This window comes from Labrus bergylta, chromosome 8 (assembly GCF_963930695.1).
Source record: "Labrus bergylta chromosome 8, fLabBer1.1, whole genome shotgun sequence".
NCBI classification, from domain to species: Eukaryota; Metazoa; Chordata; class Actinopteri; order Labriformes; family Labridae; genus Labrus; species Labrus bergylta.
This window is the reverse complement of record NC_089202.1, coordinates 15,113,134-15,233,294: the sequence shown is the minus strand read 5'-3', so window position 1 is coordinate 15,233,294 and position 120,161 is coordinate 15,113,134. Positions and strand designations below refer to the sequence as shown.

The 120,161-nt window shown below is 41.3% G+C and overlaps 3 protein-coding genes across 8 annotated transcripts in view; all 3 read right to left on the bottom strand.

Moving 5' to 3' along the window:
* Nucleotides 1-365: 365 nt before the first annotated feature.
* Nucleotides 366-82,558, bottom strand: grik5 (glutamate receptor, ionotropic, kainate 5). Of its 5 annotated transcripts, none has more exons than XM_065957898.1 (23): nucleotides 82,212-82,558; nucleotides 81,805-81,977; nucleotides 76,659-78,677; nucleotides 33,705-33,866; nucleotides 32,605-32,769; nucleotides 29,764-29,861; nucleotides 29,134-29,299; nucleotides 24,822-25,000; nucleotides 24,025-24,078; nucleotides 23,097-23,255; nucleotides 22,563-22,715; nucleotides 20,052-20,156; nucleotides 17,247-17,354; nucleotides 15,447-15,650; nucleotides 14,357-14,470; nucleotides 13,691-13,800; nucleotides 13,257-13,430; nucleotides 11,913-12,078; nucleotides 10,487-10,712; nucleotides 7,548-7,676; nucleotides 6,270-6,391; nucleotides 5,678-5,714; nucleotides 4,872-5,062 (listed from the first exon to the last, which is right to left on the bottom strand). In XM_065957898.1, the coding sequence occupies exons 4-23, from the start codon at nucleotides 33,814-33,816 to the stop codon at nucleotides 5,010-5,012; spliced, it is 2,634 nt and encodes an 877-aa protein (XP_065813970.1). In that variant the 5' UTR covers nucleotides 33,817-33,866; nucleotides 76,659-78,677; nucleotides 81,805-81,977; nucleotides 82,212-82,558; the 3' UTR covers nucleotides 4,872-5,009. The 5 variants fall into 5 exon arrangements, with proteins under 5 accessions (XP_065813968.1, XP_020496236.2, XP_065813967.1 ...); XM_065957897.1 differs by having other exon boundaries at nucleotides 6,225-6,391; nucleotides 82,212-82,557; XM_065957896.1 differs by lacking the exon at nucleotides 5,678-5,714 and having other exon boundaries at nucleotides 366-5,062; nucleotides 82,212-82,554.
* An 11,606-nt stretch (nucleotides 82,559-94,164) lies between these two features.
* Nucleotides 94,165-112,927, bottom strand: znf574 (zinc finger protein 574). 2 transcript variants are annotated; one of them, XM_020640581.3, is made up of 10 exons: nucleotides 112,829-112,927; nucleotides 109,831-109,988; nucleotides 104,005-105,181; nucleotides 103,693-103,907; nucleotides 103,250-103,429; nucleotides 102,909-103,006; nucleotides 99,640-99,734; nucleotides 97,347-97,495; nucleotides 96,536-96,823; nucleotides 94,165-95,190 (listed from the first exon to the last, which is right to left on the bottom strand). In XM_020640581.3, exons 1-10 carry the CDS (start codon nucleotides 112,839-112,841, stop codon nucleotides 94,591-94,593), a joined length of 2,973 nt encoding a protein of 990 aa, XP_020496237.1. In that variant the 5' UTR covers nucleotides 112,842-112,927; the 3' UTR covers nucleotides 94,165-94,590. The 2 variants fall into 2 exon arrangements, with proteins under 2 accessions (XP_020496237.1, XP_020496238.1); XM_020640582.3 differs by having other exon boundaries at nucleotides 102,909-103,003.
* Nucleotides 112,928-116,513: 3,586 nt separating this feature from the next.
* Nucleotides 116,514-120,161, bottom strand: part of LOC136179830 (glycogen synthase kinase-3 beta-like) — a 5,474-nt gene continuing 1,826 nt past the window's right edge. The window contains exons 4-6 of the mRNA XM_065958001.1: nucleotides 119,922-120,108; nucleotides 119,753-119,830; nucleotides 116,514-119,365 (exon numbers count right to left, since the gene is read on the bottom strand). Of these exons, the coding sequence (XP_065814073.1) occupies nucleotides 119,298-119,365; nucleotides 119,753-119,830; nucleotides 119,922-120,108 (333 nt within the window). The 3' untranslated portion in view covers nucleotides 116,514-119,297. The remainder of the gene's footprint in view (nucleotides 119,366-119,752; nucleotides 119,831-119,921; nucleotides 120,109-120,161) is intronic.

Sequence of the window (120,161 nt, the reverse complement as noted above, 5' to 3'; positions counted from 1 at the left end):
GTTGAGGAGACAACTTCAAAGATGTGGAGTCTAACAGGCATTAAAGAGCCCTGATTTAAAAGTTGTGTCAACGTGTTGAAACAATGAGGAAAGAGTGGTTTTCCTGGTATTCCTAATGCTTTTTTTTTTTTTTTTTTTTTTAGAAAATTATATTTCTTATAGTTACATAAAAAAACTTTGAATGACGCAATCTGCCTCTCTGAAATCTATTCCCTCCCTAGCTTCATGAGAAATATATCAGTATCCGACTGCGTCTTCCACATCTGGTATGCTGACAGTGTTTTAGTAAATCATAACACTCAGACACGAGTAAAACAAACTCAGCAAACCTTCCCCTCAGAAAGCAAAGAGCCGTGCCACTGTGGGACTGTTTGAATGTTTTTTATTCCAAAAGTAGTCTGTGTGTCTATAGGTTTGAACAACAGGGCAGTCTCTCTGAAGAACATCATTGCACCTTCATCCCTGCACCTCCCACTCCCACCCGTCACCACACCACAGTTAGACTATAGAACCTCTTGCTCTTCAATAGGAATAATAACAACAATTTAATCATAATATTCATCATCAGTTTTAATAATCCATTTAGCACTAGTATAGAAATATGAAAAAATACCAAAGAAAAGAACATAAAAGTAAACATAAAAGGTTTGTTTTGCGGAGTGACGTTCAGACACCCCGTCTGATTTGTTTTGTGACCCCCCCTTCCCTTTCCTATTCACACAGCTGATATTTTGGCTTCTCTTTGGCTCCCTTCGATAATGCTTTGCAGCTAATTTCAGCTGATGGTTTAGTTGATAGCCACCTTTTGGCTCTGTGGTACTGTCACAAATAAAAAAAAAAGTTTTTGAATTTTTACACGTAAAAAAAAGACATGGAAGAAGGACTCTGAAGACAAATTTGAAAACAACAAAACAAACAGTGAATGTGTAGTCTTTAGAGAAGAAAGGAAAATCAGAATCCAATTAGTCGTGTGTCTTTGTTAATGAGCTTGTGTGTGTGCAGTGACTTATTCTGGAAAAGTGTTTCACAGCTGTTGTTTTGTCGTCATTCTAACACAAAAGGAAGAAATAACGGAGAGAAAGAGACGCAACAAGTCAAGACAGAAAGAGCTGGATAAAGTTAGAGTTTCAACAAATGTGTTCCACAGCTAAGAAATACATCATTTCACACTTTGACTTAAAAAAGGACTGAACTGGTGGTTTTGTGTGTTTCCTCTCATACTTTGTATAACTGCTGAATGTGAATGGATGAGAAGCCAGTGAGGGATCAAGTCGACAGTGCTGCAATAATTCCTCAGCGTGTTTTGGAGGACACTCATGAATGTCAAGAGGTTATCAGAGAGAGAGAAAAAATGGGAAACTGGCATTCGAAACTATCAGTGTTAAGAGAAGAAAAACGTGTGCAAGAGGTGGAAAAAAACTGACCCAAGTGTTAAAAACCACCACAGTCATTAAAACTCGTGACACTGAAAAGGATTGTGGGATTTCACAGATCGGTTGCATTGAAAATGTAATATTTACGCTTTGAATATTGATGTTAGCTTTTCCCTGAACACCCCCAACTTAAGTAGAAGTACACTTACAGCACTGTAGCTAAGGGTGTGAATATATAACCTCTTCTTGTTCAGTGAGTAGTGAGTCACTCCACAGTGCATATTTTAGGAAGTGATTAGGTAACTGATTGAATGAACACTGAGACACTGATGAGTCAGTGACCTGCGGTGCAGAAAATGCTAATACAGCAGTTGATAATGATGTCAAATAGAAATAAACATAACATGAAGGATTATAGGCTATTGTAGAAAGTGTCAGGAGACATAACACTGCTGATACTGTTTGACACTTTCTGATAGGGGGACGTTCACCACACAGAAAGCAGCTCCCTCATATAAAAGCTCCACCGGGGGAGGTGTTTGTAAAGCTCATGCTGTAGTAGCCTGATTCGACACCTGCTATTTGTCATGACTTTGTGTAAATAAGTTGATTGCAGCTCACTGTTTGGATCGATAGTGATCTAATCTGTTTTATGTAGAGTCCTGAAAGTCAATGAGGCCAAGAGCTTAATACCATTTGGATTAATACGATGATTGATCTGCCTTCAAATGAGCAATAATGGGAGGGCAATGGTGTCTAAATAAAGCTGACAGGATAAGGCTGGTGATACTTTTTTATAGTCGACAAATCCATTAAAATCAATGTCAGTGTGTAAGTTCGTCTCAGTTCTTCCCCAGCCTTTTACTAGCCAACAGCTCATTTGGTCCCTGACTCTCGCGAGTTGGAGACACATACACTGTCTTACGTTGATTGTTTTTTAAACAGCTAGGCACTGTAGTTTTCATATTAAACACAAATGTTTGACCAGTGCAATGATTTAACTAATTTATGTGAAACTATGGCGGTGGATAGCAAAGAAGAATATGAAGCTTTAGCTACTTATTAGTCACAAATCTATCCTTACTTTGGTTCACTGCTTTTACTAAAGTTCAGAGATATACAGTATATCTTGATCCTGTTATGTGCTTTTTTTTTAAAAGATTTATTTTTGGGCTTTTTATGCCTTAATTCAGGGACAGGACAGTGATTAGAGTCACAAATGAGAGAGTGAGAGAGAGAGAGAGAGAGAGAGAGAGTGTGGGGAAAGGAGCCACAGGTCAGAGGAGGACTTCCTCTGTACAGTACATGTACATGCGCAGTAAGCACTAGACTACCAGCGCCCCCGAACGTGCCTTTTGATGGACCAGATATCTGAACCAAATGTGTCTATCATGTTGTAAAAGCAGTCGCTATGGGGGATTTGAAGTCTGTGGATAAACATGTGGTATGCTTTGAATTTTTATCAACAATTAAAGTGTACACAATTTGAAGCTTAAGGGCTAAAATCCACAAATCCACCAGTGTATTCCCTTTAAGCACCGTGGCTAATATACTGAAGCATTGAGATTGTTTTAGTTTCACACAGAGTTAGTGCTGTAACTTTAACAGCATAATTAAAAGAGACCAGCATTGCTTCCCAGTCAGAGTGAAAAAACCTGCATTTCTTTTAAATCTATTTATCAGCATGTTTCCCTGTGTTCAGTCCCCCCTCCTGAATGAGTCCCCAGCCACCGAGGGGAGTAATTAGGCGATCAAAAGCTCGAGACAGTATTGACAAGGCTATGTTGAGTCTATCACTCTGGCAGGAGTCTGTGCTGTGGACAGCCAAGTCTGTGTGTTAAACGGAGGAAAGAGAAGACGCTGCAGCTACAGCCCACTGGCGCATTAACAAGCCCCTTAAAAGATGCCCAGAATTAACAGATCAGGACAGATCTAATAATGGAAGTAGTTCAGTTAGGGATTTCTCATTCAGATTCAGTAGTGTCCTTTTCACTCTCTGATTCCTTCTATCTACTCTCTTTCTGTTTCTCCCTATCTTGCCTCTCTGTCTCTGCCTTTGCCTCGCCCGGTCTCTATCTCTTCTAGGCTGTGTGAACAGAGGTGAAAAAGAAGTAAAGGCTTGGCAAGCGTTACCAGGATAACGAGAGACATTAATTTCACATTTCAAAGCCTCTTGCTCTCTAACTCTTTTGGTGGCGGTCTGATTTGTAGTCGGGTGCTGTTGCTGGGTACATGTTCCTCCTCATTTTGAGTAGTAACAGACAGACCTACAGGAAGTAAACATTTTTACAGACACACACACACACAGTGTAAAGATAGGTAGATTGACAGTTTCATCTGCTACTATTTGCATCATTTAGCCTTAAAGTTGTTTATCCATCCTTTCTGATAGCATCCAAAAAGCAGCCATGGGGCACAGGGAGGGGCACAAAGCACAGTCATGTTTCTTAGTATGTTATAATCCACCATACTGTCACACATAGTCTGTATTTAACTCTGAAATTCCCACTTTGAACAATGGTAACAAAACAAGAAAAAGACAACAAAAGAAAAAAACAACAGGAAATATTTCTCTGGAAGTCTTTTAGTTGCTTAGATTTAAATCACATACAGATACAGTATGTCCTCCATCAAGGCTTCATTTTACTAGAGGCGGTAGTTATTTTCCAGGGGCGTGACTGTGGAAGAAAACCAGCACCCTCAAATCTAAAGGTGAAGTGAGGGGGGGGGGAGTTAGGAGAGAAAGGAGGCAAGCTGAAACCATCACTTGGTCATGTGTTTTCACTCAGATTTGTCCAAACTTAACTGTTGCTCTGAGTCGATTTTAGAAGATTTATTGACGACCGTCTCACAGCCTGCTTGTAGCCAGTTCTGGTTCTGTCGGCCTCAGGCTCATCATGAGAAAGGTTAACAGTTTTTCCTGTTTATTCCCCTTTTAAAGGTCGTCTCATTTTCTATCAGCTTGCAGAGTTTTATTCCCTCCTCCTCTCCCTCTTTGAGCAGAGTTTCTCTCATCAGCACAAATATTCATCCGCCACCTCAACACCAGTCACACTCACCCCGCCCACTGCGTCTCAGTCCTGCTCTCCTAGCAGGTCTGTGGTGTTGCTGTTCTGTGGCGGTGGAATGGGCCGAGGTGTATGAGGAGGAGGGCTGTGGTGGTGCCGTCTTGGGCTGGGCCCCCCTCCGCCCTCACTGTCTGTGTTGGATGAGGATTGAGGTGGGGGCGGGGGTAGCCTGGGCAGAGGTGCTGATGAAGGTGGTATTCTGGTTGTGGTTGATCCTAAACTTGTCCCTGACCTCAGGTTCTGGATCCTCCGGCACTCCTGGCAGATCCGAACGTGGGTGCAGCTGCGAGCCGGCAGCATTACAGGGGTCGGGGCTGGTGGAGGAGGGGTGGTGTTGGCACCCAGGGGATCTTCCAGGATCCGCTGAGGCCCAGGTCCCAGATCAGAAGGGCTTGTCCCTCCTGCCCCACCTCCTCCACCTCCAACTCCACTGTAGAGTTTCCCGTTGCTGAGGCGCATCTCCCGGACCAGACGCAGAGGCCGGGGGGCCCCTAGAGATATGCGTGTAGGGTGGCGCAGGGCTGCCGAGCTGCTGAGGGGCCGACGGCGGCGCATTCGGGAGCTCTTCTTACAGGAGACGGCGTTTCGAAACTCTGTGATCATTTCCCGACAGACAGACACCTAGAAGGATCAACGAAGGAGGAAGGAGAGACGGAAGGGAAGGAGGGGCGCCAAGGACACAAAGAAGGCAGGCAGCAGAACAAGACAGTGGTAAGGCAGTACATAAATAGGAGAGCGGAGGAGAAACAAGGAAATCGAAAGGAAGAGCAAAACAAAAGAAGAACAAGGCAGGAACAAGGCAGAAAGAACAGACACGGTAAAGCATGGTAAACAAAAAGTCGCAAGAGAAGCGAGGGCACAGAGATCAACAGATGGAGGATTGAAAAGAGAAAAGAGGAGTTGATGGGGCAGGACGTAGAGATGGATAGAGATGGGAGAATATCCAAGGAGCAGAGAGAGTTATTACAATCCAAACACACAGGACACCAAAATGTTGTTTAGTTCATGGGCACTTCATCATGACACTATGCACTATGAACAAACAGGCAGGCCTTTACACTCAGGTGCACATACACAAAGGCACACTCACGCATACAGCAGCTGTGCACACACCCACAAATCGTTTTTTTTTTCGTCATTGCCACTACTGCACACATGAAGGACAAAATGCATCAACACGTCAACTACAGACAAACAACATTCTCATTAAATCATAATCAAAATTCATGTGCTCACATAAACAGAAACAGTACTCATTATCGGAGAACAGACACTGATGGAGGTGTGTGTTTGAGAGAGAGAGACAAAAGGAGACACACAGTGAGATGGGTGAGAGGTAGTCCAAGAATGGAAACGAAGAATACCAGCGTACATGTGAGGCATGTAAAAGAAGATACATCATGACATTTAATGCCAGGGAAAAAAGATCACACTACTTCTTTATGCAAGCAAATATTGGCATTTCTCAATATTGCTTATCCGTACCATCAAGTCTAGCTCACAAACACTTGCTGTTAAACACCAAAAAGGGCACACTGACTTCAGAACAGGCAGGACATGCAAAGGGAAATATCTATGTCGTTTACATTTTGGACATTACAGCAGATCAGTGCCGCATACTTGAACATTCCTTTCATCTCACATGCGCATAACCTCAAATGTAACAGCACACACAACACAAACAAATGGAGGCAAAAGCTGAAAAGTCTACACACTTTCCCTCTCTCACACTCACACAAAACATAATAATTTAAAGGGTTGGCGGGATGCCATGGGAACCTACTGGGGTGTGTCTGTGGGGTCGGCGAGGGCAGGTATGGGGGCATACCTCATCTGTCTCTGCCGAGCGGCGTGTCGACCACACAAACTCCATTATGGCCACGAACACAGCAATGATGAGGCCACAGATCAGCACCACAAAGATGCCCCCAATATTCTCCATGCCCAGACCTGGAGGGGGAGAAGCCACAGGAGACAAATATAAGCACACATCATATGCAGAAGCACAACGACAGGGTTCAAATGGCTTTTTTCCCACTTGGCTTATACGGAGTACATCATATCCAGTGAAAATATTTGTATGGGACTCGTCTCTGGGAGGGATTAAAAAAGGGCATATCCCATAATGACTTCCTAAAAATAATGTTCTTATTGTTGGCTTTGGTTGGGAGAACAAAAAGTTTTTGACGGACAGTCCAGCAGAAAATTGAAGGGTGTGTTTAAGAGACACTCGTCTTTCTAATTAAGGGGGGTGCAAGTGTTCAACCAATTATTCTTTGGACCTGACTCATATTAGGAACTAAAAATCTGGAATCCTCAGCCTCTGCAGCTCTGATTTTTAACTGTTCCTTTTAAACCTGCCTCTTGAAAGTATCTTGACTTTATGCAAGTGCAATGCTAACCTGCTAGAGTGCTTTCTCAAATGGATTAAAAAAATTAAATTGCCCATGATAAAGTGGCTGAGTCAATGCCAGAATTAAAGTGCACTAAAACGTTTGAGATACACGTTGCAGATGGAACTCAATGAGGCTGAAAGTAAGGTGCGAAATCTCTTCTCTTTTTTTAAAGTTACAGAACCCACTTTGAAAAGAGAATTTTATTTGACAGCAGCAGCCTTAGCAGAGTGAATACTGTGGCAGTTTCATTGTCGTTTAATCAGGCACAGATAGACACACACACACATGCCCGTTTATCAGGCACAGATAGACACACACACACATGCCCGTTTATCCAGCACAGATAGACACACACACACATGCCCGTTTATCAGGCACAGATAGACACACACACACATGCCCGTTTATCAGGCACAGATAGAAACACACACACACATGCCTGTTTATCAGGCACAGATAGACACACACACACACATGCACGTTTACCACACACATGTGAACAGACACACTCACTCTAATAAAATTCCCATTAAACACCACCTGAGACAAACACGAAACATTTGGGAGAGTAGATTGTGCTAAGCACCCTTCACAAGGACATTAGGTTAGGCATTAGCCATTAGCTGGACTGTAGCAGGGAGTGAGGAGACTATTACTGAGGACATTAGAGAGAAAGAGGGAGAGGAGGCAGACAGCTGCGGTCGACTGACCCTTGGCACGGTGGTCCTCCTCTTTGGGACATTGGCCTCCCTCCCACCACCTCCTCTTCAGTATCTCCAGCCTGTTATTCTCCTGCAGCTGGAGGATGGCCAGCGTGATCTCATCTCTGAACGGAGACCCTGGCAAATGACAGAAAGCAGGCTAAGAGCAAGTGGCGGGGGATGAATGAGGTAGTAGAAAAAGAGGCTGAACAAGAAAGCGATTCTTTCAGAGGAAGAGAAAAAAGTGAAATGAAGAAAGCATCAAAGAAAAAGAGAAGGAATCCATAGGAAAGACTTGCTGTTTCAGGCTTGAGATGGCTACGAGTGATCTTACTGTGAGAATAAAGAGAGGATTAGAGAGAGATAAAGAGTGAGATTACATCCCGACAGAGCCTGTGGTACAGCTGCTGGTCAGACAGCATTCAAAGCATGCTTAGGACTATGGAGAGGTTTAAGGGTTATTTCTCCTGAAAATTCAAATCAATTCTCTCAGCGACCTTTGTTTATCTAGTAATGAAGACAATCAGGAGACCTCAATGTGAACTTTTTTTCATATGACCTACTTTCAGCAAGAAGAAAGACTATTAAAATGAAACCTGTTGAAAATTGCTTTGGTCTTTGATCCAACATGAATGATAATAATTATGAAAACACAATTTATTTGTAAAGCCCTTGACATTTGAAACAAGAGAACAGAAACAAGAGCATGAGAATGTTAACCAAGTGGAAATGTAGCCTGATGGACTAAGAAAACAAATTTAGGTAATAGCTCAGTAATTCAAATTTAAAACATGTATATGCAGCTCTTTAGCTCAGCTTGATTTTAAGTTATTCAGTGTGCTGAGTCAGGCTATACATCAATGATCACATCCATACAAGGTCAGAGCTTTAAATAATGGTCATATTTAAAATGTATTATCACACTCAAATCCGACAGAAAGGCGGTATCATCTCACACTCAGAATCTGTATTGAGAAGGTAAAACTCTGAGGTTTCCTAATGGATGTTTTTGTGGTCCTAAATTCTCTCATTTTCGTCACATCTGTGTTTGCTAACTTTCTCTTATCTTCTCCACACCTTTGGTCGTCTAAATCTCACTTTCTGCCTCTCTCTCTCTGGTCATGCCCTCTTCCTCCTGGTTTGAAAAGATCACTCCGATGTGCAGAGCTGGAGCTTCAGAGGAGTCTGACGTGTGTGGAAAAGCAATTAACTGGATGTTCATTACTTCCAGTTGAAATACTTACTAATCCCTAAGATAAAAAATAAATCAACCACGTACAAGACATTTCTCAGATCTAATCTCTCACCAATCAGTACTACTACATGTGTCTGTTTAGCATAATTGATCTCATGAAGGTGTTTCTGCCTCAATGACAGCAAAGTGAGTTTTGTCTTTGATTAGGTCTCTAGACAAGGTCCTTAAGATCAGCATTTTTACACAGTTTTAATTAAACATGTCATCATTACATTTTTTAATTACTGTAAATCTGTGTCATAACAGTTTAATGACTGAGTGTGCCTGTACTCATTATGTTTCACCTGCCTCTTTAGCTGCATGTGGTGCACTTTCTCATCCTTTCATTTTGAATCCACTGCTCTATTGCTCATCACTACTGCAATAAAACATCTTAAAACAAACTCTGTAATGGTATCATGAGTTCGCAGAGTTTCTGCCCATACCACTAGACATACAACCTTAAACACAGGGATGGAAAATTCAATTCAATTCTGCAATCATTTTTTTTTTCCTATGATATTTTACTTATATATATATATATATATACAGTATACACCTACAAAAATTGTATTCAACCAAACCATTATAATAAAGGAAACTCTTTTGGATGGGCTGAAAAGGTGTTGCTTCTAAAGGAAACACAACAATAAAAGTTTAGGCACAGACTCTTACTTCTGTTTAAAGCTTCACATGGATCCCTAAACCGCTGCTCGGTTGTGTTTTCTCTTGAACATTTCAGTAATCTTTGCGATAAGAAAAATAACTCATAGAAGCACTCATTATTTGATATGTTGTTTGAAATATGTTTGCCTGAATTCACAAGCTGTGGTGAAATACTGCAGCAGTGTTTTTGCTGCGCTGGTTGCCTGCTGTTATTTTTCCAGTAGACTTCAGGCCTTTATTGATAAATTATATGTCAATTCAAAGACATGACAACCATGCTCGTGACCTTCTGTGACCTTTACACCAAAGACAAGGCCGATCATTGCCTTAAAACTGCAAGCATGTCAGCCGAGGCGCACAGAGAAAAAGAGATTGAGTGTCTGCTGTAGGGGCTTGTAGGCTTTGAAATGCCCTGCCTGAAAATGACACTGACTAAATCAATATTGATGTTCTCAGAACCTATTTATAGTCTTCAAGGACTGGTGATAATTTCTCCTTTCCTTTATGATTTTCATTCAGTATTTTGCCTGTTTGTTATGGTTACAACACAAACTAGTTCAGTGAAAAATGACTGAATAATTATCTATGACGGGGATATTAATGTGTTTGATGAAATTAATTCAATACATATTTTCCATTTAAAGTTATTACCTAGATATAATCATCTGGAATTAAAACTCAAGTTTTGTTTGAAAAACAATATTTTGTGTTTTAAAATTACTATGTAGGGGATAATGTACAAGGAGGGGTTCATTATGTAAAGGATAATGTACAGGGTTCATTATGTAAAGGATAATGTACAAGGAGGGGTTCATTATGTAAAGGATAATGTACAGGGTTCATTATGTAAAGGATAATGTACAGGGAACGGGTTGTTGTCACAGAAAGGACAGGACTCTGACCCGATCTTATATTTTTCTGCATCTATTTCAACTGTCAGTTTTTTCACAGGAAAGTATTGATAAGAAGAATTAACAAGCATACTGGATGCTGTAATTGACCAATCAGAATCAAGTCAACATTGATATTCAATAACACGAGTGATTACCCAGTGGCATGCCGATGCCGTAGCCCTTTGTGTCCAGCAGGCCACCGATCTTCGTGAGATTGCAGTTGAGGCCGCGGTGGTACTCGTTCATGGTGCTCTCCATCAGGAAGGCGTACTTGGAGTTGACCACACGGGCGATGCCCTCCTCTGTGCTTTTTACAAACACACTGGGCTGCTTGGAGTTCATGTAGTTCCACATGCGCTGGTAGATCTGGTATCTCGAGTTCTGTAGAGGAATGGAAAAAACAACAACGGGAATTCAACTATGCCTACAGAATGTTTTTATACTCGAGGTCCTATCATCCGTCTTTGAAGCAGAAATCAAATGGAGGTCGATAAAAATGAAAGAGTGAAGAATAAAAAACAGATAAACAGGGGATGAAATGCTCGCAGAATAGAGAATCCAGTGTGAATTATGACAAGCAGAGTAAAACATCAATGGCAAATAGAGGGAGAATAGGAGAGAAAAGAGCAGAGGGGGAAAAGTGACGCGTTAAGGCAGCAGATTACTCGCTCATGGCACTGCTGATGCATCATCCTTCATGCAGTTGGAGGTAAATCAGCACACAGGAGGTGGTACATCACTTAAGAAAAATATGGCAAGCTTGTTTAAAGGATTACGTTTTTAAAGAGTACAATTACATGTTGTATCCCTGTGTGTAGCGCATGTGAAGGAGGGCTGTGTGTAATAATTGCGTGTGCATTCTGTATGAGTGTGTTGTAAGTCTGTGTGTGTGTGTGGATTAGGCTATGAGTGGGTTAATGTACTGTAGCATTGAAACTGGCTCATGAAGGCAAACGTAGTCTTTCAAATAACCTCAATATGGGCAAACACCACGTGAATAAAACACACACGCGCGCGCGCACACACACACACACACACACACACACACACACACACACACACACACACACACACACACACACACACACACACTTACTATTTGGCATGTAGCCATTCCCCATGTATTCTCACAAATAAGCAAATGCTTATTTTTTTATACACTCACCTCCACATGCTCCCATGTGCAAACACACCTACACAAACATACACACTTACACGCGCGGGCTCTATGACAAACACAGATGCCGACACAGATGCCAGAAGCGCTCTCATAAGCAAACACAGGCAGTCAGCCACTTAACACAAACAGCCGTAAAGAAAACAACAGAGAAACTCAGAGAAATGGTAACATCTGAGGACAGGCGCTCACTCCAGGCATGGCGATAAAATATTAAAACCATACAGGCACATACATATGCAAAGACTTCGGCAAAATTCTAGTTACCAATGCATTTCAGGAAATTGTCTGACTCTAAATCAATTCAACTGCCATGCAGATAAACACATACGTAATCAAAGAGATATATACTGATTCAAAAGACTGAAAAACAAAAGGACAATAGCTGCTAGTGTGGGCTGTACCATGAAGAAGGTCATGGTGCTCCCTCCATGGATGGTGCCATACTCAATGTTAGTCTGGTCAGCCAAGTCGTCAGGAGACTCGATGGGGACCTCCATCCTCTGCACAGTCAGGAAGGCTGCTAGGTTGGCCGTGTAGGAGGAGATGATGATCAGGGTGAAAGCCCACCTATTGGGGGGGGGAGACAAAGGGAAGACGAGAGAGAAATGTATACATGCAGGGATGGGGGACATGGATCAAATCTGTTGTCATACTATTGCTAGAAGCATTTCTAGAACACAAAATGTATATAAAAGTAAATTGTTGCATTAAATACATCTAGCACTACAATCAATCATTCCTACTCATTGATTTGAAACATAGCCCTTAATGACCTATGATACCAAAAGATGTTTAAAGGAGAGTTTCTAACATCTAAATTATTTTTGCCCACAGTATTTATCAGCATGTCCTGTATCTCTGAGGTAAAGTGAGGAGAAGGGTTCAGGTTTCCTGGACTAATAGATAACAATCAGCACGCAAAAACCTTGAGGATTGGACTTTCTCCTGACCCTCTTTCATGTTTAAAAACTTTATTGAAGAAGAACAACCTGCATGTACTACACTTATAATAATACTGCCTATCTCTTATCTTCCCCCACTCTGTGTAAATTGCTCCTCTTGTCTTCCTCTACCCTTGTTTTTTTATCTCCTCAGCTCTTAGCAATTCTTTTCAAAGCACAAGTCTCTTTTACAGTTTCTCTGTTGCCATAAGAGTATCATCAGGCTGCTTTTGCATTTCTGTGAACTTAGCATTTTTGTATTGTTTGCTTGGAGTGCTGGAGCCCCGGGACTGAGCCATACATCAGCTATTTGCTTGAAATTTAAAATGCAAATGTCATTATCATACGCAGCAGATGTGCAAAAGAGAAAAGCAACGCACAGGAAAAATGCAAGTTCTCCATGAAGAAGTTGCAAGTCTGTTAATTTGTTTTAAAATACATGTCTAAGGGGAGCTTTTGAGAAAATGTGGATCCTTGAAATGTGGATCACAAAATGACTATTTTGTGTCTTGAATGGTGCTTAAAAATAGTAAGGGAGTTCCTTCACTTCTAAAGTCTAATCTGAGTACATTTGCACTGGATCTTTAGATCATACTTGTGTAAGCTACACACTAAAACATGACTGGCTTTCAAACTAGCTGTGATGTCACCTTGTTCTTACACATTTCTAAACCAGATTTAATGTTGGCCTAGAGAAACCTTCCCCTTCAGAAGATGAAAGTGAACATAGCTTTATGGACTTAAACTCTCATACCAACTGGCTGTTGCACACACCAGCACAAGCGTACCCATCCAGTAACTCACCACACTCCACTAACACATCTGGTGGACAGAGCTCTGGGCATAATCTCTGATCCCTGCTGCATGAAACCTCCCACAGGGAACCACAGGCTGTTTCCCAGGGTGTACTGGTTCTCCAACATGTCCCTGCGTTCTCGCAGACACGGGTGAGGGTTGTACCACTCGTAGGGGCTCAGCCTGGCGGTGAAACACATGTACAGTGTAAGGACCTTGAGGTCACGCTGCAGCACAGCAATGTACTTCTGTCATATCATTCAAGTCACTGGAAATTAGTCATATGATCCCTGTCAAACTGTCTACTGGAGGTTGTCTGAGGTAAAAAAAAAAAAAAAAAATCTGTTATGTGACAGGCGACCCATGTTGTACAAGATAAATGGTAATAGAGCAGGGATGTGAGCTGCAGACTATCAGGACAGTGTGTGATGTAATGTATGGACCTTGCAGCCAGGAAGAGCACGCAGCTGACAGCCAGGTAGGCGAGCAGCATGAAGAGCCAGACAGCTGGAGAGAAAGGATCAAGGAAGGAGAAGTAGCCTGGCTTCCGACCCTGGTGCGAAGAGAAGGAAGACGAGGAGAAAGAAGGATCCACCGAGAAAGACAGAGACAAACAGGAAAGTGCAGCGTGTAAGAAATCATCGTGTCACATCTCAGCAGTCAGGTCATGCCTCCTTTGCACCACAGGAGGGCACTGTGTCCTACACTGCACTCTGATAGTAAGTCTGCAGTGCTTTGATACGCTAATGCTACAATCCATAAATGCTCTGTTTCACAATGCCTGCTGCTGAAGCACATTTGGCTGAGATCCAGAAGCTCATTAGCAATGTAAAGCTGCCACTGTTACCCAGTTACAGAGCACTGACTTATCGAACAATTCAGATTACACCTATAAATTTCACTGTGGACAGAGTGGATGCAGCTTACAACACAAACACAGTCCTTAGCTTCAAACAGGGGATCAACTCTGTTGAAATATTTATTTTGATTGGTTAAGAATCAGCTACAAAATGTTGCCAGTTGTCTTCGGTATGGCCCCATCAGCTTTAAGGCAGTGAGAACAAAGATATGAAATCAAACATTAGATCTGTATCTGGTATCACTCTCACCAGTTGAACTCTGTACAAGATGCTGATCCCTAGGGTCATGAACGGCTTAGAGAAGTCGATAACTTTCTCTCTCTCCGACGTGATGGTGAAGCCTGCCACGGCCAGGTCTGCTTTCTGGGGATTGACAAAGATAGATAGGTGGTTAGATTGTAGCGGGGGCGAGAGAAGGATCGAGGCAGTTGAGGAGAGTCAGGAAGAAAAATGGCAAGCGGTCAGGTAACTCTGCAAAAATAGAAAGACACTTGATGCTGAGAGGTCTGTTTGTGCAAAATGTTGACTTCCCGAATGAGAAATGAAAAATATGACTGTGTACTTGAAAGCACATTTTGAAAATCATACAGAACATGCACTCTGTCCCTTTCCTTTTTGGCAGAAACACACACACTTTACCCACCATGCAAACGAGGCTAATTGCAAGCAAAGCACTGGATGACTGGTCTCTGCACCTTTATAAAACCCTTGCAGGTCTCTGGTCGTTCTGCCTCCCCTCCATCTCTTCCATTAAAAGCTAATTGATGAACATGGGCTGCTAATTAGAGCTGAGTGATCATGCAATGGGGAGGGCAGGGAGAGAGAGGAAGCGTGGAGAGCAGGGGGAGCACCAGTGTGGCAGGCCCCACACAGGGACCACAGCCTGGTAATTGAAGTATACCGTATGGTAATTAAGCAAAAAGGGGCTCTCATTAGCCTGCTTCAACCAGAGTGTCTGTCAGAGGCGCACTCGGCCTAGAGAGAGAGAAAATGAGTGGGGGGTGGTGCTGCTATTTGGATGGAAAAGTGTTACTGCATGGAAAGATGGTGCGGACAATTTTAGGCAATGCTACTGCTCTCTTTTAGGGAATTATCAAGTCAGCTTTTGTCCTAGATAAGAGACTTATTCCCCTCTGAGGGCAATTTGAGACATGGGGAGTTACAGCAGAGTTGTGCTTTGGGGCTACAGCAGGGTATGTGTGTGTGGGCGGGTGGGAGTGTGCATGCAGGCTTTGGTGTGTGTTTGTAGAGACACTGGTAGGAGTGTCTGTATCTGTAGCGTGTGTGAGACAGTAAGAGAGAGAAAGCGAGAATAGGGCGGGAATAGGCGAGTACTCACCCTGTTGATAAGCTCTCCAACCATTCCAGTCCAAGAGCCGTTGGGCTCTGGAGCACCATACAGCCCATCATCCACCAGCTTGATCTTGAAGGAGAATTTTAAGGTGTCTGCCAGCTCCCTTAGCATGTCAACACAGAAGCCCTCGTACTGGTCATTGCCCTGGAAGTCCTGGTAGTTGTCTCTGCGCATCACATACGGGTTCTCCTGAATATGAGGGGAACAGAAGGGATGTTAATCCAGATCTAAGAATATCCTGTTGGAGGTGGGATAATGAACGGAAATGTTTCAGAAACAGAGACGTGTCAATAGTAGATTAAATGACATTTCAGGATGTATGCTTATTTGGTCGTAGGCAGAGGATGATGAAAAGATCAATACCAATCTCATGAGTCCCTTAAATAAGCTACAAGCAGGATTTGATTAGCTTCAAATGACACAGAAAAAGGCTGAAACAGCTTGTCTGATCCTATCCAATGTTAAAGAAATTACCTCCTTCACCACCTTCAAATCTGCCTTTTTAACAATTTAGAGTTTAGTTTGTTTTAAATGTAAACTCCAGCCTTTTTGTCAGGTTAAGTCAATCTAACAATAAAAGTGCTAACCTGAGAATGGTATCAATATTCTCTTCTGACTCTTTGCAGAAAGTGACTAAGTGTCTTTCTAAAAATATCAAATTACGTCTTTAACATTCAACAATCTACCAGCACAAGCTGCTTTTAGTGTATTATTGGTCATGTCGTCAAAGCAAGAGTCCCTTTTTTACAAACCATACTCTTTCTAAAGCATTTTGAGTCTCCCATTAAATTAAATAACATTTATTTAAAGGTTATGTCTGACAATTTCACACATTCAAATCAGTTTTATTTGCCATGGGGTGCATTACTCAGTCTGTCAAAACAGTGCTGGACAGACTTTAAAGTAGGGCACTGAGTTTTCAAGACATGGGACTAAAGCAGGCAGGGAGAGTCTTAACAAAAAAAAGATATATTCAGTTTCATCATGGGAATTGGAGGATTCAGCTTTTTTGGAGCTTGACCAAAACTTTGTAATGGGAGAGAGAGTCAGGATATTTTGGCTCCTGTAGAATCAATTTAGACAATACTTTTTTTCAATCTGTCTCCTGTGAGTCCCCCAACATTATGGATGTCCAATAGTAAACTGAGTACTCTTTTAAAATACATAAACTGGCTGGTGTAAAAGTGCTGCACAAGGAGGTGAGAGAACCAAGAAGGCAGACATACACAGTGACCTCAGTCTGGCCAGTGGACTCAGAAAAACTAGGCAACCAACAGAGGCAACAGACGCTGCTGTCACAGTCTAATGTTTTGACCTAAAGGAAGAATTATTTCACAAAGCAAACATATGTGGCACGGAATATGCGAGACTGCTACAACCAAAGACAATATTGTTTTAGGTGTTTGTTACATTTTTTCATGTATTTGTTTAAATTGTCTTTCTTAAAAATAATATTCTATAACATACATTGAGGCAGATGTAACATTTCATAAATCTGGATCAACCTAAGGATGACGGAGCAGCCTCATGTAAAGGATGTTTTGATGATGATATGACTCCTGAATGACACAACTTCATGTGTTTGGAGCAGGATATTGGTGGTTGGAATGTAGTAACGCATCCCTGAGAGCGCTCTGTCAGCTTCTATGACAGCTAAAGTGACAGCAATATTAGCAGAAACAGATTGCGACACAGTGTGAGCTGCAGCACAGACTGTGCAACACAAAAAACTACTTTGACCTAACCGGCCGACGAGTTGGTGCAGGAGCTAACTGTGACCCTTACCAGTATGGTGGTGACAATGAGGGTCTTGTTTGCCAGCGTCTCTGACACATTGATATCCAGACTGGTGGAGTTCATTGCAAGGGTGTTGTTAGAGTACCAGATCCCGATCTAACAGAGAGGAGAAAGCAGGAGGAGATCAATGGCTATTGTGCAAAGAATATTGTACTGTTGAGCTCTAACTTCACCTCTTCTGAAGTAGTTTATTGTTCTGGCAGGCTACACACCATCTGTAGCAAACACGCATCTCAGTGAGTACATTAACACTATTGGGTTATTTTATTGAGTAGATTTCATGTTGAATATTTAATGCTTTGCTTTGATTTCCATACTCATTCTCACTGTAAACACACACTGATTTAACAGCCCGTATATCAGCCATACACATCCCTTCAGCACTATGCATTGTAATATAAAAAACAACCTGTTTACAAGCAGAGCAATGAGCTGAAACATGTTGGCAAATACCTGAAAGCTTTCATGATCCCAGGTTTTATTGCTGTGTTTATTTTTCTCTTTACTTACACCTTTCTTAAATTGCTTAAAAAACAGCCCACGAGTTGCAATTTTATGGAGATAGTAAAGTCACTTAGGTAGATAAGAGCGTGATTATGATCTAACCAATGTGCAGAGGTGGAACCGCAGCTTTCAGAGGCATTTCTTTTGGAGATCTTACTCTACAACTCTCAATAGGTCAGAGGAGCGGTAATGACTCCTCAGACAGAATCACAGTTTTTCTACGACACTCTTTATCCTGCCCTGACATTTAACAGTGGTCTTTCCTGCCTACAGTGTATGCTGCTGTGCTGAGAGGTGTGCAGAGTTAAGGAGTTAATTATTGCTACCTAGCTGAGTTAACATGTAGGTTTAAGAATGGTTATGAGGGGGTATTTGCTGTTAGCACGGGAACCATTTGGCCTCTTGTAGAGCATGGCAAGACATAATAGGAGAATGTGAAAAGAAAGTGTTTCCTGCAGGTAATGAAGCGCAGCGTAATTCCCTTAGTCTGGATCTGCAGTGATGTGTGTAATCTTGCTTCATTAAATCTTGACTTTGAAAAGCAGGTGAAAATCTTTCTCACCTTTTCTTCTAATGCTCGCTTGGTTGTGCATTATCGACAAGAATGGTCCTTAACACATCGTTAGCTGGGTCAGATATTATTTTAGATTTTAGGTTACAAACTGTGTTGCTCTATCCTGTAAAAACATGGTGGTGTGGTGTGGTGGAACTAGTAAATACTATGTAAGACCTACAGGGAAGATCTGAATTTAAAATAGCAATTTCTATTTGCACATTTTCCTGGAATCTTGTAAATTGGATGCTGAGCAAAAGTAAGGATTACCGCTGCTAATACCAGCAATGCACATTTTTTTGTTTTTGTCTGATTGTAAGCCACATCGCTGTGATCAATTCTAAAGGCTGAAAAGGGGTATTAAGGTAAAATAATAGAGGATTCACTAGAAGAAATGGAGTGCTTTGACATGACTGAAATCTGTGATGCTGTTATTTGAAAAAACGGACATGACATGAATTTTTTTGTATTTCCTTCCTGTAAAACTTCTGGATGCCAATAAAAATAAAATTGGAAAAAATAAAATAGCAATTTCTAACTCAACTTACTGCATGTTGCAAACACTTAAGTTTAAGTTTCTGCTTGTGTTGTTGAACTTCACTGTACAGTGATTTATTTTAAATCTAAAATTCAACCTTTTTTCTTGGATATGCACTTATATTTGAACTTCTGTATCCAGTGGTCAGTGCTCTTCTCTTTATTTGTTCGGCTAAAGTAAAAGGTTATGCATAGCTCAGCAGAGACCAAAGAAATCAGTATACCGCCTCTGCCTACTGCTTCTGCGGGGTTATGGATATATCTTTTCCCGTAAACGTTAACTCGACCACAAAAAGGGCCTTCATCTTTAGGACAGGCTCAGTCACGATAATGTTGACAGATTCACCAAATATGGCGACTTTACTAAACCTCTTTAGGATTACAACAAAGCGTTACAATGTGATCTTAATGTCAGACAGACTTGAACTGAGAGGCTCTAAATGATAAGACAACTAGTCTAATGGATTCAAAACCAATACAGATTAAACATAAGACTCTGCAAGCCCAGTTCGAGACGAGGCAGAGACTAAAATAAACTCCTCTACGTCTCCATATAAATATAATACAGTTCAGGAGCAGTAAGCAGATCTATGGGCATATCTGCACTGTACTGAGCCTAAGGCCAAAAACAAATACTGTCCTAGAAATTAATGTCACTGTATGTAGCCATGGGAAGAAAATGAATCAACCATTAATAAAATAACCTATCTGTATCTTTACATCATAAAACATTAAGTCAACATGCAGGCTGAGAAAAAAAACTGGTTTTCAGGGATAAAAACAAACTTTGATAGGAGTCCTTAAAGTCCTTTAAGGAGATCCTTAAAGTGATACATACATAACACTTTGATTAATGACATACTGGACCCAATATTAACCCTCCTATAAAACTTTAGCAGCCTTTCAATTAAATGATCACGATGCTTGAGCAGTTAATTTATTTACCCCTCAGATAAAGTAAATGCTGTCTGACTGTCCGATTGGCAGTTTACACTACATTGCTGTCAGGTGAAATGCAGTAAAGATGAGTATTATGTTAGAAGAAGAAAGTAGAATAAAGATTTTTTTGCTGTGACGAGGCTGACCTCAGCGGTAAACACCTCCCCCGTCTTTGTGACATCAAACAGTAGACCTGTAACTAACCTATGGCCTTTAGGTGACTTAATCTGGCTGATGCATGATAACAGGAGACCTCTGACCTCTTTGTGACCTCCTCTGTGCTTCTCTAGGATCCTCATGGTGTAGTTGGTCCTCTGACCTTTGCTGTTGAACTCCACACGGCCGGTCAGACCATCATACTCCACCTGGCAGGCAGAGGGAGAAAGTGAGGTGAGGAAGTATGATAGAAGACAGGAAAAGAGGAGAGAGATGTGGAAATGAGATGAAAGTAGGCAGAAACAATGAGGATTAATGGAGATATAAACATAGGCGATTTTCTATTTAAAAAAAAAAAACTCTTCTTCACACTATCCATCATCATTAGGCAAAGAGAAACTATCTACAGTATTTAGCAGAAAGAGAGGGTGAAAGACAAGGAGCCAGATAGAGCGACAGAGAGGAAGTGTCTGAGGCTGGACCAGACATGGACGATCAGTTTTGGATCAACTTTAAGAAGAGGAGAGACAGTGACTGACTGAGCACAGAGGCTCAGACAGAGAAGCAAAAAAAAAAAGCCAACAGCTCCCTAATAAGACTCAAAAGAGCACCTCACAGCTCAGCTCTTCCTCTCCAGAAGCCCAGGTGCCGGCACAGAAAGTGAGATCTATGATGAATGGCACGATGCTGAAGATGGAGCACACCATGATGTTGACTAACAAAGGCAGATGTCGGGCCGGTGGGGAGAAGGCAATGAGAGATGGGGCTCAGGCTGCCTTGACAGCAGGTCGTCGATGAGAGAGACACACACACACACACACACACACACACACACAGACAGACACCCGGAGATGGGAGACGACAAAGAGCAACAAAAGACAGAGGTTACATGCAGCATGACATGAGGATGACACATAAAGGTGTGAAACTGTTGTCTTAAGTCAACTGAGAGAAAATGGATGGACCATAGTTCTGATCATCATTTAAGTATTTAAAGCAAAAATGCCAGCACAACTTGCTCATACATCCTCTGATATGATTATTTTTGCATTTTTAAACATGGACACATGCTGTGACATTTGGAACACATGGAGAAATTCTGAACTTGCTTGCACTTTACAAAATTCACTAAAACCATGTTTCCAATGTACAAAGTACATGCATCACATGTGCAAATACGTACATATGTCCTACATATTTTGAATATGAAAACATGTTTTGGTCAAAATCATGAGGTTCTCCATCAGTGTTTCTCTGATTTGTGACGTTAAAATAGGATTTTTTTTGGGAACTGTTTGTCATTTGTAGTTGGGATATTAATCTATGGAGTTAGATCAGTCTCAATATTCACAAATGCACACAGAAGGATTCACAAATGTATTTCAATGCACACACAAATATATTTCAAGTCAACAATGGGTCCTTCAAAAGCCGCGATACATCGGCCGGAATATCACCAGTTAAACCAACGACACGCAGTCAATATAGCCACCACGATAAACAACTTCCATGTATAGCACGACAATCACAGAGACTATTTGTGCTGGTCAGATTAAAGATGACTTAATCAGATTGTCTGATAGCTAGGCTAATCGCTGTATGCACAGATGCAACGCTGAAGTGATCACATTAAATCATACCCTTGAATCTACGCTACTGTGATTGGCTGAATAGGAAGGAGACATCTGATTGGCTACAGACATTTCCCTGCTGAAAAAAATGCATTTGTGACTCAAACCACAGCAGGGGAGTCTCAAAAATCCCACACACAAATGCCAAACAGTTTGTAAATGCAGACTGAACAGTTTATATATTTGTGGATTTCTATTACATATATACAAAACTATAAATATTTGTGTGTGAATCAGAAATACATTTGTGAATCTTATTTTTTTACATTTATATAGAACGAAATATATTTGCGTGTACATTGAAATACATTTGTGAATCCTTCTGTGTGCATTTGTGAATATTGAGACTGATCTAACTCCATATTAATCTGGTATTTTTGAATAATCTATAGCTTGATTTTTCCTTGAAGTGTCAGAAAAATTCTTTGACTTCAATGCTGTTGTTTTTTCGAAATATTTAGTTTTTTCAAACCAACACTGAAAATCCAGCCATTCTGTTAATTATCACGTACAATAGAAAAAGAGCAAACTTTACATTTTATATTATGGAAAGAGCCTTTTTGCTAGATATATTACTTAAAATATTAAGTGTTATCCCAATACTTAATGTTATCTTCATAACATATCTTCCTATTGTCTAATCATCTATTATTTTAATGATGTTAACTTTCAGGTTTTAGAACATTTTAAATGCTATTTCCACAATTTTGACAAATGTGAAAAACAAATCTCACTTTAATTTACTCTTCATAATAAATACAAATATTCATTAGAACATTCAAAAGTTGTTTGCCACATCCAAACTTGTTTTTGGGTGAGAAAAAAAAGTTTTTACTATGATGATCATAAATGGAGCCCAAACATTGAAATAATGCTACAACAAATATGAACATCAAAAATGTCAACATCTGAAGACATGAAATTCAGTTAAATTGACCTTTTTATTTCACATTCTGCACATATTCACATTGATCAGCTGTTTACCATGCGCAGGTAGTTCATAAGACTGGTCCCGTGCTGCCAGATCTGAGGCGATGTGCAGCTGAGCGGCTTCACTCCGATTTCCTGACTGCGGTTCAATTCCCTCACCGCCCCCACCACCACATGCACCGCATCAAACATCAGTGCAGACGAGAGCTGTGGCAGAGGGAGAGGAAACAAGAGAATACAAGGGGGGGGGGGGGCAGCAAAGAAAGACAAGGAGTCGAGGGAAAAGATGCAATGAAGAGAAAGGTGTGAGCAGAGATGATTGAACGGTTAACCGGGAAAAAAAGGGTAGAGAGAGAGAGAGAGAGAGAGCAGAGATGCGGTGTATGAGTAAACCAGTGGGGAGGAAACACAGATGGAAACATCAATACCCATTAAATGCAAGCAAAAGACTAGCTGAATCTCTTTAACTGCTCCATGAATCAGCATGAGGAATAAACTAGCTTAATGTTACGTGGCATGCAAACAAAGCTTTGGGAATGACTCCTGAATGTGCGCATGCATGAATACTCAAGTGTCCGTGAGACTGACCGCGGGGCCGGGGTACGTTAGGTCACAGCCCTCCCTCCATGAGAGGTTGAGGCTCCTGATGAACTCCAAATAGAAGGGATGGGTGGTGTTGAACATGGAGAAACCCACAATGTTGGACTGCTCATCTACGATATCATCCAGTCTCAGTAGCGGGAAGTCCTTGAGAGGAGTAGGAAGGGAAAGAGTGAGGGTGTTTGCAGAGAGCGAGAGAGAGAGGGAGAAAATTGAGGTGAGTGACAATGTTGACAGTGTTTCAAATCTTGAAAAAGACTCTGCAAAGAAGAGTGTGATGGAGAAAAAGAGAGGCTACGGGGAATGACAAAATCTAATCTCTGATGGAGGAAGAAAAAAAAAAAAAAAGACACACAGGAAAATTGGGAAAACAGCGATACAGGAGAGGTTGATGGGAAGACTCCTGTACCTTTTGCTGAAATTTAAACACAAGACAGAGTCATGAGGCACAAGAGCACATCATGCACAGAGGGAGGGGGGTCAAACTCCTGCGCAAAGCACTAAGTGACTTATTAACTGAAATGATAGAAGGGGAGGTGAGTATATCAAAGCAGCAGATTAAAACACTAGAAGCGTAGAGAAGGTGGCGGGTGGCAGGAGAAGGACACATCAAGACTGTCATTACCTTCACCTCAGGCCCCCTTTTCTTCTTTTTTTGCTTTTTTTTAAACGCCATCATCCTCTGCACGCCCACATCTTTGTACAGTACGTTCATTTTCCATCCTTCATCTCCACTCTCTATTCTCTCTCTGTCACCTCTTTCATCTCCATCTATCTAACACTTTCCCTGCCTTTGCACCTTTTTTCCCCTCATGAACGGACGGAAGAGCCGGAGCAGGAGAGAGGTAACGAGTGAACATGGAGGGCTAGGAGACAGAAGAGAGGGAAGTGGCAGTATGGGGGAAAAAGCTCTTACCATTGTGGTGAGGATGTACTTGTAAAATGCTGATGTCATCCCAAGCTCTGACGCCTGTAGGACATAGAGAAAAGTAGAGGGAGGTTAAAAAATAAGGAAGAGGCAGGTGGAATACAGCAGGAGGAAAGAGAGGGATGTTGGAGAGATTGATGGAAAGAGAGAGAGAGAGGGAGAGAGAGAGCGAAAGAAAGGGCAAAGGAGGAGAGTTATTGAGAGGCAGAGAGCAAAGGAGACAGTTGGGGGACAAAGATGGGGAGAACATGGGGGAGGATGGATACGTTAATCACAGTTTTACATCATCATGCGAACACTAGGACATTTCGCTGAGGGCATACAGCCGCTGCGATGTGCCCAGCGAAAAAACATCCCATACACATTCAAACTGTGAGTCACTGCGCTGGCTATCGGCATTACAGGCCGTAACATGAATCAGAACAAGCCCGGGTAGCATCTGCACCGCAGCCCTGCAAAATGTTCTTTTGTCAAATACTTTCTTAGGAGGGTAAGTGATTGTTGCTGGCAGACATGAATAAGTATTGTTTCCCTGTGCAGCTCTGGAGGACAGAGGAGGTAAAAATACATGTTCATACTGTTACAACAGCAAACATGAAGCCTATGGGACTTTGGAAGAGCTGCGTAATTATTTTACAGATGATAAACTCTGCATACCCTTCAAAGAATGAAACCTGAATTTTCCTGTATTGATTTTTTTTTTTTTAAAACAGTGTGCATACGTTTATAACTTTCTTATCCTGCTTGTGTGGGTAGATTAAAAGAAAGTATGTGTGAGAACTGACCTTCTTGAGGATGAGATAGGAGACAGACGCGTTGGCATCAATGATGATGGTGGCCACTTTGTCGTCACGGATCTCCTTCAGCAGCGGGGTAGGGTCCAGGTTGTCATCGAGCATCCTGATTGACAACGTCTCCCGGGAGATGAGAAAGCGGCGCACCAGTTCCTCCAATCTCAGCAGGCCTGAGGCAGAGCCAAAGCAGAGCCAGGTCGCATATCAATGTCTGTATCAGTACACACAGCTCACATTTCCAAAAGCTTGGCATGACATGTAAAAACCTTGATTCATCCTCGGACTGTCACATATTTCTGTCATTTTGCAAACTGTGACTGATTGTTTCACTAAATCAGCAGGAAATGAGACATCAAGTCGCATGAGAACACATCTGCACGTTCTCTCTTTATAGGACTTACTGTATTTGTTATTTAGGACTTCTTTTTTTACTTATTTGTATTATTTTATGACCTCCACCAAGGACTTTTTCCATTTAGCGCCTTATGTTTATTTGTTTTTTCTATTAGTATTATATCTCAATCGGACCCCTTCACCAATCCAATGGACATTACTTTTTTAGGATGTCTCAATCCATTAGATCCATGGATACTGTCACCTGGCTCTCACCTGCTGCAACAGTCTATTTCACTCGATGACTATGTGTCAATCTAAGTGTTTAACATCAAAGGAACAGGTCTGCATTAGAGCAACACAAACTTTTCCAGCAGGTACATCTGACTCTTTGTTTTCTAGAGTTATATTTTCAGATGTAAACCATGTTGTTCATGTACATACTGTATATGAAATTAAACTGTTTGTTCAATAAGATAAAGCCTTTACCTTAGACTGTAATTACCCACGACTTTTTCTAAAGCACAAGACCGAAATAGACAGAAGATTAAAATGCTACCAGAAGGCCAACAAATAGGGAAATGTTGTTTTGAGCTTTACTCATTTCTTATTATTAGATTATCTAAAGATACAACTAGCATAAAATGCATCCTTCTGATTATGCACAAGGTAATGTCAACATCGGATACGATGCAAATTCTGCTTCCTGCATATCTAATATCTATTGAAAATGTTGTCAAAATTAAAAATTAATTAATATAAGAATACCTTTAGTCATAGATAAGATTCATTATTCACAGAAATACCAAACCATTTCTTTTTGATGTTGTTGTAAAAAGGGTCAATCATTTTTGTCCTGACACATTTTTCTCGTTCTTTAAGATTGGAGAGTCTGCTTCTCCATACCAATAGAAACGTACTGAGAATAATTATTAGTCTCTTGTAAAGATTTTCTGAAAAATTCTTATTAAAGTACTTTCTTATTGCTCAACTTATGTATGTGAGCTGCATATTTGACCTCACTCCCAACACATGTTTATGTCCCAAGTTCTTAATCATACATTATGCATTATAAACTGTGTTAACATAAAAAAATACACATGGGCTCCAAAAGGTAAACACAATGTGTTTTTACCATTGATCTTGTACTAACAACATGACACGATATAACTCTGTGAGTCCCAATCTTTGTCCAAATCTATTTTTATTCCCAGACAAGATTTATGTGTCCTTCAAAATTTATAATCAGCAGCAAATCACAATGACAGATTTCAAAACATTTTCTATTAAAATAATAAGAAATGAAGTGTGTTGGTGCAGCTTTGGCAGGAGCATGTGCTCCTTGAGTGCTTGTAAATTATGTTGTGTCTGTTGTAACATCCATCAAGTAATTATTTTCAAATGTTTGAGGTGTGTATTTTTTTAGCAAAATAATTAGAAAACCAGAAAATCATCATAATAAAAAAAATAGGGTTGCAAGGAGTCTACAGACTGAAATGATGGATAAGACATGGGGTCGAAGCAATAACTGAAATATAATGCTTGAGACAAGTCTTCTTGAAGCGAATTTCTCTCGAAAATGAGTTTAACCAATGGCAGTCAAGACTCACTTGATATTGTGTGAGGAAGCTGCCTGTACTAGAAAGTCTACCTTGCTGCATCCTAATTGTAATTCCATGGTAAAGCACCCCTAGCTATGTAAATAAGTGGTGGTGGGGCAGGCATCTGGGGGACAGGGTGGAAGAGGAGAGGGAGGAGAAGAGGAGGGGAGAGAGGTAGCACACAGAGCCCTTCAGCAGGAGAAAGCCTCTGTAAGCAGTGGGGTAATCACTGAACCAGGCCAAAACTTTAATTAGTTTGAGGAAGGAGGGGAAAAAATCAATGCACTTTACAGCTTCCTCTCCCCCTCGCTCACTCTTCCTTCCTTCACATATTCTCTCTCTCACACCAACCTCTCTATCTCCCTTGTCTTCAGCCATGTGCTCTAGTTACCTCTCTCTGTCTTTATCCATCTCGCTCGTACGCCGCCCGCCGCCATCTCCTCATCCTGTCTCCCTCTCCCCGTCTTTAACCTCATCCATCTCATGAAAACTGCATAATGGAATTAGGCTCTGATAGCGCGTTGTGACCCAGGCATAGCGAGAGAAGGATACGTCGGAAATGACCCAAAATCTCTGACTCACTCTCATTTAACTGAATATCTATGGACTGTGACTTACACGGCTAGAAGAGAGAGAAATTAGATCAATGCCTTTAACATGATGCCTGGATTCCAAATACGCTGCTTAATTAGCAGTGTGTGCATGGTGGGTGTCAATAAAACGTGTGACTTCACATATTACCCGCCTCACTGACAAAACAGAGCGCATGTCTGCTTCACTTGAACACACCACTCTACAGCGGGGTAAACAAGATGAATAAAACAAGTGGGCTGGTGGTAAACATTGTGTGATGTTGAACCCCTGCAGCTGCACAGCAGAGACGCACACACAATCATACAAGTACCCCAAAACACACTCACACATGTACGGACATCCAGAGCAAACAATACACGCACGCACTCGTAAATTGGCACTTGAGCACATGCATGTGTAAGGACAAAGCGAACCACAGAAAGGAATATATCAGACACACACAAACCGAGCCTCACACACCCACTCGCAGTCTTTCAGAGGAACAAGCCTGTTGAGTGGCAGTTAGCACCTATTCTGCAGCCATGGCAACCAGCTCCATGGCGATAGATAGTGCAGCCAAGTGGGTCAGAGTCTGCGAGTGTGATAACCTTGTATAGATCACCTTCAAGACGATAATGTTACACACACTCACAGCCCTCAGTCTACCTTGCAGATGATGCGGCATCTTTTGGCCCCGAGAAGGTAACCATCAGGCGATCTGCAGCTTCCGATTCCCGTGAGAGGAGAAACCCAGTGAAAAAAAGGCTCTTATCTATCTGTTCAACTGATCATCAAACCTGGAAAAAAAGATGTCTGATGCTATTTCAAAGCTCTTTTACTTCAATGAAATGACAAGTCCCCCAGGAATTCAGCTTACTTCCAGGAAAAACACAGGAAGGCTGTTTTAACTGCTGTGGAGGTAATGGAGGAATCTCAATGAATTCATCAATTTCTGATAATGTCACAGCTTTTTGTTTTGTAATATCTACCCTTTCGCGCTGCCATGAGAAGTGACTCCAATGCTAGTCCCTTTCATTCTGTATCTAATTACCCTTCAGTTTTTGTAGGGCTCTACTTGGCTGCATCACAGATCAGTTTTACTCCCTAATTGATGAAAAATTCTGCCTATTATTCAGAGTGAAATTTAGATGTACAATTATCTTGCTTCCTTCTTCCCGCATAGTGTATTCTGTAACAAATTCCCCTGCTTTGTTTGAATATGACAGCTACCATCAGACCAAGAACTTGAATTCCTAAGAGCTCTGATCGGGCAAAAGCATAATAAATCAATAATGCACTCTCTCAAAATGAAAAATAAAGAGTGCTACTGACTAAGCCCTGAATCCCTTGTGATGTTTAAACTGACTGAGTGCCTGGTAAGTTAAATCAAATGTCCCCTAAGTTCTTTCAATACTGGAAAGCAGTTCAAACAGGAATATTTATGAAATTGGTTTAGCTAAACAACTCTCTGAGGTGGATAAGAGACAAGGTGCTGGTGAGTAATAAAGAGTGAGGCTGCTGTATGAGCTGTGCTCTGAACTCTGACAACAGACACAACTTTATGACCAGACTGTCAAAATGAGTGTCCAAAAGTGCAAAACAGTCACATCCGCCCAAACAGTGTGAATGTGCCAACACTCCCACAGACAAACATAAACACAAACACACAAATATAGAAGGTGAGTAAGCTAGCGAGGACAGATCTCATGCTTTCACACCCACCTTAACACAAAGACAGCCATGCAGTCACAAGTAATCTAATGTAAAAGTGTAAAAGAAAGTGCAGGTGTACTTACATTCAGCCTTGGCACAGACGAGGCTGGCAGAGGGGTAACTGAACGAGCGCAAGATGGCTCCTATGGCCAGGCTCAGGTCTTCGTTGCTAGGGTACAGAGTGACAGAGGCGAAGCGCAGGTATGGCAAGCGAGGAGTCTCCTCCGGACCGATCTTTACATGAGGGATCTAAAAAGAAGAACAGAGGATAATGGAGCTTTTGCCACCCATTTCATGCAATGTCATTAAAACCTTTTGAATTGAATCCTGAAGCAAGGAGACAAACATTAAGCAAGGGAAATGTGTTGTAATTAACTCCCCTCCAAACACAAACTACAAGGGGAGAAAAAGAAGCTCCATTAGAGAGGCTATAGGGTGAAAAGAGAGATAAGAAAGATGGAAACGGTAGAGAACAGAGACACGTAAGGATGAAAGGCAACAGTAAGAAAGGAGAAAAGAGTTGGAAGATGAGGATGATGGTTAATTATGTGAGAGGAAATTCAATAGGCAAGAAAAACAGAACCTCTAGACACATCAATCAAGACATCTGTGTGGTTGGGAGGGGTAGTAAGACAGATATTAGATGCTGGTATACACACAAACATACAGACTTGCACATACTGGTGTGTGTGTTTAATAATTTCCACACTCACCTCCTTCTCTCCACATATATGACTGACAGTAGAGCCAGAGGCGGGGCTGGAGGCGGGACCTATCACAGAGACGACGCCTTTGGGTAGAATCTGACACACTGAAAAGAAAAAAGGGACAGCACACACTGACTATGCTGACACACACACACACACACCTGTTTTATTTTGATGGCAGCACAGAGTTGGTTACAATAGAGGCTGCAGTCAGGAGACTTTGCTGAAGGTGCACTGTGAGTTCAGTTCAGCCACCGATTGTACTGTAGCAGCACAATCAGCCTCATTATTATCAGATTTATTGTGAGATAAACTTACCGATGAGAACAGTAGGGTAGGTCAGGGTTCTCCTGCTGCTATTATTCACTTGTTTAGACACTTTTAATGATTGTAATGATTCTAAAGACATGTTGGACTAATTAATCTCTGGCATCAGAACAAGACTAACAGAATGGTGGTTGCCTTCCATTAACAAATGCCAGATTGCTTAATTACCCTTTTTTCAGGAGGACATTTAGGTTGAATGAGTGCTTTTATACAATACATTTACTACTTTTCATTACTATTATCTTTACTTCTTCTACTATCTCAGGCTCCTCAGGCTCAGTCAGTACAGCAGGCACCCCAAATACAGAGGCCTACAAAAACTCAGCTGCAGGTTCCAGCCCTGACCTTAACCCTTTATTGCAATTCTCCTACATGCAAAAGGCCAAAAAAAAAAAAATAATAATAATGTCTCTGTTATCTCCAGATAGACTCATTTGTCTCACCTTTTTGCAATAAATTCATGTCAAGACGGAACATTATAAGAGAAGTATTGTCCTGATTTGAAGCAATTGAAGGTGCCCGTGTTTTCTTATATCTCCCAACTTTTGTGCAAATGATATGATCAGATCACGATTCTGAACTCATGGTATGGACAAGGTTAAAGTGTTTTCTCTGTATTTGAACCACAACAAATATATATTATATCAAAACTATCTTTCTTAAATTGTTTTATTGAACAAGCTATGTTTTGTTAGCCATGTAGCTAACAAAGCTTTGTCCAAACATGACATACTCCTTTCATCTGACGCGAGTGCCCAGAGTTTGCTCTTCAGACTTGAAATGATTTCTCCTGTTCAGTAGACACAAATAATATAAGAAAATGATGACAGGACAAAGTTGTTGTTAAATGTCTCTCTTGTAACTGTTATCGCACACACACGCACACGCGCACACGCGCACACGCGCACATGTACACACGCCCACACACACAGCTAACACTGAGCTAGACATTGTATATTTTCAGTTTGTCAGTAAAAAAGCCAAAGATCATACAAGATATTTGTAAATGTCAAACTTCTTCTTTGTATGTAACATCTTCCACCAACAAAGATTGACACCATTATACACTCAGGGCTTTCATACTTAAGCTTACACGAATGCTTGCCTGTTTTTTTTAAGAGTCTTCAGACTTCACAGTGATTTTCTTTCACAGATATCGCAGAATTTATTCCTCTGACTTCACAGTGCTATTCTGACTTTCATAAAAGCGCTTTCCTCTCTGGTTTATTCAGTTTTTATTTTAATTCATCCCAATTAGTCCTCTTCAGTCCCTGCTGTTGTCTATGGATGTACATGCCCACACTGCATCCAATTTGTGAATGTGCACATGTGTCTGCAGGAGGAGATGTGTGTGATTGATGTGTAAATGTTTTGTGTGTGTGTGTGTGTGTGTGTGTGTGTGTGTGTGTGTGTGTGTGTGTGTGTGTGTGTGGGGGTGGGTGGGTGTCGTGAGCCTGCGTGCCTCAGACAGACGTAGCTGTAAGATGATGAGCTCTCCGATCCAGAGACAAAAAAAAGGCTGCAGGGAAACAAGCCTGTCAGAGTCTCCTGCCCATCGGTCAAGGACACAAACAAACACACACACACACACACACACACACACACACACACACACACACACACACACACACACACACACACACACACACACACACACACACACACACACACACACACACACACACACACGCACACACACGCACACACACGCGCACACACGCGCACACACACAAACACACACACAAAAACACACTCACACATACGCAAACAACGGCAACTCAAGCATGCACAAATGTACACATCCCTTCTCAAGCACACATAGACATAGTGCGTGTAGCCTGTGGCAGGGTCAGTGACCTATTAGAAGAGGAGCAGGGAGTCAGTGTCTCCTCTGTGACTGGATTTAGCAGCTCCTCTATCTTTATAGACTCCAAACATTCTGTTTTAACTCGCTGTATTGATACAAATTTCATGGAGTGGTCTCTGTGGTGTAGTGCTCATTCTCTTGGCCTGCACTGCTGATCTGTATTAGAATTTGATGATTTGTTTTTGTGCTAGCCTGCAGAATACACAGTGCCAGCTGTTACTGGAGGGCACTGGTCCATTTTTTTTTTAATGAGACGGGTTTACTGGCCCATTACTGGTCTCCAATGACGTGTAATCTAACCAGAACAAGCCCTTACTGGTTCCTAATCACATGGAAGTGCTGGTGTTTTTTTATCATCTAGTAATCGTAAGAGTGTTTTTTTTTGCTTTTTTAGAAAGTTTAACAGCCTTTTTTTGAAGAAAAAAAACTACAAGCAGCTTTCTTAAATAAATGAAAAACCTGCAGTATTCAGAAGATCTGTTTCATTTCTACTCTGTGCAGGTCACTTTGAAGCTCAAAAATATTATTTTAAATAATATCTGCTGATATTTTTTTTATTTATCTTCCGATGTGGGATTAAACTATCCTTTTATGTGTGATTCTCATATTGATATGTCTTTCTGTCTTCTTTCATGTGAATCAGCTCCACTCACTGGTGTCAGTTGTGTCATACTGGGAGTCTTTCTGCAGCTCGTATATGTCCACCTCCACTCGGGCTCGGGCCGGACCCTCCATCACGCTGTTGATGTTCTCCCTGGCCAGAGCCAGCGCAAGCCGTTCCCCGCGCCCACACACAGACTGGTCGTCCAGGATCGCCGCTAGAGAGGCAGAGAGGGAAGAAAAGACAGGTGAAGCAGAGGAGAGGAGGCCAGAGGAGGATGATGGAGGGCAGAGAGGGGGAAGAAAAAGGTGAGGAGTGAGCCAAAGAGATTCAGAGCTGTTATGTGAAAGGGGAATAAGAGTGCAGCAGACAGAGAATTAACAACCACAGAAGAAATGAAGGGGTTTAACCTTGTTCAAATAAGTAAGGGATTTGGGACCCAAACAAAATCATCAAATTGAAGTAATATGTTTTCATTATTTTCAGGATAGTCCCCATTCACATAAGCAATAAGTTAAAATTATAAGATCTCGCTTCAATGGAAATTGTTGGTTATTAAAATACTGACTTTTTTCTATTTGAAAAAATGTTGCTAAAAAGCTCTCAGCCCCTTTACCCATTTTTTTGCAACTCCCTTAAACAATGTCTGTTCAAGAAAGAAGGTTAAACCTCGCCTCCATTGTAAATGTCACAGAGTCGTAAAGGCAGGGTAGAGCTGTTCTGCTGCTGAGCCAATCAGAATATGTAGTAACAGTGTTTGTATGTAAAGCTTACACTGTGTGTTACAAGTCTTGCCTCTCTGTGTGACGTGTGCTTCTGCAACACGTCACACAATGTAAAATCGTACACTGGGACACAATTTTTTTTTAAACATCTCAGAACAGTTTTTTGGAGCAGCTTTATTTCCCACTATTTTGTACACCTGCTTTCATACAGCAGATCAGAAGGACTTAAGTGTATCAATGAGGATTGTATCTCTTAATCACTTTTAGATGGGAAGATATTTTACTGAACAAGGACAGGTTGAACACATGTTTATATTATTCGCACTAATTTGGATTTCCAGTGCTTTTCTGTCCTACAGTAGGCTACAACAAACCATGACATTTGTGTTGAGAAACTTTATGAATCTAGGGATGGCTTTCCACTCACCCATGCGGACGGAGGAGAGCAAAGGGGCCTGACAGAGGGAGTATGGCGGCATGGTGACTAGCAGGAAAGAGAGGAAATGTATTGACAGCAGCAGTGCTGGCAGAGCCGGCATCTTCTACTGCTCCTCATGGAGAACGGTCTGCTGGCTGCCTGTACCACCACCTGCAGGAGCGGAGGAGAAAACACAGCACGTTACTAGAGACGTACTCACTTTCCTGGCACACAATGTCTCTCTTTCAAATTGTCATCCCAAAGCTTATCTGCTGTTTGCTCTGTCACACTCCAATGTAGTGGGGAGCACGTTATAATTTGACAGCACGTATTGTAGACTTTTATATTCTGCTATGAAGATGTTCACTGTCATATCACAGAGGCAGCCCATGCATGCAGCCTGTCAAATAAAATACAGTGCACACTTCTCTATTCATGTCGCCTGTGGAAAGTGTGCTGTTAAGAACTGACAATATTCAGCCTCGAAGAGATCTCTGGGGGTTCAAACAAAACATCAAAACAACTGGCACCTACTGTATGTGGCTGCACATACCGACATAGGCATACATATAACAGGAATGCACTCACAAACAAATAACACTCAGACTCAAAGGAACAAAACAACTGTCCCGACAACATTCACATTGATACAAGATACATTCATGCACACCTGAACACAGTTTTCAATAGCCTAACCCCCCCGCCTCCACCTCTAAAGACACACAAACAGAGAAAAAGTGCATAAAGAGAGCTCAGCTGAGCTTCAAGCAGCCCTCTCCAGGAGTGACAAACCTTGCTCTGACTGACAACACTACAAGGACAGAGAAAGAAAGTAGGGAGGGATGAAAACACAGGAAAGGTGGAGGAGGAGCTTTGTGTGACAGACAGGAGGGGGAGGTTGTGTGAGGGGTGGTGTTGGAGTTGGAGATGGTGTTGATGGCAGTCCTGGCAGTCTGGGTCGCCAGTCTGATCTTAAAGACAGGTCTGACAGACAGCTGAAGACTCTGTTTGTGACCTTCAATTGACCCCTGCAGCTGTAACCAGGGGGATGCTTGAGATGTAGAAAGCCGACCTGTGACCCTGACAAGTTAAAAAGAGTTGTGTTGCATTGTGCGTTTGTGTAGATGTACATCAAAGAGACAGATGATGTGGATTGTCGGTCACTGAGTTGAATGAATATCCCTCCCACCTTTTTTCCAAAGCTCTTTGCCTTTGAGATATATATTTTTTACCTTTCAAACAGCTTTGATGTTATAGCACATGGAAAAAAAATCTGCAACCCTACCGTTTCAATTCAACTTCACTTCCAAATTTAGTATGTATGACATAAATTCATATTTAAGTAAATGCCACCTGAAGTTGAAACGACGACTGTTTGGTCATATGTAGCAAATTTGGGTACCTTGCTTGCTGAGTTGACAGACTTGATGTCATATTATGCAGAAACATGGCAGAACAAATAAACATTGACTTAAAAGTGTAAAAGCTTGTATTTGTTCATGTGGTGCATATCATTTATTAGCTTATATTTTATTGCTATTATGTTATTTTCATTTCTCCATTAATCTCTGTCCACGTAGAGTGACCTTGAATAGTTGTGAGCAAAACATCAAACACATCTTCCTTTGAGGTCTACATGATATGAGAAAAATATATACCGGTATGTCTAACATTTTTTAAAATTCTTAACGATAATAAGTGTGATACATTTTCAGAAGAATAAAAAATGCATATTAGCTATAACGCAGTTTCCATGATTCTCTGTTGTTCTTCATGTCTAACACATTACCTGTGTTTGCAATATGTCCCCTCTGAATCTAGAATAAATGTTAGCCAGTTAGCTTCATCGTACTGCATCAGTACGGTGAGAAAACATTCCCATTAAACCCAGGCCTCTATCCAATGGGTAAAATGTCTGCATGCAGAGTGAGAGAGTTCTGCTTACTTCAAAAAATTGTATTAATGGGATGAATTCAGACTTCTTGGTGAGTTAACTGCAAATGTGCATGATGTGATGTCATAGAAATTTCAGTTAATTGTGCAGTCCTACTTCTATTTATGTGTGCATGTTGTTTTTATGTTTCAACCTGAAGCTAGTGAACACACTGAAGAAGAATTCTTCCACATGGGATCTGCTAGCACATAAAAGGGTTACTCCTTAAAAAAAGACAATGGTTATTGTTTTATCTTTCAAACACTGATGTTTAAAGCACGTCAAAAAATACACAACCCTATGCTGTCAATCCCTCTTCAAATCTCATAAAACCACCAAACTCTTCTATTTTTCCTTTTGTTCTTTACCCTCTATGTGCTTTCCCCCCTTTCTTTCTGTTTAACTTCATTCATGTTTCATCGTTGGGTTTACTGTGGCAAGCATGTGCAGGGAGCATGTTTGTATTCCTAATAGTAGGCGCCATACTGTGCAGATGGTCATGTTGTTCTCATTATCGTTACCGCATCTCAGGATGAATAGAGGCAAGGCCATCTGTATGTGTGACACAACATAGAATAACAGGCACACAGTCGGAGGAGTTTCAGTGTGTTCGATAAGTCATTCTTGTTTCAGCACAGCCTTAAAGATGCCAATAAATAAATAATAACTGAACCAAAAAAGTGAGTTCCATGCTTTCATAGCTGAATATTCACCCCGCACACTATTGTATTGTGCTGCACATTACATTGCTACAAATTATTACAATTACGTTTGGTTGGATATAACAACTGTATTGTCTTTCTCCTATAGCAGCAATGGTCTCATTCTGGATTTACCCTTCACCAAAGTGTGTGTGTGTGTGTGTGTGTGTGTGTGTGTGTGTGTGTGTGTGTGTGTGTGTGTGTGTGTGTGTGTGTGTGTGTGTGTGTGTGTGTGTGAGGTGTCCAGACCTGTGTGTCTATTCTAAGACATGTATGGGCATGCCTTAGTGTGATGGTGTATTGATCGAGGCCAGCCGAAGTGGTGGGCCCTCAGGTGCAGTCAATCAAAACAATGGAGGAACCTATCATAGGAGCGCAGCATTTTCACAGGAGCCACCTGATTGGCTATTACCAAGGAGCAGATTGCCATGATGACAAATAAGATCCTATGCCTTCATCAATGCTGGAATGGAACCGGTGCTATTTCATTGTTATTGAGTGCTATTGACAGTATTAGACAGCAAAGATTACAGCATCTATACTCCAAGGAAGGGGGAGACGGGGGGGGGGAGGCGGAAAGCTGTGATAGAAGTAAGGAGAATAAGTGAAAAAAAAGGAGAAGAGAGGGAATGGGCCGAGCACAACGGGGGAATAAAAGAACGAAATTGAATACAGAGAGAAGAGATTGGAAAGTATTTCTGCAGAAAGAGAGACACAGAGCAGGATAGAGATAGAGAAGCAGAAGAGCAGCGGTGGAAAGTAACAAAGTAGATTTATACAGGTTATGTATTTTGAGGTACTTGAATATTTTTCACGATATGTTACTTTATACTTAAATCCTATACATTCTGTCAACCTGTAAAGTATGAAGCATTGTTATAGATAAAGATTAATCCCCCAACAGTACATTAAGTCGTTAAAATCAGCTCCACTTCATCTAAAGTGGCTGCAACATCAAAATCCTGCACAGGCTATATGTTGCAGTATTTCATCAATAATCCATTATGTGTAATAAAATATACTGAGGACATTCTGTCACATTGACCTTGCATTACATCAGAAGTTGGAGACTGTTTATCACTAATGGTACATTTCATTCTGGTTACTGCTTTAAGGATCACAAAGTTGGATGGACTTTCTTCCTGAAAAAAATATTTTAATGATGTCCTGATTTTCATGTCTTAAGCTCTGCTGCTAAAGTGGCCAAATTACCTCATGTCTCTTAAGAATTACTACTTCAGTACATGATCCAAATACTTCTTAATTTTGATATTCCAATACGTATCGTACAAACTATCATTAATTCCCTGTAAGTTTTTAGCACTTTACTAACCAATGTTTTTCATGACTTTTAATAGTGATTATTAACTGTAAAGAGTTTGATTACCTTACTCTTAAAACGTCTTGTTCTCAGGCCTCATCTGCTATGTATGTAATCAGTGGAGGGACAGCGAGGGTTGAGACCCTATCAGTTTTAGGGGTGACACCTCTGTTAGTAATCATCAGGTTGTATCATAAACTGTGTCTGAAAGCACTTTTCTTTAACGGTTGAATATTTATGCGGGACAGGACTGTGCACAGTACACACTAGAATCTGATACAGGCCACATTCAAAAAAGAGTATCAACAGCCCCCCCCCAGAGATCTGGACAATAAATCCAAATTGAGCATTAAAGCTTGCAGAGTGAATACAGTCCTAGTTAGCTTGAGCTTAAAGTTGCATTTTTTTCATTAATTTAGAGATACCAGCAAGGCAGGACAAGTTCTGTGCCAAGACTGTGATGGTCTCCGGCTGGAATACATCACAGTAAGAGTTAGGTTTTGTCCAGCAATGGAAAAAGAAAGCATGGGAGCAGGTGCACCAAGTGAGGTGATGCATAATTGAGAAGGGGAGAGGGCCGAGCACTGACCCCTGAGGCACCCCTCAGGGGTCAGTGATTGGTGGATAGGTGGCGGAGGAACTTAAATAAAAATTAACTTTAAATGAAGCTTGTATTAAATGGCACTGAGAATTCAATTTATTGCTGCAGTACTAAATTGAATTCTTCTATCACTGCAGGAGAGGGAGAGAAAGCTATAATCTGGTGGTAAAAGTTGGAGAGACTCAAAGAGACAAGCAAAAGTCATAGATGTAGAAAGACCAAACAGCAAGATACGATAGTCTATTTAATTTGCAAGGACTGTGTGTCTGGCTCTGTTACTGTAGTTGTAAATGGCTGAGTCCCTGCAGCAGTCGGGTGTCAGTCTGCAGGGAGCCGGAGCAGCGAGAGGCCCAAGCAGAGCCAGACTTGTCTGAGCTGTACAGAAAAACACTGCTCCTAGCCCTCCTCGCTCACTTTCATTCTGCACCCTGCTGTAAGTCAACCCGCATGCTGGCATCACTGAGACAAACACAAATGCAAAAATACATAAAATATCCTGACTAGCTGTGTGAGTTGATGTGTGTTTGTGTCCACGCAAGAAGGAGTATAAAAGGAGAGAGAATGGAAAGGGAGAGAGGGGAGTCATCCCAGTTGGAGATTTAGCTGTTTGCTGCATGCATTCATCTTAGTGTGTGTGTATGAAAGCATATTCATATTCTTGTGTGTGTGTGTGTGTGTGTGTGTGTGTGTGTGTGTGTGTGTGTGTGTGTGTGTGTGTGTGTGTCTGAGAGCGCGCGAGAGAGACTTGGCAGCTTGCTCATCGTGTCTGCAGTGCCTATTATGAAAGAGAAAACCGTAAAATCAGAGATCTTAATTATCTGGAGGGAGCGAGAGGGAGACGCAGGGATGTGCGGAAGAGGGTTGGAAGTGCGAGAGAAGAGGGAGAGAGGGAGGGAGGAGGGAGGGATGGGGGAGATATGGAGAGAACCAGAAAACGAGGGAACGCTATCTCTCCCCACATCCCCAGGCAGATGAGGAGAGGATGAACTGAGGCTTAAGCAAAGGAAGCAGGATGAGCGATAGCATGGAAGGACTGGAAGAGGAGAAATAGAGGGACGACGAGAGAAAGACAAAAAAGAACTCAAGAGGGAGAAAAGCAGCTCAAGGGGGGGTGAGGAGAAGGAGAAGGATGTCCATGGGGGGCTAGCGAATCATTTGTTTCCCCCCCTTATGCCTTATTGTATGACACAAGAAAATCTGACAGTTATCATAATAGAAGAATGAATCATTCCCGTAATTGAATTTGCAAGTGGAACGGCTTTAGTGGTTGTGGATTTAAGACGACTGTACCTCTAGCCATGCTGGAACACAACTGTTTTTTGATTATTTTTTGTAGGAATTAACAGTTATTGTCGACCAGAGACAGGCTGCGTACCCTCAAAGAGCATGGTCAGATAATTTTTTTAAGGCCGGACAGTATGGATGAGCTGGGAGGTCTGTTTAGTTTGTGTGTGTGAGAGAGAGAGAGAGAGAGAGAGAGAGAGAGAGAGAGAGAGAGAGAGAGAGAGAGAGAGAGAGAGAGTGTGTCATTTGAGGAGTGGAAAAATACCAAAGACCTTCCCCTCACCCCTTTTGGCTTTTTGTAGGATTAAGTGTTTAGTACTTTGTGTCTGAATCTAATATCAAAGCAGCAGCACAGGTTCTTGGTCGCATTGACTCAGCATTTTCACTTTGCAACCTCTCACACCTTCTCCCTCTCCTCTCCTGTTGCATTTACCTCTTTAATCTCACCATCTCTGCCATTCGCTTATATTACCTTTGTCCTCCCCTTCATCCCACCATCTCTGTTGTTTCAGAATTTGTGTTTATAAGCCTCACCTTCCTACCTATTGCCAGTGTTACAGGCTTTTGAGAATCAAATTTAACATTTCAACAGTTTGAGCAAATACAATGAGTCACTTGAACCAGGAAGCCCTTACCAATATCTTAAATTAGATTTTTGAAAATGTTTACAATACAAGGCTACAATAAATATTGTATTTCAATTCAACAAGAGTGCAATAAACTAAGCCTTGTGAAGCTTATAGCGTTTGCTTTGGAGGAATGATCATTTCACTCCAGTGAAGGTAAAAGAATCAAATCGGTCGACCCAATGCACTCAAATACAGCAACGCCACAAAGACTAAGAGATGAATATGAAACGACAAAAAACTTTTAACTCATAATGTGTTCAAGGGCACAGTTGCGGCACTGGCCAAGTGGTTAGTTTGCACACCCCATGTACAGAGGCTGTAGTCGTAGATGCCGGTGGCCAGTCCCCACTCTCTCTGTCTCTCTCCGGGATTACAAACTCTATCCACTCTCTCTGTCTCTCCAATAAAGGAAAAAAAGCCCCAAAATAAATCTAGGTGATACAATTGTGTTTTTCATTAGTACATTTTGACCTCTGTCATTTTGTATCTACAGTACATAAATTATAAAGTAGAAATGTTTTACCTTTTGGTTTTCAATCTAGAAAATAGATGTTTCTTATATATAATAATGAATGGAGTTTATTGTTGGATTAAAAGAGCGGTTTGTTCCTTGTTTGTATTTTAAGTCACTGACAATTTCTAGGAACATTAAAAAAAAAGTTACATTGCTCACAAACAAAAACCACAAATGTAATTGTTTGAGCAGACGTGGTTATTGTTTCCATATAGATTTAAACATCAACCAAGACTTGACTTGGGTGGAAACAATGTGGACCTAAAAGGCAGATAAGATTCCTGTTGCTACGGGTGACTCAACCTAAAACAGAGATAAAATAGTTTGATGACGTCTAAGTAACATAAGATCATAAGAATAACAAAACTCATATGATGGAGACGCAATGGTACGTGCCTTAGGACAAGTCAATATTCTACAGTTAAATTCACATTATGTTTAGTCAGTCATGTTTATTGTTGTGATTTTGCTCTGATGAAATATTCATAAGTGACACTCTCTTAAAGCTTTAGGTTGTGAACTTTCATCTCTGACATATTATTTGTGGTGCAGAAAGCGTGTGCATTTTATTCCTTTAAATAAATAAAGGCATTACTCTTTTTTTTATCAATGCTGATTTCTAAAAGCACTGCACCCACCTTGGATTTGTTGATACCTTTCTAATTTCTAAAATAAACACAAGTAGCAACCCTAGTTACACAACATCAATTAAACAATTATTCTATTGTGGATCTCGTCAGGTGTTAATGTGAGTGTTCCCAATCCATGTGTGTCATTTTATCTCCTTCTCCCATTCACTTCCTGTACTTTCACATTGTCCTCCTTTGGCAAGGCTGCAGACATTTTGATCTCTCATTTCAGCGTCCTGCCCCTCTCTCTCTTTGTCTCTCTCTCTCTCTCGCTCTCTCTCCACCTCCACCTCTGTATCTCGTCTCACTCAGCCTCTGTCTGTTTTCTCTCTGCTCCTCAGGAACACTCCATGCCCCTGTCTCTTTACTGACCTCTCTCTCGCCTCGCTTTCTATCTTAGCTCTCTCAGGTCTCTTCAATCTCAACAGTGCACTTTGTCTGTTACAGTACCTCCCCCCCCCCTTCCTTCCCCCAGTCTTCATCTCCCTCCCCCCTTTCTTTCTCTGTTCATTGGACATGGATAAATTCTTTCCAGTCGTCTCCTTGACAAAGAGGCCCTCAGTCAGTGACACCGCCTGCTTGGGGAACCGCAGTGCTCCTGTGACACTGTCACATCCGAGTATGTCACACGCACAAACATACACACACAAACAAACGCACCATCCGCAAGTTGCACACACATACACGAACTCTCGAGGAAGGTTTTTTTGGTTTGTTTTTTTGCTCTGCATCTGTGTCCGAGTGCAAGCTTGTGTATTATCCGTTTGTACAGGCCAGCAGCGACTTTGCATTTCCGCCTTTCTGCATGCATATGTACCACATGCTGTTCAGATCAGTGTTGTTGGGGTCGGGCAAACTCGATGCACCGCTTCCCCCCAGGAGCTGTTTAAAAAAGATGTGCAGTTCAGTGTCACTGGCTGTCGTTACAGGTCCCACTTGTTGCAGACGAGACTTACATAAGAACAGCAGTTTAATCACAATTAGGACGCTCTCCTTGAACTCACTCGTCCTCTGGCTTGTTTGTGGAGCTAAAATTTGCATGTAGAGCAAAGCCTTGGAAATATAAGAGTGATATTATTACACATGGCACTGTGGAGAGAACAATGTCTGAGTGCAAATAGAGCGCTGCCAATTTAAATCAGCGTCCGCTACAAGGTGGACGTCACAGTCAATGACTTCACTTTCACACTAAATGGAAGGTACGGATGGAGTCTCACGGACGTTACATATTTGTTTTTGTTTTTTTGGTTTGACTACACACCTCTTGTGTTTTGACATTTATTAACTGTAACAATTTTTTGCTCTTTGTTCATAGTTTTCTTTCTCCTCCTGGCCAACCTAGAAGGAGGAGGAGGAAGAGGAGGAGGAGGAGGAATGTCTTTTTGAATCGTCTCTCCTGAGGCTTCTTTCAGCGTTTTTTACGCTAGAGACTTTTTGAGTGTGTGAATAGTATTTCCCTCGTCTTTTAAAAGAGCTTAGCACCAATGGTGTGAGTCTGTGAAGTCCAATGACACATTGGGAGGTTTTATTTGGCTAAACGAAAATCTTGAATAAAATCGGCGTAGTGGCATCAGCAGTTTAAATCAAAACAGGGATCTTCTGTGAGTTTTAGACGACGACTGATGCTGAATAGTTTGATAACATTTGATACTGTTCAGTCAGAGGAACTATGTCACATAAAGGGGAGCACTTTGCTGTCAAAAGTTACGTTTGATCAATCAGTCAGAGCACAAAAGCTTTACAACATAGACCTGTTTGTGAATCACTTGACGCTGACGAGGAATCAACGCTTTGAAATAACCAGGTATTTAAATTGAACATGAAAGAGAAAACGGAAACTCAACGTTCATATGCGGAGAGACAGACAAAGATAGAGTATTTGCCTTCACTCTGCCGCAGCTCTGTGATGAACCTATGAACCGACTCCACGCAGCTCTCCCACTTAGACACCCACACACCCTAAAAACACACACATACAACAGATACACAGAAATGTACATGAACATATCCAACATAATCACCTTCATACACACACACACACGCACACACAGACACGCACGCATGCACGCACACACACTGTACAGGTTGTGGATTAAATGACTCAGACGGCATTTGCTCCCTCTGTCCCTCTCTCTCCGTCATTGTCAGGTTTTGCTGCCGTGGCAACAGAGTCGAGGCTAAGAGGAGGAAGGAGTGGAAGGGAGATGTAGAGTTTGAGAGACGAGAGAGAGAGGGGGGGAGGGAGAGAGAGAGAGAGAGAGTGAAGGAACAGGTAAATGAAAGATCGGGGAGTCAGGGCCTGTTGATCATGTGAGGCGGGGCTTCGTCACTCCTGTGGTGTGTGTGTGTTTCTGTTTGATTGACTAAGCTCTAACAGTCAGAGGCAGAAACACAAGGAATGTTATTTTGCTGCGTGACTGGGAGCAAGTGTTCACTCTGCGCCTGACTTGGACGTGCGCACTCGGACATGTTGCGTGTCCACTCGTTGTGTAACTCCGTCACCCACTCCACGTCTCAAAACTGGTCATCTGAGATCAGGATGAGCCGGCACACTGATAGAGAGAGACTAAATAGATGTGAAAACTAAAAGGGGAAAGCGAGTGCTGTGAGAGTGCTCTTGTGATTCGAGTTTACATGTGGGGCTTCTGGTTTGTGTTTTCGTCTGTGCTAATTTGCTCCGCAGAAAGCAGCATGCTCAAATTTGGTTTGTTTTCAGCTGCCCCGGGCAGGAGACAAATTCTCTCTGACTGCACTTCTCAGACTCAGTTCAACATCTGAAAAAGGATTCACTTGCAACTATGCAAAGTGACTACGCAAAGACAAAAATATGTAGGGCAAGTCAGTGTTCTCATACAGGAGAGGAAAGATGGTGCTCTCTTGTAGAGTTCAATCATCGACTATTTATACAGAACGCCAAGGTTCAAATCCTGAGGAAAAACAAAGTGTTACATCATGTTTGTTTGGAAGATCTCTACCAGCTCTTTCTTTTTAGACGTTTCACAAAGAAAATCAGCGAGTTGTTAGATTCTCTACTTTATAATGTTTACATGGATGAGTAATAAGATCACAACACTCGAATCATCGAAGAGTAGATACTTATGATCGCTGCAGGTGTGAGGAAAGGCAGCCAGAGAGTCAGTGAGAAAATAAAGAGTTTCAATTAAATGTTTTTCCATGAACAGAGATTAGGTTGATAATAAAATGATTGAATCACATATTAACTTTGCTAGTGTTTTATTAGTAATCATCACTTGTAAGTACTTGCGCGTTGAACCTTCCAGTTAAATCAAAGCCTTCTTCACACATCCGCTTGTTAATTTGGAACTGTAACACATTTGTAAGTTTAGTAAGCACCAGGCAGCGGATGAAAAATAATCTAATTTATTGAAAACAAATGTAGTAATTATCTTGTTTACTTCATGTTCCTTCATCTGACATTGTTTTGCGAGTGTGCCTTGGGATAAACGCATGAAAAATACATTTTTTTACTTCTGACGCTGCAATTAAAATAGCTGGGAACTTTGCATCAGTGCCAGATTGCGAATATAAGCCGTGAATAATGCTGTGTGACGCGAGACAGCGCCAAACTGTGTTGACTCAGCGACAATCTGAAGTCTGCGCTTTAAGAGATAATCCTAACTCCGGCCTTTCTGTTAGTACAGCGGGAAAAATCTGACTGTCACCGAAAACTAACTCCTACCACGGTTTCTCAAATCCGATAAAGTTATTCCGAAAAGAAGTGCTCTATTTATTTTTTTCAACATGTGTACAGATAAAGAAACAACCCCCCCTGTATTGGATTACATAATTGATCAAATTATTTATGAGCAATTTCATTAAAGCAAGGGGAAAGAACAGCCCCATCCATTTTAAAAAGGTCACAGAAGCGATAACACAATGGAGCCCCCAGGGTTTTTTTTTTCATGTTGGAAACAACATGGGTATGAATATAGCTCCTGACCTTGGCTGATGTCACTCCCTCTCTCCCATGTTGTCTTTCATTCTGCACTCTGAAACAACGAGCCCAGTGGAAATGCCAGGAGAATAATCTTTAATAATGCCAGATTGTGGAGCGCTTTAAATGCATAGAAAACGCCACAAAGCTGGAGGAGGCAAGAAACACAATATAATGACTTCTCAGTATTCTGCTTGTGTTAAGCCATAAATTATTATTCTAATCAAATCATTATATCAGAATAATACTTATTTTTTTAGATTAACTGTACAAGCTTATAGACCATAATAACATTAAAATCTTTATTTTAATACTGACCATGAAAACCGCTTTAATCCGAACATTTTGTATTCTACTAATCCTGAGGCTGTGCAGATGTTCTATCATGGCTGCATGTTCCAGATAATAACTGTATATTAAGAAATAAAAGTGCTATTTGTTGGTCTTTATGTTATCTAAATCGCCCAGGGATAGTTTGTCCAGCTCTGATTGATGTTAGCCTTGTTGAGCGATATAACCAGCTGCCATACATATTAATCAGATCAAATTAGTCATATAATTATCTTATTAAATAAGTGGCGTAACCAGAGGCTTAGCAGAGTTTTATTACCCTAAAATATTTCACAGTTCTCCTGAATATGCTGCATCTCTACTCAAGATGTTGTATAATTCTGTCACCCATGACTGCGTCTAAAATTGGTCATCTCGGCTCAACACGAGACATCAGGCTATTAGGCCTGATAGGGACTGACTGCAAAGGGGAGGGAAGGGGGGGGCAGCATTCAGCAAAATACAGAAATGGAGTGACTGGGCACTTTAAAGATGTTGTGGTGCATCAGTTTTGCATAAAAATCTTTTTATTTGTGTAGCCATCTGGGCTAAATGGGTAACATTGTCAAATAGTTTTCAGATGCCCCGGGCAAGATGCAATTTGTCCTTTTTCATTCTGTAACTTTAAAGCCAAGATGAGAGACAAAAAAGGACATAACGAATGAGTCAGAGTGTGCACATTTTAGGGATTCAACAATTTAGTGTGATTTATGAACACAAGGTTTTTCTCCCTTGTTATTCAGAGATGAAGCTTTAAAGTATGTTGATGAGAGAAACACTGATGAGCGTTTTAAATCCCTGAAAGTATTATTGTGACGTGGTATAAATTTAAGTTAATTTTTGATACAGACAATTTTCAAACAGATATCTTGTTTAGACGTCAATCAGCATTTGTTTTTTAAGACAAGACAGTGCACACACTTTCTATTACGATATGATAGCAGATTTTGATACAACCACACAACAAACCCAGATCATTTTATATTCTCTGTGTTCCAATTTACATTCATAGAAGTTTTCCTCCACTTCTCCTCTCACTTTACAGAACACAGCCTCCACCATATTACTGACCACACAACATGGGGTCATCATGGGGTCTCCTGGATAAACCACTCAACAAAAATGTCACAGGATAAGTTCAGCTTGATCTAATTTATAGTCTAATGCTGATCATAAATTGTCTTAATTCTTACAGTAGATCAAACTGATGTTTATATCAGTGTTCGCTGCACAGTTTGTGCTCTATGTTACTATTTTTAAGAATACCCTGAAACTTACTCTAAGACGTTTTTCGCCAGTTATCCACAGTATATAACTCTACAAGCGAAGCAGACCATCCGCAGGACAATTTACTATTTCTATTGAGTTATTCTTAATCCCTTTCATTCCTGTCATCCACAGGACAAAGAAGATTACAGCATGTTGTTTACATTTTCCTCATCGATGTTTCACTGTGACTTTTCTCTTAGTCAGTAGGAAGGGTGCAGGAGGAGAGTTTTCTTCAGCAGATTTACTCAAAAGGCATTTAAAGAGCAGGAGAACAAAGAGGTGATAAGTGTCACTTTGTTCACATGGGATACAAGACCCAACAAAGCCAATATGAAATTCCTCATTGCTGATGAAAACTGATGAGGTGAGAGTTTCATTGAAGAATATGCGCCTCTATCAAAGTCATTACGTGTATTTGGATTAAGAAATAAAACATGTTGTGCTGTGAGCAAATGAAAATACTTTATGTCTACAGTCAGAATGAACACAGGTTGAAGATGGTGTTTTAGTGTAAGACAATCCCACTTATTCAAGCGGCATGCAAGACGAGTGTTTGACTACTCAGCCCATGTTTTGAGAAATAAGCTCCATATGTGTTTCTTGATGATTGGATTCAGTGGAAGGTCAGCAGCAAAGCAACGGAGGCTGGGGGTCTGAACTTAACAATGGCTGACATGATCGAAGGAATTTGACAAATGGTGAATCATTTCCTGCCATGTGACCCTTTAATCTATCGGTACATCAATATTTAATGTCTCTCTCAAGCAGGACGGATCAGCTCTTCAACCTCCTCAACACATTTCAGCAGAGCAAGAGAGCTGCATCTCTGCAGGAGAGCCGTCCAAATACAAAAGGAAACAAATTGCTATGCTGCTGTTTTTCAGTACAAGTGCAGGTCACTTTCAGGCTGTGTGTGTGCGCGCATGTTTCTGCGTGTATGTGTGTGTCCATGACCGCAGTGTAACCTTCACAAGGTCAACTAAGCGACTCGGTGATCAAACACTGCAGCAGTACTACATTCAGTCCAGCTTTCTCATGCTAAATTGTTGCTTATCTCTCCGCCTGCTCTATGCTAATGGTTGGTAGCATATGCTAAAAGCAATGACTGTTAGAGTATTTATGCAACAGCAGCGTATTTAGTGCAGGATTAGCATTTTGTTTGCCTCATTGTAGAGTAAATCAGTTCCAAGCACTGGTGAATAAATGCATAATACACTGAGTTAGCCCATGGTACATTATCCTTAGAAGTTCCACAACTTACTACAGAATTATGAATATCCGGATTAATTTTTTATACAGCTTACAAGTGGCAACTCACATTAGAATCCCTCATTTATGTGAATTGATCTCGGTCAGATCAAACTTAATTATGTATGACAAATGTGTGTTTAATAAATTGCTTATTTATATGAATTACTGTTTTGTACTGTCATCTCTTTTTAATGCAGAACGGCTGTTTCTTTCCCCTGTTTTGAATACAGATTGAAAGAAATCAAATAAACAATGTTGCATGAAAGGATGAAAGTGATATAATATATGCTAATGGAGAATCACACAATGTTTTCATTGTGTATTTGGATGTATTTATGTACTGTGTGTAGAACAATATGCCAGCGGGAATAAAGATTACACTTCTGTGTGCTATGTTTGCACACTGTATTGTACTATACTAGTGAAATCAGACATGATATAATAAGCTGTTGGCATGCAGAACATGTACCAATATTAGGTTTATATATATATATATATATAAAGAAATGTATGTATGTAACATTATTTCTAACAGCATTAAGCCTAAATCCAAATGTCACAGACTGTCTCTATTAGATCAGCATCATAAAACCAAAGTGATTCCACTGTCAAAGGAGCTGCTGCATAGAATATTGAAATCATCATGACAATGTCCAAAAACTGCCTGAGAGAAGAGAAACAAAACTCTGTGTTTCCATAATAATCTATAAACGAGTGGACACAAAAGCCACAAAATGGTGTTATGGGCAATGGAAAAGAGATCGTTTTAATTGAATCGCCTGTATTAGCATTTTAACTGCATTGTATGTCTTACAGTGTGTGTCCACTCTGCACTGGGGATTATTGAGGGGCATGGAACCAGGATTTGGAAACAACAAAGCCCAATGTGCTTTTGAAAACAGCACTTTTGATATCCTGCATGTCTGAGATAAATGTAAAACAATATAACATGGCGGCAGGGGAGACCAGGCACTGCAGGCATTGAATTTACTCGTCCGTTTTATTGCCAGTGTTTTCACATGGTGCGTCTGGGTCAGAAAACGAGTTCCCCCTGAGGAATAAATGGGGTGTGATTTGAAAGTTGCCCTATATTTGGCTCAGTTGCTTTCAAATGCTGCCTGTCAAGTTGCGCCATGTGCTGCGGCACCTCTCACTCTTGTCTGCCCGCCCGGAGGCCGTCCGCTTGGTCAGGTGAGTTATTGCCAGGACTGCTTCTTAAACACCCCCCAAAAACACACACACACACACACACACACACACACACACACACACACACACACACACACACACACATACACACACACACACACACAAACACTCCAAGTCGTCCATTACTGTGCCTGTCAGCCGAGCATGCAATCAATACTCCCCCTCCGACAGCATGCACACATGTGATGGAAGGCAAAAAATGCAAGAGAAGAGGAGGACAGCGAGGGTGAAGAAGGGATGTTAAAGAGAGGAGAAGGTGGAAGACGAGGAGGGGGGGGGGGCTGTTAGTGATGGGGAGTGCAGGGCTCGGGGGCAGCGGGTGAAGGAACAGCAGGAAAAAAAAGGAGATGACAAGAAAAATGTCCAGAGAGCGAAGACAAACAACAGAGAGCAGTAATATATAACAAAACACAGAGATGGAGTGAGTGTGGGAGTAGGAGATGGAGGACAGAGATGAGGAGTGGCAGAGGCAGAGGAGAGGATAGATGGAAAATAGAGGAAAAAATAGAAAAAATGTGTGTTTGTGGGAGAGAGAGATGGAGAGAGGTTGTGGGTAGATGAGGAGAATACTATATTTAATGGCAGAGGTTCAGGAATAGATCAGAGTGATTGTGTTTTGTGATTACCTAACATATAAAACATCTGCAAACAGTAGCAGCCACCAGCTGACATCAAAGACCACACATGAGTACACACACACACACACAAACTCATTGACACACATTCGCGCGCAGAGATGAACTTTGCAAAGAAAAAGGCTGGCACACGACAGGCCTCATCTTCATGCTAAACTGAACTAACTCTCCACTAAAGAGCTTCTGTCGTCTGGCCCGGATTGATAACAGAAGCAAACACAACCCACTCACAAACACAAACACTTGGACACAATCACACTGTTGCCGAGCTACGAACTCATCTCCTGTGCATAAAAAGATCCATAATCACATATAAACACACAGACATGGCTGTAAAGTAAACACTGCTGCTCTTCTGCAACACACATGCAGACATAAAACACACACAATACACCGTGGCAAAGGGCCTTAATTGTTCATTTTTCGCTCTACAAGAACTCTAACCTTTTTCTGCTGTTGTTTGAAAGCAGAAAGAACAAGTGGGGAGAGATCCAGTTATTGCCTGAAATTCTTCCAACATGTAGTAAATTGTTAATGTGAAAAATAGCTGCAGGAACCCAGCATGTGTGCTAATGAATCAGTGCATGCCTTTATGTTCACAAACTGACTACATTAGTTGAAATTAAAATTCTATAAACTGTTAATGATGCCATGCAAGTGGTTATATGACTGTGTACATTTCTGCAGCAGTGTTGCTTCTTAAAACAAAACATTACAGATCAGTTGTGTGTCAGGGTCTATTTTTGTTAGATAAAAATCTGAAAGTAAATCTTGTTTTAACAGGTTACAAGTAAGTCATGCAGGTCTCTGTCCTCGGCAAACTCAATTCAACAATTTGAGCTCACGGTGCAGTGATGATATTTCAGATAAATGTCAGGCCTAAAACCACCAAAACAACATCGCAAAATGGCTGCATGCGAAATAATTCTTCCTCCCTCTCCCTACTACTGCACTCAGTCATAATGTCAGCAACATACAATTCTTTACCCACTCTTAACCTAAACTGAAGACGTATTGTAATTCTATACCTCTATGAAAATATTACAGCTGGTATTAACATTTGAATTTTTGAAAACAGCAGTTTTATATTAAAAATAAAACTAAAATCACTGATAGAGTCTCAGAAAGTAATCATTTAAAAAGGAAGGGTAGTACTAGAGTGCACATGAGTGTGTTGGTGTGAAATCTGTGTGTGTGTTATCACGACTGTGTGTGTGACACAGTAGAATAGTTTCCTTCAGCCTCAGGAAGACCTGCTCCCAGCTGGCCCAGTCCTCAGCCAGCTACTCGACCTTCTTTGATTCCCAGCGATTGGGGAAATTAAATAGTTTCTGCATGCATGTGTCTTAGAAACCCCTGTAGTCTGTGTGTGTGCGTGTGCGTGTGTGTGTGTGTGTGTGTGTGTGTGTGTGTGTGTGTGTGTGTGTGTGTGCGCGTGTGTGTTTCTTCCCAGTCTGAAGAAAGCATGGGCGCTCAGAGGGAATGCTACAGCTGGGGCACAGGAGGAGCTACTCTCCTCTGTACTTAAGAGTCCAAAAACAAAAGCCAACTATCACTTTGTGTCAACTCACTAAGCTGTGGAGTCAAGGCATATCTGAGCAGGAAGGTATGAAGGTGTGGAGGTGCTCCAGTTTCATGCCTGTATTAAGCGGGCGGTGAGCTTTAACGCAGCCAAGGTGATCCCTGCCAGCTATTTTGCCCTGCATTTAGTATTCATTTTCCAGGCGATCAAACCTGCCGCCAGGAGGTGGAGAGAGAGTGTGTGTGAGTATTAGTGTGCTCACACAAATGGAGTGTTTGTGTGTGGAAACGTGAGTGCTTTGACACATCGGTGTGGGTGTAGAGATGTAGGCTAAACACTCTCACTGACTAATATGTAACAAAAGTGTCTGTGCACGTGTGCGAGGATGTGTGTTCCTTAATGAGTTTGCGAACACGTGTGCATCGTGCAGCAGGGCTGATTAGGAACACAGGGACGGAGCCAGAAAAGGCCAGGGGCCAGCAGAGCCGACTCCCAGTACACAACCAGCAGAGTAAACCTGGAAGTGCACCGCTTCCTGCAGGAGAGGGATAAGGGAGAAAGGGAAAAACACAGGAAGTAATGAGAGGAGAAAGAACAAAGGAAGCAGTAAAGAGGGGTGAAGCGGGGAGAAGGAGGATGAGCGGAAGAAGTGGGGTTTGGGGAGAAAAGACAAAACAGTGAAGTAACAGGATGAGTAGGAGAGAGGAGGAGGGGAAAGAAGCGATAAGGGGCAGAGTGAGCAGAAAGAGAAACCAAGAGGGGGATGCGAAGAGTTATTTTCTAGTGGCGGAGGGGGGAGAAGAAGAAAGGAGACGACGAAGAAGAAATAACAGAGGAAATGAGGATAGACGAAGATGAGGGAAGGAGCAGAGCAGCAGTGCCCTGGCAGCATGCGGTGGAGGCAGGCAAGATGGCTGCAGGGGACAGAGCCGGGGCCAAATATGGTCATCAGGACCCAGTTCTGTCCTACTTTCTCTAATGGACTAAACCAAAGCCTGAATGATGCAGGAAGAACCATATATGGTCGGCAGGCAGCAGCAGCAGCATCAGCCTCTGTCTCTTTGATGTGTCGTGCTGGAATGAGTGACGCAGGACTTCTGCCTAATATACAAACAAAGCCCTACAGCTAAACACACACACACACACACACACACACACACACACACACACACACACACACACACACACACACACACACACACACACACACACACACACACACACACACACACACACACACACACACACACACACAGATTTCCCTTATTCCCCCTTTTTCATGGTCAGCTAGTTGACATGCCGACCCTGTCCAGAAAACGGGTGATGAGGGATACTTCTAAAGCGTGCCGGTGGCTGAGCAGGTTGCAAACACATTGTAACTGTCCGACTGCGTCTGCATTTGTGTGTGAATGTGCGCGCTAACTCTTTCTTGTACACGTCTGTGTCATGCCACCCGGGGCTTCAACAAGCCCTATGAGCTCTCATCAATGTATGAAGGCTTAACCCTCAGGTTTCACTCTGGGCTATGGTGTAATAGACTGGAGACAATCAGCATACATGCACCATGTGGCCAGGTCAAAAGCCTGCAGCGGTAACCTCTGTACGCATGGCCTGCGATCAGACATGTAGAAATAAAAATCGACTGGGGGCATCGCTGCGAGTGTCCATCTCTTGTTGTTGTTTGTGTCCTCGCTAGCCTTAGAAGTGAGGCATTGCGCTCAGATAAAAGCAACAGTGTGCTTCTGTTGTAAACATGCATATTTCTTTTGAATTATTCCCACGCCTAATTAGCTTCTGTTTTTTCTGTTTTTTTCCTGGCAATGTTTTTCTATCCCTGCATGTGGGGACAAACTGGCTGACCTTAAAGGCGCTGTCATGTCCGGGAGATGCAGCATGCCAACAGTTAAAGCAGTGCTACTAATTCATCACATGTATTCCATTTGTCCCACGCAGGTCTTGTTGCTATGTGAGCTGCTATGATTGACCAGTGGGTCTCACATCCGTAAGTGCAGCAAAATATAATTCCTGCTTGAATTAAGCCATTATCCGAGAGGCAGCGCTTCAAGGGGTCTCTTTTATGCTGGCTTCTGTGTCAGGAGCTGCACAAACGACAATCACATTCCTGCAGCACTGAAAACAACTTAAACAAGGTATATGCTGTACAGTGAAGCCAGTCAGGCAGCAAAAACATCTTCAAAGAACAGGGCTGCTAGGTAAGATGGCTCTAAATGTGACAAATTGAAGTCCTCTAATGGCTTCATATATGACCGTATAGAGCACGGTGTCACACTCACTATCATTGAAGCGGATAAGTCTTAAATGATCCCATCACACATGCCTGCAGACTAAAATAACAACAAGCTGACATACTCTACTGTTGGGGTAGCAAGGAGACTGCATATTGAATCAAAGAATGTGACTTCATTATGAGGATTCATAGAAGCATTACATATCCTGGGGAAACTGAAAAACATATGTCCACAGTGTATTTGCAAACACTGGCATAGTGCCAAAGGAACATACAGTTTTCTTTGACAACCCACACACAAATGTACACAATATCATCAAAAAATATGCACAACAACAGCACACTTTCAAATCATTCCTGTCTCCCCTGGAAATATTTTCTACAACAACCCTGGGAATAGTTCCGAGTGTTCATATGTCATCTTCGTTCTCCTGCAAAGCACCATCTCCTTAATCAGCCGCTCATCTGTTGTGTGTTTGTAACAAGCCCCAGTGTGGGGCTTAGTTCCTGTTCTTCCTGACAGCTACACTTACAACGAGGGCCTGTTGGCAACCCCACCATTGGTTAACATTCAGCTCCAGTGCTGCTTAACAACTCCACTGTGGCTGCTAAGCCTTGTATTAAAGCAAAGGTAGTGCACCAAAAGAGTTCTCTGGGCGCCATGTTAGACAGGCATGCTTTCATTCCAAATCCTGCATAGTCAGGTGAAATTACAGACCTTCTGATACAAAATATTTCATTTTTGAGGAAGAGAATTATATGTCCAGAGTAAAAGTGCTGTTTGCTACAGACATTAAAAAAAACAAATGAGTTTTAACTATTAAAAAATCCAACAGGTGTAAACAAAATACCTCGTAAGTTAGAGAGAAAGAAGAAAACAAATGTGTCAATGTTAAGTGAGTGTATGTCAACTATAGTTGTATTTAGAAGTCTCCCTCAGGATGGATGAGTCTGAAGTGAGGGAAAATGGGATAGTGACAGTGGAAGACAGCCCTCAGCTCCTTTCAGGTGATCTGACACTAACTCACAGTCTCTGACAGCATTTTGTTATGAGTTTGCATAACATGGACACTCACCAACGGCTGGTGGTAGAACTACCAGAGCAGGAAGAATACGTGCGTGTCCTGTATTTTTCTATGCTGGCGGAATGCCCTAATAAGGAGTACATTAGGCATGCTGCCATGTGTTTGTGTGTATGTGTGTGGTGTGTGTGTTTCGTGCACATTTAAGTCAGTGTTTTTATGAAGGTGTGTCCATCTCTGTCAGTGTTTAGAACGCAGCCAGCAGAGTGCCCATGGCTGCGCGGATGACACCTCCTGTTGACAGTAGGCTCGGAGCGAGGACGCCAGTCATAACATAACAGCAGGAAGGTGGGAGGACACCACCTCCAAGCACACACACACATGCACAGTGACACACTACGACACAATGTAAAAGTCATATCAAGGTCCATATTTAGATTGGCTTTCATCTGTGACCTCTCTCTTCATCCTCATTAGTCGGACTAGACAGCCTCTGCAGGCCTGGAGCCGCCGCAGGCCCACACACAAGATGTCACATTGCTTCATCATTGGTACAGTAACTAATGCACACAGCCTGTAGGTTTTTTCATTCTCGTAAATCTTGTTTTGCCATAATGGACTGCTTGATTGACATTAAGTTTGGTGCTTATAATAGCCTTTTTGCCAATCTGGGACCAGCTTCAACATGAAATCTTGACTGATCTCTATGAATCACTTTCACCAGCTTTCCTCAAAATGTGGGTGAGGTGTGTTGCACAGGATGTTTTGATGGACATGAAAGGGAACAGTAAATATTACACAACACGAGGGTGGAGAGATTTGACTCTGACTTCCGTTGTCGTTGGAGGAACAGTTAGAGGTGCATAATGGCTGGAGAGGATGAAGAATGGCAATGCTCAAGTACTGACAAGAGCAAGAAATGGGTTCAAAACAGGCCTGTGTCACATTTCACTCTCTTCAATTTACTGCCCCCCCTTTAAAAAATGTATAAAATGCCAAAGTTAAGTCTACTGCCTACCTCTTTTAAATGTCAGATGTCAAATGTCAAATGCCCCTCGAGTACGACCTTAAAAATCAAATGAAGGTTGAAACTAGCATTATCTACAGACGTCATCTGCCCTTATCTGGGGACCACATCCCACGTGCGCAGCCTTTAATTATTAATGTAAGCATGGGTGACAGAAAAAGAAAGGCAGGTATTTTACCTGTAGGACAAAACCTTTCATTATCTCCTCCTTTCTTTTGGTCTTTGTTCCAAAGTCCATTTCTCTTTCTTTTTTTGCCTCTCCTCCCCTTTTCTCTGCATGTCTCAAGTCAATTCGGTTCAGTTCAAAGGGTCTTTATTAGCGTGACCAACCCTGTGGCGAAGGGCCGACTCACTGAGGAGGAACACTGCACTGGAACATCAGCAAAACCACGGATATCTCAGCACTGATACATAAACACTCATCAGGTGGAGGACAATCAACAGAGAAATGAGAAAATTCATGTGTATACTGTTGTGTGTGTGTGTGTGTGTGTGTGTGTGTGTGTGTGTGTGTGTGTGTGTGTGCATGTCATCTTGTATCATATGTTTTAATCCAGGTTTATGTATATTTAGCAGATGAAATTATTTTATTAGGCACGTACAAAAGGTAATGTGAGAAGGCTCTCGCCCACACACGTCTAGCTGGCTCTGACTGGCAGATATATTGTGTGTTCCATGCATTAGTCATGTCTGCAAGGACGACACACGCACGGCATGCCAAACAGCAAATGCTGGATCAGAAAGAGACAGAGAGACAGCAAGAGAGAGAGAGAGGGTGGGGAGATGGTGGTTGATTGAAGTCATTACTGTAGAAGAACATAGGATTAGTTTCAATGACATCACCCTAAGGTATCTGAAAAAAAGGTATTACACCCTGATGTTGGACTAAATGCTCATTGCTATGAAATATTCAAATTATGAATTAGCATTATGAGATGTTTTTAGCAAAATTTCTGTCCATAGGCTCGGAAAACCTATCCCGATTTTAAACCTTAAAATACAATTAATGAAAAGTTATTCTCCAAATAACCTCCCAGAAATTGAAACTTTCGTTTTCTAAATAGCTTGAGGTATATTCAACAAAAAGTCACAGTCCTGATGTGACATTAAATAGCTGCTGTAAATCAATGCTATCTCCCACTGAGAGTTTCTTTTATCTGTCTCTTTGAGAAAGTAAACCATGCTCTTGGGGTTTGTGATGAATCTATTGCGACACTTGCTATTCCAAATGGAAGTGATCATGACAAAGATGAATCATTCATTTGCTAACATTCAGAAAACTACAGCTCCGATGGGGTATTTTTCTGTTCAAATATTCCTATCATAACAGTTTCTTCCCTAACTTTCCTGAATCTGTTAAGTTTGTAACCTTTTAAAGGAATAGTCTGATGTTTCAATTGATATATTTTAGCCATGTATTTGACAAAAAGGTCAAGTAGTGGTGGATTTAATGTGGAACTTTTGGCAGAGCTGTCTAAATGTTTGCATCCCTCTTGGTTACATGTTAAGCTTATGCTAACACCCCTTTAGCTCTTCTAACTAGAGTTCACACCATGGAATGGAAATAAACATGGCTGAAGCCTCCGTGACGTCACCCACTGGTTACTGAGGGGGCACTCGAATCGTTGATGCGGGAGCCATATTGGAAATGCAATCTCAACCTATCTTTAGGTCAAAAGAGCTGGAGCAGAGGCGGGTCTCAAGAATGTAAATGAAGAAGATCTTAAAAATCAAATTAGCAAGAATTTGTGTCTTTAAGTGGGGCAGCTTTTAAAGTTGCTTAAGGTTTTCCTTTTTCTAAATCTTTAGCAGGATGTTTTGAACAGGTAGAGTATCAGCTCCCTATCCAGTCTGACTTTTCTTAGAAACCAGCATGTAGTGGCCATTATATGAGTTTTATATGAGGCCCTTTTTCATTGGCTGCAGAGGCAGAGCCTGCTGGTTACAACATGTGCCATGAAGCTTGTTTGATCTCGACACACGTTTCGACCACAGATGGTACGAGAGAACGTATTATGTTCTACACATTCTTCATTGACTTCCTTGGTGAAGTTGGCTCTATGGCGGCTCTACATGAAGTAATGAGCACATACCATTGTCATATTAGCCTAATGAGCAGGATCAAGGGTGCGTGAAGCTACACATTCTCACACATACTGCTGCCAAGCATGCCTTCCAGCACATGCACACACACACTACCAGGTGGTCCCATATCCTTGTTGTGTCACACAGCAGCATACCTATTAGAAAACCAATCATGCTCCGCACCTGGGCCTACTTACGGTAAACATTTGAAACAATGCTTAAAATTTGACTTGTTGTCCAACAATCTGCTCACTTTTTACCAAACAAATCAACAGGAAAAAAAAGCCCTTGAAGGAAAATCATGAAAACCTGAAAGAACCATTTTGTAAATTGTATGGATGAATAAATAGTTTGTGTCCGAGAGGCTCATTTTTTGTATGCTTGTGTGTCAGAGAGAAAGCGTAATAGAGAGAGCGAGAGAGAGAAGAGAAAGATAGCAAAGCTAAACAGGGCAGAGAGGGAGCACACAATTTATGTGCCTTCAGAGTACAAGCCTTGATACAGAATCACTTTAAACTCATAAATGATAACAAGGGAGACGGTCAATGGAGGTCAAAGTGGTCAGCACCCTTTCTGTGTTGTCACGACAAAAGAGAGGACAGGGAGGGTTGGAAAATGGTTTTTCAAACTCACATTATGGCAAACATATGGGTCAACAGAATAACATGAATTCCTTTCGATATAACAGAATTATGGGGCCTTTGAATAAACACTTTTCTGGATCAGACTTGAGGTATTTCTTGCAGTGCTTTTGAATGAAATAGGATTATTATGAAGTTGTTGGTTGTATAAGCATGATATGCTATGAGGATTTTTATTGTGGTGACGGTAATACTTCCTGGACTTTCCAAGCGTATATGTAGCTGAGGCTTAGCCTGATAAAGTTGAGTTAGAAAGAGCTGAGCCTAGGGCGGCAGAATGTCAGTCATGGTTTGGGGGGGCAGAGAGAAGTTATTCTTTATGGTGACATCAAACTGTCTGCTGTGTAAATTTATATTTTAATAATAAATTGTCATCTTCAGGATTATTAAAACTTAAGAGTATCAAGTTTCAACACTTAACAGCGGCTCAGACAATTTCGGCAGACAATAAACTTCAAAGCCAAAGTTCCCTCAGACCTGGCCTACGACCAATTTATAGTTCACAATTAACTAGCTGTGAGGATTCATTCATTTTATACAGGCGTCGAGCAGATATGTAGACATTAATGTGATTCAACGCACATTGGAGCTATTTATATGTGAAAGCATCAAATCTGCAATGTTGTTCACACATTTCACTGGTTGGGCTGAGTTACATTAGAACAGATGTTCAGACTGAGTTTTTGTATCTGTACCTCAGCTTTTGTGTTTAATTGCATGCTCCCTGCTAATAATTAACTAAAACTGAAAATTCTAGAGAAACTTCTCGTTATTGTGCTCCGTCTGAAAGGATGATCGGATGTCTATGATTACTTTGAGGTGTTCCAGAGGTCTTCAACATCATCAATGTGTTTGCAATGATGTAAAAGCTCAACTGCTTTGAGTTGTTTCACTCTGCAGAAAGTACATATTGGTGTACTACATGTATATATTCCATAAAAGTGTTGAACAAAAGTTAAGACGTTTTTATAAACTGATGGTTTTATAGGCCGGATTTTAGCGCACCTGTAACTGAGCTTGACAAAACAATCTAATACGTGCTTAATTGTCTTTTAGAAAAACACTACATCTTCTTGTTTATGTAATAATGTGGAATTTCTTCACCCAGAGCAAAATTTGAAATAATATACCCAATGGGTATTACAGCCTAATTGAATTTAACGTTATGTGGAGCTCTCACACTTTCACTCCAAATTGAAATCACCATTCAAATGTGGGTAAATATTGGATGTGTAAGGGTTTGTTTGAATCAAAAATTCAGAGTATGAAAAAAAAACAGACCATGCCTTGTACTCCAGCAGGGATTCGAAAAGGCACTTATTTTTTCGACTAACAGGATTTGATGCAATATGTGAGCAACTCGGCCATTTCCTTTGTGCATTGCAATGGGAAAAGTGTTGATGACATGAATGTGTTAAGGAGAACTGTCGTGTTTTTCTCATAGAGCGTGCACACTTCATCCTTTTCCACATCAGAATAGATGCATGTCCAAGACTTCTGCTGGCTGAGCCCGCCTGCTTCTAACAAACATAAATGACTATTTAAGACTCTCTATTCTATTATACTCACTGTTAATTGATTCAAAAAGTCATTTCCTGGTGTTTTTGATGCCCGAAAATGTTTTTGCCATATTTCAGACTCTACTCTATAAATGATTGTTTATGGGAGTAAAGCTTCTTGGGCCAAATCACCTGCTAACACTTTGACCTGGGACGTTAACAAAACACTCTTAAAACAAGAAATCTCTGGATGACTTCTCTGCTTCTCCCTCAAAATACACGAAATGTAATTAAGAGTGCCGGGTTTCTGTGACACTGTGACATCTAACCACAGCCCTCTAATTATCCATGACTGTAAATATCATATAATTCCATATTGAGGCACAAATTACACTCGGGCACCACATCCACTACTAAATACTGCTGAGAAGCATTAACACTCAGATGCCTCCGTCTGTAGCCGCGCCACAGGTCTCACCTTTCCCCTGTCTGTCAACATGCCATGAACAACACTCCCACACAAACACACATGTACACAAACAGGCAAATGCACCATCCAATGTAATCATTTTTACACCACTGAGAGAACACACGGGGGGAGAGCGAGAGAGAGAGAGACTCAAATGAAACACAGGCAGAAAGATTAGCTTGACAGAACCAAAATAAGGGTGTGATAGAGGAGGGGAGAGCAAAATGGAGAATAGGTGAGAGACAGGGAATGAGAAGAAAGCTCATAAAACAGCGAGACAAAGCCTGTCACTGAGCAGTAGCATAAACATAAGAGAAAAACAAGAGGCAAAGGAGGACAGACAGTGGTAGAATAGAGATCGGATATAGTGAGGGTAGACAATGAAAATCAACAATATTTCATTTTTCTTTAAAAGAAAAAGACAAACGCTGGAGAAGAATTCCTTAATGAATAGATAGGAGGAGCCTGGAGGGTAACACTATATTTATACGCCACTATGCCATTATTTATTAGTTTCTCCCCTTCTCTCCCCCGCTCCCTTTGCTGCCTCCCTTTGACGGGCCTGGTTTTTTAATAACATGCATATCTTTGTTCTTCTTGATTAAGGGATGGAGATTGTGAAGACAGCGCCGCAGGGGCTGTGAAGTGAAGACCACACTCCTGCAGGATGGAGGACAAATCTGCCTCCCTCCTTCATCCATCCTCCCCCACTTCCATCACATCCCCCCCCCCCCCCCCACACACACACACACACACACACATACTGTGTATCTTCACTCTATCATCATCATTCCTATGCTCGCTTTCTCAGTCCGGACTTTTCTCCCCTCACACATCCTGGGTATAGCCTACCTCCCCCCACCTCCGGTCATATTCATCTCATCACACACTTGTGCACTTACAACCATCTACACAGAAGAGCCTCTATCACACCCCCGTTAGTTCAAATGAGGGAAATGTTGATACCTTTTTTTATTCAGTTTAATCATTTAATAGTAAATAAACATTAAGTTAACGTGGCAAATTTAGCTAAATTCTACTTAAAATATGAATCTTTGGGCAAGTAATATATCAAAAAGTTACATTTCCTAGGGTGCTGCTGTTTAAATGTTTAAATTTGTTTTATGTCTCTATTGTTCTATGGCTCTATTGATATTCATACAGGAATACAGGAAACGAAATTCATACTGTTGCATTGCAGTATCACAATCTTTGTAATTCTGTATATTATATTAATATAAATCTAAACATTGCCCCCTCTCAAGTCTGGTTGATGATTTAAAATATTGCATAATCCTTATAACAGCGAGGATTATGCATTCAAAATGTATATGTTGAAACTGTTTAAATCTACAAGATTTGTACACATAGACGTGACAGGTGAATTAGTAATAGTAGTTACCTTATATTTGATTAATGGAGTTATTGAAAATAAATGCTTTCTGGTGATGTTTGTGAGTACACACATCAGGCCACCCATTTGTCCAGACTGAAATCTAATATGAGTACTGGGCAGCTGAAGAGTAGATATTCTATCTGCCAGTCAAGTTTCTTGTAACACATCATGTAGTAGTCCTCGAATCAGATTTATTCAGGAAACCATTAATTAATGATTCAACACTTGTTCTTTAACTACTCACGAAGACTTTACTGATAATATAAGCCTTAATCTTTCACAAGCATCTAAAGCCTCTTGTGCTAAATCAATTTGCAAGATGAGATCTCTCTCCCCCCCCCCCCCAAAAAAGAGCTGTCTAAATATTTAAAATTCCTTTTTTTGCTTTCACACCACCCTCACCACACTTCCCTCCACTCCCCCAGCTCACCCTGCTGGTAACAACCCGATCCTCCTGCCTCCCCTGCACATTAACATGACAGCCGTCAGCACCTCTGTGCAGCCTGGCCTTTTGCACTGAGAGTCTGTGAGGATGCGTGGACGGGTTTGTTTCTGTGAAGATGTGTCATGGCACGTGGTTCAGTCAAGTGTGCGGGAGTTGTGAGTGAGAGCATACAATGCATGCATGAATTCTCTTTCATATTGTGGGTGTGATTTTTATTTTTGTATATTCTCAGCTGTGTATTCTCTACTTTTTGGTTTATTGCACCATTTACTCCTCCACTTCAATTTGACAGCTTACTTTCTAAAATAAAGTTTTAATTTAAATCATGTCATCAGATCGTTAAATGGGATGCACTGTATTTAATTCAAGTGCCAAACTGATAACAAAATGCTTGTAGTTCAAATTAGACACATTTGTACCAGATTTAATATTGAACGCTGCTTACATGTTAATGTTTCAGTAATAAAATCCCATAATATAAGAACACTGTGAGAGGGACTCTGCTGCATAATGAGTATTTTAATATTTGATACCTTTGTTAATAGATTTAGCTGATCACATTTAATTTAATCGGAGATTCACCCAGAAGAGAATACAACCTCATTTACCTAGATTGGTATGCAAATGGTTTTGCATTTGCTTTGCTTGAACTTAGTGTCAGTGGTTTTAATGGGAACTATTTCCTAGAAAAGTAGTTCCAATAAAAAGTGTTCACTGTAAGTGCTGTTGCTCACAAAGAGTTACTGAGATTTTTGAGGGGGTGGGGGGAAGAGGCCTTGCTGTTTACATTTTTGAAAGGTAATACTTTTTTGAATGAGCACTGCATGGACGCAGAGATATCTTTAAGGCTGGGTGATCAATGTTTAAACTATGCGAGTGATATGCTATATGGGGGGAGTGAAGTAAGGTGTTGAACGAATGCATTTTCTTTATGGTAATGCAATGTAAGTAATGTATGTCTTAATTTTTCCTCCTCTGCCACGTACCTTGGCACCACAGAAACCAAACCCAGACAGGCCTCTGCCTGAGGCTGCCTTTTATTGGTCCAATAAAGCTTGAACAACTGCTGCCTTCAATCAGCTGCTCTAACTAAATATGTGGGTTTGTGGATGTGTGTGAGTCAACGCGTTTGTGTTCCATGAATGAGGATGGATGACTTTGTGTGTCTACAATATGTATGTCTGTGTGTCATATCACATTTAACGCATCGCTTCACTCATAGCGCATTGTTGCAGATTCCTCCTCTCCTATCACTTTTTTTCTCTTTTGCACTATCTGTTTCACTGTGAGGCATTTTTTCCTTTCCCTCCCTTAAGCCTGTAATACATGTGTGGCGAGAGACACACACCCACACACACACACACACACACACACACTCACACTCACACTCACACTCACACACACTCACACACACACACACTCACACACTCACACACACTCACACACACTCACACACACACACACACACACACACACACACACACACACACACACACACACACACACACACACACACACACACACACACACACACAGAGACGGATTGCGGATGTGCTGACACAAGATATTCTTCCTTCCGCATGAGCCATCTCCTCTAAGCTTTGGGTCAGGATGGAGCACATAGCATCCACACACCAGTAACAACTAAAAGACTGGATCCCATTCCCTCAAAACCAAAAATACACAAACACACACAGCACACATGTGTGTTGCGTATATTTTTCATTATCCTCCAATTCTCTAGAAGCCTTTCACCCCCCCTCACACACACACACACACACACACACACACACACACACACACACACACACACACACACACACACACACACACACACACACACACACACACATACACACACACACACACACACACACACACACACACACACACACACACACACACACACAACGCTTCCTAATGGTCCTCTTTCTCTCCCTCGTTCCCTCCTGAAACAGAGGTGAAGGGCACCGAAAAGAGCAGATGAGAGAGGGAAAGAGAGGGTGACTCTAATGGTGATGTTTTTCAATTGGGTTGATTTATGGCTGGCTGTTAACCATTATTTTACTGTTTACTCCTGCAGGCTGGAGGAACCAGGCTGGACAGCTCAAGCTAGAGGGTAGAAAGAGAAGGACCAGGAAACATAAAGTAGGAAGGATGAAGAGGAATGCCTGCAGGCTGTGAGGATGAAGACAACTAAGGCACAAAAAGCAAAAGGAGAATGAAGAAATAAGGGAGTGAGTGGGAGAAAGATAAAGAGAGAGAGCAGAGGGGGCTTAATGAATGTAAAGGCTATTACAATGAGGTGAGGTAAATTGTCCATTAACTCAAGAGCTTCTCATGCGTGTGTGTTGCCTCACCATAACGTTCCAATTTAGCAGGTTACACTCTGATGCTTTCCCTGCCAGAGACTTGCAGGGCGTCTTGAGGAAACAGAGTAAAGACTGACGTTAGATGGAGGAGGAGTGATCGCGGTGGACAGATAAGAGGGAAGAGAGAATTGAAACAGAGGAGAGGAGAAAGTAAGACCAAGAGGGAGGAAATGTAGTGGAGAAGGAGAGATAAGGGAGGAAGATAGGGGGAGGGGGGGGGGGGCAGAGAGAAAATACTGAGAGTTGAGAAAGAGAGCAATAATAAGGGGAGAATTGATAATTCAGCTGGAGAGGAGCAAATTCACAGGGGGAGGGAGATACGGGATGGGGGGGGGGGGGAATCGCCACTGCGTTGGGACAGGATCAAGATTTCAATACAAACCCAAAAGAAACAGAGAGCAAAACATTATCACACAGCAAGACACACAATTATTACTTTGGACAGCCCCTGTGAGAGGGGAGCGAAACAACAAAGAATCAGCTCGGGCAGTCTTGTTGCTCAACAAATGACACAACAACTTGGTGTCAGAAAAAAGGGGGTGAACTGCATGGGAGGCTAATCTGTTTTAATTGGTCTGTGCAATCACAGGGTGCGATAAAGAAGATAATGAAGGGAGGGACCGAATGACTTCTTCCTCTGATGCAGCCTAACTGGCTAAATTAAGCCTGTCACATCAATGTCATTAAAGTGATTCAACTACGGATATCAAATGTCACATTTCAATTAATATTTAATGAGTGGAACGAGGGTGCAGGAATAGATAACGCACCTCATTCTACAGAATATTTGCACACCGCACAGTTTGACGCTCGTGCTGGCAGGCATTTCGTTGGCAGCATTTCCCTACTGCAAACACAACAACAAAAAAAGACACCTGTCATTAGCACTTATAATGAGTCCATTTGGTTTCTAAGTAGCTTGTAGTGGTTTAAGAGGAAAAGCCACACACACACACACACACACACATTCCTTTCGCAGCCTAAGAGCTAGCATGAGTTTGAGAAGTAGTTCCTGGCTTTGGTTTTGGTGCGACAACGTTTCTTGAACTACGCTGATCTAAGCAGTTTTGACAGATGTCAAGTCGAAATGATGAACACACATCAAGGAATGACTGCTTTGAGATGTATGTTTATCTCTGTTTTGCCTAATTGTTTATGAAGGTATGTGTCGGTGCCAATGAATGCATGTATGTGAGTGTGTGTGTGCATTTGGTAAATCTGTGTTTGGAGGCTGCCAATGTGTGTAGGAAAAAAAGGAGCCCACACTGTATAAAACGGATTACCCGACTATTATGGAGGAGCTGTCAGATGCCTATAAGACCAAAACACATCTCCCCTCCCGTTTTCCTTTAACCGATGTCGCTTAATCTTCACCCAGATCCGCCTCAGCAAGACTTAAGGGCTATTACTGATTCCTCTTATGCTTTCAGATGAACCCTATGCTCTGACATGTATTCAGCTAGCCAGAGAAAAGAAAAAATAAATTAAAGTGCACAGCCTGAAACACTGATGGCAAAGCTGTGAAAACTGAATTTTTAGCCCTGGGTAATGTGGGGGAGGGTCAGTTATGCAGAGGGTTATTCATAACCAGCAGCCTAACATACTGGAGGCTATCAAAGCTCCAACGAGTGTATTAGCATTTCACCAGGCTGAGTTTCTAATCACACCATAGCTTCACAGGGCTGCATGGGCTTATAAGGTGCTAGTTCATTTTCTCAGCCTTGGGGGAGCACTGGGTTAATATTATAGGAGCCTATAGATGAGTTATGATTTGAGTGGAGGTGCAGGGAGTGTTATGTAATTTACGCTATATCGTTATCTGCAGTAATAGACATTATCATCCGTTTGTTTCCGGCAACAGCTCCTAAATGACATTACAGTGAAACTCTGGAGATCAGTCTGATGGTTTTCTTTAGAAACGTGCAGACGAAGGAGACTCATTAGGTATCTGACATCATACTTGCGAGGTGATTTTGAAATTGTGAGAAATTAAAAGATAATGCAGTTGATGATCTCAAATGTTTTCATTTTATACACGGTACACTTGAGCTTTGTGGAGTTTTCTTTCTAATTAGTGCCTCTATTCTTTCTAATGCTTGCAAGCACGATTAGACAAATATTGAGAGTTCAAATGATAAGCACTACCGGATGAACTTGCAGGGCTTTTCAGTGCAGTGAATTGATCAGGGCCACAGTTCTTTTATCACCATGGCCTCGTGCGCTCTAATGAGCCTCACACCTTCAGCAGAGCAAACATCTCCCATGTTTATTCATGACATGCCAATATGGACGACTTCAAAAGATCGTCCGGTGGCTCTTTCAAAGGTGTCGCTCTTCCTCTCTTCCTGAGTTACAGTAGCGCTCCTTTGGCCCTGCCTGCTGCACCTGTCTGCCTGCCAGGACTCCAGCTTTATTTACCGTAAAGCTTTCACACAGATAAACACAGCAACTGAAGCACACACACAAACACACACACGCAAGGGAGGCACATGCAATTTGTGCACAAACACGCTTCCCCGATTTTGGCTTACGATCAGAGCGAAACAAAACAAGGCTGTTCTCGGCTCGCCTGTTTGTTTGATTCCTGTCTGTCGTTTTGTCGATTGTTCTCGCTCAACACACCTTAGTCATTTTTCATCTGCCTCATTCCTGATTGCTTTCTTTCCATCTTTTCTCTGTGCCGATCTTCCCGTGAGAAAGCAGCGGCCTGAGCTACAGGAGGTGGTCTGAGGTGGTGGGGGTCGAGAGAGAGGACGAGGGGGAGAGTTAGTTTGCGCCCCTCTCCTTCCTGACGGCTAATCAATGTGTTTGGGTTTCCCCCTGTGGCTGTAGCCCCGGCGGCTTGAAAGGTGAGCCCTGCGGAGCTTTCCCCTTCCTCCGTGAGGGCACAGAGAAAACCAGGCGCCCTAAGTCTGGCAGATTAGCAAGCCACTGGAGGACTTACAACTTTCTGCTGAGCTATCGCTTCCTATCTCCTCCCCCCTACGCCTCCTCCTCCTCCCCATCAACATCCCCTCACTAGAGAAGCCTCGGAGGATACGGTTGTACACACGCACTTCCCTTTATTAGCATATTTCTGTATTTGGCTTTTTTTCTTTAAAATGGATTATTGTACAACAGTGTTTTAATATCCAGGCCTCTGTGGGAGAGTAAATCAGATTGCTGTTGTAATGGTTTGGTCTCTTGTGAAAGAAGTCCTGCCTTTTCTCTGCTTCACAGCAACACTGAGTGAGATGGATTCATGGCGGCAGCAAAGATGATGGCCCACAGGTAACCATTTAGATGAATTACAAACACACACATGCACATGCACATGCACATGCACATGCACATGCACATGCACATGCACATGCACACACAGACAATCAGAGACATTACAATCATCCTAACGGTACATTGATCTCTGCAGCGGCATGGCCCAACAGGCCTTATTGCCAAATGAAAACAAAGGCTGCATGTTCAGTGCTGACACACACCATCAGTCACAGATAGCCTGCAGTCACAATGATTACCTCCTGTATGTAAATCCATTGAGCAATAAGGCAGGTTATCCCCTTATGAGACGCTGTTGTTATTATCGTGGACAGGATATCACCAGCAAGAGCCACCGGCCAACTGCTGGCGACTGATTATGTCCCATTGAGACTTGATGGCCAAATTGGAAAATGGTGATATCAGGAGGCGAGGTTAAAGCAACTCTTCTGTACAAATTATGGCTGTGTGTTTCGTCCTCATTTGTCGGAGTGGACAAAGGGCTGTAAACAATAAGTCTTCACTGGGGGAACAGCATATAACTGCTAATAAGCTACCTGGTGTTTATTTGGATTTTCACCAGGAGACAAACAGATTAAAAAATATCATACTATGCAGATTATAAATAATTGAACCGTTAAAGTTTTGTCCTGTGTGTACTGAGAGAGGTCAATTGTAGTTCTGACACAAGTGTTATGAAGTGATGCTGCAGTTTTTCTCTCAGCTGTAAAGAGCCATCAGGTCTGAAAGGCATAAGCATTGGTATTTTTCAAAGGTATTTTTCAAGATGCTGTTGAAACCTCTCTCACGGAGGGGAGGTTTGATAAAAAAAAAAGGCTGTTGGAAGATCGCTAAAGACTTATGTTGCTCAAAAAGCTATTTTAGCAAGCTAGCCAGTCTGTTACAGTTTGTCAGCATTGTAGCCCCTTGCAGGTCTTTGTTTTGTCTTAAATAAATCTTGTCTTGTTTATGCTGCCCCCAAGTGGCCTAAAATTAATAATTGCAAGTTTGGGTAAAGTAAACTCAATACAGCACCTGCTAAATCAGAACTATAATCAGCAGTTCACTAATTACCAAAACTTAGCAGCTTTATAATCAGGCAGCACTCAAGTAAGAGCACAAAATGTTGTGTCTCAAGTTTTGGTCAATATTTTCTTGTGTTACTTACTACAAACAGAAAACAGCTGTTATTGGTATTACCATCCATATGCAACCTTTCAGCCTGTTTTACTTTGGATCAAAGACCCTCTCGTGAGGAGCTGGTGGAGCTCTGTCTGTATGAAATGCATTGATTCTGACATCTTCCACACAGGCACTAGTCATGACTTTGGCAGAATGAACAGATTTCATCACATATTGAATTCAAAGGAATAATAAACACACACCGGAGCAGCAAAATACAGCCGTCATCTTGACAGATAACTTGTCTTGACACAATCAGGAAGAAAATGCAGATACAACAGTTCTATTACACACACAAACACATTGAATGGAGAAAAAAAGGCAAACACTGGCTAGATCCGACATTCATGTACACGCAGACATACTTTATGCTTATGCTGCTCACACATGAAAATACACAAACAACTCGACAATCTTCTGGTGTACAAACACAGCTAATCGGGCGTACATAAAGCATTTTTTTTCTTGTGCCTGTAGCATTTCTGAGTTTGGTGAGAGTGAAAATTACTTGAACAAAGAGTGGATTCAGACAAAAGCACAAGATAAATGACTCGAGCTTTAGACTCTGATTCCTGAGCAAATGAATAGCTCGGCAGAGCCTGAAATAAAAAAAACGGACAAAGAAATCTTTGGATTACATCGAGAAGCAATGAACTGCAGACAAATAAAAACAAAAGTTCTTCATTTGAACTGAGCCTCTTGGATGATGTACTGATATTGTTCAGATTAAGTAAAGAAGGAAAGAACACAGGAAGGTGTCAGAACAGTAAAAGAGTTACTGTGGTTTAGTGAAGCATCTTTCCTTTTTTTTTTTGACACACTCACCTCCATATGAGCTTAATTATGGTCGACACCTCCTTCCCTTCTTGTCTGAATTCACAAGCTACCATTTTCTGACCAAGCTAATCTGAGAGTTATACCCCCAAAAGGCAACCATGCAGATAATATCCTTCTTTTTTGTGACACCTCTGTGTATGTGGTTGCAGCAGGGGGCAGTGGAGGGGGGATCAACATGGCAGCCAAGTTTTTACTCTGCGGAGAGAATCTTTTGAACCCTCTATTCTGTACAGAAGTGAGTCTCAGAAGTCTATAAAATGACAAGACAGTTAATTAATGCAGTCTGTTGTTTTTTTCATTCAGTTATAATGACATGATAGGAGCCCATTTGGAGTGTTATTTTTCATTGTGTCAATTAAATATTCAGCAGTTTTAAATCAGGCAGTAGCCCATAATCAACTGCTGCATCACCATTTGGACGGCGGCAGCTGAGCTGGAACTGACTCGCATGTTAATACCTCTGATTGGTGGCGCTGATTACAGGCTCTTGACTCACAAACCCAAAATACTAGTGTTGTGGAAACAATTAGACACGGGGCAATATTTGGAATTGGCAATGAAGGTGACAACTTCCTGTTAAGTGGATTAAAATATTTCAGATTATTTCACAGGGGATGAGGCATCCGCTGGAGTCTGACATCTGGCCAGGTAGATAATGCCCTAAATGAGAAGGATATAATACCAAGCTTTATATTTTTTAATGATATTGGAGATGAAAATTCTAATGTGCTTGCCTTTATTTACATCCTGGGCATGACATGTATGTTTATGGCAATTATTATTTTATGACAAAATGTTGCGTCATGTTTTCTAGATACACAGTGGATTAAAAAACAGTGAAAGAGTTCCTTCACTGGGACAATCTGCATGGGCATCCATGAAATACAGAGCTTTTTTTTCATTCTATGATTCCTATATTTTGATGTTATAATGCTTATTCCAGTATAATAATGTTGACATTGCAAAATGCTCTTTCATTCTAATCCAAGATGTTTTTTTACTGCTTGCCACAAATAAACATTTTGGATATATAGACTCAGGAGAAATCTTTTGAGTGGTTCCCCTATTGAAGAGATTGATTCCCTAAAGTCTGTTTTATGTGTTATTGTTCATCGTATAATACATAAAAGCATGTGTTTTTGTTTAAGTGCGTTTTTTATCTGTAGATAGGAATAGACAAAGCTGCTTGAAATGAAGATTTTTCCCGACACATTTTTAAACCACTACAAAGGTATGCGTAAAAGCACTTGGGCTGAGCACTGCTGTATGTGCAGAAACAACTGAACAACCGTTATACACTTATATAACATATGTGGTCTTCAAGTACACTGGTAATTTTGCAGCATTTGGCAGCAGTAACATCAGTCCATTTGTTGTGAGTTATTCTTAGGGTCTCAATTAACATTCACCAGTTAGGCTTATTCTTTCTTCATGAGAAAGCTTAGGGAAGACCACCCAAAATATGAGGAAATCCTTGTCTGATGGAGTTCCACCTTGGTGTCCTTTTAGTCTAACAGAGCTGATCTAAGACCTACATATATTAATGATGAGCTTTAGAGAGCAGTGATACCTGTAGATATCATGATGAGGGCCATTATCACGCTGTCTGGCACACTGCAGCTCAGCAGAAGCCTCGGTATAACATTAAAATGTAAAATAGACTCACTAGACCAAGGATGACACTGGTGGTAACCTGAACGACTAGAGAACATTTTTTTTCTCCCACAAAGGCAATTACATAGAATAGTAGCAGAATGGATGAACAGTATAAGATAGCCTCAGCTCATACTGTAATAAAAGACATTGCCCTTCAACTGAAGTCACACTCTATTTACAGGCTTAACAAAAAGACTCTCCGAACACAAATACATATCGTCTTGATCTACTATCATTTTGTCTCTTCTGACTGACATAATGAAATCTAAGATCAGAACATCCACCCTGATAATACCCATCACTAGTCTATCTGAAAATAAAAGAACATGGAGATTAAGCCAGTTTTCCTTATTTTGCAGCATGACCCCCTCAGGTGTGCAGACAGGTTTGATCAGTGATTGCAGTGTGACAACCCCTGCTGAGACTCCATTTTATAGCTGCAGGCTTTCTCTGCTTAGTCACTGATTAGATTAAAAGGTGCGCTCTTTCACTCTGAAATGTATCCTCTGATCTTCTGAAACGTGGACTGACACAACTTGACTGATAAATATTCCATGAAGCTGGCAAAGGTTTGAGTGTTGAAATGTGTAAACAGTGTAGTAAAATCCAGCTCTGTTTGAAGTTTTACAACAATTATACTTTCAGAGTGGAGAAAAACTATTTTATGTTTGGCATTAAAAGTATTGACTCTCTGCCCAGCCTAATTAGAAAAGAGTTTTCTTCTCTGTTTTAATTATTTTATCCTGTGATTTAATGTTAATTCTGCCTGCAAACTAGCCTTCCCTCGTGGTGCAATAAAGGCTGCATTTCACTGAATACAACAAGCAAACGAGGCATGCTGGACCAACCGCAGCTGAAGCTTAAAACATGATGAGCACGGTGACATAAGCAAAACCCTCTGGTAAGAAAACAAGAAATTGACATAGACTTAATGAGCAGCCATGCCACTGCCACCATGAAAATAACACGCAACACTACCCAGAATGCCATTCGCCAGCCTTGCCGTATTCTCTCGGGGACAGGTCCTGAAATGACCTCAAATCAAGCCCATCAGCCTTTGTCACTTGTCACAGACACACAAGGCAGCGGCGATGTCGCGCTTAAACATTATAGCTGTGACTCCGAGAGACTCGGCCAGCTGACTGATCAGGACAGAGCTGGTCAGGACAGATCACCTGAGCCTCACGACGCATTTCAATCAAACTGATAGAATACCGACCTTTCTGCTAATGCTTATGCAGGACAGTGTCATTGTTGCAGAAAGTGGCATCCTGGGAGTATCAACTAGTAGAGCACTAAATAACCAGAAATACACAAAGCAGCTACAGTAACAGTACACCAACGCTCACACTTCCATCCGTGTCACACACATTATACACATTGCTTTTATCTTTTTGCAATCCAATCTTAATGACTCCATTAACCGAGGGGCCATTAGCAGCATTCACTTTATGGCCAGCCAAACAGCCCAGCCGGGAGCACATTACTGAAAGGGCATGTGTGTCCTAATGTCCATTTTTTGTCGTCCTTCACACACACACACACACACACACACACACACATACACACACACACACACACACACACACACACACACACACACACACACACACACACACACACACACACACACACACACACACACACACACACACACACACACACACACACACACACACACACACACACACAAGCACAAGCACAAGCACACACTCACTCAATCTTTTCCCTCAAGGCCAGCTAGCCTGAAGCAAGCAGGAGTGGACAAACAGCTAGGCAAACAGGGACATTTTTTGTGCTCCATTAGGCAATGAGGAGCAAAGGTTTAGTGCAAGGCTGCAGTGCCTCGCGCTGGTGGTCAAGCGAAGGAAGATTGAAGGCAGAGGAAGCTGAAGTGCTGCTTGATTGTAGAAGAGATTTCATATCCTGAATTAGCAAGGCTCATTTCGGAGCAGGGGACTGAAAGAGATACTTCAGGGGTGACTTGCCATGCAAGAGGCATCATGGGGAATGATTGCAGAAGCCAATCACACTCATAAAGAAAAAAAAAGATGAATTCAGTGTTGATAAAAGTAAAAACAACCATCAATTTCTGCTATGACACTATGAATACCAATTCATCTGCATACATCGAAACAAACAATTTCTTAAGCCAAACAAGAGCAAATAGTTAATTGTAAATTATTGGTTATAAAATCATCTTTTTTTATTCATCCCCTCTGGCAGCTCACCTCCAGTACCTTTTTAAGAAGACTGAAACATTTCTTGTACATCACAGCACAGCTAAAGACATAACAGATGCTGACCAAAGAACAGCTGTTACTACTAAAGAACTGTAAAACGATTAATGAGGCAAAAGATCTGAAAATGTGTTTTCTGCCTTAACAATAAAACAAGTGAGGAATCATCAAGGAATGAAGTATGAAATCAAGTATGAAATCAAGAATGACAACTGGAACCAGCTAATAGAAATCTAAGCCAACAATTAGACAGTCAAACCCTGAGGGACGATGGGATCGCTGATCTGAAAGGACCTGACTTGTGCAAACAGGAGGACGGGAAGCTCAATGTGAAAATTATCTCATGAACCATGTGAATTTCTGCCACAATTCAGACCAAGTGGAGTGAAACGATTGTACAGTAGACTGTACCAACACACTACACTGCTGCTGTGAAAAGCACTTAAAAAGGAAGACTAAACGGCAAGAACATGCTCCTGATAATTTGGTATTTGGCATCATCCCAATATTGCCTTTCTGTTTCTGCATGTCACGCTGAGCAGAGGGCATGTGATTCAACATGGATGCTTTTTGACCAGAGCTGTTCTGGTTCTGCACAGTGACTCATACATTTATTGTGTGGCTATGGGGCTCAGCTGGGGGACAGCTTGGGGTCAAAGTTCATTTTGTTGTCAGTGCAGCAAGTATACTCCCTGACATGTACATGAAGCATTCACTAGATGACAAATGTGCTGCATGGGAACAGAAAGTGAAATGGATGGTTGCCAACTTGTAGTAGTTTGAGGCTGTTTTAAGCTGCATGTTTTTTGATGTGTGTCATATTTCATTGATTTTGTTTTTTGCCCCCCACTCTGGTTTGTTGTTTGTTATTTTTATACTATACTATCAAATGCCTCCTGCTCCTAGCAAAGCTTTAGCTCTGCAGGCAGATGGGTGCTCCAGCTGAGAGTAGAGCTAAGATGCTCCATGGCTCCAAGGAGGGGGGTTCGAGCTCAAACCTACCCTGATATTAGCTAAGTACACTGGGATGAGTGGGTTTCTGAAGGTTGTACTTTACTTCCGCTCAGTAGGACTGGACAGCGGTTTTTGCTGCCTGCTTGTTTTTTTCTCCCCTCCCGAGGGGGTAGTAGACCATTTATCAGCTACCAGGAGAACATGTATCGATGTGCAACACAGCCAGGGAATTCAGCTTTTATTACACATTAAACTGCAAGGTCAACTTGGCAGGAATCCGTGTCAAATCTGTCAAGCGCAGAAAACATGAAACAAATAGCCCACGCAGACGATGTGGTGTAAAACATCAAGATAAGGGGCAGATGTCTAAACATGAGAGCTTTGGTTTATGTTTACGCGTGTGGGATCAGGTAATACAGAGACGTTTCCTAGTTTATGCTTTTTGTCCCTTTATGAGTTACAGTGACACATTCACAACTGAAAAACATAAGTTGAGTCAAAATTTATGTCACATAATTGGACAAAATGACAACCTTCATCCATTTGATCCAACTGTATTTTTAGCCTAAGAAACCTTGTTCATGGCCACTCTTCATGTGAATCATCACACCAGCTTTTGGGCTTTTAACATAGCAGAAAGCAGAGAAGCCATGTCGTGAAGCATGGGCCCTTTTGACAGTGTAATGTTGTCACTTCTGTCATGCCTTTGATGCCATCATATGCCACTCCTCCTCCTCCTCCTCTCTTCTCTGGCTCTTGTGACAGTGACAAAGGGGATCGGCAGCAGCGTGTTATCAGTGTGCAGCTGCAGTAATCGTATTATTTAGTAATCTTAATTCTGAGAGGCTGACCAACAGTGTGAACAAAGCAGGGCCTTTGCTAAGCCCATCAGAGTGCTCCCATGGAGCAGAGGTCTTTTCCTGCTCCATGGCCCCTCCAGGCCCACGCACTCCCATCTCACTCTCTGTTTCTCACCCTACCCTCCCTCGATCCTCTGTGTCCTCCTCTCTGTTGCCTCTCTCATCCCCCTTCTTCTATCTCCAGAATATTTTTCATTCCCTTGATTTCTTTTTCTTTTCCCTTTTTTTTTGCACCCTCCCAATCTTTACTGTCTCTGTAACGCTCTGAGCTGGGAGTTTGTGTAATGGCGTTATTCACAGTTCATTGGTCTGTTTGAAGGGACTATCTTGATTGAGCGTCTCCCGGTGCAGGGCCTGGTGACTGTGGGAGTGTATAAAGATGTGGATGTGTCCACTGAGATAGATGGGCTCAGTAATATGCAGGACATTGCAGAGGCTGGGTCTTGGGATTGGGGTTTTTCCGAGGCAACACATATGGAGATAAAAGGATGTTGAAATGATATGAAGCCGGGGTGTAACGCTCAGGCATTAAGACTTAAAACATGAAGGCAACAAAGAACTAGTCAGGGAATCAGAATCATCCCCCCCCCCCCCCCATTAGTTCAAATTAACCTCAGGACCAATACGAAAGCACACACACACACACACACACACACATAAAGGCACCTCCTTTGCCTCTTTCTGACACCACTCTGATGCTGTTGTAAGCTTTGCTGTAAGATCAAAATCTCTTTCTTTGGCAGACATGCACACACACGCACGCACGCACGCACGCACGCACGCACGCACGCACGCACGCACACACTGTAACTGCCTGGAGCAGAGGAAGCACAGGAAAGCAAATCCGCTGTGAAGACACCATAAAACCAACACTGCAAAAAGACAGACCACATCTGTGTTTGTGCATACATGAGCTGAATACACGTTAATGACAGTCAGCGCACATGTGAACAAACATACACACACACAAAAGGAAGAGAGAGAGTCCTACTTACAGAATGAATCAGACGTTATCAGAAGCGTTGTGCCATATTATCGCTGTAGTGGTGAGTCAACACAGGCATTGAGATGTGAGACCAAAGGGTTTCAGCACTTCAGTTGAGGGTGGGGGATGCCAAGGGGGAATCAGAGGGGTCCACACTGTGTCATTTTGGGGCTGAGGACATATGGAGGGAATCTGAAGGATTCTAGTGTTTATACTGAGATGGAGGAAATAATCCCTTTAGGACAAGGCAAGAAAAATCAACACTTGATGAAAGGAGAGGTTCAACTCTGTCTACAAAGAGAATGAGGGATTGATTGGACTGTGTTTTTCTTCTCTTACTCTGAGAAGAAAAAAATCAAGAAGTGAAGAAATAACAAGAGCCCTCCTTGACAAATAAGAAAAGAAATGGGGTGAAAAATTAGTCAATCACAACAGTGCTCCACCTTTCCTTTTATTCTGTCTTTTACTGCTTTCCCTCTGTCTGCCCAGCTCCTCAGGATTGTGGAGGGTTGGGGGGCGGGGGGGGGGGGGGGTGTAGCAGTGGTGCTGGCGGTGGTGGTGGTGTTGATGTGGAGGCTATGTGCAGAGGAACACCAGCATCAGAAAACCAATCACTTCGCCAGACGACGAGAGAACATAAAGGAGTAAATGACAAGCAGATGAAGGGGAGGATTTCCGACACCTGCTCACTCCCTCTGTTTCTCTTCCTCCCTCACTCTCTCTCTCCAACCTGTCTTTCCTTTCTAGTAACAGCCCCCTCCCTCACTGCCTGTTTTTCTTTTTTCAGAGCATGGGCTCTTGACTGAGGTGGATGCAGATGAAGTGAGATCCTCCACAAGCTACAAACACAGGGATGCTCCTCTTGTCCTTCCTGTCTCTGCTTTCTTTGCTTCTGTCTGTCTCTCCCTTGCAGGCAGCAAAGAATGACAATGAATTGCAGGCTGTCTACTGTGCCTGCACTGGATGCCTGCACTGGATGTCTGCCTGGCCCTCTGCCTGACACTTGGAAAAGGCTGTGTACCTGTCTTCCTCTCTTCCTGTCTCTCTCTCTAGCCTCAGAGCTTGTCTGTCATTCGGTATAGCTGTCTGTTTACCAGGACATCTTTCAGTCTGTCTTCCTGCCAAACACTAAGATTCAAATCAGGTGGGTGCAGGGGGGACATAAGCCTACTCTCCTGCTCAAGTGCCCCCCCTAGTGTAAATCCTGACCCCTCCCCTGCCCATTGCGCTAACTAGCCTCCAACACGGCAGAGACGAATCGGGAAGTCTCCAAAAGGACCCCAGTAAATTTTATTTTTTATTTCCCTTATCTGTCTTCTTATTTCTCTTCTCTACCTGTTTCCCTCTATTTACTCTCCTGTGTGTCAGTCTCCTTGTTCGTTACCTATTCTGGACAGTCTGTCCCTCCTGTCTCTCTGTCACCAAGGGGGGATGAAAAGGAAGGGCGATGCTTCATAATGTATTACTCCACAACGTGAGAGAAAATGGTGAAAAAAAAAAGATGGGGGAAAATGTGGGATATGGAGTGGGTTTATAAAAAAATTGTTTCCTTAGAAAAAAACGTCCTCCCTCACAAAAAATCAGAAGAAAGAGCGTTTCAAGGGGGGATTTTCAATTACTTGCTTTGGCCCACAAGCCAATCTGGAAAAGAGGCCCAGCTCTAAAGTGTGCACTAAAGTGTCGTAATCTCGATAGGATATCCAGGCGATAAATCCGGACATGTCCAAAAGCTCCATACCATTTCTCAAGCATCACTGCAGCTCATTTCATTTCAGATGAAGTCCAAGAAGCTTTTTACTGATGCTCTCAACAGGTGGACTGGATTATAATTTGACTCCTTTTTCTGTCGACTCTGTTTCAAGCTCTCAGGATCTCAGTCAAGCTTGTCCAGCTTCAGTCCTTGCTGGGATGGTTCAGGCTGATGGCTGACAAAGTCGAAGGCGGTCAGGTCTACAAAGCTCGTCGCCGCAGGGTCTCTACTGGCATCCATGCTGTCCATTTTGGTGTCCATCTCTGTGAGTCTTCAGATCTAGAAGTAGAAGACGAAGAGAGTCAAAGTAGAGGTGAGGGAGAGTGAGAGTGCATGAAAGGTTAGCATGGTGACATTTGTGTCACTCTGCCTTATCGCGCATGTCATTCTCCCCCTCGTCACGCTCGACCCTGCCTGTCTTCCTGCTGTCTATTCCGTCCTTGTCACTCTTCTCAGACTTTGCTGCTTGTTTGTTCCTTCCTCCACTTCACTCACCCTGTGATTTGATCCTTTTACTCTCTTCTAACAAGCTCATTTCCTAACACTCCCCCATCGCATCACTCTTCTATTTCCTCTGTCCGATTTTTAAAACTGCACCTAGCCTGCTTTCATCCAATCATTTCTGCTGTCTTTTTCTTAAAATCAAACCTAGCTGTCTATCACAATCCACAGTTTCCAGCTCAAGAGGCAAGTGAGGGAGCACACTGAAGGACTGCAAGAAATCTCTGACTGGTCAGTATGCCTGAGGCATGTGAAGGACTAGAGTCAAAGCAATGGTCAGGTACATGTAGTCACACTTGACAGGGTATACTAGGAATGTGATTTTTTCCTCTAGAATTTAATCTGGCATTCCCACTTGGGGAAACATAAAGTATTTGGCCTGTTATGATTTACTAGAGCTTAACATTTGCAGTGAGAGAGGTGCATGTGCCTAATCCAGTTGGGACGTCCCTTAACACACTGACGGTCTGATCCACTCTGTGCCCTTGTTGCCCTCTTGTTGCCCTCTTTGCTAACGGAAAAGGCAAATGAGAGTCATGAGAGCTGTGCTGAATTACTAAAAAAGGACACCAAATCTTCTCGATGGTAAGTGGATTCAACACTATTCACGTAGCAAGGGCTGTTAACTAGCTGTGAACTGCAACTAGCTGCCTTATGGTAACGCTAGCTTGTCACTCAAGTGAAGTAGCTGAGGCACTGCTGATTAAACAGAGTTTATTCCTCAGTGAGTTTTAGGATAAGGCCACATGGTTTGCATTCAAGCAAATTACATATCAGTTTGAATTTGTTCAAACAAGATATTTTCAAAAAGTGGCAGCCCGGGTATAGACTAGCATTGCACTAGCTGTCAAACTAAATGAAGGGAAGCATGTTTAATTAAAAACATAATACAGGGATCACGGTTTGATTCAATGAAACATCAAAATTAGTCTTAGTGGGGGTAAAAGTCTGCCTTTCAGCTTTACATTCTCTTCATTTTAAATAGGTTACAAGGCAGATGTATAGAATCTGTTGAATTCAGCAGAGCACTATTGAACTAGATAAAAAACATATTAGTAGAATACAAATGTTAGAATGAATATAACCCTGTAGAGAAAAGGAGTGAATGTACATCAATATGAATAAAGGAACATTGACAGTTTTCCCATGTTTTTACACAAACTGATGCAAGATTACCTGCAACCCTTTTTATGTATGAGTTTCAATCTGTACTGTGAGATCTCTGACAGGTCATTATGTTTGTATTTGATTTCCCTCTCTTGCATCTTTTGCACACAACTAAAATGTAGTGCCTATGGGAAAACTGTGCTGAACATCAAATGTTCAGCTACACGGATGGTTTTGTTACAATTATGTACTTTTATAATCCGCCAAAACATAATCTTACATCCCTGCAAACTAACAATGTTAAAGGCAGAAAGGTATCCAAGCAGATGACAGATGGTAAAACAAACATTGGCCTGAGCTTTGAAAGACTTGGATGCTGGCTGAGTTTCTTTTTTTTTTTTCTATTCTAATAAATCACCCCGCATTTTGTCAAACAGATTGCCTTAATTTTTAAAAATAGCAGCAGGATTTCAAATCTTAGCTACCCAACAGGTAGTATTTGCTGTTACTATGCAACAGTTTGCACCTGTTGAATATATTAAAGTTGAATAAAAAAAACTCTCAGTTCACAGTTAAATGAAGAACATTTCACAAAAGCACTGAATGGCATGTTCTTCTTTTGAAGTGGATGTCAATTAAGAGCTGTGTATCGACAATATTATCAACTATGTTAACAGAAGAAGAAATCATTAAATAGGTTTAGTGACTCCTTACTTTTCTCCACAGTCCAGTAAGGTGATGGTCCATTTCAAATGAAATATTAGAGGCCATTCGGTGTTTCATCTTTAATCAATACTGCTGTGTGGATGGAACTGACCCTGCTACGACACCCAGATCCTCATAGGACCATTTAGCATGAGACCATGTGTTGAGTAAGGTCATCGCTCAGTGTTTGTTTGTGTGTGCACCATTAGCATGCTTTCAGGTCACACATGAAAAAGGGACAGGTAGGTGTGAATTGGTGTGCAGGAGGAAAGTGCAAAGATGGAGGTACGTGTCAAAGGAGTGACAATGCGAGTGTGTGCGTGCGTTTGTCACAGCTGTCATGCCTGAAGCAATTAAACACATTGATCTACTTCATAACCTTCTGTTCCACCAATCCCACACACTCAGGCTGAACACACACCTCTGCCCTCCCTGCATTGTGCCTCAGACGCACACACATGAAAAGCTTTCAGAATGATTGACACAGGCACAGAAATAGCACACACATACACATTTCCAGCACCTCCATTCAGTGCCTATGTCAGGAAAGAGACTCGAATGTCTCTCTGTATGTCTGAATTCAAACAGAATGTAGAGAGGATCTTGAAGAGACAGAAAAAGAGAGAGGGATGGATGGAGGAGAGTGGGGGGGAGGGGTAACACAGCCGATGAGGGAAAGTAAGAGAGGAGGGAAGAGGGAGTGAGGGGGGAGAGAAGCAACAAATTAAAGTAAAACATTCAGATTTCATTCAAATCCATTGAACTGGATAGACATGTGTGTGCCTTGATGTGGGGAAAGAGATAAGGAGAGGATGACAGCTGGATGAAAAAAGAACCAGGGAAAGGAGGGATGGAGGAAAACAGGTGGGGGAGTGGTAGGGAGGTTGGTTGGACAGGGTGAGTGGTTGGGGGAGACATGGAGGAAACGAAGGGAAAACCCTTTTTCAGCAGTGAAAAAACACTATTAATATAACTGCAGACTGAAGAAGAGTGTGTAGTCTAAGAGATATAAGGAGCACGAAAATAGGAGGTGTGAAAGAGAACGTAAAGAGGGAAAAAAGGAGTAAAAAAAAAGAGGAGGACGGACACTCACCCATTTCAGCAGGGCATTCCACAGGCGAGCACAATCCCTGCTCTGTGATCCCATCCTGGGGAAAGGCGCAGCGAGATCCTGGAGCTCCCTCCACTGAATACAAATGGGGCTGCTATTATCAGCTCACACACACATTCTCACACACTACCGATACACGCACACACACAGCGGCACTGTGGAGGAAATGGCACAAACACACAGAGTCAAGTCTGGGGTAGTTGTTTAAATTGGAGGAAAAAAAAGCTGCTCAGTGAGGCACACAGCACTTCACAATAGAAGAGACATTGCAGCACTACTGCATTTTCATTCCCTTCTTCCCCTCTATTTTTGTCCTTCTTTAAACCAAAGCATCCATACACACATACAAACCTTGTACACTTGAATTCTCAAGCTATACATATACTTACAAAGCATATATTAAATTCAATCTGGCTGTATTCTAGCTCCTCCTCGGCTTCCAAGGATGTTAGAGAGAAATGAGTTGTCCGCTGTGTTCCTCTGCCTCCCTGTGGGTTCCTCGCAGCGCTATCTGATGCAGAGATAAAAAGAGATGAAGGCTGACTCTTCGTCCTCCCTTATTTTCTCCTCATATCCAGTGTAATTCCAGTTTTTCTGTATCCATTTGTTGATTCAGGTCCAATCTGTCCTGCCTGTCTGTAGACTTTGCTGTGAGTCGGCGACACGCGACGGCAAACTGCATTCACTTCGTCCCCCTCCCCTCTCTGCCTCTCTCTCTCTTCCCTTGCTCAATAGTATACCCGCTCCTACTTGGCTTTCTCAAATCTAATCAGCTCTCTCTCTCTCTCACTCTCTCTCCCTCTCCCAGTACCCTCCCACTCTCTCCCTCCTCCTTCCTACTTTCCTACACCCACTGCTTTTCTCTCTCTCTCTCTGTCTCTCTCTCTCTCTCTCTCTCTCTCAGGGATTTCTTCTCAAAGATGAATATCAACTCAGCCCACTACCCTGTTTCTTCTCTCTGTCAGTCTCTGAGATAGACATTTGAAACAGGGGAGAAAGGCAAAACACTGTCCACAAGGAAAAACACACACATTCTGAAACACACACACACATGCCATAGAAAGTGAGGGAGAGAGCGGTAAAGAGAAAAAGAGGGAGACAGAGTAATCATAGGGATGTGTTACATCCTCTGCCAGGGTAAACTAGCCTGACAGAGTTTGACATGGCTACATGCTCAGGGTGACAAACAATATCACACCACCACGCAACTCGCCTCATGCCCTATGACACACACAGACACACAGCAACAGCATCAGAAGTAAACACACAACTGGGCTCACATTTGGAGGCACATATTGACATTATGTCACTGATATGCACAAACACAAGCAGGGCAAGTAGAGGTAAACACAAACACGAGCATAAATAGTGTCAGAGAGTGAGATAACATCTAACATGTTCATAGCCTTACACAGTGGGAAGTAACTAATTACATTTCCTCAAGTAGAATGTCATTTAAGAGTAGCACGGCCGTATTTGTAATTTTATTAGAAAGCTCAAGATTATGTCACTTCAGACTTTAACTAAACAAGTTTTATTTGACAGCTGTAAATTATTATATTTTAGATTTAGATTTTTGGTTTGTTGGTGTTTTGGAGGGGTGGGGGGGCATTTACAGAATGCATGGCAGCAAAGACAGTAAAGAGATGAATTGAAATAATGTGTAGAGAATAGAGATGGATAGATAGATAGAAATATATATATATGTATAGAGAGAGAGAGAGAGAGAGAGAGAGAGAGAGAGATAGAGAGATGGGAAACCTAAGCAGCAATCCAGCTGAATGTAAACCCCTTGATGTTGCAGTTAAAGGTCTTAATACACACCCAGGCCACCAGTGTGCCAAGTAGATAGTGATTTTACAGACAATAAAACTTATCAGCTTCCACATTATCATGATTTACTTTTCAGTTGTGCGGTATATCTTAAAGCTTACATATATATTCCCTTTGAACCCATTTAAATAAGTCTCACACATCCTTAAAACATGTCTGTGGAGTTTCTTGTTCTAAATCCACTCTGATCCTATATTTGATCATGCCTATAAACCCCTCTATTTCAGCCCTGCTCAGAACAGGCTGTTTCTGTGTCTGTAGCTTTAAATGCAAATGAGCTGTGTATGACCACGCCCCTCTGGAAGGGCTTGGTTCACTTGGGCTTTCTTACACCATGCCCAATTGTTTATGGTGAGAAGGCAGACTCACCATAAACAAGTGAGCGCAGAACAAACACCTAGCTGAGGGAGCGCCACCCACCTAGGGGAGGGGGTACTGCTCTTTGTGATGGGGAAACTCTTCAAACAGCCTGTTTGTGTACACATTTCCTTAAAAGTGGAGCAGGCGAAAGATTGAGAGGATGGACTTTTCTCATAATTAGGGGGTAGGATAGAGACACATATTAGTGTTAGAAATCATGCTAAAGTGTATTTGGGATCATTTGTGACCCTTCAGCATATTTCAAGTATTTAAAATATCCCTAGGTCCAATTACAAAACCACAATGTTGTAACACACATGCAAGACAGGCAAGTTGAGGTAAACACACACACGGGCATAATAATCCTGTCAGAGTGCAAGGTACCATCAAACATGAGTGCAGTCTCACACAGTAGTTGAAGTACTGTATATTTTTGTCCCTAATATATTTAAAGTACACTTCTCAGTTCTTAAAACACATGAAGAGGGACATTTAACGATTTCATATATAACTTCTTCCTGTTTTGCCACAAGAAAAGGGGAACATGACTTTTTATTAACATGTGCAAGTGTGCTTTTCAAAATGCTTAGTATTTAACATTTCATAACATGTACAATCTAACTTAATTATTCCAGCTACATTGTGTTAATCCTCATGTGCCTTATTCATTTTATTGTCAGGGGCTAAGTGCAGTAACTGATTCCTTACATGTTACGTAAAAAGGATGTTTTCAATAGAGCATACTACGTCTGACGTTCAGGACAGGATCAGCTAAGACGTTAAGTGTTGTATTATTTCTTCTGTTACAAAAACAACAACTGACCATGTCTTTAGCCACAGCACATTTACTATGCGGTGACAAATGTGCTGGAAATCATCTGTCCTCTCACCAGAGCTCCCTGACACTTCATGCGGGACTCCCTTGAATGGAGCTGACATCCTCCTCACTATTTATAATGTTCACTCATATAATTCACAACTCCACAACAGCATGAGTCCACTGTGAGCAGACAGCAGTCTCCAGAGAAGCAGCTCACAATATATGATGTCACTGCCTCACTTCTTACACACTACGCTGTCTCATCCTTCCTAACGAGACCAGGACATTGGCCTTATGATGCCTTTGTTCCTCTCTGGTGCTCGGTCGGTCCAAGTAGCCTTTTCAATATAGATCTTTTTCTTAACCTTGCAGCCCCAATGCTCCCTTAGCATTTCATGTCCTCCAAGGCCATTAAACTTGCCACACTGTGTTGAATCATTGATTTTGTCACTCTGTGCATGAGGTGGCTCTTTAATTGCTAGTGACAACGCTGTGTTGCCTGGCAGTGCTATTTGTAAATAATGCTTTAAAAGATTGTAGAGGAGGTGTTAAATTACAAGATTGGTGTTAGATTTAAAAAGAACAAACTGATGATTAAACCTGTCATGTGTCTATAAGTGCTTCATTCACATAGCTTCTGCATTTCGTTAGTTATACACAGCAACATCATGTAAAGCAATGGACTATTTGTGTCTCCCATGTTGACTAATACCGCCTGATTTGGGCCTTTGGAAACATCAACTCTGATTCGCTCACGTAGCTGTCCCCTAATCAAAACAGGAAGCAAATATAGTTAGTGACATTGCTGAGCTGTCTCCCCTACTTTAGCCTCAAAAAGCCCCCCTCCCAATGCTTCATCATGTTTTCACCTCTTCACTTTGCATCTTACAAAATAATGCGCATCTTAAGATGTCTTTGTCCAGTGGGCGGACAGTGCTGGAACACCTATTACTCACTCATGCTTGTGCCTATCAGACCGCCGCCATGTCACGCCAGAGGTTCCCTTAGGCAACGACATTTTTGTTTTGTCTTTGTGTTTGCTTCTGTTTGGATCTGACTATTTTTGCATCCAATAACTTGCAAATTTACAATTCTTTATCAGGGTCTGTGCATGTGGATGGCGAGGAGGGTTTTGCTCACAGCGGTACCCCTGGCTGTAACCCACAGCTGCAGTTTTCAGGGAGTCAGGAGGAGTCTCAGTCTTCTGTCACTCCAATTCCATCACAAACACTGACACAAGGCCCGCAGCCTCTGAGTGAGTGTTTGTGCACGTGTTGTCTAATTTTCCACTGGTCTAATTTACCCAAATCATAGTGTCAAGCAATGCTTGGAGACACTGATTCTACCTTTTTAGACTTGCATTGTGCGTATATATTACCACTCAGTAATTTTATGTTATTATAAATTGAAAATCCAGAAACTAGAAATGCAATGAGGCAATTTGATATAATATTATGTTTAAGGCCTCACTGCATCCACTGAAAGTCTTCTGTCACTCTCTGTTTTAGTCCTCTCTCTAAATATGCATTCAACAGCTGTCTCTCTCTCATCTCCATCCCACACCACTTTGCTCTTGACAAATTGATGTGGAGCACTTTTACATAACAACTACGTATCACTCACACACTCACACACACCACGAATACCATCCACAGCACAAATGTAAACCTTACTCAACCATTACACATACACCTCACCTCACTGCGGGTGTTAAGAGCCCAGTGTTTGCAATTACCAATGTGTATGGAGTGTTTCCTCACTTTTCTCTTTGTAGAACACAAATGTGGCTTCCAATTTAACTATTGCTTAAAAAGGATGCAAAATAGGGGAGGGAGGGGAAGACAGAGGAAGACAGTGGGGGTGGGGAGGGGTGGGGGGGGTTGACATTCTGCCTGAGCACTGCGTAGCGCTCGTGGAATAATGATTAGCTCCTCAGTATTCTAGTCACAAATGCACCACTATCAATGGGAAAGAGAGAGCGGAAGAAAGGAAGGAGGAAACAAGAGGGAGGGGACAGAAGGAGGAGACAGGAGATGGAGGAGGGGGAGCCAAGAGGAGGGAGGGAGGGAGGATGGAGCAGGAGAAGAGGAGCATGCAGGGAGAAACAAGGTGAACAAGAGAGCAAGTGATGAAAAAAGTGAGGGGTAATGGAGGACAAACCAGATGAGTATAGTATGACATAAGCAGTATATGTAAGGACTAGTATGCGGCAGTATGTTTACACACACACACACACACACACACACACACACACAAACATCAAACACACACCAACATGCTGCAAGTGCCAAATGTGTACATTCCAACAAACACAAAACAGTGAAATTTGCCAACTAAAAATGAAGGTAATGCAGGCAGTGCATGCACTCAAACACTACAGTGCAGCCTACACACACGCACACAGAGAAATACACCACTACATGCGTGCAGAGTACTTTGTCATAGTCAGAGAAGGTACAGCAACCTCAGCAAAGAGAGAGGCAGAGGCCATGTAGTGGGGGAGCTATGATGAAAATAAGGGAAAAGGGAGAAAAAGAATATAAGAGGACAATGGGTGGAGAGGAAGCATGTGCACGCAATAAATATGTAATCACAAGGCATAGCGAATGATAAATGTATAACATTAGTTAAATAGGTCAATCATACATTAATAACTACTATATGATAATAGAGTTGGGAAGTCAACTGTGGTAGAGTGAATAAGTTTGCATAAGTGTGCTCACTTAGTCAAATACAAAGAGGTACATCATGTTTTTGCACGCCCCCTAACTCAGACTAAATCTTTTTTTAAACGGATTATCATAAGAGAAGTGAAATGTTGGAATTTCAATTAAGATGGAGAACCATAAAAACGACGTGACTGTATGGGATTTAGTGAAATGTCACTAGCAGAGCACTGCAAAGAAAAAGGATCAATTGCCATAAGAGAAATCATTATTTTGTACAAAATAATAAATAAATGATACATTCATATTTTAAACTGGTACAGTGAGTCTACAACTTCATTATGATGCTAGTCGGATTTTGTTAATTTAATCAGCTTTGAATCTCTCAGGCTTAATAAGGAAAGTATACAGAAATACATGCAGCCTATGTGAAGAGATATAGGATTAAAGAATTTGTTTTAAACATCTCCAGAAGTGTAGGCTATATAAAACCAGAACATAATAAAACATGTCTGCTCCTCTGAATAAAAACCGTATTATTTGACTTACTGTGTAGTACAGCACATATATTGCATTGACCTTAACGTGATTGATGATATGTTCCTGTTCCTGTAGCATATCTGCTGTACATGATTTTCACTGTTAAACTGTTTGACCTTTAAAAGCTACATGGAGAGTTTTACTGCAATATTCACTTTGCATCCCTCAGAAATGTGTTGTAGCATTACTTTAGATATTTGTTTAAGAGTGTCAGTTGCCTCTGTCACATCTTACTCAGACTAGATTTGCATGACATATTAATGGCAATATAGTATTTAGTATGAAGAAAGCAATTAATCAATCAATCACTTTAGACAGCCCGCACTGCACCGGAAGAGTTGAAGACCACACTTGAATGTAAGTCATACAAGTGTAATGTGGGAAAAATAATTTAAATGGCAGCATGATTTCATTCTTGGTCTCTATTTTCTTATTACCGTGGTGCTAATTGAAACACAGTTTTTTTTAGCATGTTACCTTGGAAACAAAGCTTTGCCCAGCATCTCCAGCTTGCCAAGATGTAAATAAGAATATCATCAACAAAGCATGACTAATTCTTTGCTGAGGACTCAGGGTTATCAGGTTTGCATGGACTGCATACAAGTATGTGGTGGGCCTTTGATTTTTCTTTTTAATGAATGACTAAAATATATCTCCAGAATATTGTAGCTTATTAACAACACCTGTATTGTATTCTCAGGAAGATCCTTATAACATAACTGTATGCTTTTCACTTGTGCTCCACATTGCAGTCACAAAAAAGCTTCAACTTGTATTCAATAGCAAGGCAAAATAGCAATTTAAGGAAATACATTTACTCACATTATTATTGTGAATTCTGTTGTTGGAAGGGAGCAAGTGCAAAAAAAAAAAAAAAAAATGTAGCTCAAAGTGACATATACGTTGACCAAATGTGCGGGAAATGTCATGAAACACCCTCCCAGCTGTGATAATGCAACACGGGGCACACAGCTGGTGCCACTGCAGCTGGTCTCTCTGTCTCTTTCACCCCTGCCCCTGAGACAGCCTCAATCCGCCACTACTCTTTATGCAAAAACATGGTTCCTGTCAGTGGTTCTCTCTTACAGTGTATTTGGATTAAGTAGCAACAATCTGTATGTTACATTTTACCCACAGCTAATTGGTATTTAACTGTATCAATATCCTGCCCAGTTATAAAACGTGTTTTATTACTGTGACATAGCAGTTATTTCTATAGAAACATGATGTTGTATTTATGCCCTGAAACAAAGGGCTCAATGGGAGACAAATGAAGTCCACCTTAAAATGCTATATAGAAAAAGAGAATCAAAACTTTAATTCTTTTTTTTTTTTTCTTTGCTTTATATGGTAAGAGTACTTTTGTGCATCTACATATGAACTTCTAGAAATGTGAATGCAGGACTGAGATTAATTCTGATCATGCAGATAGAAGATAAACACTCCACTATTTCTTCTTTTAGTGCTTACTTATATAAAGCATTGAAATGCCTAAACAATATGAGGTCAGGTGCTAAAATAGGAAGATTAAGTGGACTGATGGAGTGGCCTCTAGGGAGCCATCGAAATGGAGGAAATGCAAAGCAGTAGCCTACCCTATTGGCTTCCCTATATGCAAGAAAGGGGTTTGGAACTGTTATTAAGTTAATAGATTTAAATGAACTTTAATCAAGTATCAAGGGTTAGCTTTTATGAATAATTTTGGTATAAAATAAAATAAAAACACACTGAGTCTTCCTTTGAGGAAAGGAGAGCTTAATCTCAAGTTACAGAGCATTACTGACATCTGTCTGTTTATAATAAGAGTAATTCAAAGACATTCCAACGATGTTCTTTATCTTTGTTCAACTTTTATATATATATATATTTTGCAACACAGCTGAAAAACATGCCAACAGAGGTTTTCCATCTCTACCTCCAGCAGAAGCACTCCGAGCTTACTAATGGATACATTCTCTAAATAACTTCATCTAATGGTAACATGGTTGAAATAGATGAACCTCACTGAAAGTAATGGATGGATACATTGTTATAAAGGCCAAAAGGAAAGGGGAGATTGTGGAAACAGCTAAAACTTATGGATAAATGGTTTAAAAAGCCACAGAATAATGGAAAAGATGTTGAAGTGGCTGAATAAGCAAAAATCTGCATAGTTAAAACACTGATCTGAAACACAAAGATGAACACTTATTGGACATATTGTCAACTAACAGGACATTTGTTGAGATAGCTTTTAGTTATGAATAAGCGGTGGGCATATTTAGCTGAAATATTACTATTAGTGTTTAGTGGCAAAAATGAAAGAGCTTATAGCAGATGAAAAAATGCATGACATGTCTGTCATAGAAAGTAATGAACTGATACAAAATGATGATGCTCAGAAAAATGAGAAACTGTTTTAAATAGCAAAAGCAGATAAAGCTCTCACTTTTAAATGGCTAGGCCTGCATATGCCAAAATTAAGCTACAAGTTTAACACCTGACACAGCTCAGAGTAATAGAAAATGGCAGCAAAAAAATAAGGTAATGGCAAAGTTTCTTCATTTTCTGGCTAAATAATGGATAACAACTTGTTGTTTAATGTTGATATTTGTAAGAGTAAATGTAGGTAAATGAAGAGTTGAAAAAGCTAGCACATACGTGCTGACATTAGGATGTGAAAAAAGAAGGAGATTTGAGGAAAATCTGCCTATCTCTAGAGTCTAAGTTAACAGATGTGAAAGAAAACAGACTTTTAATAAGTCTCAAGTTCAAGGCTCACATTAAAATAAATATACAAATAAATGAAGGAAAGCATACAAAAAACCCACCTAGTCTTTCAAAATGTACAACTAAGAAAATGCCAAGGGAAATTGAGTAGGTAGGTATGGCTCTATCCATTTTGTCGCCCTAGGTGAGATTATGATTACCCCACAGAAAAATTAAGTAATTATATTCACTATTGTTAGAAAAGCATTTGTTTTTGTTCTGTGACAGAGTATGATTTTTCATATTTAGCATGAAACACTGAAATTCAATTAATACCTGATTATATGATTAGAATGAACTTCCTACACTCCCTACTGAGAAAGAGAGAGAGAGGGGGGGAGGGAGAGAGAGAGAGGGGGGGGAGAGGGAGAGGGAGAGAGAGAGAGAGAGAGGGAGAAGGAGGGAGAGAGAGAGAGAGAGAGGGAGGGAAGGAGGGAGAGGGAGAGAGAGAGAGAGAGGGGGAAGGAGGGAGAGGGAGAGAGAGAGAGAGAGGGGGAAGGAGGGAGAGAGAGAGAGAGAGGGAGGGAAGGAGAGAGAGAGAGGGAAGGAGGGAGGGAGAGGGAGAGGGAGAGGGAGAGAGAGAGAGAGAGAGAGAGAGAGAGGGAGGGAAGGAGAGAGAGAGAGGGAAGGAGGGAGGGAGAGGGAGAGGGAGAGAGAGAGAGAGGGAGAGAGAGAGAGAGAGAGAGAGAAGGCATATCAATTGATAAAGAAATTAAAATGATAGATGATGTAAAGATGGTTAGTTAGACCAACGTTAAATTAAAATTAAGTTTTGGGTAAACACTTGACTCAGCTTAAACTGATGGAAATATTTTCAAAATGGCAAAAACGAATACAAAAACAAATAAAAAAACAGGATGTGAGGATTTATCAAACTGTAGCTAAATAATGGACAACTCTTATTAGACTATGTTTAAGTGCTGATATAAGAAAATACATTGTAGCTTAAACTCATTTGAAATAGCTGACTGCTAAAAGAAAATAATGCCTTAAAGTTGGAAATGCAAAACATATTAGAACATTTTATTTTATCAGAAGCTAATTTAGCTACTTAACTAGCCTGTTAGCTATAAATAATATAAACCATTGCTCGGTCGTCTGTCACAAAGTAACAAAACTAAAGGCCTATAAATGCCACAGACTAAATAATGTTTCAGTAACCACATTTAACATTTAAAATACCACTATTATCACCGTGTGTAATGAGGCTGTATGAATACTGTAGCCTACTTACCTGGAGGTGCAAGCCATAATCAGAGCTCCTGGTGTCCTCCACCTGTGCGCGGGACACTGTGATGTCAGCGAGTTTCCTGCTGCGCGAGCTGAATATGCACATTCTCTCCTGAGGGTCACTTGTGTATTTTTAGTGTTTATGATATAAAAACAGGTGAGAATTAAAGGGATGCCCAGGGTTACAGCGGCTCTACTGAATTTGCTTGTCCCCCTTTCTTATTTTTCATTTGCAACAAGGACATTCCTCAACCTGATTGTTATTTGTTTGTGTATCTGCATCATTGGCCATATCATTGAGTTGAATTAAAAGATAAAAATCCTCTTCTCACTCCCCGTTCGTACAGCTTATAAGAGCAATGAATAATTCAAACATATTATTGCAAAAAAAAAAAAAAAAAAAAGCACTTGCAAGCTTAATGTAGTTTATATTCCTCTCATCGTTGAACTTAGTTGATGATAAATAATTTACTGGACATTGGATTGTGTGGATATTTATCAATAAGAGGAAGAATAAAAAAAGCCATTCAGTTAATCAGTTTTTAGTTAAAGGAAAATATGTTTCATCAACTAGAGGGGTTTCTCTTTTTTGTTGTTCTTTTGTTAAGAGGTGTCCTTGAAGAATTTTTGTTTATTTTCATTAAAACACTTTGAAAGACTGAATTCAATCTCTGAGGATAACATTGGACTATATTACATAATCAGGTGCATCATATCTTTGTTCAATTAAGTTTGAGAAAAATTGCAAGTCAGGGGGCATTTTTTTTTGTTGCTACTATTCCTCAAATGTTGTCCTTTATACACAAAGAGATAGGTGTCTTTAAATACTTGCAGTTCTTTTAAATGATCTTTTGCAATCCAATTATTTTAGTTTTAATTGCTAATGTTGCAGTTTTGTGAGAGAGTGGTTCATCACATTGACATTATTGTAGGTGCACTGTTTAACACAAAAGCGGTATTTACAGCCAATAAGTGAAACGGACTCATACAGGTATTTCATTTAAATCTTGTTTTCAACTATGCTACTGTTAGGGAAAAATGTTTTCGTCCAAATTCAATGCCTACCAGGGCCAAAAAAGAACAGCCCCACACTCAAAACTGAGCAAAGGGGTGGACACAGCCAGACGATTTACCGTCTTCTGTACAACAAATAGACCATTACACGGCAGTCAAACTGCTTCTGGAAAGCATATGAGTCTCACGTTTTCCCCTCAAGCATCAACAATTCCATTACACATCTGTGTTTTCAGCTTCCACGTTAGGCAGCAGGTATGATAAACGGTACTCTACAAGAATATCAGCTCCCTGGATTCCCTGGGAATGGAAAAACATGTATTTATCGACTGGTTGCCTGTTGACTCTCTCAGAAAAGCAATGAGGAGCAGATACATTCTTGGCACGGGCTTCTTTTGCTGCTCAGGAGCCCTCTATTTCCTGATACACTTCTCACTCTGCAGAAATGCTGCCATTTTCCCATTTCAGTTCCCTGCACAATCATCAACATTTCTTTCTCCATGACATGAAAACAAACTAAGACTGAGTGCATGTGTGCTTGTGTGTGTGTGTGTGGTTTAAATCCCCCTGTCAGCAATCACTGGGTGGGAGACAGCCATAAACTGCACTTTAGAAGCCTATAATGGGTGACTGCAGCGCTGGCAAAACTTATATCATATCATGCCTCTTCCCCTTCAGACACAAATAGGATCATTATTTTTGATAACTATACAGCAAGCGCTAGAACATTTCATTGCACTACTTGCCACTGCCTAATGCTGTACTTCAGCTAGATCATCATAAATCTTGCCTTTTTTCCAGTTATTATTGTATTTAATTACAGCACAAAACAATCAATAAACACTGTCTTACAAATTACTGGAAGATTAAGGGTGATCTATGCTGACGACTCTCCATCATTCTGTCCTCCATTAACATAACTGTGCATAAGACACAGAGAAACAAAGCGCTTAGATAAGCACAGTGACTCGTGCTGAGTGGGTCTGTCTATTTCTCAGCAGAAACATCTTACATTATTTGTCAAACGGCACAAGTGGCAATTTACAGCAGAAGCAATAAAGTCCATCCCATCTGATGTGATGGGGGCAATGGCCTCACGTCATCCACCTTATAAAGTGATGGACGCTCAAGTGTGAAAGCTGAAGCATTTTATTATAAAGAAATAAGAAGACATTTCATGGGCCACCACTGCTGCTCCTCTAATAAATTGAGGTTGTAAATGCTGGTCTGTATTCAATTGAGCCTTTTTTTTCAAACCAATTGAAAGACCAATTTAAGGAACATTCTGCACTCTAGAGTGTTTCATTTGTGTATCAACCTTTAATTCAATATTTTTTCACTATATCAACAATGCTTTTCATTAGGTTTTTTTCTGCTCAAGTCAATTTAATTCTACACACACCTGGGACTTATCTATCAAACTATATACATTTAATGGTAATTAAAGCATATCCTTCAATTATCAAACTTCACTCAATCAACAGTTTATATTTTCTCAGCTATCTTTCATTCCGTGAGTACTGTGTTGTTCTTTCCTTGGTAGTTTTAAATTTGCCTTCATACAGTCTCCTCCACTATGAACTCAATGGCATGCTGAGGTGACTGGCTCGTCTCCACCATGGTGATTTCATTTCCATCCATGGTGATGGTGGGAACAGTTATTCCCTGAGCTCCCAGGACAGAGGAGGGCAGGAAGACTACCTGCGAGGCGCCCTCGATGCCACTGAGTTGATCGGAGGGGATCATGACCGTCTCAGTGCCTCCTTCGCCGCTCTGCAGTACATAGATGGTCTGCACTGTGCCAGGATCCATTTCTCCCGTGGTGGCCAGAGAAGACAGCACTTTGGCCCCCTCCAGCACCTTCTGGACCTGCGCAGCCTCAGCTGCTTGTGCCGCCTGTGCCGCCTCCTCGAGAGGCAGGTCTCCGTGTAGCCGGATGTGTTTGTCCAGGTTGGAACGAGAGCGGAAAGCAGCAGGGCAGTGGGAACAGGGGTAGGGTTTCTCTCCACTGTGGGTGCGGGCATGCTCGGTGAGCCGCGCAGCCACGCTGAAACTCTTGCCGCAAATCCAGCAGCAGAAAGGACGCAAGCCGCTGTGGATGCGCTCGTGGTCTTGCAGGTGAGGCAGCTGGCGAAAGCGCTTCCCACAGGTGGCACACTAGTGGTGGGATAGGAGAAAGGGGATAGGAAATAGTGGATGTGGAGAAAATATAGAAAAGGTAAGATGACACGACAACAGTAAAGCTTTGATGAATATAGTGCTAATGTACAAACTGGAAGCAGCTCATTTTCTCAGACATCTCTACAGATTTTAAGCAGATGGAGCACTTCTGGTTGGGACAGAGGAAGAAAAGAGAACAGTATAGGAAGGTCAGAAGTGAGAAAGACAGATACAAAACAATCAAAATAATAGAAATATCACAATGTGAATATAAATGATTCATTATTGATTAAATTGCTGATCAGATTTTCATAAGCCTTATCAATTTACTCAACAATTTCATATAGCTATCACAGAAACAGTTTTGCTCCAACATGAGGAGGAGGCTGTGCGTTTTAGTCAGTGAGCATGTGAGACCAATGGCTTTGCTCTTACTGTCAGAGAGAAAGAAGCAGAAGACCACTGGGATTAACTCTGAGCCGTCTTCAGTCACAAATCAAGGCTTAGCAATCAGTGTTGCCTCATGTGTACGCTACAACAAAACATGTGTATGGTAATGAGATTCCCGCAAAAATCCATGTTGTGGAAGAAGGTAATGCCAGTGCTGGTATTGACACCCCGCCTCCTACCATCTTAGTGCAGACACTGAAGTCTACACGATACTTGAATGGCTGTGTTGATTCCTACTGGGGACACTGAGACTGAAAGTATAATCCCTGCTGACAGTTCTGCTGTTTATGTTTCTCTATGAGACGTACTGTAATAAAATTACCTTTCCTGTTGAGTTTGCTCTTTATACACTCAGAGAAGTTTTCTTTCAGACATGCACAGAATGTCATTCTAATTTATGTTTGTCCCAATAACTGCCTGTGTGGATGAGGACCAATTCTCCTTGTACCTCTGCATGCCTGGTAGATATGACTCAAAGCAGAGCCACAAACATTAAATCAATTGTACAGTCAGACGTGCTGCGATGGGTCTATAGTTGATGTCCTGCCTCATCACCAGAGCAGCAAAGAAAGAGAGGGAGAGAGTCCCAGAATAGTAACAGGCACAGAGGGGAGCTGACAGGCCCTAACTCAGCCCTGCCATTAATCACAGGTACACGAGGAGGGAGGGAGGGAACACCCGTAGGACACACACTGCACAAATGGCCATGGTCCGGATCTGGTGACATGGCCGAATCTATGTACGAGTGTGACCATGAGGGGTGAGGCAGTACTGGATTTCAACATGAAATACAGGTTGAAAGCCTTGTATGAAAAGGACAAAATATGAGTCAGAAGGCTAAGAGAAATACCTTTTTTTGAAGCTAACACATAATACCACCAATATTTCTTACCTCAAAGGGTCTCTCATCAGTATGTGTCCTCATGTGAACACTGAAGGTGGAATTGTAGGCAAACTCCTTGTGGCAAATTTGACAGCGGAAGCGGGGTCGGTTTTTGGACTTGCCGAGTTTTCCATGGAAGTGGGCCAGCACATGCTCCTCCAGGGTACTGTTGGAGGTAAACCGACGGCGGCAAGGACTCACAGGACATTTGAGAGGGGTCTGACCTGTGTGGGATAAACGATGGAGGTCGAGGCCCTCCTGGGTCATGCAGCGGTGGCCACATAGGTCACACTCAATCTGAGGAAGAAATGGAGCGAGTGGAAAGGGAAAACACAGAGAACGGCGGATGAAAAACCAGAAAGTGAAGATAATGGAAGAGAGAGGGTAGCAATTAATAAAATGATTAAAGGTTGATGTGTTTGGGGTCTATTCGAGACATGATGTTACATGTCGATACTGACTGGAGACGTTTGTTGAAATTCCGCCTACATTAAACCAACCTCTCATGTCCTTTCTGTCTGGATAAAAACTATCCAAAAAAAGTCAGATAATAAAGTAATAAATCATTTCCCATATTGTCTAAGTAACATGGGGTTACACAGGTGCTGCAGCCAATCACAGAGCTCCACCTGTGGAGCAGCATCGAAGATCCTCACTCACATACAGAGGTCTCACTCTCACACACAAACACAGGCATACTCCACCCATAAAAAAAAAAACACCATACGGCCAGGGCTGTAACACTGCTGGATCATGATTCATATATCTATTGAGGTTTATCATTGCATTGACATTTTATTTAACTGTCAGTGCTCCCAACCTGTCCAGTACATCGTCCTCGTCCCTGACCCCGTCCACGACCAGTATTCTTGTCCTCCTCTGTGGTGGGGCAACGCTGCATGTGGATCTCCAGCACAGACTGGTTCACAAACTGGGATGAACAGTGAAGACACGTCGCTGGCTGCTTGTCTGCAATAGGACAGAGTCAAGAGTTTTAGTCCGATAAGCAACATTGTGTGTTCCCACTTAAAGCAGTGACTGCAATATTATCTGATGACAGATCTTAGCTTATTAACTGATATCTGTTTGCTTGTGACACAGTTCAACACTGATAACGTTTGCCACAATGTTTACGTTCTGATGATGATGACAAACAGTGATAGTTTATATCCTGTTTATATTGTTCTGTCTTTGATTTTTGTGCTTGTTTTTCTACAGTTTTTTTGAGTATCTGTTGTTGTATGTATTTTAAAGCCCATCTAGGGATAGCCAAAACACATTAGCTTAGGCTACAAATGTGGTAGTGTGTGGCAACAGTTAACGTGCTCCATACTTGTCCATATACAAATAAATATGAAATAAATAAATAAGGACTAAGCATGTGTTTTAATTAATGATTATACAGGACACATTTTCAATGGAAGACCTCTGACATGTCACAGTGGGAAGAACAGGTGTGGATAACGAAATTGATTATGGTTGAATTGCAGCTGCTTCAGCTTCAGGGTCAATATCCTACTGTCATGGATAACTGAAACACTTGAAAAGCACTGAGCCATTCTAAATGTTATTAGTAACACCCTGGCTCTTTCTTCCTGTGACAAGTGAAGATGTGTGCTATGAACAAAAGGCTTTTTTAAAATAGGTTGGGAGTGTTTGTCGGACTAAATAAGAATTCTTAAAACATCTCTCGATGTTCTTCATACTTTGTGAATGTATCAAATTATCAATAAAATCCATGTCACAATATTCAAACGTCAATTATGACCCATGTCACTTTTTTTGTGTTCATATGTTTTGCTGAATGTTTCATATCAACTAAAACTTAACATTAAAAAACACAACTTTCAAAAAATATATAATATATAACTAAAGTATGTTGATTGGATGAGTATCTATCAAGTCCCATGACATCATCAAACGCCATTGTGTTATAACTTGATTAAGTGTCCTCCAGCAGCACACATTAAACTGTGCGTTTACTAATAGATTGTGGGACACCATCAAAAATAATGAATCACATATCACAATTTCTCAGAGTTCAATGTAAAATCTGAAAAGTGTTTTGGCCAACCGAGAGTCCAAAACTTAAAAAGAAAAATAATTGAGCTAAATATGACATATTTTTATATAACACAGAAAAAACAGATTAACAAGCAAATATCTTAAAGTGTGTAATTGATCAATTGTTTGTAGAGTCCATTCACATGGCTGATCAATCTATCATCTAATCACTTCAGCTTTAATAAGATGGGGCCCTGATTGTATTTTGGCAAAGCAAACCCCACTCTCACTGGGTTGCTCTTGGAGACCTGGCAGAGAAATAGCTGACACTGATGGTTCATCAGAAAGTCTATTGGTCGTCACGCCAACATCTTGCAATCTGCTAACCATCTGCACTGTTTGTCCCAGTGGGGGCGATCCATGCTGCTCCCAGTTGAGACCCTCTAATTAAACCTTTAATAAAGGACAATCTCAGCCAATGGCCCTGGACTGATCAATGGATCAATTCCTCCAATCATATCTCTCAGAAGAGCCACATACCTCTGACCCCTGCTGCACGCTGACGCTTCAAGCTTAACTAACGAGGTTAACGTTCCAACGCCCCCAAATTAATTTACCTCCACCTTCCTCCTACGTTCCACAAGGGACGCAAATCAATAGAAAGTCATTGACCTAATGCATTGGAGGGACAATACACATATAACAGGGATGTATGTCTGTAAATAAACAAGATAGGCCACCCAGGCGAGCCGATGGGAACATGTGTTTGCATTAATCAATAGTAATTCGCTGCATGCTGTACTGATAAGGACATCATATATAATTGGTTTCCATTACAAGCAGACACAGGGGCTTGCATCTGATTCCCTGATATGTTAACCTCCTTTCATCTCATTGTTGATCTTCCTGGCTGTTATCAGATATTGACACATTGCTACTTGATAAGAGTGTGACATCAACAGCTATATATAGAAAATATGCTTAAGGATACAGCAGAACACTAAAGTCCATATTGCTTCTGTTTCTAAATGTTTTGCTTTAGGTTTCTCCTGTGATTCGTACAGATACAGGGCTGAACAAAAATGTCAGACTGAGCCTTGAACTCCCACCTTGATGAGTAAGTGAGTGCAGGTCCAGGTCTTTCCTGCGTTTAAAGGCCTCTCCACATTCAGGGCAAGGGAATGGATGGCTGGTGTGCAGGAGTCTGTTTAAAAACACAAAAACACACATTTTACACAAATGTTCTAAGTTTTCATACTATTGATGATAAGGTTTTTAATTCAACCTTGTTTTTCTTTTTGAAGTACTACTAGATAAACAAAGAGGGCTAATATGAGTCATGGGTATAGGCAACTCTATACAAACAATAAAATTAAATAATTATGTATAATTTCCAAGTAAATAGGGTTGTAAGGTATAGTCATGGTTTGGTTTGAATCTGCGACCCTATAGGTGACTCGTAGGAGGATTACCAGCAAGTATGTGCTTAGCTGTGCTTTAGGTTAAACAAGGGGTATTAGCTGAGTGTATAACCGCTGGAGATAAAAGCACAGCAGTGAACTAGGAGGAGTCAGAGTCAGGACATGAAAGACTATATTTATCCATTGCTTAACATTACTCTGGATATAGCCTTAGGGGAGGAGAGAAGTGTTAGGATGTTTCACCTAATGCTGCATCAGCCCAGCTTTCAATGTATAGAAAATGTACAGTACTTGCTCTTTTGGAAGCTACTCATAATCAGACAAAACACAGCGTATCACATGATGATTCACTAAATGTTGTATACAATGATAATATATATATATATATATATATATATATATATATATACACACACACACACACATATACCTACAAGTACATGTATTATATTCCAGATATTATATCAAACCGCTACAGTCAAAGTTAGAAGAAAAATAACCTAACAACCCCAGTCACTGAAAGAAAAGCAGAGGGTTAGAGGTGATGTGCAAGGCCCTCTGAAGGCCTTCACAAGAGGCCGGGATGTTTCTCCTCCCTGTTAAATGGACAAGAGAAATCAATGATTTGTGGACAGCTGACCCTGAGGCAGTCACAGGGATTAAAACATCTGTCAGGGTCACCTCCACTCCCCAGCCAGATGTTCTTTAATATGCAGAGATGACACAGTATGCATATACACAGTATTCCTCAACAAAAAGAGGAAACCGACAATCTTTGTTGAGCTGAAAGTTCAGTCTTAATATACCCAAATAATCCTATCCCAAGTATGCTTCAGCAGAGATGTATGAGCAAACTCAATCGGCCAGTGAAGACTAAAACACATATTGAAAGCTCTGGAAAAAAAACTTGTTGGTGAATCTTGACTTAAAGTAAGGGTGGGAAATCCACCTGATAATTGTTTCTGTATAATTTTGTACCTCTTAAAATTCTCTTAACGTTCCTACAGCAATCATTCACCAATTTCTCTGACAAAAAAAAATATCAGAGGATGTGGCAAGTATGTAACAGCTCTTTTATTCGACCTTTCTATATTCTGCCCGTTCCCTTTTTGTCAGAGAGCGGAGTTTTCCACCATCCAAAGCAGCATTAGTTGTGCAAGAAAGGCATGGAACGCACTTGGTAGGGCTAACAACTACAGAGTTCACACAGCATTTCTCTCCCTAGCACCCTCTAGTGGACTCATCCTTCACCATAAGCAATGGCTGCCTTAAGTTTTTTTCCCCTAATATGCATATGTTAAGGTTTTAACCATTCTGAGGAAAAACAATCAATTTGAGGCTGTCAAATATTTTTTTCTTTTTTTTCTTTGGATAAAAGCTCAACTCTTAATAACTTCTTCAGTTTCAATAGGGTCCTCGCACCCCATCAGTTCATACTCAGGCCCAAACAAGTGTGACAGACTAGACAGTCGTCCACTGGTTTCCTGTAGAGATGCATTAATCGGACTTTACCTCTCTTGCATTTTCAGATCCTATTACCAGTGATGCATATTTAACAGTGAGCTGTTTATATTTCATGTTGACTCTGCACTTTATTTTAATGAAAGCAGCTAAGAGCCTCAGTTAATGATCTCAGTTGTTTCTCAAAGGCTGCTATATTCAGTGACTCTTGCATTTTTACCGTGTTGGCTTTTAGAATGTACTTTTGTCTTTTTACTGTCATGTTCTGCCTTGCCGCAAAACCAATCGCCCTTAAGGGACAAATAAAGTTGAAAATATACAGATAGTACTGCTATTACTGACTGATATACTATTGCTTTCAATATCAGCCCGTACCAAGTACATGTGCTTATTAAATGTGATTTTTACTTCAGTGTAGGGCCTCAAGATTTATTTGTGTTATATTTGCAGTGATACCACAGTCTTTCAAAACACTTGGTTCACAGAAACTGCAAGTAGCTGTAAAACATGTTAGCATAGCAAACATGATACAATACATCCAGAGAGTTCTAACTTAATCTCCTCCCTTCTTACTTAGAGCTAAGTAGCAGTTTAGTGAGCTGCTGACTGTTCATGCACGTAGGCATAAACATAGTACTAAAATTAATAGATTGGCCCCAAATTGTCCCAACTGTTATGGACAGCCGGTCCATTTATTAGATTGAGTATTGAACCAACGTCTGATCTTGGTATCAGATTAGGTCATCTCTAGTCTCAGGAACAGCTAGTTTTGTCAAGTCCTAAAGTATTTGAACAGTGTAACATTTTGGGGGTTCAAAGACTGTGTCTGACTTTTTCTGCTTTGAGGTCTGCTGAACATTGGATTTACAATACACTAACGGGCAAACGCCAGCTTAACGATTTAATTGTACAATGTGCACATTGATATGTGGATCAATATCCGGCTGGGATAAAAAAAGCAGACATTTAAACACAGAATAACCTAAAGTCAGTGCTTTAACCTTACGGAGGCGGTTTTATTTGACATCCAATGTGCTTAAGCCAAGGCCAATAAAATACAAATAAACACAGTACATCTGCTCCCCTTTGCTCAGCCAGGGAGGACAGGAACAGGCTCACTCCTGTTCAGGGTTATTGTTATCATCTTAATTTCCTTGCCCTATGTCTGTCAATCATAAGTGTCAGTGGCTCAATGGAACTCAGACATCTATGCCAGCACATTTTCTACACAGCTTAAAGGTCTTTCGCTGTAGTCGGACATAGTTCAGATACTGCATCTCCTTGAGGGGGAGACATCTAGCTGAATCATGTACCAGGCTCTGTTTGGAACCAAAATTCTGATATCTTTACTCAGTAAACAAGGTTGGAAATAATTCCTTGTTAGTAGTTGTTGTGCAGGATATTTGTTAGATGGGTTTTAGTCAACTCCACTTACACTTATGCAAGTAAGCAAAGCTACACAACTATCAAGCAAAGTGTTATTGTTGTGTCATTACTTGTGATGGGTCAGCTGATCCTCCGTGTTAAATCTTGATGGGCAGTGAGGACAAGCGAAGAGATGAGCAGCTCCCTCATTGTCCAAAGTACACACCTGCTTTGAGAGACACAACACTTATTGTCAATTAAAAGGAGTTCAAATCTTGCTATTAACCTCAAATATTCTATTCTGCAGAAGTAATCTAAGGTTTAGGAGTCAAAATAGGATAGACTACATTAAAAAACTTGAAAATGACTAACAAAATAACGGGCTACATCTGAGATGTTAAGATGCATTTTTTTGTGGCCTTCAATTTGAGAATCATGAAAATTTTTTTAAAAAAAATGTAATGGTCTGTACCGGTTTGCGTCCACGCTTGCGCCTGGGCTGTGTTGACGTGTGAATGCGTTGGTGTCTCTTCAAGGTGGCTGCCTGGGAGAAGTTTTTGCCACATACATCACAGCTGTAGGGCCTGTTTCCGGTGTGGCTCATGCTGTGGCGCAGCAGGCTCTGGGAGTTAGTGAAGGACTTTGTGCACACCTACATGACAACAATAATCAGGATATGTAACGTGGTGTATAGCTTTATGCTCACAGTATTTCCATTTTGCATATACACTTAAAAATATGTCAAATATAATGAGGCTACAGGTTCAAATTGTGCCTGCCTCAAACCTAACCCACTTCAAAAGAATTACATCATCTCGTAAATGTCAGCAACATGACATAAATGACATTTACATCAAAGGAGATTATCCTTCAAACTCAAGAGAGGACACAAGTTGATTAAATTCTGACTGGCACCTTGCATGTAAAGAGTTTCTCTCCCGTGTGGCTGAAGACATGAGTGCGAAGGAAGACACGCCGGGTGAAGGTTTTGCCACAGTAGGGGCAAACGTGGGGTAGTGGTGTGCGAGCCCAGTCCTGCAGCAGTTTGGCAGGTGGAGGATGATTGGTGTTGTCTGAGTCTGCTGCAGTGTTGCCTTCTAATTCTTCTTTGGTCCCTGAACTTTTGTTTCCTTACAACAGAAAAAAAAAACAGCTATCGTAATAAAAGACCAAAACACCGTGCCTTATTAATCCTATATGAGCTTCAAGACTCATATTTTAACTTACCTTTGACTGCAGTCACACCACTCAGGATCCTGAAAGTTGGCCTGCTTCTCTTAGGGAGGGGTGAACCTGATTCACTAGCAGAGGCAGAAGGGGAAAGCAGCCGCTTTTGGGTATCCTGGGAACTAGCAATGGCTGTGTCATCACCAATTTCAGCATCCCCCACCTCTGCCCCCGTTGTGAGGCCATGCAGCCGGCGATGGTACAGATAGTGGGTGGTGTTCATGAAGCTCTCTCCACACTGGAGACAAGTGTGTAGTGGCCCAGTCAGGTTGTGCTTCTGCTTCCGATGGGAGACCAGCCCTCCGTCATCGCTAAAGCTATCCCCACACTGGGTGCACATGAACAACTCAGGCTTTGGGAAACTGGAGGTGACAGTAACACTGCTGGGAGTGGCGTCCTGTTCCTGCTCATTGGTCCCATTGCTCTGGGGACAAACTTCCTCTGTTACCTCTTCAGGAACCGCTACCACCTTTTCCTCACCTTTCTGCCTGTGTTGCTTGCGGTGATAGAGAAAAAGGGTGGTGTTAAGGAAACTCTCTCCACACACAGAGCAGCGGTGCAGAGCTTCCTCAAAGCCGTGTTGGGTTTTACGGTGGGCCACTAGTTCAGACACCAGGCCAAAGCAGGAGCCACAGTCTACACACAGGAGCACAGGTTCAGGCTTTGGCTTTTTGTTTGCCCCCCTCCTCTTGGGAGACGACTCCTCTGGATTAGAGGTTGAAGCGGCCACCTCAGAAACAGGAGGATCAGAGCACTGATCTGAGTGAGCCGCAGTTTCTGGAACTTGCTGACACTCTTCCTCTTCAATTGCCGGATCCACTGGTTCTGGTTTAAGATCTGGACTTGTTTCACTCTGCAGGAGAGAAGAATCTTCTGGATTTAAAGTTGAATCTGTGCTCTGAGATGCAATAGGCTCTGGCTCAGGTTGTGAATCAGGTTTTGACTTCCCAGACTGCAGACACGTCTCTTCTTTACGGTGTTGCTGCCACAGGTCCAAGGACTTGAAGAGTTCATCACAGTCCCCACATTGATAGAGGATTCTGGGCTTGTCTGATGTCACTTTTGCACTATCTGCAGCCTGCTGGAGTACATTACTAACAGACTGCTCAGAGGACTGAGCTTCGTGGACTTGAATCTGTGGGACTGCAACTGTCCTTGATATATCTATCAACTGATGCTGCAAAGACAATAGAGAATATAAAAGAAGAAAAGAGTTAGTTTAATTCGTTCTGTTGACTATGATGAAAAAAATACTAATCTTAACACTAATCAAAGCCAAATAGAGTAGGTAGTTCATCCTGCAGTATTTTTAATTTGTTTTATTCCTTCTGGCAGATGAGGGATGAAAATTAAGTGTTGGAGTACTGAGGTCAATTAGAGCAGCATGCATTTAGAGCCAAACTACCTCTGAGAACTCCAGACAGACAAAGATAAGGCCTCAGTCTGGCTGATAACTATCAAAGGCCCACTAGGGTTGAGAGGGTCATTCTGTGGGGTTTTACCTTTGTTCCCTCAATCCAACTGGAAGATAAAAACAGGAGGTCGAGGTTAAAGATGTCTGAAACAGCCTCAATCATAGCAGTTCAGTCGGTCTCACTTACTCTAATGATCTTTGGGAGTTTGTTTAAGCTGTCAGTAATGGAGATTCTGAAGACAACCTCTCTGTCTCATTTCAAAAGCACTGTGATTACATTAACATGAATGTATGCTTAAAGACATTTTATGTTTAAGTTCTCTTTAAGCTGCTAGCAGAGTATAGTATGAAAGGGTTCAGAATAGAGGGACGTAAAAGTTTCATTGGTCACAAGACCAGTACGCACAATGGGCCTGATTTAGTAAAGGTTTGCATATGTAAGATCATGTATACATTTTGTATCAGCCTCAAATAAATGTGCAAGCTGATTTACTAACGCCGCACATTGAGGATTGCATCTGTCATATGTGCTAGACAACATGCTTTGTACATTTAGTACATTTGCTTTCGTGACTATGCGATATGGGGCATTTTTATTTTAGTGTGATACATACTGGAAGGATTCAGATGCTTTTTGTCGTTAGTTCTTTTTAATTCATCGTGTCTGTTTATAAAATAAGCAAGTTTGGACACCTAATACAAGAATATTTGCCAATTCCTAAGAAATCCTCCAAACCATGGGGGCCCCAAACATTTCAGATGGACCCCATTTTGGCAGTTAAAAATATTTTCACCCCTCACCACACACATCAACATAAATTAGATTGACATACACAAAACACACTATATGTGTGTTTCGACCAAACTGTTCTGGGGACTTTCTGAAGAGGAACTATCCTCCAGAGAGTTCCCTGAGAACTGAACACCATGGGGACTTTTTTCTGTCTGCATTCACATCGCCATGGCACCTACCGTGGAGCTAAAAGGGTTCCTCTAAACGGGGTTCTAGGGACTAAAATAGTTCACAGTTCCTGTGGTGCGGAATCAATAAAAAAGGGGGAGGGTTCCACCAGTTCCTAGGCCCAACCTAGGGGTCCGGTGCCCCACTTTGGGAATCACTGACCCAACCCAAGTAGCAAGCTGAGTCATGAGACTCAATTAAATTGATAGACTTCAAGTCAACAAATAAGAATAAACAAACTGCTAGCTCAACAACCACTGACCCCACAGTTGAGATGATAAAACAATTATTCTACTATCAGATATTACTTTAAAACTAAGAAAATTCATTGAAGCTTTCAGACAACAGCCTTTGGGAATTTGAATACCAAATTACTCCACTATTTTTCGAGAGCTTCTATGTTATTATGTTGATGAGGCAGACAAGTCACACTAAGTTCACATTGGGAATGAGGAGAAGGGGAGCATACGTTTGTTAAAAGCAAGGTGCCCTACCAACAAAATCAGTGGAGAAGCTGAATAGGACTCATTAAGAGGAAAGTATTGTGAGGAAATTGCTGTAACAATCTACTTTCGAGTTTGATCCTCTCATTTGCAGACACAAGAGAACAGAAACAAGTTGCCCTTAAGCACTACCTGTTATCAAATTGTCCTTTCCTATTACTGTTCTCTGCATTCCACCTGCACATCAGACAGAACTAGAAGAAAATGTTCAAGAGCTTTATGTAGACATAAACAGCCCGTGTTTTATTGCAAAGTCAAATCAAATATACTGAAGTTATGCTAATCTATCTAATGAAGCGAAAATGTTTGCAATGAACAGGCTTATGGCAAAGTGAAAGCCAGAAGGCCATAAGGTACCCAAGTTTTATAGTGTTTCTCCAGCTGTTTCATCTATAAGGAGGCCGATGAGCCATCCATCAAGAGAAAGTACGGCACTGACTGATGCATTTCTCATGCTCCTCTCCCCGCTGGCAACTCAGGATGCAATTTGTCTGTCATGAGTGTCACTGGGCTTTATGGACGTGTGTTGAAGACTGTAACGATGGAAGTCTGGGCACAAGCTCAGACAGCCGTGCCCTGCTGCTAAACGAGGGCCAAAGACTGCTTTTAACCCTGAGGGTCTCTGAAGCTGTCATGGGAGGGCTAAAAGAAAAACTCAGCTCAATATTTCAAAGTTAAACACAATAACTCAGCCTATTATACAACTTTCTAACTTTGTTATTCAAATTGTGTCTTCCTAGACCTCAAAATCAATAGTTCAGCTTATTGTTGAAATTCATCCCAAAAGAATAGATTTTCCTAACAGGACACATAATGCAAATAAAATACAGAAATCTTCAGACCTCTGAATTTCACTAGTAAAGAAATCAATAGAAAAACAGCTGAATTTGCATACCAGAGAATACATTTAGTACACAGAGAGAAAAAGACTAAAAAGGGAAAGATTTTAAATATTTTTCTCGCTTCTCTTCTCTTCTCTTGAACATAAATCCAGACACTTAAATGGCATGTTGCCTTATTTACTTCTTTCCAGCGATCCCTTCTCTTTAACTGCGCTTTAGAGAGAAATTGTAGAGAGATCAGATTGTTAAACGCTCCAGCCGTCTGATTGGTGAGTCACAGCTCTGTCCCTGCAAACGAGACAGTTGCAGCAGATAGCTACCTCAATTTGAAATGATGATTCCCGCCCTTTGCACAGCCCTAGTCACCTTCTTTCCTCTGGGTGGAGGCATTTAGTCCCAAGGTGCAGAACAAAGCCATATATTTGCACATGCACTTTTATTCATTTATTTATGGTCAAAACTGATTTTTACCCTGCCTGAAGAGATTATCTATTTTTGTTTTTAATTGAACATTATCAGTTGAGACTTCTCTCTTCCTCATGCCCTGATTGGTGGAGCTTGAGTACTTTTATAATTTTTTAAGTTCTTATCATGTTTTAGTCGTTTTAATAGTTCTCCTTTTCTCTAATGTGTTGCTTATTGTAACATCTGTTTTGTAATCGGTTTGTCAAAATGGATGTCGATCTTGCTGGCTGGAAACAAATCTACCTACAGGTACAAATAAAGTCACATGAACCTGTGTGCATAGAACATGAAGGTTTGTATTTATTTTACCCTTGCTGCTATTGCACTGCATCATATGCATCAACACATTCAGGACAGAGCTCTAATAACTCTGATATGCTTGATATATGCCAGATCAGAGCTTATGCAAATACAAAAACACACACTGTCTCATGTTCAGTCTCTGGCCCGGCATTATAAAAACTGACTTTAAAGTCCAACACTCCATAATGAAGCCACTTTTAGGTCGACCACATTTTCACTCATTACACCTATTTGCTCCACTAGTGACTCATTACTCTGATATTTAACCAAAGTGCTAATGTGTTATTTTGCCATTACGCTACACAGAAAGCAGATCCAGGTAGTACCTGAAAAAAAATCCTTTGAATAATTGGTTGCCTTTCTGCACAGATATTGCCAATTTATGAGGAGGTCTGACAGATGTACGGATGCAATGAGTTAGTAACTGACATTTGTTAAAAGTACATTTACCAGTATCATGTGCACAAGTTGTTGTTAAAGCATGGATTACAGATCATGTCAAGTCTTCCATATCGTTTTCTTTCTGGGGGGGGGCGGGGGGCGGGAATAAAGGCTGATTTAGCACTATTACAACACATATTTGCTTATAATTGTTGTATTAATGTTTATACATCTCAACTGATAAGGTCTTTACTCTTTATTAGCCCGAGACAGTTGTCATAGCCAGTAGCAATATATTTACTTTGTTGTCTGCTCAAGTTTGTCTTTAATTTGTTAAATAAAGGTTAAAACAGAATAAGAGCCATGTCAATCAACAATGACAAAAAATAAGGACTTGTAAGTAAAAAATAAAAAAACCTGCTAGTTTTTAATGGGGGGACACCTAGCTAAAACTCAAACCTTCATGAAGGTTAGAGTGTTCTCGACACTGTGGTGTTGATCAACAGCATGGCCGTTTTGAAGGCTGCAGTTTGTGACGCTGTTATATTGTACTGCAGTATCCTGACAGGTGTTACTATTATCTTGTCTAGCCCATTAAAACCAATGAGGGAAGGCTAGATAAAAATAGGACATCAGCTCACACCTAAATTAGGTCTGAATACACAGCAATGCCTTGAAGTGAGTCAATAAATCATAACAAACAACTCAATGTTAAGTGCTCTGATCAAGGTCACTATTACTATGATGAGTAGCTGTACACTGTCAATTTATGACTAAAGTTGCGCTTATAACTTCAAAGTCAATCTCGTGATATGATTCAGAGGCTCTCGTGGGATCATTCTGCTACATGGCCACATGGTCACAGTGTGAACATGGCCCAGCTTAACTTGAGATCCTGCACTCAAAACACCTGTGCACAAATTATGTTAAAATGGGGTCTTGTTAACTAGTATTTACCTCAGTCTGTAGCACTGGAACGGTGATGGGGGTGGCTCCTGATGTGTCTGGCTGTTCATCCTCAGCAGTGCACGTCAACTGGTGCTCAAGTACCTCCTCCAGTGTGTTAAACTCCTGGTAGCAGGGGAAGCACATGTACACCGAAGAACTCTCCATGGCTGCCAGGGGATACGAAGTGAAAAACGTTTCATTAGAAATGCAGCAATGCAAAACTGATTTGGATAAAGGTGAAACAGTGCACAATCTCAGCATGCGTTGAATATGAAAGTTATATCACAACGTGAGCCTTTTGCAGATGCCTAACTAGCAGTGCATTACATTTGAGTTTAGATTGTGAACATTGCCCTCTCCTGATGAAAAGATGGGCCTGCATATATTATCAAGGCAACAGCTTGAACACAAGTGCCATGAGGCTAACTTTGGGGCTGCCAAGATGACTCACCATGCACTGAGTCTGTGCTAATTGTTATTTTGACCATGCGGAGTGCTGCTCAGGTGGAGACACTGCCAAGTCTCTCACATTCTCTTTCATTTTGTGCGCCAAGTCAACGGTTAGCTTCAACATCAATTAGAGTGCTTGAGCTGTACTGGACTCACTGCGAGGTCTGGCTCATGGTGCCTCTGAACGTTACTAAAAATTAAAAATACATTCCTTACAAATCACAGAATACCAATCCAACATTACAGTGCAGTACAACCCTATTCAGACTGCTGTTTCAAGGCGCCATATTTACGTCCCTGTAATGTTTCGCTTTCAATCTGAATGTCACAGAGGCATAATGGGGGGGGGGGGGGGGGGGCTACGTGATCCCCCTCTGTACCACCTTCGAAGGTTGTAACAGAGGCCTTTCAGAGGTGAGACAGTACCAGCAGAGCCAGAGAACCAGTGCTGTGTTTGTGCACGTCTGACTGTGTGTGTATGTGGGACTCCAGCTGTGCCATGCTTCTGCAATGCTGAAACACAAGATGAAATCACAGACTGGGACAAGAACATTACACCGTTGCGGTATCAACATGAATGTACAAGACGTATTGATGACTGAGCTTAGTTAAGGCATTTTTCAAGAAACACATCAATACCTCATAAAGGCATCAATGTAAGACAACTCCTAATTGATTATAGTTCATTAATAAAAGAGAGGACAGAGCTACTTAAAGAAACTAATCTATAGCTTAGGTATTGTTGATGCAGCCCTTGAAAAGTTGCTATTCGTCTTTCGCTCACTGATTTCCAATTTCCCAAGTCTAACTGTGACCCTCAACCCCAGATAAAATTGTTTTCATTTAAGATGCAACTCTATCATGATTGGTCATATATGAGAAGTTGTTGTTTTTTAAAGGTATCTTCCTTGCCCTAACAAGTTATTTCAACAGCTAGGAGAAACTGTATATTGAAGCAGACGTTATTCAAACCTGAGTAAAAAAAGTACAATTTATTTACCAAGGGAAATTTCTATTTTCCACTCTGTTGTATGTGGAGTCATGCTACACACAAATTGCACCAATGGAGAGATGTCATGCAGGGGGGGGTCAGTGCTCTGTTCAAGGGCACCTCAGCAGTGCCCAGGAAGTGAACTGTCACCTCTCCAGCTACCAGACCAAGTTCCACTCTTAGTCCTCTGCCAGACTTGAATAGTCGACCCTCCGGCTGTATCGTAATCTGGTTATTTTTACTAGATTATCATACTATTGTTATCCTATAAACCATTGGTGTTAGTATTAACACCTTATACCTTTCTTAATCACATTTTCAATGAGTTTGGTTTCCTATTCTTTTGTCATAATTTCACTTAACAATTTCAGACACAATATGTTTTTTACAGTATTGATACAATGCTTTCTTAGATGCTCTTATTTGCTGTGGATTATTAGATGTAGATTTTGTGAAGAAGTGATTTATGTGGAATTGACTCGCAAAAAAAACAAAAACTAGTTACTTTAACCCTTCTAAAATACAGAATGTTTCCAAGTTCAGCAATGTGGCTTTTCAACATGTAATGGACAACAATGGAGTTATATGATCACTAGTAATAAGCTTTAGTAATCGTTTGCTACAAATGTAATATGCAAACTATTAGTGACCCACTCCCACTTCCCCCTGTTGAGATGAATGTCTGGTTTGTATCCCTTTCAACAGCAGAAACTTATACTGACATGCTGCAAATGACAAATATCACGAGTTCTGTGCAACAGCTCAGTCTCAGTAACTTTAAAGGATCAGATGTGAGGTGGCCTACATCTGCCTTACCCGATCACTGCATGATGTTATTATTATTATTATTTTTATAAATCTATATAACAATCCTCCCATTTTAATTAGACAAACACTTCAGTAAAATGAGTATCACACCATGCCTTTCATAGCAGTGGATAACCTTACACTAGCCTGTACTTTTTTTTTTTTTGGGGTTAACAGTAGGGACAAAGTCAGCTTAATGCGGACTCTAGATGACACAAAGACGATAAATACATCGCATAACTCGTGTTAGCCCCTTGGACTGTTCAACTTAGGGGTCTGACAAAAGCAGAACACACACAGCTAACACTAGCCGAAGCTAGCGGTTAGCAGTGAGCTAGGCAGCTGTATTATCTTTAACCAGTACTCTGTTGCTAACGTGCAACGATGGCCGTCTGTCTAGCAACGCGGCTAACGTTGCACCAGCGTGGTGTCAAGCGATTTATCCTGCTGAACGCTGAAAGCTAACGTAACAACCGCTGAATCATTCAAAAGATGACGGGCAACTTGCTAGCGACTAAACCTCCTTTTACCAGCTGGACCAGTGATCTACTTTTTAGTATTAAGGAGAAGAAGAAGAAACGACCGAAGAAGGAGGGCGGGATATGCTTCTTCGGTGGTATAATGGCGGCGACGGACTTAAAGTTAACATTAGCTGTCTCCCCCCGTTGAAATCCTCCGTACACACATATCAGCGTGCATTATGTCACCAAAAAAGTATCGTTCGTACAAAATCATTAAAATTAATTCAGTATAACTCACCGTCCTCAGACATTTCCCGTCGAGGAAATAGGACAACAACTTCAGTTTTTCTACATGTTAGAAGGCGCGATCTGATTGGCTGTTACGGTCACTCCATTCGCCAATAGGGTTCGATTTCACATAACAACAGGGAAGTTTGTAATCCAAGAGCGCGCGAGGGGCTGCAGCAGGTCAGTCAGAAATGATTATTCTCTTTACTGCATGTAAGAGGGTAACACTGTCTTACTTTACTGTTGTATTCACACTTGACTGACATTTCAAGTTACTTTTTACATTGTAAATATGACACACTCATTATGTCACTTGATAGGATGCATTAGAGATTACAATAAATGAACTAGATTGAATTGTTCAAATAAACTCAGCCCTCTGGCAGGTACACAATCAAAATGCATACTTTTAAAAACAGTCAAAAATGATATACTTATTAATAATCTGGAGCCCAGAGCAGCTGCACTTCCAAGAGCTTTCCCCTTCTCTGCTTAGAATTTGAATTTTTGAAACAAGTTACTTTGTATGAATTGAAGTGAAAGAAGATCGAACAGAGGCAATGAGCAATGAACAGCCTGCTTAGACAATAGGCAACCAAACAAATACAAATACAACTTTGAATACTGTACATTAAATGATTTGTCCTTGAAATCTTATCTCATGAGACGTTTAAAACCAACCAGCTGTTTGTGTTATTAGCTACAACTAATTCTTATATACACAAAATTGGAGTCAAACAAGCTTGTCATGTTGCCTAGTTTACCAAAGCTTATCCAGTATTGAGCATTAATGTAACATAATGCAGAACTTACACCTTTGGTAATGATGGGAAAATAACAATCTGTATGTGGTCTTGATACTTTTGATTACCTGCAGCAGAATGAAATGTGAATGTGGTATTGCATGACATAAGGCTTACTTACAAATTAATTACAAATTAGAAATTTTGTATAAGCAAAATTAACCACAGCTTTTCCTGATGAGACACATTGTTTACCGGGCAAATTGACCACAATCAGAGTTTTTTTGCAGCAGTCCTTAATTATGCGTTGTTGTTTTTTTTTTTTTTTTTAATACACTGACATCTATAACTGTCTCAAATGTCTTTGGGTGCACTCGAATATCCACAGGGGTTTACTAAATATACACTATATAGCTATACACTTATCAGATTGACACTCCACAGAGTGAGTGCAGGCAGGTGCATCAAGTGTTATTTACAGAGGTCAGGAAAAGTATAGACTAGCCCACTTCACATTTCCCAGAATTACAAAGTGCCCCTATGTGCCCCCCATTGGCTGATTGGGAAGATCAGCAGCTCCTCCAGACTGCTTAACCCCAACTCCAAATGGTATTAAAGGGCCAGCTGGGCATTGAGCCAGAGGGCCAGGGCCACTCCAGCTCCACAGAAGCCGTGCAGTCGACACATAGTGGAATAACATTATTCATCCTTGACATATCATATCACCATGTTGACGACTGCAGCCATGATTTTTATTGAAGGCGATGGTTCAGAGGCCGCAGGTCCCCGGAGAGGAGGCTGTCTTGTCGGGTAGCGATCTCCCACAGAATGATTTTATTTTTTCTTGCATGCACCAATAATAAACCTTTAATAATAATAATAAACATTAGTTTTTTGTAGCGCTTTTCTAAAAACTCAAAGACGCTTTGGCAAAAACATAAAACAAAGCAAAAAACGACGAGGACAGTACAGTGAAGAAGTAATGTAGGGGGGAGAGGGGGAGTTAGTGGTTTAAGAACATATAATGCAGAAAACAATGCTTGGTGTAATTTTGAAAGGTTTTACTATTACACATTTTTTAATACAGTTGGACATGGTTTTATTTAAAGATCATTTATAGATCTGTATCAGTTAGGAAAAGGGTAGCTGCATAAAAAATGTTACTTATGATTCATGTCGCAAAAAGGTATTGGACATGTGCCCTTAGCTTAGTACAATAGCACAGTACAGTGCATCCATTATTTCACTTGCATTGACTTAATGAGGCAACTGTGCGAGATCCCTTGTTGATCCTTATTAAGCGGGCATGAAAATATTTTCCTTTGTGGATGAAGGGTGCTGGTGGTCCTTATAGTCATGGGGCTAAATGAGATCTGGTTTCAACGTGATGATCAGCTATCTTGATAGATTCATTAAATACACCACAAAAAAAAAGTATGAATAACTGCATGATCATTATCCATGAACCCTCCATCTAACTGTGGAGGTCCACAGTTTCCTCAGTCAAGGTCAAAAACATTTGCAATAGCATGGTTCCCATGACAACTGTTCTGATTTCGTCATGCTCCAACTAGTCTTTTCTGGAGTCCACTGATCCTCCCGACTTCACTGCAGAGCAAAACTCCAGCTTCTCTTCATGGATCCATCCATGAAAAAGGTTTCATTCAAAGCCAAAGTCAACTCTATGACTGACGCTTGATTAGTTAGTGTTTTCTGTAAATTCAAAATTCAACACTAAAGATCATTCAATGTGTTCTGCTTTGTATTCAGTGCATTTAGCTTCTTAAAAGCATTTCTAGGAGAAAGATATGTAAATGTATCGTTGAAAAGATGCCTAGAAACAATGTAAGAAGGGGCGTAACAGGAGTTCAGGGGGCCCCCGACACCACAGCCTAAACCAACCCTACACATTTCTATAAACACACCATTATGACCCAGCTGTGTAATACCCTGAACAGTGGCTATCACCAAGATAGGAGGAATATTTTCTCTGAAACATGAAGTCAGATTTATTTTCTCTGTGGGGATAAGTTCTGTTAATGAACGGAATGTGGAATGAACGGTAATAGGCGAATGTCCCTGATAAGAAGTGTTATTAGGAACATCTTTTATGGTCTGAATGTTGTCAAATTCATGAAAGATTAATTCTACTGATATTAATAATTTATTAGGAAATATAAGTTAATCAGGTTTAGCCACTCTTATCTTGCCTTTAAATGTGGAATAATTCCCCTCAGTTCATACTTTGATTAACTTCTTTTTAACACTGAAAATCATAGTGGATCATCTCGCCTGACATTGAAAACATTGTGTTTTTAAGTATCACCACTCAAAGTATTAAATCAGGAAACCTTCCATTGTTTTTTAGGTGACTCTTAGCTTCTCAGATTATTTCATTCAATTCAGTAAATGTGCAATGACAAAAAAGTCAAATGCTGCAGATTAAATAAGAATACATTTATTTTTTGCATTGTTTTTAACCTTCGTTTCCCGCTTCACAATGGATAATCTCCATGTTATTGAAGAAACCAAATTAATTGAGTGAAGCGTAAGAGGAAATGTTTTTTGCTTTTCCCAGCCTTGTAGTTAGAATTTGTTGATATAGGAGATTGTCTTCGTATGAGGCCTCCTAAACAATAAGAAGGAACCTCATGGCTCCTTATTGCACCAGTTAAATTGTGTTCATTGGTGCATTTTTACAATGCAAATGATCAATGAAATAACCTCGAACCTGCAGCTTTAAGGCAGTTATCTGTATTCCTGGGTTGGTAATCTGAAGAGACTTTAAGGTGCATTGGTGAAGTGTACTTCAAATAACTTGTCATCTTCTTTGTTTACAGAGCAAATAATCAATAAACATGCAGTTCCAATGTCATTGTGACTTTCTTCCCCCCTGCGATTATGTAAACACGACTAATTTAAGTATAATTAAGACATGAATGTGAGACAGGCACAGTTTCATCACTTTATTAATGAGTTTAATTATTTATACCAACAAACAAAAACTGACTCTCTCCCTCCATCCCTCTCTCTTTATCATCTCCTTTATCCAACCGTTCTGTTCCCCAACAATGACATGTAACCCTCAGACAAGGGCGATAAAAGAGCAGGGTCACATCAAATGAAGAAAAAAAAGTGTGACAGATCGGAAGATGGAAAAACCAAAAACATTAAAATAGCACATATAGTCAGCTCTTCATTGAGGAGAGTCAGGAGAGTTATGTCCACGTTCTGCCAGCGCGCACACACACACACAGACACACATACATTCCCTGCAGCTGTGCTCGAGAAACTCCCCAAGGATCTGTGAAGCAAACATGCTCTCCTAACAAGTGGGACCCGTTACACTCATACTACACATGGTGAGAGGAAACAGAAGACGGTCGGACACAGGAGATGATACATGACAATGGACAGATTCATTATTTCCCCTTTCCTCCACACACACACACACACACACACACACACACACACTCAAACAAACACACAGGGTGATCCGTGCTCCCTCCCAACACCACGACCCCATAGATCCAGACGCTTGTAACATTCCCTTCACATTGAAGTTAAATGGAAACCTGGATTTCCACCTGTTGGCTAGCATGTGCATCCCACACATACACAGCCAATGATTGGAAAACACACACCAACATCTGGATTTGAGTACAGTAGTATCTTGGATGTGAAATTGTTTTGCATGTGACATTGCTGGACTAAAACTCTGAATTAAAAAACAAACATAAAACATCCCACAATTTTGCCACCCTAGTGGAAAAGAAACAATCCCCCCGCCCCTCCCAAAAAAAACAATACAATAAATAAAAGTTATGACAACATTGATGGGAGAAAAGGGAACACAGTGAAGAGAGAAATGGAGGGAGAGACAATAAAAATGAAACATTTTGTTCTGTTTTTCCCCTCCTGAACTGGGGACTGAAATGAAATGAAATTGTATTTACAGACTGCGACTGAGGATAAACAGTCCGGCAGCTGCTGCGCCGGTCTACTAGAGAAAAAAAAAATGACGAGAACAACAATATAATAACAATAATAACAAAAATAATAAAATAAAAGGTACTTGATATTTACAGTTTAGCAGTGAAAAAAGGGAGGAGGAAAAGAGGGAAGCAGAAGGCGTGAGGAGAAAAAGGAATATGGGAGGGGGGCGGGGGGGGGCTCCATAAACTGTCAGGTAAGCATAATTTCTGGTCAGATTATTACTGAGATTAGCTGAAATCTTATAGTGTGGTCAACTAGGGCTGAACATGCACATTTGTGTGGTGGACGAAAAGAAAACAAGTCCGTGCTGGCAAAGGACTGTCAGGCCATTCAAGATCAGTTTCTACCATCTCCACAGGACAAGAAGAGAACATGATATGAACATCACAGGCAGTCTGTCTGGGAAGGGGGCAAAGACTTTCTCAACAAATCGTCTTTACAAACGAAAAAAAATTACTTTAGAGTCCTCCTCTCCTCAAACAATGAATGTGAACACTAGCTGAAATGACAATGACGAGCCAGGTGAGCAGTCAAAGCGTCCTGATGTCATACTTCAACATAATCAATCTGATATGAGAGTAAACGACATAAAGTGACATAATTAATGACAGGACTTCTTAGGGTTCAGTGCTAGGTAATGTGTTTTGAAGCACCCGGAGCCCTTCACCAATGGCTCCCTCTGTGTAAAGTTATGTTAACAGCTGGAAAGACAGGCCCCTTGCTTCCCCTCTATTCCCTTTGAAGATGTGCAATATGTCTTTAGAATTAAAATGAAACACTTGGTTTCCAGCTTAATAAAAGAAAACATGAGCTTATACTGAAGGAACTGAAGACTGTGTATAAAGTTCCTCTCAGTTACATAAAAAGGCATTTTGAGGAGGTAAAAATCAAAAAAGAAACTGCAGAGACGGGCGGCGGTGCCCCCCTTTAGTAATAAAATCTAAAACCACCTCTCATCTAAAATGACACAAACAAAATCAGCCAATATTTCCTGTCATGTGTCAAATAGAGATTTAAAACAAGTCTTGCAAATTGTAAACATTAAGCAGAGTGGGCTGACAATTCTAGAGTAGAGTTCAGGGTAGGAAGTGACGGCAAAGTCACTTGTCTACACAGTGTGTCGTACGATCAAACAAAGTACAGTACAAGTGTGCCATTTGTGACCCTACTAAAGGATGATTGTCAATAATAATGAGGCCTTATACTTTAGGACCCCACTTGAACCCATACAAGTATATATCTTATACTGGGCCAGTCAGGACCCTATTTAATGGCACCACAGCCACACATAAAATTAGCTAAAACAAATAAAAGGAACATAAAAGGGATAAAAGTCACTTTAGATTAGAATACAGAAAGTCCACAAAACATGTAGCACCCCTCGTCCTCATATCCCAACTCATCCAACACTTAATTTCTTTACTCCTACAGGCCAGACCCGTACCACCATTGGACTTAGAACTGCAGCTAATATTATGTCCAAGTGTGGCTTCTTCAATGTCCTTCCAAACAACCCCAAACCACTCAGAAGGTAGCAGCCACAGAAATCACTTTTCTATCAGAAATAGTTAAAAATTCAGGGGGAAAAGCAATGCCGAGTGTCTATGTGGTACAGCCATTTCTTCTCTATCTTAAGGGGGGGGGTTGGAGCCCAGGAGGAAGGTTGAAAAGGGAGAAGAGCAGAGGAGAGAAAAGGAAAATGAGGAAGACAAAAAGAAAGGATGACAGAGGGATGGATGCTCAGGTGCTGTTGTTGATGGATCCGGGTGCTGAGCTGGGCTGGGCGGAACTGTCTGACACACTGCCCTCTGCAGGGGGAGAGAGGGAACACAATTGTTACCAGAGGGAAATCACTGTTCTGATAAATATTAATAATATTTCACCCTATATAAAGTCATTATAATTCGCCATGTGTGTAAAGCAAAGGCTACTGTTAGGGTTAAACTGTGTTTTGATTGGGTTACACAAGCCCCAAAGGCACTCTGTATGCAAAAGATACATCTTAACCCACACTCCTTTTTGTCCACTGTGTCATAGCACGCTTGACTTGAAGTGTTACTTTTCATTATTTTGTGAATTCACAAGCACTCCAAGTAAATAAGCCCAATAAATATATGTATGAATAAATTCCTCTTCAAAACAGCCTGACAATGAAAAAGACAGCAGCAATCCTTTTTTTATGTTTTCATACATACCATGTGAGGCAGGCGATGTCTGTGCACGAGCGTGAGGAGGAATGAGTGTAGAGTTCAACTGGGGCTGGATAGACAGCTCTGAGGCAGAAAATGACCAACAATCAGTACATACGGGTCATCAAATTTTCAATATAAAGACAAAAACGAATGACTGGGAGGTTAGACTGACCGACGGGACTAAAGTTGAACAAAAGCGGCAGCTCTCGTCCGCTGGGCAGGCGGGTGTTGGGCTGACGCAGCTCATCAAAGAAGGCGTGCGCACATGCCTCCAGGGGAGACAGCCTGGTCACTGGCGTGTATTCCAGCAGCCGAGAGCAGAGAGCAATGGCCTCTGGTGGGGTGCGAGGCTTAAACACCTGACGAAGGACAGGGACATTCACATTTAGAGTTCTGAATCAAATGACTCTAG

What these genes read in the sequence shown, in the direction of transcription:
- grik5 (XM_020640580.2), bottom strand. Translation starts at nt 33,816, where the DNA reads ATGCCGGCTCTGCCAGCACTGCTGCTGTCAATACATTTCCTCTCTTTC. An exon ending in ATATATGTGGAGAGAAGGAG is followed by an intron (nt 29,300 to 29,763) that starts GTGAGTGTGGAA and finishes TCTTCTTTTTAG; the next exon opens with ATCCCTCATGTAAAGATCGG. An exon ending in AGATGTGTTAGTGGAGTGTG is followed by an intron (nt 12,079 to 13,256) that starts GTGAGTTACTGG and finishes CCCCCCCAATAG; the next exon opens with GTGGGCTTTCACCCTGATCA.
- znf574 (XM_020640581.3), bottom strand. An exon ending in GATCAGCTGACCCATCACAA is followed by an intron (nt 99,735 to 102,908) that starts GTAATGACACAA and finishes GTTTTTAAACAG; the next exon opens with ACTCCTGCACACCAGCCATC. An exon ending in CTGATGAGAGACCCTTTGAG is followed by an intron (nt 95,191 to 96,535) that starts GTAAGAAATATT and finishes TCCCACCACTAG; the next exon opens with TGTGCCACCTGTGGGAAGCG.